Source organism: Lepisma saccharinum, chromosome 3, assembly GCF_977018435.1.
Source record: "Lepisma saccharinum chromosome 3, izLepSacc3.1, whole genome shotgun sequence".
In the NCBI taxonomy this organism is placed as follows: domain Eukaryota; kingdom Metazoa; phylum Arthropoda; class Insecta; order Zygentoma; family Lepismatidae; genus Lepisma; species Lepisma saccharinum.
In genome coordinates this window covers 75,178,545-75,322,723 of record NC_139231.1, presented here as the reverse complement: position 1 = coordinate 75,322,723, position 144,179 = coordinate 75,178,545, and the positions used below count along the sequence as shown (strand labels likewise).

Genomic DNA, 144,179 nt, shown 5'->3' with positions numbered 1-144,179 from the left:
ACAAAAAGCGATAGGAACATGAAACTGACACTGAGTATTAACTATGTCCATGTGAATATTTTTTAAACATTAAACAAGAAATCATGCTCTACGTCTACACGAATGTTCAGTATGCCGAAGAAGTTACTAACTAAGTATTGATTATTGTTAACATTTTTACTAAAAAGAGTTTAAAATAACGAGGTGATATGACAATTATACCAGTATGTTGTTTAGTGAATTCTGAACAATTTGAGGTAGTAAGCACGACTTTCAGGCAGTATTGATATGTACGATATGTAGTTATCCTCGAAATCTCTTCCTCTAGTCCAAAAAATAATGGGAAAATAATTCTAAAGTCTTTGAGTTTATTTAACACTGCCAAGAATCCCGGGTTCGAATCCCGGTCGGGCTTGGTTGTTTGTGAATGTCCATTCATCAGTTTCATCATTTCATCACTCATTACCATCTTCGCAAATTAGCCAAGAGGCACAAAACGCGAAGTAAAATAAACTAAATCAATCAAATTATTTAACACTGGCTTGCAGTAAAGTACGCAAGGAAAGCTTATGAAAAGTCTGTACTGCGAAAGCGGGAACGGCTATGATCAAAGACTATTTGCACCCGTCACATGTCCTTTCTTTACAGGTCTGTTGTGGACATTAAAACATACCCATGCCCTCGCCGGGACTCGAACCCGAGACCTCCGGTTCAAAGCGAGTTGAGTCGACCACCCAACACGCTCGACTACCGAAGCATACAACTGTTAGTTTGGCCCTATAATGTAAATACATACTTTTCAATAAAAATGTTAATTGTTGTCTAAAAAAGAAATGAGCAGACACAAAAGACACAAAGATACTTTGAAACATTTTCCAAACGTTTTTCATGTTACATTTTATTTGCATGAGGAATATAATAGCTGCTTAAAAACTGCTACTACGAAGACGTAATTTTTATTTTTTAAAAAAAGGGAGGGAGTGAATCATTCATTCATTTATTTTAGTGATCAGAGGCCTCCTCCCTCAATAATTTTGAGAAGTCGGCGCTGCTGCTCGCAGACAGAATTTTTCTCTATGAAACAGTTGCAAAGAACTCTCAGGGGCAATTCCATCGCAAATTCCATCTGCAGCTCGCGAGCTTGTGAGCATCTACGAGGAGGATCTGGAACCCTCGTTAGAGAATGAGTTGGTACAGTTTGCACACCTAGTAACCAGTAGCAATGTCAAACATCAGGAAGACATCCCAATAGAACTGTCTATGTATAATATTGTATGTAAGGACCCGTTCCGCAGTACATTTCCCAATGTCGAAATTCTCTTTAGAATGTATTTGGTCTTAATGGTAACATACTGCAGCGGAGAAAGATCTTTCTCAAAAATGAAATGAGTGAAAAAAAGGCTTCGTGCTGCCATGGGACAGAATCGCTTATCCAATCTTTGTTTATTAGCATTGAACCTGAACTTCTTCGTAAATTGTGCTTCGATGATATAGTAAATGAATTTTCGACGAAAAAGGCAAGAAAAGTGTTTCTACTATAAGTGTTAAGCATTTGGAAATTTTCTTGAAGAAAGTGTAGTTACTACAATTTCCACAATGAACCTGTCGGTAATTGTCCAGTAGATGGAGCGTGCATATGTAGTGACATATTTACTCTTAATTGTAAGTAATATCATTTATAATAAATTATGTACGGAAGTACAGTCTACTGCTCAGTGCTGTTTCCGTCTGAACCCCCTTAGTATTTACTATATATTGTAGTTACGGTGTTCACTCTACATAATATACTGTAGACATTTAGACGCAGAATTTTACTGCTGCTATAACGCTGCAATTTTCGTCCTGTAACTTTATTTTACTGCGCTATTCTCCCTGCAAACCTATCTGCGATATGTTCGATTGTGAATGACTACTGATTCTAAAATCAGGTCTACCATTTCAACTGCTGTAAAATAGTGGTTAACATATTGAGCTAATAGAGCTCCTAGTAAAAAAAATAATAAAAAAATTGGGAGCCCCCCACAAAACATTTTGCCCAGGGGCCTCCACAAACCTTGATACGGCCCTGCATTGGACCACTGTCTGTGTCGTTTTAACACAGACATTTTTTTCAGTGTGCCGGCTCCTGTACATTTGTGGATGGGGTGAAACGGTGACGTGGTATTTTAGCACAGGAACGTATACCTAGTAACCGATGCTAGTTTATCTATACTAATTACTGGTACAGAATATGACAAACTGTATTCTGAAGAGTCTTAGAGACCAGGGGTGGTATCGAGACGAGAATTGGTAAAGTCTAGTCTCATCTCAAGCTAAAGATCAACGGGCAATACACGATTAAGATTTTCTAGGATGAGGTGTAAATGAAGGAACTTTAGCGTGCTTTTTTCAATAAGTCTCTAACAACGGCAATTTACTCCTGATTGTACAAATTTTCACAGACTACTGAGGTGATTAATTCATACAGATTTCGTTAATAACGTTTTTTCTTTCTGTTTGGTGCCTCTTTTCGAGACTCGAAAAATAGCACGTTATCCTGAACATATGCAACCACATCCCGGAGGTTCACAATTGAAATTGAATTAAAAAATTTTGGGTGCGTCAGCACTGAGGCTATTTTGCACCCGTTACACTATACGGGGTAAAGCCCCTTATCATAACAAAAATAAAAGCGTATCTGAAAACTAAAATTAAAAGCTGAGGCTAAAAAGGGCGCTCAGCACAAATGAGGACAAAACACAGGACGACACAGAATTATACTGGCCATGGGTCCAGTCGCCAGAGCCTCGTTAGTCTGCAGTCCAGGGTGTACTACCCAGGTTCACAATTGACACTAATGAATTAACTTTTTAATTGCGGTATCCAATATATGACCTATTTATATACAATAGTTAGCCACATCACTGGTATATTTGAATACCAGTAAGTCGCATGATAAGACAATTTTGGTTTACGTGAAATTATGAAACGCCAAACACGTACCACACATCAGTCTCTAACAAGACGAGAGTTTCACAGAGTGCGTCTCGGCCTAGTCTAGATTATTCAGAAACCGAGACTTTTCTTGTCACTTATAGGAAATGTAAATTATTAATTAATTCTAAACTGTAGGTGGATTTTGGGTGAGATGTAATTCCTTGTTCGAAAAGTGAAGCGACAGCTGAAGATATTATGACTCAATACGAGGGTCACTATTTATATTTTGAGCCTAACAATGAAAAAACAGGAATTTGGGATTGAAAACTGCTTTATTGTTTTTCGAAGTATTCTCCTTTATGGTCAATACACTTTTCCATTCGTTCGAACCATTTGTCAAAGCAGTTTTTCCAATCTTCTAAAGACACCTCCATAATATGGTTTTTGAACGCATCAACGGCGTCTTCCGCCGACGAAAATCGTTGTCCACGCAATTTATTCTTGACATTCGGGAACAAGAAGAAGTCATTGGGTGCCAAATCAGGACTGTACGGCGGATGACCCATCCATCAATTCGATTTTTTGACTGTTCATAAAGTCGGTTGTTAGACGAGATGTGTGACAGCTGGCATTGTCTTGATGAAGAATGATCCGACTGCGTTTGTTTGTTTTCCGTATTTGACCGAAGACCTCTGGCAAACAAATTGTTGTGTACCATTCAGAGTTGACCGTTCTAAGTTCCTCTAAGGGCACAGTTGTCACATGACCAGTTTTCCCGAAAAAACAGGCGACCATTTGTTTCGATGTGCTTCGAGAGCGAACAACTTTTGTTGGATTGGGTTCATCTTGAAACACCCATACAGTCGACTGTTGTTCACGTTCCGGCTCATATGCATATATCCATGATTCGTCACCTGTTACAATCTTATATACGTCTTTTGAGGCACCACGATTGTATTTATTGAGCATTTGTTTGCACCAATTGACGCGAGCGTCTTTTTGAGTTTTTGTCAAATTGTGTGGGATCCAACGAGAACATACCTTTCTCACAGCTAAATGATCATGAAATATTTTATATATGCTGGTGGAACTAATGCCTATGGTTGCCTCAATCTCACAGTATGTCACATGACGATCTTGCAGCATCAATGTTTTCTTGAACAACAACTGATTTTGGACGACCTTCGCGAATCTCGTCGGTGAGCGAATGGCGGCCACGATTAAATTCGTTATACCAGCGTTTCACAGTGGCAAAGGATGGGGCTTCATAGCCAAATGTGGAAGTAAGTTGATCGATGCACTCTTGTCTTGATAATCCACGTCGAAAATCGTAAAAAATCATCGCACGAAAATGTTCACGAGTTAATTCCATTTTATTGTTGTCGCGCAATCTCCAAGGCAACATAAACAACACAAATCAAGCTATTGACAAAGCATTTGAAGTACGTTATGGTCAATAATGCCAGACGATTCCGTGCAAACGTCAAATCGCGCCTAACTTCAATCAGTGTTGCCAAGGCTCAAAATATAAATAGTGACCCTCGTATTCATATTGTGGCTATTGAACGTGCCGACCTCCGTGGCGAAGTGGTTAGTACTGCGTGCTACGTCACCAGGACCCAGCCTGAGCATGAGTGTTCTTTGCGAGTGTTCCTTCATCAATTTCATCACATCATCACTCATCTTCATCGTAAGTCCAACCATTTCCTGAAGAAAATCAATCTTACATCGTGTATTGCCTCTTGAATTTTACCATTATCTGCCAAAGAAGAATGTAAATAATAGGGTATTATAAGGTGCCATAACAACGACAATTTCTCATGACACTACAATGGCTGCTGCCTTATGTCCCTTTGTAGAGTTACAGGTATTTCTTTACACTGAATAAAGCGAACTGACCTGCTTATTGACTGTGGGAATATTTGATGTCAGGTATGCAAAGACATTTCCGTGCAAGCTGTAATAAAAATTTAACCGCCCGTTCGTACGTGCATGAATTTGCATCCATAATGTTATTTTTACATAATCGCAAACAATGATTCAATGAACGTTTGTATGGAAGTACATAATCTTCAACGAGCAATGCGTGTCTCGTTTATCACTATAGCTCAGAAGAAAAACATCAAGAGTGTTTATAACTTTGACTTGACATTGCACTGGCTGGACACTAGTGCCTTTCTTAATCTAAAGTGGGCGCAGCGAGGGGAGGGGCGTCAGAGTAGGCCACCTTCCGCCCACTGGAAACTAACATTATTCATTACGGTACAGAAAATAACAAAAACTTGTATTGGTGACTATCGTTAGGACAAAGTAAGTTCTGGTAGAAAGAGTACTATCACGAGACAAGTGTGCGTCTCGTGTCGTTCACGTCTCGAGATTCGGTATGAATGAGACGAGACTTTGTAGTCTTCAATCTCGATTCGTGTGTGAGGGGCTCTGTATGTAGCAGGCATGGCAACTCGCCTTGGTTGTGAAAGAGCGTTCTCGTATGCACGCATGAAACTTAGAGCGAGCATGGTTACTCTAGCGGGGTAGGCCTTAACGTTCACCTGGCACAGAGCGCCAGCCTCCACAAGTACACACGATCTGCCCAAGTCTGGTGTCTAGTATAAGCAATACATACAGTCAGCCACTGCACGTTGTCTGTTTGACGCTACGAGCCCTTGAAAAACTACCTCCCCGATGACGTAGTGATAATGTCGTCGCCTTGCAATAAAGGGACCCTGGGTTCGATACCCGGTGGAGGCACATAGTGGTTCTTATTCCACTTTAAACTGTAGGTCTAGTCCCGATTAGTAGACTTAAAACAAAGTCAAAATGACGTCATTTCTTTAATTGTAGAAAAAAATGTCAAAAAACTTACAATTCATAGAAGAAATTCCAGTCACTTTTCTATTCTTTTGTTTCTACCTCATGGGTTAATCGGAACGATGAGGATGAATGATGAACTGGATGATGTATAATGCACATGCCTTGACATAGGCTCGAACCTGGGACCGCTGGCTTTAACTTTCAAAGTCCTTCCTTGACGATGACGATAACAATGTATTTCAGTGTTATAATGGTAATTATCCGAGAAAATACAAAAAACAGTTGTGCCAGATATTCGCTCGTCTGATGTATCGAATGGAAGTCTTCCTAAGGATATACTACTACTACTTATTATTATTGATTATATTTTTATTACTAATACCTAAGGAATTTTATATCAATTGCAAAAACGCTTAATTCGCATGAATATAGAAAATGAAAACAGAAGCATAATATAACTAGGGACAAAACAGAATGGAGAATAAAGGAAAAGGTACAGTGAAGTTAATAGTTAGCGTAAAGTAAAGATGACGAAAAATTAATGGAAGAAAAAAATAATATTTGTGTAGAAATAAAAGCAGTACGATTTCCCTATGTCGGTATCGGGCTTGACGCATTGACCCTTCTTGTGGACACCCATGAACCAAAGTACGCCTGCAGAGCGCATTTTGAAATCACAGCTGTTGATAGATAGGAGAGGCACTGAATGATGTGATGAGTATGGGTGTTGTCAGTCTCGCTGATTGACTGCTTGGCTTCTCCCGTCCGTGTCCCTCCATCTTCATTGTTGCAAATGCAATTTGCGCATTATTTATTGCTTGTAATACACAAGCGTGGGGCCAATTAATCACTCGGCGACTTTTGCAACGATAGATAACATTTTAATTCGTACTTTTTCTCGCTTCATATCAGTGTATGAGTGTGGTAATCAATCACCTCTTCAGTGAGCTTTCAGCGCACAGTATTCATGTGGAGACAGCGTTTTCCAAACTTTCGTCATAACACACACACACACACACAGTGTGTGCGTGTGTATGTATGTTTGTTCCGGCATAACTCTCGAACGCCTGGAGCAATTTCAACCAAACTTGATACACGTATCACTTGCAATCTGAAAAGAATACTTTGGGGGTAAGACACCCATGGCACCCCTAGGGATGGGGTTGGAAGGGGTGACATGTAAAAATAATCGAAAACGACCGATATTAAATTCCGCACAGACATCCGTGACTCTATGTAATCCCGCACAACGATGGTATTTCTCGGGTTGTCTAACATTCAGGCTGATATGACTGTGTTGCGAAAACAACCTATATTAGTGTGGAATCCATAGTTTTCGGAGTCGCTCACAATGCAGTTCAACTCCAAGTTAATCACCTATCGGCATGGAGGGTGAGAGAGAGGGGGTGAAAAATGAAATGCCACAGATGACCTACATTAGTGCCGCATCCATAGCTTTCGGAGTCGCTAAGCTAATTGGTGACATTCGCGATCACATTTGAAATTAGTTATATTTTACACTATAGTTAGAATTCATTATTTTCCTGTCTAATACAAGATTGGGATAAAAAATTCCCGGGCAACGCCGGGTAATCAGCTAGTACAAGGGCTGCTGGAAAGGTTTCTGCAATCAATATGAAAAAAAGACGTGAAATTCTGGGAATGACTTTATTGTTTTTCAAAGTATTCACCCTTAAGATCGATACACTTTTGCATACGGTCAAACCAATTTTGAAAGCCTTTTTCCACTCTGAAGCTCATACCTCAGAAACCGCTGTTCGGAATGCGTCAACAGCTACTTCAGGCGACACAAATCGCTCACCACGCATCTTATTTTTCATGTGTGGGAACAAAAAGAAGTCGTTAGGTGATAAATCAGATGAGTACGGACAATAAGTCATTAATTCGACATTTTTACTTGACAAAAAATCAACAGTTTGGTGTGCTGAGTTGTCTGGCGTTGTCGTGGTGAAGAATAATTTGACGATTTGGGTTTGTTTTACGCAATTCATTGATGACCTCTGGCAAACAAATTGTTGTAAACCACTCAGCATTTACAGTCCTTCGATCTTCTAAAGCTATTGTTACCACATGTCCGGTATAAGCGAAGAAACAAGCAGTCATTTGCTTGGCAGCACTCCTCGAACGAACAACTTTTGTTGGTTTCGGCTTACTTTGAAACACCCAAACAGTGGCTTGCTGTTTAGTTTCGGGTTCGTATGAACAGATCCAAGTTTCGTTTCCTGTAACGATGTAGTACACCAAATTTGACTTGCCTCAGTTGAATTTTTTGAGCATTTCTTTACACCAATTTACACGAGCCTGTTCTTGAGCTTCGGTCAAGTTGTGGGGGATCCAACGGCTTGAAAGTTTCCGTACGTTCAGATGACCATGCAAAATCGTATGTATTGCTTTCATGTCAATGTTCAAGGATGCCCGAATCTCACGGTATGTCACATGCCGATCTCTCTCAATCATTTCACGCACAGCATCAACATTACTGGCAACAACAGACGTGGATGAGCGACCTTCACGAAATTCATCACTGAGAAATGTGCGACCACGTTGAAATTCGGAAAACCAATTGTACACAGTTATATTGGATGGTGCTTCATTCCCAAAAGCCAAATGAAGTCGCTCGATGCATTGTATCGATGTTAAACTACATTTGAAATCATAAAAAATCATTGCCCGAAAGTGTTCAAGAGAAATTTCCATTTCTCACACGAAACTACTTCTTCAAACTGCTGTGAAAAATAAATGAATAGGCTTAAACAAGCAATTTAAACATAAAAAGGATCTATTCTTCCGATTTTTATAATAGTGGAATACTAGCGCCACTGTTGGTGGTAGTTTGCAGAAACTTTTCCAGCAACCCTCGTATATATATAAAGATGGATGTATGCGTGTTTGTTCCGGCATAACTCTCGAAAACCTGGAGCAATTTCAACCAAACTTGGTACACGTATCACTTGCAATCTGGAAAGAATACTTTGGGGTAAGACACCCCTTGCAACCCATGTAAAAATAATCGAAAACGACAAATATTAAATTCCGCACAAACAGACATCCGTGACTATGTAATCCCGCACAACGATGATGTTTCTCGGGTTGTCTAACATTCAGGCTGATATGAGTTTGTGTTGCAAAAACAACCTATATTAGAGTGCGCGTCAAATCTCCTGCATATGGCGATAGCCAATAGCAGCGCACTGCAGCGGTGCCATGTCGAGATCTCACACGGAAAAGAGACAGCGTGGTTGAGCGAAACGCATTGTCACGGAGAGCACGGAACAGTAGATACGAAGGAATTTTACCCTTGACGTAACAATGTCACTTCTCTCCATCAGAAATTTACGACCGTCGTTGGTTTCCCTGTACTTCCAACCTAATTGTTTCAATATTCTCAAGGTGAAAGTTGTAGAGCTTTTGTAAGATACGTATTTTGTCCCGTAAAGAGTACGTTATATTTTTGGCAGTAGGAAATTCGCCACGATCGTAAAATTCAAAGATGGTTCTACGAACTACGTCTTTTTCAAAGTCATCTAAGTTTGTAGTTCTTTTCGGTACGTTAATGTGCTTTCTAGGTGATTGAAACATTGGAGCAGGCCCCGATCCACATTGTTTTGCCCCCGAACATATCCGAGAAACGGTAGCTTGATTCACACCACACCCTTGAGCTGTTAGAGCCTGGCACTTCTTAAAGTCAATTTTACTGCTCTCTTCTTCAATCGAACATTTTTTTAAAAAATTGTACACCTGAAAAATCACCTGTCGTGCCTGGCTTCGTACAACACTGTATTTTTCTCTCTTCTCTCGCTACCACTACCACTTGGTTTACTCAACGATATGCTGCACACACCCACTAAACACACGGAAAAAAACGAACAGTGACGGTATCCTCTTCGTCAACTTCTTCTTCTACCATCACTGGGAACGAACGTGCCCTGTTCCCTTCACTAATCGGAAAGTTTCGGAATGCAACAGGAACGAAGGGAGAGCAAAAACGATACAATGCAAATACGTTTATAATAACATTGCTTCTACAGAGGGAGCGGTATATGCTACAATCACGCTTGTTTTTCGTACATACTCTCAAATTCATTATCTTTCCATCTGTTGAACTACTGACACTTGAAATAATCTATTTATATCCGAGCGCCAGGTACACGATTTAGTAGCGAGGTGAAACATGTTCTGAAATAGGCAACGCCGCACGTCCGTGATTCGCTGGTGCTGTTCAGCCATTCAAGGCCATATGCAGGAGATTTGACGCGCACTCTATTAGTGTGGAATCCATAGTTTACGGAGTCACTAAACTAATTGGTGACATTCAGGATGAAATAAAATTACTTACATTTTACACTATAGTTAGAATTCATTATTTTCCTGTAGGGATGGGACGAAGCTGAAAATTTACCGATGCCGATGTACTCACCGATAATTTTTGGAACCGATACCGTTGCCGATATTTAACCGATTCCGATACAGAAGAGTATTAAACAGAAATGGGATGTTATTTTCTGCATGACAAAAATAAATTTGCTATGTACATTTGCATCTACAAAATGCTATGTGAACCTTTAAGAAGAACATGGATTCTCAAGAGATTTAACATTAGTACACAAGCAGTTCTTCGAATTGCAAAATGAATTCCTGTTCTGCCGGATTCAACTTCAGAAACACAAGATTTGGAAGCACTTCAGGAAGTAACCTACTTCTTCTCTTATCGCAAATCTGTTCAGCAACACTGAACACTCAATCACTGAATACTGATGCAGCAGGTATGCCCAAGTATTTTCGCAGCACTTGCTTCAGGTTTGAATATTCATTTTTGAATTTCCAATACAACAGCAGATCCTGGTTCAGCAATGTACTGTTTTATTTCCGATTTATAGTTAGGTTGATCCTCTGAATGAGAGTTTGCAATAATTTTATTACAAAAACTCTACAATAATGACGAATCATAACCAAATTTTCAATAAATCTTACAAAATTAAAATATAAAACTTATTAGAAGGTAAAACTCTAGTATAATCTGTACCGGTTTAAATATCGGATTTTTGCCGATGCCGATGTGTCAATTTCTGCCGATTTTCATACATCTGTAATCGGCTTCGGCAATCCCTATTTTCCTGCCTAGTAGAAGATTGGGATAAATAAATACCCGGGCAACGCCGGGCAATCAGCTAATCTCATCGTAATCGTAATATATTACGATTTCATTCTCTGTCACTCTGCCATACGTTCAGAAATGTCGAATGAAAGGGAGTAGGAACATTCCAAAATTCGTTCATCGTGCATTCTTCATTGCATGATCGAATCAGTATTGACACCAGGTAAAAAATAGAAAGAGGAGAGTAGGGGTTTATCAGGGGAGGGGGTTACGGGTAGATGTAGAACCAAACTGACTAAAATTTGAATCATTGTGAAAAATATTAGGGGTTGTTGAGGAAATTTTCGGGATGTTGGGTGCGTGGATGAATCAAAAATTCTTAGAAGCTCGAAATTTAATACACAATATTGTACATAGTAATAATGACCTGGAAGATATAAGGGGATGTACGGGGGTGACCTTTTCTTAAGGCACCCAAATGTCAACAACCTATGTGAACTGCTCTGAATTTGCATCCTAACAAGTCTATGGCGTCAGTACCTATATCCAGTATATTCCCCTGCCTGGAGTTCATCCATCTCGTCTCCATTCATCATCGTCGTCGCGATTAGACAAAGGTGGCAGAAAAGCGAGATAAAATAAACTTATTCATCTTCAACAAAGTTTTTGCCCCCGCCGCCGTTCCCGTTTAACGTCATCATAGGTTCGAATTCAACTTTTTGCTTTGGGAGAATGTTATCCGCTCCAGCCCACCATGAAATAACCTACAAAACTAGCATGCATGAGAAATGTTCAGAATCATTTATAGTAGAGAATGAATCACACCAGTAGTGGCAGCGCCAGACTTTCTGGAGTGGGGGTGGGGGGCATTAAATCTCTGTCCAAAATTTAGATGAGCACATCATCAAATAAAAATGTATTATTTTGAAATTCACACTTTTATTACGTGATCGAAAGAAAAATTTGAAATATTATCCAATAATAATAATAATAATAATAATCCGTTGCGCAACAGCCCATGAAGGGCCTAGGCATACCTACCGACTGCTGGTCTCCCTCCCACGCTTTCCTTCGTCACCTCTAAGCGTGGAGATCTTCAACCAGTATTGGAATAGTCGGAGGGTCAGCCCGACGTATCCCCAGCCGTTATAGTAGGTCTCCGTGACCGGATTACGCTCACTCACTCGGAGCTCCCCAATTACCTCACGATGGTGGGTTGCCACCGGCCCTATACGTAGGAATAATAGGAAGTTAAAATGGGGTAAAAGCAAAAATACAAATTTTCAAATTCAAACATTACATTGAAACTGTGTTAAATTTTAGGTATGATTACATTTCAGAACATGATATAGTAATACCTATAATTTAATCCGTCGCGCAACAGCCCATGAAGGGCCTAGGCATACCTACCGACTGCCGGTCTCCCTCCCACGCTTTCCTTCGTCACCTCTAAGCGTGGAGATCTTCAACCAGTATTGGAATAGTCGGGGGGTCAGCCCGACGTATCCCCAGCCGTTATAGTAGGTCTCCGTGACCGGATTACGCTCACTCACTCGGAGCTCCCCAATTTCCTCTCGATAGTGGGTAGCCACCGGCCCTATACGTAGGCCGAATAAATTCCGACCTGAGCCGGATTCGAACCTACGCCGTCCCGCAGCGAACGATCTCAAGACGAGTGAACGCCTTAACCCGCTCGGCTACGGAGGAGGACAATACCTATAATTGCAAACTAATTATCACTGTAACATGCTAATGGGAAACATGGAAAGTACTAGAACAGTATACTTCAGACTCAGAGATAAAACTAAAATATAAAAAATCCAAAATTATTGAAAACTTAACAGTATATGAGTGTAGGCTTCCACTTTCATGCTCAGAATCAAACGTATTCCTCAATAGCATCACCAATTTCTTTGGCAGTCTCCATTCCTACAGCTAGTGAGACAAGATCGTTCAGATTCTCACTATCCATACTGCTTCTGATGTAATTATTGGGAGTGCGAGGTAAGAAAAGGTCCTCTAACAAGACGCATTAGATGCTGGAATTATGACCGCAATTACTGTTAATTTGTAAATTCACGGAAAGCCAAACAATAAAGTCCTACCAGCCAACAGTTGTTGCGAGGTGTTAAATTCACCTCTGTTTCTTCTTCATATGATTAAAAATAAGTCTTGGTAATGGTTTCTCTTCAGCTTCGACATTTTCAACGTGGTATGCATAATGTTCTGCTGAATGTTGTAATTGTGAAACTTTCATGAAGGTTTTTACAGGTTGGATGTATGGTTCTCTGTGAAACTTCTTTAAATTGTATTTTGCAGGATGGGCCAGACTGATTTTGGGTGGGCCGAGCCCCACTGTGGCCCAACCGTAGACACCGACCCTGAAGCACACTCAAAAAGGAATAAAGCCAGAGAAATATATACGGAAATAATTGAAGACAGAAATGGAGAAATGCTAATAGAGAGAACTAGAGAGAGAGAGAAGCACAGAGGAAGATGGAATGATAGAAAGAGATATAGATAGGTAGATAAGTAGACGATTGAGAGAGAGAAAGGAAGAAATAAAAAGCAAAACTGAGAAATGTGAAAGAAAGAAGAAGAAACTGAAGAAGGAAGGGATGGAGGACAACAAAGATAGGAAGTAAGAGAAATAGAGCAATGAAATAGGGAAATAAAGTCACGACAGAAAGACATTTTAGCAGCCAATGACTACCGGAGCAAAGCCAAGCTGAAGAGAATGTGTCCACCTTGAACTCTCCCTGGTAGACTGGTGATTAATTCTAGCTAAAAGCCTGGTATGGTAAGAATTAGGAGATAACTTCAACGTTAAAGAATTGAGTATGACAAAAACAAGCAGAAAACATCACATTGAAATCAACGAGTATCAATTAATACAGAACCTTGACATTCTCGCAATCTGGCTTTCACCATGCAACGATACCATGAACATAATTACAATAGAACGATATCATCACAATATTACATTGTATTCACATTTCGAAGGTCATATATAACATTTTGATTTCGAACAAAGGTCGCCATGCTTTCCATTAATTGCACGAAATACGCCTCGCAATCCCTGAAACAATAACAACTTTCATTTCGTTGAAGACTTGCGTCATCTCACGTTAACACGGTGACGACGGAATGTCTACTAAAGTTTCATATCCATTTTTATGCACACATAAGCCAATCTGAATTAGACTCACCGTTGTTGCATTTGAATTTTTGTTATTTAGCGTCTGATTTCGGCTATTTTGGTTTATCGCGACGATGAGGATGAGAGATGATTAGATTAAATTGATCCCGCACATTCCGCCCAGGCCGGGATCGTACCCTGGAACTTCAGTGGCGAGATCCAAAGTTGACCACTCGGCCACAGTTGTGAGATCCACTGAAATTAAATGTTCCCTCCATAGAAACTCGAACCCGAAACCTCTGGATCGACAAGACGCAGTAAAGGAAGGGAAACGGAAGGGACTGAGAACGATTTATGCTATCATATTTACGAACAACTTCATAAAATAGGTTTTTGTTCATATCCATCTGAGGTTTCCATATTTCTACGTTGCCAGTGCAGGACACACATTGAACGAGAATGTAAAAACCAGCTTTTATACACTAACACACATCAGTGATATATAATTTATATATTCTACGGTATTACATTAAAATAATATATAATATGAACATTCACAGGGCATCTGGAGGCCATAACCATTGTCATTGTCACTGCAGACAGGGGCATGCCAAGGCGAGTATGAACAGAGTTCGAACATCGTTTAGAGCATAGGCGTGCGCAGACCCTCTGATTAAGGAGGGGGCAAAAACCTTGACGAAAGTTCAATCGGAGAAAGAAAAACCTCATTTCATCTCACTGTTTGATTGTATTGATGGACATAGAACAGGGGCGTATACAGTGTGTGTCCGGACCCACCGAAAATCACTACATTAGAAGAATTAAAACTTCCGTACCACTTCAATGCTTCCCCCTCCGTATCCTCCTTTATTTCCCCTCTTTGTGGTTCAGAGACTATTTTACATGTAAACATGGTTTCGTACATCAAATTAACAACAACTACACATAATTTATTAATTACGAAAGTGACGTCAATTAGGGGGAATGGGGGGCAGTTGTCTCGCACTATGGCCTCTAAATGCTAAGCCTTGCCCACTCTGCACTTTTGTCACCCAATCGCCGCTACTGACTTCCAATTTATTCTGTAAACACACACAAGTAACGCAACTAACGAGTAAAATGTGTGGGAGTGTTAATAACAAGAAATTTGCTAGAGAACGAAGTTGAATAGGTCAAGTTCATAGGAAAATAATGCACCTTCCTCCCCCTCCGACTTGAAAATACTCAATTTAAAAGAAAACAAAAAGACATGATATTGTTTAATAACGATGATAAAATTCCTCTACATTAAATTTTTAAGTGAGAGTATTAGGGGGCAACTATCCCCTCTTGCCTCCCCCCCCCCCCGTGCGCATGCCTATGGTTTAGAGATTAGATTACTCCCAACCAGAGGTACACATGTCGAAGTGGATTGAACATGTGAACCGCAGTATGCTTCCGTCATGTGTCAATTACAATTGTTGTTAGCAAAGTATGGAATTGTAAACAACCTTAAGGACACCATGTACGTACATCCCGAAACAAATTAATTAACAGTTACTCGTTTATAAAAGTATTTCCTTACAATAACGATACAGAATATAATTTTATAGTTACTTTAAGAATAGTACTACGAATAAAATGAGGGCTCATACTACTATCTATGCCCATTAGTTTATACATATAATCCTTTTTTCTTTCTTATTTTTATTCAATTTGTATTTTTGCATTCAATGTTCATCCATCATACATGTAATCAGGATATGTTCATACATATGTTCATGTTGGCCACCAAGATCCCCGGATATAAACTCCTGTGATTTTTTTTTCTGTGGGGACATCTCAGTCAACTGAAAGAGCGCATTACTGCCGCAGTGCAAACTGTTGATGCAGACATGTTGAAACGGGTCTGTGCGGAATTGGATTACCGAATTGATGTATGCAGGGTAACAAATGGGTCTCACATAGAACATTTGTGAGATAATGTGTTCAAATTTTTTTCAAAAAACTTGGACAGTTTTAGGAATTACATGTAAAATTTAAAGCAATTTGGATGAAAAATAAAAAAATATATAAGGAGTTGAAATCGTTCACATCATTTTGAAGCAGCCCGTATATTCCATTTGTACTTTACTTTGTAATGATCACCCAGACAAGGGTTTCTGTACGAGCAGCCCTTGAGGCCGAAACACGCCCGCTCTAATAAAGACGATTTTATTATTATTATCATTGCTGTTTAGAAGAAATCTGGGGTGCGCAGCTTGCTTTTACCGCTGTCTACTCTAGTGACGTTTCACTTCACCGAACTTTTACTATTAGGTGCGATCGCTTTTCAGACATCAATAGCCACTTACTCTTATGTTAACTGACGCGTTACGAGGTAGACTTCAGATCTCGCCACCGAAGTTCCCGGATTCGAGACCCGACCTAGACATGTAAGTCTCCGTTTATTTCATCTGATCCTAGTTCATCTTCATTGACGCAATTAGTCGGAAGCGGCAGAAAAGAGAAGTAAAATAAACTGGCTAAAAATGGCCTTAGCTGCTCCACCGTCAGGTCGGATAGGAATCTCTCTTTTCCCCACAACAAATACCACCCTGGGAACACGTGACGTCGAATAACACAACACACGTGGCTAGGAATTGTGATGCAATGCACGAGCCCGAAGCCACACACTGTTAAATTAGGCAATGCACAAGCTGTTTTAATGATGACTCAGAATCGGGTATCCGCGAATTGATTTTAGGATCGAGCCTGTTTAAAAATTTGTCAGGTGCTGTGTCGTTTGATCACTTCAGGCGCCACGCGAAATATACAGTATGTACGGTAGTGAGAAAGTTTCGTGTACTTACCGTATCGTGAAAGGCACTAAACTCCAAGTCGCGAAGCACAGTCCGGTAGACAGGGCCTTGTTTGGTATGAGGCAGCATGCATTGCCTTGCGTAAAGAATTCTCCTTCGCTTCCTCAGAACACAACAGTCACCGGTGAAAGCTACGGATTGATTGACTCGGCAGCCACACGCTGCCACGGTTCTTGGTTACAACGCTCGCTTGTACTCCTCTCTCTCTCTCGCTCGCTCGCGCGCACACACACACACACACACAAACATGCATGCATACGTACTCTCGCGCCGTACTGGCAGGATATAGAGCAGAGCGCAGGGTTCCACCCAAGTCGTTTGATGTCAGTCAAAACTGCCAAATATCACCGCACTTTTCAAATTGCAATCAAGGAAAGTAAGTGTTGCCAGACTCGGGTTTTTGTAACTAATGGTGTACTGTTGCCACTCCTGTTCACAATTCGATTTGTTCTTAAATTTACGCCAATGTATGCTCTCCAGTGGCATAGTGCATTGATTGATCCACTGATTTGGTGTTTTAAGTCTACCTTATGCACAGTAAGGCTAATCGGGACTGGACCTACAGTTAAAAGTGGGATCCGAACCACCGGGTATCGAACACGGGACCCCTTGATTAAAAGGCGACAACGCTATCACTGCGCCATCGGGGAGGTGCCTTCTTCCCCCAGGTAAAATATTCAGTGCTCTTGGTGTAAACTCATGATACCAGAGGGCCGGGCGGATTCTAAAAGCCCCCTCCTTTTCCCTTTCCAGCCAAAGCAGACAGGAAATTAACTGCATCCCAAATATGCTCCACCTTGTCTCCCTTGGGCAACCGCAGAAAGTTTTGCATGGGCAAAGTTGTGTCCTTAAGCGGGATATAGTGACGTAATGTTTACGTGTCATCGGAAAAAAAAAATGTTTTAAGGGAGAGAGCACAATGAGAGAAGCGAAGTAAAAAAAGTCATATGTAGGAAGTAAGAGAAAAAGGAAAGAGAAGAGAATGAAAAGTGAAATGATTGATTGATTGATTTGGTGTTTTAAAGTCCACTGTATGCACAGTAAGGCTAATCGGGACTGGACCTACAGTTTAAAGTGGGATCCGAACCATTATGCTCCTCCACTAGGTATCGAACCCGGGATACCTTGATTACAAAGCGACAATGCTACCACTGCGCCATCGGGGAATCCCTTGCAAAGGAGAGTGTGGAAGAAAAAGAGAAATATAGAAAGGAAGTAAAGAGAGAGAGAGAGAAAAAAGTGAATGGAGAAGAGAGAGAAGCCAAAGAGAAATAAATAATCTACAGATAGAAATTAAAAAGGCAAAAGAGAGAGTGGAGTAGCATGGCATGAGCATGAACAAAGGAATACTAAGACTAAGAAAAGGAGATCGAAAGCAAGAAGATACAAGAAGGAAAAAAGACTTACAAATTGGACGGGAAAAGGAAGAATGTAGGTAAATTTTACTTATTATAGAGGCTTTAAGTGCTGACCCGCCCCCTTGACTCTCTCTGCGGTTGCCTACAAATACATAGTATTTGACCCCAGTGGCGTGCCCAAGGAGGGGTTATGGGGGTTCTAACCCCCCCTTTCGCCCAGTATTCCTAAAAACAGAACGTCAAAGGTACGAAAATTTGACAAAACGAGGGCTGACTAACAAAAAAAGTATACATAATCCCTCCCTTTCGAAAATCCTGGCCACGCCACTGTTTGTTCCACTTGAGAGGGTTTGTTACGAGCTGTTTCAAGCATCACAAATCATAATTACAAAAAATCGAACTATCACAAGTGAACGCCTACAAATGAAATACTGATGTTTCTGTTTCTCCTTTTGTGCTTGGACACGTCCGCTCGAGCTAGACACGCCTCCCGTGGTCGAGAAATACCCCCCCCCCCGGATAATAAACCTTTTTCGAGCAATGCCTCATCTCCAGCAAGCTATCAACTCGCGGCAAGCCACGGCACCTAGCGACCTGTTGAGTAAGATGAGTCAAGGCAAAATGGATAATAAACCTTTTCCTTCTCCCACAAAAATAGGCAATAATTAGGCTCGAGAGTTCAATGAACTAATCGATCTCTAACTACGCACTGGTAATGATCAGGCTGGAAAGTTCATACGAACTAACCGATCACTTAAAAGTTCGATCCAACAAACACCATAGAAATACCCTCCCCCCCCCCAACCATAAGAATTCAATACCAGCAAGTAATGCACAAGGGTAGGCAACACACATTGCACCCTTTGATCCATGCGGAGACCAACGCGAAGTCACGTAAATAGTTGTCAGGTAGTGGTTTGTTTCAGCACATCGGCAGTTCTCGAGCCATGTCGCCAAGGGTCCTGAGTTCGAATCCTGGCCTGGGCACGAATATTTGAGAGTGTCCATTCATCAATTTCATCGTATCATCACTCATCCCCATCTTCGCAAATTAGCCAGGCGAAGTAAAATAAAACAAATCAATCAATCGATCGAGCCAGGTCCCAGCAGAGCACTGTTGTCAATGTCAATATACCCTCCCGAATGACCTACATGAGTAAGTTTCAAAGAATGTTAATAGATATTTTAACAAGTTAGTTAAGTTTACAATATAATTAGAAACACAGTCCTTCACTTGATGATTAACGGATTCCTTATCGTAACGCAACTCCCATGCTGCGTTTGGGATCGAACCAAGAACCTATCACGTACCAGTTCGGAAGACACAATGAGAAATGCAAGGAAGAAATGTTTCCCGAGAGCGACGACAGATGGCAGCACGCCATATAAAGAAGAGCAGAGTTCAATGTAGAAACTTGGAGCGGAGAAGAGCGATTATATATATTATAGTAATTGAAAAATACATAAAGGAAGAGTATAAAAATTATAGAAGGAGTGAATGAAATGTTGTATATAGCAAATTAAGATAATTAAGAATATGCTCATATATGAAACAATTAGGAAAGTTAATAAGTGAGCAAATGAAATGCATCTCTCTCTCCTTTTTGATCTTCTGACGAGGAGAACATAGTCAGTTTTTGTATTTGTCCGACCCTCGGTGGCGCTGTGTCAAATTAGACGCCCCGAAGCACTTACGGTTGCGCTTCTTATTAGACGCATTGGGCCATAGGCAGCGCTTGCTGTTAGCGATCCTGGGCTATTCCCCTTTTGGTCGTTACATAGGAGGTGGCGCTATTGTCAGTTTAGACGCCCCTAATCTTTCTATAAGTATAGCTTGTATCGTATGCCAAAGAAGCGGGGAAAGTGAGCGCATATATGTAATAAATAAGATTACGATTTGAAAGGGAAGAAATAAATTAGAAGAAGGAAAAGAAGAAGAAGCCTTTTCCCAAAATAGAAGGAAGAAAAGAAGAAGAAGAAGCCTTTTCCCAAATCAGAGAAGAAAAAGAAGAAGTCTTTTCCAAAAAAGGAAAGAAGAAGAAGTCTTTTCCAAAATAGAAGGAAGAAAAGAAGTAGAAGCCTTTTCCAAAATCAAAGAGAAGAAGAAGAAGTCTTTTCCAAAAACAGAAAGAAGAAGAAGTCTTTTCCAAAAACAGAAAGAAGAAGAAGTCTTTTCCAAAATAGAAGGAAGAAAAGAAGAAGAAGCCTTTTCACAAATCAAAGATAGGAAGGAAGAAGAAGCCTTTTCCTGAAATTACGAGAAGAAAGAAGAAGATTTCCTTTCAAGAAGAATATAACCGACGTAAAATTTGGAATCAGCATATATGTATATTTCAATGTATATACAAAGCTTCGCTATATATTTCTCTGTATTGTGTATAGTTTTCAGAATATAGGTCCGCATGTAACTATATCCTCTTGGCTATAAAACGCTTTCTTATTTGGAATTCTCGAATAAAGAACCTATCCCCTGAGATTAAGATATCTGTAGCCGTGGTATAAATAACATTTAAGTACGTACCCCCAGGGGCGTAGCAAACCTCTAGATTGTATTGGGTGATGTAGCTATTCCTCATTCATCTTTCAGATGGTTATCACTCGCTTGGCCTAAATGTGATAAATGCAAAAGGTTACATTTAAAGGAATGGTGATAGAAATTAACTTAGGTTAGATATGGGTTTTATACTCTCCATGACTGAACCGATGTGGATTGGTTTAGAAAAGGATATTACTTGCCTTAACAAACAGATGAAGATTGTTCCTACACTTGTCCTCTCAAATGTACTTGTCTGACCTCCCTGTCAGACATAGATTCAATCACACACCATCGTCCAATAATCGTTCTCCACTTTGCTTCTCTCTCACAATCCGCAGACCTTACTCTCTCTCGTATTCTCGCCAACGAACGATTATTGGACGATGGTGTGTGATTGAATCGATGTCTGACAGGGAGGTCAGACAAGTGACAAGTGTAGGAATAATCTTCATCTATTAAAAGGCGAGTAATAACCATCTGAAAGATGAATGAAGAATAGCTACATCACCCAATACAATTTAGAGGTTCTTGGTTCGATCCCAAGCGCTGCATGAGAGTTGCGTTACGTTATCCAGTGGCGCCAATTTTTGAAAAAGAAAAAAAAGAATGCTTGTGCTCAATTCGAAGGTTTATTTTATAATTTTATGGAATTATATGTCATAAGTAGGCTGAGAATTTGCCCTAAAATCAATTTTTGTTCCTTGGTCAGAAAATGTAGACTCTTACGTTGAAAAAGCGTTTTATGCCATTTCACAGATTTGTGACAGTCGTAGGTTCGATTCTCACCACCGGCAAAATAAATTTCACTTGAAGACGAGAGAAAATTTACTCTCTCTAAACGTAGTGTTAGAATAAGTATAGTTTAAAGCACCGGACAATGGATAATGTCCAATTATCATTGCATGCTAACGTATATGTTAGCCTAAATATTATTGTCAAACGAAATAACTAGAAAATGCCGTAGCAACGCAATAACTGATTGTATGAAAAATGCGCTGTGAAAATTTCGCTCAAATGGAATGTTGTGAAATTTGTGCTCAGCTTCCCGGAGGAAAGAAGCGAACCTGCGTATGACCCACCGCCGACAGCAATGCACCCCTTCGCCACCAACTATTTATTTAATTTCATTTCAGGTGTGACTTTTGTGTGGTGCACTATGGAGATTCTTACAACTCCTAAGGACAAGCCTCGCGCGCGAACTATGAAGTCTACGTGTACCAACAGTACAGGAGTACAGCAAACAGCCTTACCATTTGGCGATGTCGAAGAAGTGTCACGGAACAATGAAAAGTAGGGACAGTGAAGTGTTAAGTGTCACTGAACATTCATGTGGAGCACCGGATGAAGCGCGCCTCGAAGAACGGAGGTACGAAGTAACAGGCAACATTATTAGATCGTGTCTCAGAGCGATATCATTCTTACAAAATCTGCAGTAAACTCGATAAACCGATGATAAGACAAAGCTTTCTTGCAAGAAAATAATGACGACTCTTTTATAAATAGATTTTAAATACGCCTAAATAGTTGAAAGATATTTCAATTATTTAACGAGTCCACAGCCTGGAAAAAGTGTGATGGGAATCAAATATTAAATAAATATAATATATGAATATTTGATGCTTTTAGGGTGGGGGAAGACCATTAATGGTTCTTGGAAGTATGCGCGGATATTTCACTGAGCGGATATTTTGCTGAGCGGAACTTTCGCAACACCCAATAACTAGCCAAAAACAATGACAGAGCGAAAGATATGGAAATTTGGAAATTATTTGGTCTTTTTCAGTCTCTTTCCATCGATTATGTGGACGCTCTCAATCTTTAGTTTTTTAAAAAAGAATTATTTATTTTAAATGATAATTGTGTTTCAAGTAGGGCTATTCGCTTGCCATGCACACGCGCACAAACCCACTCACCCACACACACTCAGTTGACTACCCTTAATTTTTGTAAAAAGCCATCTCTTTTAGTAATCAGTTCTATATTTTGCCGTCTTCTCTTGAATTTGGAGGTTTTTTTAAAGAATGCTGGGCTGGGGTAAAAGGGAAGGGGGTTGACCCCAGCAGCTCCACCCTAAGGCACGCCACTGCATGGAATATTCCCACCCGAGATGACCAATTGAACTCCTAGCAATAAATATTTACAGCACGTAATAGAGAGCATTGGACGAAATCGTTATGTAACGATCGAACCATACCATTTCGCAGAAATTGTCAACGTTTCGCTTCTGTGATTCCCACCTTGACTACTTCGCTGAAATGTTCGTGTTAATTTTTAATAGAGGGCGCCAGTCCAATTGTGCAATGAAAGGAGCTTCGCACAACGTTGATGACTTCCGTCCACAGTGAGGAAGAGAAAAGCTTCGTTCGTTTAACTTACGCCACTGCGTTTCACAGACCGTTGCCCTTGGCCGAAGAAAGTACACCAGAAAATAAGTTCTAATAAGCTAATTATCGCTGAGAAACAACGCGAATTACAACATGTATTTTCACTTACCCTTGTGTTGTCAAATCTGCCGCATCGTGGCGCCATTTGTTTTCTCTCGTCGGCGACCTCTATAAGATATAGAAGCACCTCCTTGCGACGTTTAATTTCCTTCCACAGGGTGTAGAGAAGAGTTCGTGACTCCTCGTCAAGACAGCTGATGAAGCCTGCAGGTTCACACATGTTGATTGATTACAACACCTGGAATTAAACAAATGGCGTTTGTATAGCCAGAGAGAGAGAGAGAGAGAAATGGGGAAAGCAGGAGTATAGGGTGCCCAGACTTTCCAAGAGATACAGTATGTAACATTGTTATTCGCACACATAGAATTTCGGAGGTAAAAATGTCATATCTACTAGTAAATATAATCATTTTCATATGTACCTGAAAATTAATGTTATGAAGGTTTCACCAACAAATGTCAATAAAAATGTATGTTCAAAGTGTATAAACAGAGCATATAATTTGTGTGAAAAGAGAAAAACGTGCTGTTTCATGCAACATTGTTATTCATACACGCAAGAGTTTCTTCCTCGCATACAGCGCCACCGCTATTCGGGCGATTTCGTGCAGTTTGCAACTTCGTAACAAGTTTGAACATGCAGGCACGCTCCCCGTCAAGCAGAATGCTGGCGTAGGTATTGTTGTAGGCCTATCGTCTATCTATCAGCGTGTTTGAAATGGGCAAGGTGAAGGAACTTGGTTCCGATCTGAAGGATGTTATTATAAATTTGGCTCTTGGAGGTTATTCGTTAAGAAAAATTGGACAAACAGTCAATAAATCACACTCCACAGTTCAATACATAGTAAACAAATTTAGAGAGGAAGGTTCAACACAGAATGTGCAGAGAAAACCAAAAGAGAGACGGTTGAATAGACGTGATGAACGCTATATTTTAAAAAGAGTGCGAGAAAAACCTCGACTAAGTGTTCCTCAGTTACTACCATTAGTAGAAAATGTTGCTGGCAAGATGATGTCCGATCAAACTATCCGACGTGCCTTGTGGAAGCATGGATATCATGGCAGAATACCACGAAAGAGGCCGTATGTAAATAAGGTGAATCGCAGGAATAGACTTTCATTCGCGAAAGAGCACATCCACAAGGACCAGGAATTTTGGGATAGTGTCATATGGTCAGACGAGTCCAAGATTAATATATACGGGTCAGATGGGATAAATAGGGTCTGGAAAAAATCAAATAAAGACAATGATCACATTAACACAGTTCCAACAGTTAAACACGGTGGTGGGTCATTAATGATTTGGGGCTGTATGTCGCCCAAAGGTGTTGGTACCATCCAGTTTATTGATGGCATCATGGATGCATATGTCTATTTGGACATATTGAAGAACAATGTAAAGCAGAGTGCCCAAAAAATGGATATGCAGCCTATCTACAGATTCCAACAAGACAATGACAGTAATCGTAAGGCTCGAGTTAACATGAATTGGCTAATATGGAATGTGCCCAAACTACTACAAACACCAGCTCAAAGTCCAGACTTAAATCCCATTGAGCATTTATGGGCAATTTTGAAGAGGCGAGTACATAAAGCAGGCGTCAAATCCAAACAAGAGTTGATAACTGTTGTGCAAGCCGAGTGGAATTAAATAAGCCCTGAAACATGTCGGAAATTTGGTTAATTCTATGAAGAACAGGTGTCAAGCAGTAATTAAAGCCAAAGGATACGCATCAAAGTATTAGAGCTGTCAGTCAATTTGCTCTGAATATACTTCTTTATTTTATATTATTAAGTGTACAAATAGAAAAGTTGTACAAAAAATGGCATGTTTCTCTTTCAGTTTCATTAAATTTATTATTGTCATTGGTTATACAGAATTTGGGTAAGATTTTATGTTCCTAATGATATTAGTTATTGAATTGTAAAGAAACAATTTCAAAAGGGTCTATTTCCTTTCATATATTAAAAAAAATTCTTTGAAAATCCGTGTGTAAGAATAAGAATGTTACATACTTTATCTTTGGAATGATTTACTGTCCAGAATTTTATAACACAGAAACGAAATCCGTAATATATTTTGAATATTTTGATTTTCTCGTTGTGAGTAGCGCAATAAATGAAGAGGGTTAGAAATATACAGTCAACTCTCGATGTAGTAAACCATTCGGCTATAGTGAACCTAAATCACCTGTTCCGACCCAATCACATTACAAATTTCGTTTATAGTGAACCCTTAACTTCGGTTTTAGTGAAGCTTAAAAAAATGCAATGTCCATGAAAAATTATCATTGTTAGCATTGCACATTACAATGCAGCACGTCAAAAGAAACCTTATGGCTAACTTGAAGAAACAGTTTCTTTTTTATTATAAGGGAGCTTTTAGACCGAAACAACAGGTGACACGCGACAAATGTTGGTTGGAAGCGGACGCTCAGTAACCAATGCAACCTTTCGAACCGAAGAGACACGACAAGCTGCATGGCACATGCTTGTCGCCTCGGTCTGTTGTTCGCGCATGAGCAGCAGATGCTCGCTTATAGACTGAAGAGGTCCGTCGTGTCACTTGTCATTTTTCACTTCCGTGTAAACCACTCCTGTGCGTATCTTTTATATAGCAGACTGATTTACAGTGAGACTACGGGACCACAAGTAAAATAACCTGCGCGGAACCGCGTGTCTTCTGCATCGTACTCGCGCATGGAGAGGAGGGTAGAGTGGAGCCGGCTTCACCTTGAGTCGAGCTGAAGGGATGGAGAGGAAGATGCGCGAAGGCTTCTGGCCGAATCTTCTTTTGTTTGTGGTCCCACTTTCAAATAAATGTCTTCTGATGGTAGCTAAATAACAGTCGTATTGTTAATAGGACTAATAGAAACTGGGCCTACAGGTTGATCATGTCCATCCCCACTTAAAACAAGGGCACGCCGCACGATATCACTTTTAAAGGGGATGTCCCTACCCACCTCCGACTCGAAACAACCATAAGATTTTTTACGTCTTAAATTCGCGAAGGCAGCAAAAGGGTTCTCACACAATCCTTAAAATCGCATCTTTAAAAATGGCGACTGCCCAAACACGGTATACCACTTTACAAGTTTAGATGCTAATAACTGTTGAAGATTTAGGATAATAATATTTTCTCTTAAAAGAATGAGAGAATAACATCATGAAAAATGTAGCACATGTAACCCGTGGCAGTAAATGTGAATATAAAACATACGTTATTTTAAGTTGATATACCACTTTACGCGGTGGCTCAGTCGGTAACGCGTCTGACTACCATGCTCAAGGTCCCGGGTTCGATCACCGGCCGGTTATCTAACGTTGGAAGCGGCCCCGGCGCCCACCCAGCGTCGAATAACATGGGTACCTGGGGGAAACCCTGGGGGGTAAAGGCGGTCAGGGGCGTGGTGCTGATCACATCACCCCCACTCACGACCGGATCAAGAAAGTGTGGGGCGTTACCCCCACACCCCCTATACGCCTTCATGGCGTGGTGCTAAGCACAGGGGAACACTTTTTTACTTTTATACCACTTTACGGACACACTAGCATAAAGTTGCATTACCCGTATATTACGATAGAAGCTGTATATTCTAATGAAACCCTTCTCGTACGGTTTTGAAATATATCCCGCAATACGAACTAGTCAATTAAATTACATAAACTTCACAACATTCAAAGTGCGAAAATTGTGGTGTTTACATTAAGTTACTATATTATATTTATATTTCATTAACGCTTCTTTTCTCCTAAAATACTTATTGTGAAATTTACTTTGAAGTCCATGAAGAACTAATTACAATTCATAACTTATATATATATATATCATTACAACACTAGCAGATTAATTTACTGCGGTGCTACACACAGCACAGTCTATTTGTTACAGCAACAAACCAGAGAGTACATACATAGGTATGTGGCTCTTCAGTGTTTACTGTTTACTTCAAAATAGTATTCGCGTCGGTTGTGAAAGTAAAATAACAGTATCACAGTACAAAATTTAGACGTACGTAGTCGACTCTTCACTCAACAAATAAAATATTCGCTCCAATCATTTATATAGCTGTATTGGTCGAACGTTTTTCTTATTTAAGCTGCCTTGAATAAACAGTCGAACACCTATTGTATTTCTTCTTCTTCTACTTCCTACTTCAGCTGGCCAGTGTGCTGATGTAGAAACGGTTTCTAATTCTATCGGGAACTGAATAAGAGAAAGCTCTCACACGATCGTTAAGTAACGAAGTCGATGCCGAAATGAGACGTACCTAACTACCGTGTGAGACTGGCATAAGGCATGGTTTCCCCTTGCCTTGGCGTGTTTAAAGGATGAGGGAAACAAGGGTCACATTTCTGAGTGAAAACGCGCTGGCCTTTTCAATGAGATCGGAAGTTTCCTCTAATTGCCGACAGGGGCGCTGAAAGGGCTCAACCACCATGAAGATCCTGCAGTCGCTGCAACTAGAGCGTGTCCATCCAAGAAGTACTCCATGGACAGATTCAAAATTACACCGTGCTTTGAATCAGACTGTTCTAGGAGGATTATTCCAACAGCGAAGTTGATCGCGATGTCAAGCGGGACAGAATAATGGGGAAGAATATTACTTTGATGATGGAAACAAACGGACAAGCGGCATGGAACATTTTGTCAGCACAGTGAGTGTGAAAAGAAATATGAATGTCATACACACCTACATAATTGAAACATGAAATGTTCGTAGGTGTTTTGTTATCCCTGTTTCAAAGGGAGTGTTTGCCACTGATTTTGCTTACAGTAATTGTAAAGTGAGTCCATTAGTGGCAATTGTGAGTCTCTGCGGGGTGGTTGCATACCGTATTCCAAATAAAATAAAACCTCCGTGGCGAAGTGGTACGATACCAGGGGTCCCGCGTTCGAATCCTGGTCTGAGCATGGATGTTCTCTGTGAGTGAGTGTTCCTTCATCAATTTCATCATATCATCACTCATACTCATCTTCGCGATTAGACAAAAGTGGCAGAAGAGCGAAGTAAAATTAACCAAACCAATCAATATTCAATATAAAATCCCGTTTTTCGAGTGTTCTTACCGTTAAAATAAGGCATCAAATAGAAAAATATAAAGTATTATAAAATTTGCTTGCTTACTTACTTACTTAATGACCCCTGTACGCTGTGAAACTTGGTACCATGACATTGAATATACTATATATTTTGAGCAGTCAGTGGCGGTGATTGGGTGCCAAAACTGGGGACGCAAGAACAGTTTACTTTCTCTTAGACAAGGCTTAGCATTAAGAGACCGTAATGTGGGGGAAACTGCTCCCCCCAAGGCCCTCTAATCGCCACCAATGATTTCGATACTCGAGACGAGAAAGAGTCTTCATCTTCGAGACCGAGACGATAACGAGGCGGATGTCTAGATATTGAGGCGAGGCCGAGGCTGTGCCTCGTCTCGTCTCGATACCATTTCTATAGAAGAAGCAATGACATATTAACAACCGAGTCTTTTAATAATGACTGACGTCATGTACGAGTACTCGCGACTGCCATATTGTAGGTGGGGGAGAATGCAGAATGCTCGCGAGTTTAAATATCATTGTTTCTTACGAACTCAGGGCATCGGAAAAGTATATTTTTTGTAATTTATTTAAATGTAATGACCAACGTTAGACCAACATTTCATTTCCAGGATGAAGCAATGTGGTTTATGAATATTTGAAAACGAAACGAAATGCCTACAAAATATTTATCTAAACATACGATAAAAGAGTTGTCCTTTTCAAACGAGCGTTACCAACTTCCAGCGATGGCGCAAGGATTAATCATCTAGGGGTGCTGAGGGGGTGCGCAATGGAATGTATGGGATGCGATGTTGAAAATATAGAAAAATGAAACATGCATGCAAGGCCGCCCGCAGGATTTTTCTCGGGGGGGGGGACAACAGTGCTTGGGGGAATGGAAGGTATTGCTTTCCCCTAATTAACAGAATTCTCATGAATCATTCCCAGCATTAGGATAATTTGCATAGGCACTTAATCTGCTGTATTTTACGGCACCCTTGTCCATGTTTTCACTCTACAATTTCAAAATTTGAATTATCTTAAGTCTTTCTAGATGTCTCATGGGGGCACGTGCCCCCTCTGGCCCCCTTCTGCGTGCGCCCTTGCATGTTTTAGGCACTAAATTAAATGATAATTAAATTTTAGTAGGCATCTATTATAAAATGCCAATGAAACTGAAGAATACTAGTAAATTGCTTAATCTTTGCTTCATTTTAGCGCAACATGTTTAGACATTTAAAAGGAACAGCTTGTTCAAGGAAGGCCGATGATATACACGGACGACTGGAGGATTTTTTCATGGAGAGACAAGAACAGCGGTCTCACTTCAATACCTAACATTCGATGCTCAATGTGACGGCAAGACATAATATGACAGTGTTATTGTTTTCAGTTGAACATAGGCTTTGAAAATGAGGTGCTAAATGGGGTGCGGAAGAAAATTAAGGGTTGCTTACGCACCCCTCTGGCGCCACCCCTGCCAACTTCACTAACTGAAGGGCAACAAATGACACTGTATTTTACTTTAAATATCTTAGAACCTGAAATTAAATGCTTACATACTCGTTCTGCAAGTTTTTACTTTTCTTAAGTTAATTCTATACTACAATAGTTTTAAAAATATCAAAAGATGCCACTGCAGATAAATACAGTCATCGGTAATATAAATTGGACACCTTAGATCCTGAAATACTCGCTTCAATGCAAGGTGGTATGTGTGTTGCCTAACTCTACGATGCTATTCAAATCCACTTGACGCCGTAGAGTTAGGCAACACACATAACACCTTGCAGGGAAGCAAGTATTTCAGGACCTAGGTATCCCATTTTTATTGCCGGTGACTGTACATCTTTGGCACATTCTGAAAGTTGCACGGGTTGAACGCGTTAAACGAATTCTGGCAATTGGCCGTTCCTAAGTTCTCTCGTGAAGAGTGTAAAGTCCATTCCTTTATATCATTATTCATCATTCCTCGTCGTCGCCATTAGTCAAAAGTGGCAGAAAAGCGACGTAAATTAGAAATAAGAACAATACAAGACTTTCTTCTCCATTTCGTTACCCATACAGCACACTTTGATTTAATTATTTATCAGTGCAGTGTAACAATTTCTTGGCAAAAGTAAATAAGTTGATAAGGATCAAGAAGTTGTGACAGGAAATGCGTGTTGAGGTGTAATTCGGGTCAGGTCTCTGCTGCTTATCTATTATCTCTGTATGTTGCATATCATCATCTATGAAACTAGAATCAACGAACTTGGTTTTCAGACTTTCACAAGAAGATCCAAACCGATTACAGCGTGGCCCGCGGACACATGTATCACGCGACTTGTTGCAGCCAACACCCATTAGGCACTGAACTTGTGCTCACATTTATTAACAATGGCATTGTTTCTATTAAACTGGAAACAGCGCCGCGAATATCCTTTGTGCCAACCGTAGGGTCCTGACTGTACATACACGGTAATTTCATGTTCCATACGGATACAGACAGTGCAGCCCTTTGATATCGGAGAAATTGTCAGATATGTCGAAAAATAATTACCAATGATATGCCATTGTTGAATTCTGACACGGAAGTTGTGTTTCTAGTGTTTGGTGATGAGCATAAAAAATTCCCGCTAACTTTTTTAAAAAATGTAAATAAATTAAGTTTTTTGAACAAAAACACACTTGAAGCAACTTAATAGTAATTGGCGTACTCACACAAACTGCAACAAAAGGCCTTGAAAATATATCGAATCACACTCTGAAGTATCTGGAATATAGAGTGCATGAGGTGCGAGGCTTTCTACGAGGGCGAAATGTTATATCATCGAGAAACACTGCCATCTACATATTTATTAATCTTGTATGCAGGGACTCGTAATTATTGTTTCTTGTTTTCAGTAAGGTTACCCCTACTTTAAAACAACATGGATCAATTTTTTTGCCCTGCATACATCCAAGTACAAAGTTAATACTTATCTAATATGTTATATGCTAATACTGTATGGGCGGAGTTGTTAGCACATCGCGCTACGACGCCAGGTGTCCCGGGTTCGAATCCTAGCCTGGGCATGGATGTTTGTAAGTGTCCATTCATCAATTTCATCATATCATCACTCATCCCCATCTTCGCAAATTAGCCAAAAGTGGCACAAAAAGCGAAGTAAAATAAAGCAAATCAATCAATTAATACCAATTAATAGTGTATAAGCAAAATATAACGGAAATGCCAGTAATCGAATCAGAAAAACAAAATATATGTAATTTTGTAACTAACTCATGTGAGACTTTTGAAAATAATAACAAAAATTGCGTGTTACTGCTTTAAAATAGTATGTTTTCTAGTAGTAATTTTAAAAAAAATCTATAGTTATGAAGCAACACAGAGGCTAATGGAGACTGGGTTAATTTTGGACAGGTACTCAAAATGAAGGAGTAGCTAACTTGATTTCAATGTATGCTATAGTAAACTTGGTTTCATATATATTCTTGTATATATTTTTTTACTATTACTATTGAGATGAAAATCGGGACGCTGACTTGGTTACAAGGAATGGGCAAATACCACGCCTCACCCATCCTGGCGCCGGCAATGCCGAAATGCAATCCGAAATGGTTATCACCAGTGTATGAATGAAGGTCTTCCGCATCCTAGGTTCCAGTGTTCGTCCGGTTCGCACCTCTTCTCCTTCCCGAACATTCTCAACCTCGTTGTACCGTTGTGGCTAAACCGGCCCGGTTCAACGGGATGATCTGGACCTTTCCCGTTGTCGCCATGTAATCAAGGGGTCCCAGGTTCGATACAAGGTGGAGGCACATGGCACAGTGATTCGGATCCCACTTTAAACTATACGTCAAGTCCCGATTAGCATAAAGTGAACTTAAAACAACACATAAATCAATCAACGGGATGATAACGCACACGATTTTAAATCACATGTAATTATGTGTGGTGTTACCGAACCTACCAGCGCATCACTCCGCATCGTGTTCAAGTACTCTCTCTTCGATAAGATGGTGTGGTGATTATTTGTAATCAAGGTCTGCAAGAATAACTTCTTGTATTAATTTCTGAGACCGATTCTTTAGTTCTTTGTCCATTAGAAAATTGCTCCCGTATGTCGTAGCAGTTGCATATAATCTAAGCGGCGCAGCCAGAATTTTAATTTCGATCAATGTAAGATATATGCAGATAATAGATTCAGTCTGGCGCATGTTAACGAGATTTAGCTTAAGAATATTTATTTAACTTACTCTCTAGTCTGGGAATTTACTCTTGTTGCTTTTCAGTCTACCGTTGGATTCGTAACTGGGTCACAAAATATAGGATGTCCTAAGTTTAATACATAGGCAGTGTCCTCAGACCAATCGGTTGATAGCTTGCAATTTTTACGATATGCATGCACCTCTATCGAAATGCAAAAGGAACTATATACGAGGGTTAGTCAAAAATTATCTACACTTTCGCCACTTTCAAATTGGCCACACTGCCTTCAGCGCTTGTGTGCTATAAGGTTGTACTTTTTTGTACTTTTGTGGTCATGTGACAAGTGGCCGAGGTTTGATCTTAATCGCTCAATTTTTCTTTCTTTTGTTATAGATTAAACATGACCGCTCCACTGGCAGTGTGCACCAAGGAAGAACAGCGATCAGCGATCCGATTCCTCTGATCTGAAGGTGTGTCAGGGACTGAAATTCATCACAGCCTTTCAGTACTGATGATGTCAGAATAATCTCTTTGGATGATGAATGACCATCGGTTCATTAGAATCATCTCTCAAGCTTGTTGAATCTTCCCATCAGTGGTGGAGGTTGATGGGCATACTCCCGCTTCATGTTTCACGTTTGTCCAGCCATTTTTAAACCTCTCGATCAACTTATACACAATTCTACGTGGTAAAGCGCTGTTCCTGTATTGTACTGAAAGGCTATGATGAATTTCAGTCCCTGACATACCTTCAGACCAGAGAAATCGGATCACTGTTTATCCTTGGTGCACACTGCCAGTGGAGCGGACATGTTTAATCTGTAACAAAAGAAAGAAAAATTGAGCGATTAATATCAAACCTCGGCCACATGACCACAAAAGTACAACCTTATAGCACACAAGCGCTGAAGGCAGTGTGGCCAACCCGAGAAAAGTTGTGGCGAAAGTGTAGATAATTTTTAACTTATCCTCGTATATCGATGCAAACTTCTCGTAATACATAGGGCTAGAACTTTTTCGTCTATTTTATTTATAAATGTCTGTTGGTTATTATTACTGGGTAATATAAGCTTACATCCAAGATTCAATCACGATTGATTTGTGCTGCCCGAACATCTCAAGAAATATTTATTATTTTCTTGTTATGTTGAACTGTGCTACAGTCAAAATAAATCGTAATTCGGAAGTTAAACGCAACAAATTCATAATTTTAAATGGCTGGAGGTCAGGCATAGAATACGCCTTTTCTTCCACTTCGCTACTATTAGCTTACAGGGCCTCCCCGATGGCGCAGTGGTAGCGTTGTTGCCTTGTAATCAAGGGGTCCCGGGTTCGATACCCGGTGGAGGCACAAGTGGTTCGGATCCCACTTTAAACTGTAGGTCCAGTCCCGATTAGCCTTACTGTGCATAAAGTGGACTTAAAACAACAAATCAATATTAGCTTACAGCTTACTTCCTTTTTAGTAGCCATTAATACTTTGAGACTTCGTGAGACCGAGGACAAAATGGATCTCTGTAAATTCAAGACGAGATGAGATTTAGTGTCCTAATCGAGGGTGCCCATCCCCCCCCACCAAGGCTAATGGCACATCCCCCCCAAAATTATGTCATGGGTCCCCCCAAATCATATCATTCACGCCCTTAAACCATATCGTAATCCCCACAAAATATTTAATTACGACAGCGTGTCTACCGAAAGTAACTTTTTTCTTAGCTTTACTGAACATTATAATTGATCTGCCCCTACTCCCTAAACAGGGGTGCCATCACTCAAGACCACCCCTAAAATCGTTCATCATAATCGAGAATATCTCGTGGATCCCACTTTAAACTGTAGGTTCAGTCCCGATTAGCCTTAGAATGCATAAAGTAGACTTAAAAACACCAAATCAATCAATCAGTCGAGAATATCGCTTGTCTTGTAATGCAGTTTTAGTACCAGGTGGTTATAATTAAAGTGACGGTGTTCAGAGTGGTACAGCACAGGCTGTAATGAGAGTAGCAGTCTGAAACTTCGTAGATATGCTAATGAAGCAATGCGCTCGCAAATTATGAAAAAAACAAAACAAAGTTCCAATTCTCGCCACCAGGGTGAAAATGGCGCTGTAAGCAGTCAAAACTTGGTATAGTTACAGAAAAAAACACTATAAATCGCAGAAAACAATACTCTTTGTAATAAAATATCGCTACAATTTCACTATTCGAATTACATGAACATTACTAAAGGAAAAAGCAACAAGCATCACCAACCACAACCAGGGAGCTCACACAATGGTCAGGCAATGTCACTGACTTTGACGTCAGAGTTACGGAAAATTCCACGTTTTGACTGCTTACAGCGCCATTTTTTACCCTGGTGGTGAGAATTGGAACTATTTTTCTTTCTTTCCATAATTCGCGAGCGCATTGCTTCATTAGCATATCTACGAAGTTTCAGACTGCTACTCTCATTACAGCCCGTGCTGTACCACTCTGAACACCGTCACTTTAATTATAACCACCTGGTATAAACACTTCTTTTCATCTCATTAAAGCGCCAAACACACATCGTAGAAACAAAGAATTGCGAGCGAAGCGAGCAAGATAATTTTTACATCCATTTCTTTGTAGGCTTTGAAGAATATTAATTTAATGGGGGTGTCAATACTTTCTTAAGATTCAGAGATGTTTGGTCTTTTCCTTTTCCAGCTTTACCTTTGGCACATTCGGGGTCGAAAACATGTGGATGCCTTATCGCTAAATACAGTCTCCAAAATGTAATGTTCGAACTCTCTCTCCACTACAGAAATCCCTTGACAATCTAAGATTTAACACTTTATCAAGAGCTTTCTATCTCCCCCTTTAAATTTCATACTCAATCCTACCACCAAAATTTCCATGCCAATTTTAGACTTACTGTTAATATTGAAGAGTGGATATTGCCTCCTCCAAAAAATTAATTCTCAGTCTCCACACCAGAATTTCCGCAACAGTGTAAGACAATAGTAATACACAAAAATTGGATATTCCCCTCAATTTAATGCTCAATCAACTAAAGTACTCGCCATAATCTAAGACCTAGAGTTGGATACTGTCCCCCCAAAGTTTAATTCAGAATCCCCCTCAGAACCCAAGTGTCAATTAAGGTCTAATATGTACGAGTTCGATATCCCCCCCTTTCGATAATGCCCTAAACACGTTCATTTCTTCATCTAATGGATTAAATATGGTGCATTTAAGGTGTAAAATTTTTATATATATTTTGGAAAAGATATAAATGTTGAATTTTATATTATTTGAAGGGAAAAATTCCCCCCAAAAATCTCGATGGCGCAACCTGCGCCATAAAATCTCCCTGTGGGCATCCCTGGTCCAAATCTCTCAGTATCGTTTGAGAATTCAGTATGTTATTTGAAAAATCAACTCTACTTGTGCAGACCTACCAAGCAGATATCTGGTTATTTATAGATAAGTCATATAATTTGCAATATTGATCCATGAGTATCTGTTGTGAATCTGCGCAACGTCGTTGCCATTTATTCAGAATAAAATTATTATTTTCGAAGCTTCGCAACGTCGAAGCAAGGCGTCAAACAGAAAACAGTATTAAGAAGAGGTGTTTGCCTTAATGACCTCTACATGCTGTGAGAGGCGAGACGAAAGAAATGTGTATGAATAGACACGAGACCGAGAACTAGACAGATATTGAGAGAGAACTTGAGAGAACGAGACACAGACCTTCTCATACACGAGACAAGAAAAAAAACTCATTAGTATTGGCTTGGCGAGGCCTTAAGCTTAAGTGCTATATCGTTTCCGATATTGTATGATTTTTAACCGGTAAAACTTCGATACGGTCCCAACGGATTTCTTCATTTTTACACAAGAAACTACTTACGGAAATGAGTTTCTGTAGCATTTAGAAGTTCGTGGAGGCATTTTCTTTCATCGTGGAATCTATTGTCATTCCTTTGATTTCCTTGCACTACGTGAACCAAATGTTGCGAATGTTTGATGACGTAACTCCCTGTTTCTGGGGCTATCCGTCCATGGTTCGTGGCGCTGTTCATGAATTGGGGCTATCCGTGAATGGTTCGTGGGGATTTTTCGGTTGACAAGGTTGGAAACACTGCATACCCAATGTACTCTATAGATAAAGGCGGGGCCGTGGTAGGGGGCGGTAAGTCAATTACCCCAGGGGCGGAGCCCGGAATCGGTGGGATATTTGGACTCAACAATTTCAAACGACAAAATCTCAACTTTAAACGGCTGTACAGTCGTAAATACTTCTTTCCGCGCTCCAATTTTTTTTAATTCACAATTAGGATCACATAATCTTCATAATGAAAGAAAAAAAAATGAAAATTCGAGGGTGTAGAATAGGGTACCCGACCCATTATTTTCGTGAAAAAAAGCAAAATACCACCTTGAAGAATCTTTCGTAATGCAGAATAGGTAAGTAAGTACGAATGTTAAAAATTACGAAAGAAACGAGTGAGAGGTGTTCGGACCATACCGAAGTTTTACCTTTTAACCTATTAAAAATTGAAAATAATCATAAAATTTTAAAAAAACAAAAAGCATTTAGAAACTTAAAGTACAAGGTTTTTCATTAACTATCTTTAGCATATTGGTGTTACCGAGCATGTGAGAAGCTTTTATACATAAAAAAGGTAGAAGCAGTAGAAGTCCTAGAATGCTTTCTTGTGGTAATTTACAATATCCTGTTGTGTTGTGCTGCATCAATAATTTATCAATATTTTTTACTTAGGGGATGGGGGTTTAAGACAAATGAGAGCGGTGTAAAAAATACAAGTTCATTCATTCAAACTATGCACATTTTAGGCCTATGATGATCTTCAATTTAGGAAAATTTTAGTTGTATCTGAAAACTTACCTGATTTAACTTCCAAAGCATTTACAGCTGGTCGGAGTTAAACAAACATTATCTTTTAGTAAACGTGGACATCGTAACTCACTACTCTGTTGTTCAACGCGTCAACGAAATAGTCGAAATAGTCAAAAGGTAAAACATAATGTTTTCCTCACATTGCCGAATGTAACACTAAATACAATGAAATTCAATTATAAAACCTTTTAAAGCCATTAGAAAGTAACCCACGAACCCCAGCCAAAAATTAACATTCCTAGACCTAAATGTATTGGTTAAGATGTGGTGCATTTGCCTTTATTTATTTTAGTACGATCTGTCACCAGTACTGGCGCTAGTTACACTTACATAACATTCATGAACACCTGGCTTGAAACGATTGTTACCTTATGGTCACATTGGACCCCGTTTCTGTCTTACACTGCCGCAGTGACGTATGCAAAGGGGGGTTACAGGGTTTAACCCCCCCCCCCTTGAGCTTGTGAGATATTATAACATGTTACAGTTACACTGCAATTCATTAAGGATATTTAACTGTTTACACAAATAATGCATGTTTTCCCAGTGTAAGTTAACAGTCATTGATTTACATTTACCTACCCAGTCCCTCTAAATTTACCATTATGCCCTATGATTACAAACTTCCACCCCTGATGGACAATTCTGGATAAACCCTAAGCACAACAATGCATTGTCCTGACAAATAAATACGACATTTCTCGATAAGTTTTGCCTCTTTACAAAACTGGAAAAATGAGACATTCTGTCAATCAGTGCAAAACTAGCTGGTTGCATCAAAATTAAATTTGGGATCACACTGAGGAAATGGCAGATTATATGTGGTTTAAGGGCTTAGTTCTCTGTGAAAATATCAAAATTCTCGATAAGTTAAATAGCAGATCTAAAGTATCAAGGTTATGCAAAGTACTGTTACTTACAATTACTCTTTTAATTCCAGTAATGTTTACTAACATGAGTACTGGAAAGTAATGCATGCTTTACACAGTGGTGTATGCTGGGTTTAAAACCTGGGCTATCTCCTTTTATCATAATGTTCAAATGGGAGGCTCTTTTTCATTCAATTTCTTTAAGGTGATGTGGCATTGCGATTAAAATACATACATTACAATTTACAAATAATTATAAAAATATCACTGTTTCATTAATATAAAAACAATAAGGAAAATATTTCAAATATTTCATGGTTATTTATAAAATATATATTGTGAAATATTTATGAAGGCCTATGTGCGAGAATAAAATATACGCGTATAATAAACTTCTTACCTTGAATATTTAATTTCGACAGGAACTCCATTCCTATCTAGGCAACCTCTGTGGTAAAATGGTTATTAGCACAGCACACTACGACGCCAGGGGTCCCGGGCTCAAATCCACGCATGGACATGGGTATTTTGTGAATGACTCTTAATGAATTTCATCGTATCGTCACTAATTCTCATCCTCGCAATTAGCTAAAGTGACAGAAGAGCAACTCAAAATAACAAATCAAATCCATGCTTCTCTTCTTTGTGATGCCAGAGGCCTGCATATCTTCACAATTTGAAGTTTATCCTCATGCAAAAGCAGAGTAAATTGTTTCGGCAATAGTTCGTTAATTATGTCATTCATTTTCGTTCACTACACGACGCAGCACAGATCATTCAAAACATATACGAGGGTCACTATTTATATTTTGAGCCTTGGCAACACTGATTGAAGTTAGGCGCGATTTGACGTTTGCACGGAATCGTCTGGCATTATTGACCATAACGTACTTCAAATGTTTTGTCAATAGCTTCATTTGTGTTGTTTATGTTGCCTTGGAGATTGCGCGACAACAATAAAATGAAATTAACTCGTGAACATTTTTTACGATTTTCGACGTGGATTATCAAGACAAGAGTGCATCGATCAACTTACTTCCACATTTGGCGATGAAGCCCCATCCTTTGCCACTGTGAAACGCTGGTATAACGAATTTAATCGTGGTCGCCATTCGCTCACCGACGAGATTCGCGAAGGTCGTCCAAAATCAGTTATTGTTCAAGAAAACATTGATGCTGTGCAAAACCTAATACTGCAAGATCGTCATGTGACATACTGTGAGATTGAGGAAACCATAGGCATTAGTTCCACCAGCATATATAAAATATTACATGATCATTTAGCTGTGAGAAAGGTATGTTCTCATTGGATCCCACACAATTTGACAAAAACTCAAAAAGACACTCGCGTCAATTGGTGCAAACAAGTGCTCAATAAATACAATCGTGGTGCTTCAAAAGACGTATATAAGATTGTAACAGGTGACGAATCATGGATATATGCATATGAGCCGGAACGTAAACAGCAGTCGACTGTATGGGTGTTTCAAGATGAACCCAATCCAACAAAAGTTGTTCGCGCTCGAAGCACCTCGAAACAAATGGTCGCCTGTTTTTTCGGGAAAACTGGTCATGTGGCAACTGTGCCTTTAGAGGAACGTAGAACGGTCAACTCTGAATGGTACACAAGAATTTGTTTGCCAGAGGTCTTCGGTCAAATACGAAAAACAAACAAATGCCGTCGGATCATTCTTCATCAAGACAATGCCAGCTGTCACACATCTCGTCTAACAACCGACTTTATGAACAGTCAAAAAATCGAATTGATGGGTCATCCGCCGTACAGTCCTGATTTGGCACCCAATGACTTCTTCTTGTTCCCGAATGTCAAGAATAAATTGCGTGGACAACGATTTTCGTCGGCGGAAGACGCCGTTGATGCGTTCAAAAACCATATTATGGAGGTGTCTCAAGAAGATTGGAAAAACTGCTTTGACAAATGGTTCGAACGAATGCAAAAGTGTATTGACCATAAAGGAGAATACTTCGAAAAACAATAAAGCAGTTTTCAATGCCAAATTCCTGTTTTTTTCATTGTTAGGCTCAAAATATAAATAGTGACCCTCGTATACGTAATTCACTCACTCAATACACTTAAGAAAATCCACGCAGTAAGAAACCTAATTTTCTTAAACTTCCTTCAACGCGATTTCCACTGGCAAAATGCCCTTTGTCATCTCCGGTCAGTCAGTATACAACAGCCAGTCATAAAAAAAGCAGCAGAGGGGTTGAAAGAAAACATCGTAAAGCGTGATTGGTTTAAGGTCAGCGGCCTGAGAGTTCTGCATGTGTTCGATGGGACAGTGTTGTTTTGGCCTAGAGGACAAATTCCCTATCACATGCCAGCCACTCTTTCCCGTTTATGTAATAGTAGGTTAGTTTCAAAATTTCCCTTACCTGTGAAAATCCCATGCTGGTTAGCACATTTGCATCGCCGTAAGGGTTTACCGCCGTTGTAAAACGAAGAGTTTCCTGTCTAAGAAGCCACTACAAATACGTCACCGACCGCCTCCAGGCACTTGTCGGGGAAGAATATAACCGCTGAAGTCTGGTGGTAGTTTTAAAGGAAAGGAGTCCATCCCCATGTATAGAGTGAGCACAAGGAAAACAAACCTTGGACGAAAAATCCCCTTTCTTCCGTTCAGCTCGGGCCATAAGGAAGCATGGTCCACTCTCCTCGCGAGAGTATGGTGCACAGGAGTCGCGGGTTTTATACTATCATTTTTTCCCCCCGCAGTTGTTGTTTGAGAATGAAGCATCAGTCACATTTGATCGATTATTTTCTGTATTTAATGAGGGCTTCGGCGATAGCCTAGAATATACGCACCTGGCTTTACACTACTTCCTTATATGTTACAGTTCTTTGAGATAAAGTAGCAACAAAAAAAATTTCATTCACTGCAATTTTTTCCCACAGTTAATAAGAATTTTGGCTATAAAGTTTGTGTACATCAGAAATAAGTGGTACTGAAATTCAAGGATGAAATAAGATTTAATAAAGAGAAAATTGTTTAAAATTTCACATTTCTTGAAGGAAATTCAAGCTACCAACAAACTGGTATCACAATCACTTACAAATCTGCTGATGCAGCACATTAAAGAAATACACATGTGCTCCTGATCTGCAAACCACTCTGGGGAGGCTTCTAAGAAGCCCGATTGATGTCAGAAAATACCTACCTACCTGTTAATAATAATTTTCTTATGCTATTTAATTTAGTGATAAATTTCCATGCAAAGTTCTTTCTTAAATAATTTGGCAGTTCTTATTGTAGAGCTACCCTGCTTACTACCCAAAAATCGAACATGTGTCTTGCCACTGTCTACAATGAAAAAGTTTTCACCTTAGGTATGCAAGAATGCTTTTTTCACATTCACACTTTGGCAGTTTTCCATCATAAACTGAGACATTTAATTTTCTTTTTTGTAGATTGGAAGACTCAATATCTACCCACAGTTTCATGATTGATGGAAGTCCACTGGGAAAGGAAAAATTCAAAGTTTGTTTACATAAGAAATTCAACAGAACTGAGTTGGAACAACAGAAAACAATAATAGAAGACACTTGGCTATATAGAACACAGGATAATCCACGATTACACAATGGGGATCTCTATCGTTTTGACTCCATTACAGGCAACACACTCAATTTGGGATTCACATGCTATAAAGATTTCTTAGGTACCAATTATGCACCAAATTGCAATGAACTTCGTGTTCTAGGTACAAGTAACGGAAATTCCCAAAAGTACCTTGCTGATCCTCTGGGAGTTGGTGCACTAATCATTACCAAGGATGATCAGTTGGTGCTTACGCGAAGGGCCAGGTGGACTGCAGAATATCCGGGTTCACTGGACATACCCGGAGGGCATCCAGAGCCAAAACTGGCAGGCTGCGAGGTTCTTCAAGAGGTTTTTGGTTCTGTGGAGCGAGAAGTAATTGATGAAGTCAATATACCTGGAAGTTCGTTAAACAGTCCATTACTTATGGGTTTGGTTAGAAATGAGAACAGTGGTGGACGGCCTAACTTGCAATTTCTGATGAGGTAAGTGTTTAATTGTAAAATGTTGCAATTATAAACATGAGAATCCTGCACTGGTGTTTCTTGTGAAAAAGCAGTGTCAGGCAATAAACAAAACAGATAATTAGACACTATTTGACATTTTATGCAAATATTACCACCAAGAAATGACTTTAGTTAGAAACAAGTTATGTATATTGTTCTTGAGAAGTTTAAACTGTTCTTGTCAATGTAGGTGAATTTGACTGAAATTACAAGACCTTTTGATACTTTTTGGTGGCCGCGGTGGCTCAGTCGGTAACGCGTCTGACTACCATGCTAAAGGTCCCGGGTTCGATCCCCGGCCGGTTCAAATCCGGGAACTTTTCTAACGGTGAAAGCGGCCCCGGTGCCCACCCAGCGTCGAATAACATGGGTACCTGGGGGAAACCCTGGGGGGTAAAGGCGGTCAGGGGCGTGATGCTGATCACATCACCCCCACTCACGACCGGATCAAGAAAGTGTGGGGCGTTACCCCCACACCCCCTATACGCCTTCATGGCGTGGTGCTATGCACAGGGGAACACTACCTTTTTTACCTTTTTTTTTGATACTTTTTACAAATTTAGACAATTTGAATTTAATCGTGAGGACTATTTCCTCACTATTTCCTTGAAGGAAAGTGACTGAACTTAAAATATGACTGTGTATATACAACTATTACAAATGATTAAAACTTACCTTCCAGGAGATCACAAATTAAGAGTATAGTTTTACTAGCACAATGACAGGGATGGTATTCCTCAGCTGGGAACATTTGCATAAAGTATCCCCTCAACTTAACAATTGCTGCTCCAAATGATACATGACTGGGTCAAAGGCTCCGAGGTCACAAATAAAACAACAAAATTGGCAAAGAGTATGTCATTACGTAAACAATATTTTGATTGATTGATTTGGTGTTTTAAGTCCACTTTATGCACAGTAAGGCTAATCGGGACTGAACCTACAATTTAAAGTGGGATCCGAAACACTATGTGCCTCCATTGGGTATCAAACTCAGAACCCCTTGATTACAAGGCGACGACGCTACCACTGCACCACTGGGGAGGCCGCAAACAATATTTTGTGGACTGTGATATTACATTATCATTCATACTGATAATAGTAAGATTTAACTATCCAACTAATTCTCTTTTTGTTACTTTTTAATACTACCTTACATTTTTTTTTTGTAGTTGCAGTTTAACATCAAAGGATATCAAGCAGTTGTATTTGAAAGGATGCCAGAAAGAAGCAGATGAAACCACAGAAATTGTATTCATCTCAAACAAAGATGTCAAACAAGAATTGCAATCAGATGATTTGTGGAAGCAATTGACCCCTTCTGCAAAAGGTGCCTTGTATTTGTACTCTCAGATAAATAAATAATTAAATACAGAACTCACTTTCTTGAAGAAAGAAAAAAAACTTGATATTTTCATTTGCATTCCTCTGAATAAAGGGAACGGGAGTGAACTGTCTGTTGATAGTTATCAACTCAGTGAATCTGCCGACGTACCATTTGTTATTGTTTATCTAAATGAAATGTTTTAATACGCGTATGTAGCTTTTTCCCACGAGAAAACTCATCATCATATATTAACTACAGAGATACAGAGATGAATAAAATATAAATATCTTCCATTTGCCATTTTATATCCCACCAGTATACTATAGTTTCTTCTTCCTGAGGGAAAGACATGCAATGAGATGATCAGCCTTCACATCCCATAGCTCCAATTACTTACCACAAATCCTCCAGGAGAACAGAGACCAAACCAGAATAACGGCAATTCGGCTCAACCTTGGGACTTTTATTGCTGAGATTGCAAGTCTAACACTCAATGTGACTTGCCACAAAGGCAGCTTCAAAACCCGTTGTCAAAAATTTGGTATAGTGTTACAAGATGTCTTATTATTACTGCACATGGCCCACATGGTTTGGGGAGGAAACAATCAAAAAGCTTCTACATTTTGAGCACAATGTCATTTGCATGAAGAAAATAAGTAGAGCTGAGCCGATACCTATACCACGGGTATTGGTTGATATTTTTCCACCGATACCATTGTTTTTGAGTTGCTACAAGCAAGGCCAAAACCAAAATAAATTTGTTCCCTTACAAAGTATCGTTCAGCTTTTCCAACTTACCTTTGGTTTTGAAAAAATATATATATACAGGGTGATTATAAAGTCCAATGACATTTTTGGGAAATCTGTGACTAATGACAAAATAAATGGTACTACAGTACAGAAGACACACCAAAACACAAAATTAACACTTTTCCACATGACCTCCACAAAAGTAACACTTTTCCACATGATCTCCATCAACTTCAAAACAAGTGTCCCAACGGGGCAAGGTAGAATTAAACACCTTCTCCAACATAGCTGGAGTAATCATCTCACATGCATTTCATATGCGTTCTTTCAGCACTGTGAGATTGGCAATCTTAGTTTTGTAGATCTGCTCTTTGATAAAACCACAAGCAAAGAAATCCAGTGGGGTAAGATCAGGTGAACAGGATGCTCACATACGAAGAGATCCTCTTCCTATCCACCTGTTGGGAAAGGTGATGTTGAGGTACTCTCGAACAGTGGTTACAAAGTGTTTTGCTGATGGTAATGAAAGTACTCTCTCAACATTTGAATTATGACCTGTAATGACAAACAAATACTCAGCAATTACCGTAATTTAAAATTGTTCGAGAAGTTTCATCTTGGGTAGTTTTTAGTTCAATAACAGGGTGTCTACCAAAATAACACATCCAGAATTCTGGACTTTTCTAGACCTTTTTTCTGTGTTTCTTAACGTTTTTTAGTAATTAAGAAAATAAATATTTATTTAATGAAAACCCCCTACCAAAGGGCCAGTTAAGATGAAAGCTGAATTTAAGATGAGAATTAGATCTGCTTTCTCGTATTAATGCATCCTGAACTGCGTTTGGCAGAAGAGCCAGGCTTTGGCGTCTGGATTCACAGCCAGTATAATCTTGTGGGGCTTGTGTCGGTTGTCCCTGTGTGTTTCTGACTGTCCCTTCATCTATCTTATCTTACCACCATTCATTCTCATCTTCGCGATTAGCCAAAGAGACAGAAGAAAGTGAAGCAAAATAAACTAAATCAACCAATCAGTCATTATGATAGCAAAGTTCTTTATTGCCTTTTTATTGACTTCTTGTTAATTTCTTTGCTTTTCCTCGACTACCATGACTTTCTTGACTGACAGACACCCTGATTAACTTTGTTCTCTATACCCCTGCTTTACAATCAGATTATATTGAATAAGAATGGGTAACACCTTGTTCCATCAGTATAAATCCTAAGGCAAGAAATTCTGCTCGGGCTTTGAACAATGACATCAGAAAGTGGTCCGAAAACTTTGTTCATTAATTGTTTCCGTTTTCCCGTTTGATTAATAGCAGAACAAACCTTTTTCTTTCTGGGCAATGACTGAATCAAAATAAATTTCAGTATTGAGTTTGGAAGCTCAGTCTATAGACTTGCAACTTGCATGATTTTTTCTGTTACCTATTTTCCTAATTAATGTTATGTGACATCATAATGTAGGACATTTATGATATTTTTCAAATTACTCCCGGACGCCGGACATAAGGCTAAAATGTAGGACATGTCCGGTACGTCTGGTAACCATACCCATAGACTTTTTGTTTGGTCATGCCAAGCCAGACATTCACTTTCGGAGTGTCTCTTTGCCATTTGATGGTATCATTGCCCCATATTCGATAATTATGCCGCACCCTATGGCCGAGTGGTTAGCACATCGCGCTGCGTTGCCAAGGATCCCGGGTTCGAATCCCGCTCGAGCTTGGTTGTTTGTGAATGTCTATTCATCAATTTCATCACTCATCACCATCTTTGCAAATTAGCCAAGAGGCACAAAACGCGAAGTAAAAAAAACTAAATCAATCTATAATTATGACGGTTCACATGTCCACAAACGTTGGGACACTTGTTTTGAAGTTGATGGAGGTCCTGTGGAAAAGCGTTAATTTTGTGTTTTGGTCTCTCTTCTGTACTGTAGTACCATTTATTTCATTATTAGTAGCAGATTTCCCAAAAAATGTCATGGGACTTTATAATCACCCTGTATATATTGTGCATTTGTTAAATGAGCCTGTACTCAAGTTTTCGTGAATAGCAAGTATGTGACACAAAGATCCATATGCAGATAAGACTCGCGGTCAAGTATCTTGCAAATCCGAGGGTAACGTGAAATTATCCCTATAGGAGTTCCTTCGAAGTCTACCGCTTTGTTCCCACAGATGCTGTCTCCTGTAACAATAATCCCAATGAGGTTCCGGTGCCAACGAGGCACCTGGTGTATTGCGGACATCTTTCTTTTTAAGATCCCCGCAGTGAAACCAGTCATCGCCCATTGAGTGGTGGACGTGTCTCAGGCATAGTATGCAGCATATTCCTGGAAATTCAAATACCTGTGCTACTCCCCCTTATCTTTTCCAACCTTTTTTTTTTTTTTTGTTCTGACCTGGATAACTGAGTTTCAACCGGCGTGTTTTGGCAGAACAGGGAACACAACAAGGGAATAATTTTCTTTGAACAACAGTTGATGGCACTTAGTTTCTGGAAAGTGTAGTGATGGGTTTGTATTTCCTTCCATGCCAAGCAATAGAACTATACATTTATTTTTTTTAGAAATCATTTGCCGATAGTACAGGAAGGCCATAAAGTCCTGCAGGAAACTAAAATTCTATAACTTTTTAACTGTTACATTTAAGAATACATTTTTTTGGGGGTGAGAAGAAGGGAAGTTTAAAGTTTTGTTCTGGCCACACTGCTCAATGACGCTTGCACTAGTAATAACATGATCACTTGACTTAAGATGGCATCCATCCAGGAAAAGGTACAGTGTGTGCTGTGTTTTGTGGAGTAAAAATCTTGCATTTCAGTGCGGAGAAAGTTCCAAACAACTTATAGGAAACCGCCCCCAGCAGACACAAGTATCAAGAGATGGTATCAAAAGTTCAAGGCAACGGGAAGTGTGTCAGATTTGCCACACAGTGGAAGGCCAGGAACGAGTTATGACAGTGCAGGACAGTATGGGCCGGAGTCCAATGAAATCTCTTAAACGAAGATCCTTGGAACTGGGAATACCGAAGTCAATGTTACCCAAGATCATATGCAAGAAGGCGAAGGCCCGGCCCTACAAGTTAAAATTTGTAGACGAGCTGACAGACGAAGACTGTGACATGAGAGACAATTCAGGAGAAGGATTGGCCAAAAAGGACCCACACCTTGGCCTGCAAGATCACCAGGCTTGACACCTTGCGATTATTGGCTGTGGGGACATGTAAAGACCGAGATGTATTCATAGAAACCAGCTAATTTGGATGACCTGACGGACAAAATAAGTGATGGGATTCTGAATATTGAGCACCGTCAGCACGCAATTCTCGGTTTCGCAAAAAGATTGCAACAGTGCTTGGATGTGAATGGTGCACAATTGGAGGTTTCGCGATGAACCTTAACACGTTCACTGCTGAAAGTGCCGATCGGCACCTGGGTGATTTCTCCCAATATGCGTTGGACGCCAATTGGCGCTTTGCGTTCGCTTCGTGCAGAGTTGATTTTGGAGGGAGATCAGCCCGCCAGTTTTACTGTAGCCATTGTCGTACTGAATGTGGCGATAGAAGAAGTTTAGATTTAGTTCAATGTTGCGAAGTACTGCAGAAAATGAATCGTGAAAGATGCGGGGAAATGAATCGGCCTCTTACTTCATCAAGGGCTAAAAATATTGATATCGAGAGCATGACGATTAGTGAACTGGATAATATATCTGTAGGTTCGAGTGATTTACTTGAACATTCTAGTGATGAAAGTGAAATGACTGAAAATGATGGTGTTTTGTCTGTTGATAGTGAGCATGGCTCATCAGAAAGTGAATCTGCAACAGAAGGTGCCACTGATGCCTATTCAAATGAAGCAGACACGACCATTTGGACTGATGATCCTTCACGTCTAAGGCTAATTCATTTTACTACAGGTAATGTGCTGAAGGTTAATTCACGGATTTCAATATGGAGGGACTTGACTGTGGAAAAACTAAAAGTATTTTTATCTTCTTCTACATACTGGGACAGTCGCTATGCCTCGTTTACAGGACTATTGGAAAGTTGATACCTTATTCTTGAGTTGTTTTTCTCAATTTATGAGCAGGGACAGATTTTTTATCATACTGCGCTGTTTACATTTCTGCAGAAATCCTTGTTCTGATGAGCCTGAACCTGATGATTGTTTATACAAAATAAGATCAGTGTTAGACCATTTTAACAATAAGATGCACTCAGTATACTATCCAGGAAAGGAGCTCAGTTTAGATGAAGCAATGCTTCTGTGGCATGGTAGGCTTTTCTTTAGGCAGTACATAAAAGGCAAAAGACATAAATATGGTATTAAAATATATGTACTAACAGAACCTGATGGCCTTGTACTAAAGACTTTTGTATACAGTGGTGCATATGATGAACTAGGTGGAAAGGGTCACTCTAGTAAAGTAGTCCTGCATCTCATGGAGGGAAAATTATACAATGCACATTCCCTCTACATGGACAACTTCTACAACAGTCATGAACTATCCCACGTTCTCCTGGAGAGAAAAAACTTATTCCACAGGTACCCTTAAGGCTAACAGAAAAAACAACCCACAGAGAGTCAAACGAGCGAAACTCAAAAAGGGGGAAAGCACAGGGAAATACTCTGATGGAGGCATCATGATCGGCAAGTGGCGCAATAAAAGAGATGTGCTTTATATATCTACAGAATTTCCAAATGAATTAGTTGAGATCATAAATAAAAGAAATGAAAAACACATGAAACCACTTCCGATTGTACAGTACAATTGCTACATGTCGGGAGTAGACAGACAGGACCAAATGATGGCTTACTACCCAAGTGATCGCAAGACAATAAGGTGGTATAAAAAACTGTTTGTCCACTACGACAGCTTATGGTTCTAAATGCTTTCCACCTCCACAACAAATAAACTGTAAACAAAACAATGAACCTATATGATTTCAGATTGGTTATAATTAGACACTTGCTGTCCTTCAAATCAGCCAGACCGGAAGTTCTTCCAACTCCTTCAAGAAAATCAGATCATCTACCAACAAAGTGTCAGCAAGGACAAAAGGGAAGAACACTGCGGAAGAAATGTCGGGAATGCAAGAAAAATGGAAAGAGAACCGACACTATTTACAACTGTGTAACCTGTCTGGTACTCCTGGACTATCCATGTTTTTATAATTATCACAAACAAGTAAAGTAATGATTTGAAAATAATGTCTGTATGTCACGTAAAGAATACGTAGAAGTTTTGATGTACCAATATTTTGTTTACTGTATGTACAAGTAATAAGTAAGTAAAATTTTTATCTCTAAAAAGAAAAGCAATTATTTGTTTAACATAATAAATAATAGTTTTTAACAACTCCCTCAGAATTGAATGTAGATAAAAGCAAAAGTATCAGTGGGTGCCTTTCGACATCTTCAGCACAGAGCAAGGAAATTTGATGCTGTGTGCTAATGGCACCGAAAGGCGTCCACTGCCATATTTGTTCATGATGACTTCCATAACAAAAAAAACGTGTTTTATGTTGTCTAGTAACTACAAGGAACCATAAAAGTACATAATGTGGAAAACAAAAAATTCAGCACCTGGGGTGAGTATTCAAATTTAGATGAGCAGTGAACGTGTTAACAAGCAGAAAACAAACTTTTAACCTTGCTGTAAGTACACACAATTTTTTTTGTTAATAAACTTAATAGTACGAGGGTCACTATTTATATTTTGAACCTAACAATGAAAAAACAGGAATTTGGCATTGAAAACTGCTTTATTGTTTTTCGAAGTATTCTCCTTTATGGTCAATACACTTTTGCATTCATTCGAACCATTTGTCAAAGCAGTTTTTCCAGTCTTCTTGAGACACCTCCATAATATGGTTTTTGAACGCATCAACGGCATCTTCCACCGATGAAAATCGTTGTCCACGCAATTTATTCTTTACATTCGGGAACAAGAAGAAGTCATTGGGTGCCAAATCAGGACTGTTCGGCGGATGACCCATCAATTCGATTTTTTGACTGTTCATAAAGTCGGTTGTTAGACGAGATGTGTGACAGCTGGCATTGTCTTGATGAAGAATGATCCGACGGCATTTGTTTGTTTTTCGTATTTGACCGAAGACCTCTGGCAAACAAATTCTTGTGTACCATTCAGAGTTGACCGTTCTACGTTCCTCTAAAGGCACAGTTGCCACATGACCAGTTTTCCCGAAAAAACAGGCGACCATTTATTTCGAGGTGCTTCGAGCGCAAACAACTTTTGTTGGATTGGGTTCATCTTGAAACACCCACACAGTCGACTGCTGTTTACGTTCCGGCTCATATGCATATATCCATGATTTGTCACCTGTTACAATTTTATATACGTCTTTTGAAGCACCACGATTGTATTTATTGAGCATTTGTTTGCACCAATTGACGCGAGCGTCTTTTTGAGTTTTTGTCAAATTGTGTGGGATCCAACGAGAACATACCTTTCTCACAGCTAAATGATCATGTAATATTTTATATATGCTGGTGGAACTAATGCCTATGGTTGCCTCAATCTCACAGTATGTCACATGACGATCTTGCAGTATTAGGTTTTGCACAGCATCAATGTTTTCTTGAACAACAACTGATTTTGGACGACCTTCGCGAATCTCGTCGGTGAGCGAATGGCGACCACGATTAAATTCGTTATACCAGCGTTTCACAGTGGCAAAGGATGGGGCTTCATCGCCAAATGTGGAAGTAAGTTGATCGATGCACTCTTGTCTTGATAATCAACGTCGAAAATCGTAAAAAAATCATCGCACGAAAATGTTCACGAGTTAATTCCATTTTATTGTTGTCGCGCAATCTCCAAGGCAACATAAACAACACAAATGAAGCTATTGACAAAACATTTGAAGTACGTTATGGTCAATAATGCCAGACTGATTCCGTGCAAACGTCAAATCGCACCTAACTTCAATCAGTGTTGCCAAGGCTCAAAATATAAATAGTGGCCCTTGTATGTATAGTTATAATGGTATACAGGGTAAATGAAACGGTGAAAAGTACACGATAGTGTCAGTAAACACGGGTTACATATACATATTATTGTGCCCTCCATTTTAAATTAAAAGTTCTATGTTTTCAGGCAATACGTTCCACTCTTTTGCTTGTAATCTGGTACGCTTAGGTTGGTAGAATAAGTTATCGGTGTTGGGAATAGTTACATTCATATCAGTCAATTCCAAACCACTAGAGTATGAGTTTCAAGATTATATAAAATAAAATGTTATTTACAGTATACGATGTTGAAGAGCATGTAGATAAAATTTTAGTACACGTTCTAGGCATCAGAGTTTCCCACTCATTATAACGTATTTTTAAAGCATACTTTTTTGTTGTGAATGTCTACAGCCTAGAAATGAGCTGTAGACATTGTAGGGACTGGACCTACAGTTTAAAGTGGGATCCTAACCACTATGTGCCTCCACCGGGTATCGAACCCAGGACCCCTTGATTACAAGGCGACAATGTTACCACTAAGCCATTGAGACCCCCTTGTAGATTAACAACACTTATTTTTTTTTGTAAAAAAATCATAATTTCTGCATAAATAACACATAATTACACTAAAATTTAGTAACATATGCATTAATCCTAATGTGTGTTAAACACAACACAAAGATTGCAACAAGAAGGTGGTACATACTAATAGCCACCTGCTGTAGTAGATTTCTGCTTGAAAATAGTTCCAAACATGATCCCTTTTCCCATAGTATTTAATGTACGATTTCTACTGTAACCACCGGTGATACTCAATATATAAGGTATGTCCAAATGAAAAGGAGACTACGGTTATATCTAAATAATATTATAATACAGAATATTTGCATTACATAATATGAGAATTAGGATACCAACACATAATTGCCATTGATATTGATGCACTGTTCCCAGCACGTAGGGAGTGGATGGCTTCAGTGTAGAAACTCCTGGGTTGCTGATTGATCCAGTTTTCCAAGTTGTTCTGCACTTCCTTGTCACAGGTGAACCGTTGACCTTTCAGTGATTGTTTTAAGGGGCCAAAGATATGTGAGTCGCATGGGGAAATATCAGGGCTGTACAGAGGATGTGTGAGGACTTCCCATTGAAATGTTCTCAGCAGTTCGAGGGTCTTCTTGGCCACATGTGGGCTAGTGTTGTCCTGGAGCAGCACTATTCTCTTCGAGTTTACCTCTGCGTTTATTTTTGATGGCCTGTTTAAGCCTCAACGTGTTGCAGTACTGTTCAGAGTTCCCTGTTTCACCCTGTTCCAGTCAGTCGATGAGTAGAGGTCCTTCATCGTCAAAAAAGAAACAGGGCATCACTTTTCCGGCCTTCTGCGCAAAGAAATTGGATTACAGCTCTCTCTACGCACCCATTCGTGCAAAACTACTCTCCCCAACTGAGGAAACAGCAGGTGAAGCCGTTCGCTACACCTGCAAGCTGGAACAAACACCGTGCCATCTATCGGCAAACATATTTACCTTCTTCGATTAGATACAATGCCGCTACAGCAAAGGTCTCCTTTTCATTTGGGCATACCTTATTAAACGGAAGTATAGTTTGTCCAGAACAAATTTAAAATTTCTTGCTTGTTCAGACATTTCCATGATTTTCCAGAAAAAAGTAAATTCCCTGACTTTTCCCGACTAGTACACAAACTGATTTAAGGTCACTTTTATACCACTTTTGGCTAATCGCTAGGGGCATGCATATTTCGTTTTTGATGAAAACACGAATTCTGAAATAACACATTGTAATGTTAATTTTTCATGTTTCTGAAAGGTGTGGGGTGAATTTTCCTACCGTTTGGTCACGAAATGAGGCGAAATCGACTCAAACACGGAATTTGGAGTTTATTTACTGACGGGACACTTGCTGAAGTTTGAATTATCCTGCGAGTTATGCAATTCACGGAAAATTGATCAATTTTGCTATAAATAACTATTTGAGAAGCAAGAATGGACCTTTTTATACAGGAACAAATTTAACACTCTGGTAACTACATAAATGTGTTAAAGGGTTATGTTTATTTTGTAATAAGTGGCATTTTTAAATCAAATTTTGGGTTGTTCAATTTTAAAACCAAAATGTCATTTTACATGCTGCTTTTGATCAGTTTTTCCACCACCATCCCACCGAAATTTTATTTTATGTACCAAATATGTACCTCTACTAATCACAATGATGAGGATGAGTGATATGAAATTGATGAAGGGATACTCACAAAAATACCATGCCCAGGCCAGGGTTCAAATCAAAGACCACTGGCATCGTAGCATGCTGTGTTAACCACTATGCCACGAAGGTTCATTGATGGGTTCTAGCAAAAATTTAATATTGATCCATCCATATTGATATCTTACTGAAAAGTTATGGAACATGTGGCTCAATGAGGGAGCACACCAAAGTCTGGAAATACAGGCCACTGCTTTACCACTAAGCTATTTAGCTGTTTACCCTCATTACAATGTCCATAACTTAGATCTCCATTTGAATTTAAGTTTATTCAGGCAAATTATTATTATTTTGAACCTCATCTTGTTGGCAATGGCCAACCATAGATGTGTGCTATTTTCCAGCAATTGAAAGATTAACTTGTTCATCTACACCATGGACTCAACTCAAAATATAACAGCTCAAACAGTGTGCATTCCCTTTCGCTTCTTCAATCATACCTTTGCTCTTGAATGTACAAACGTACGTAATATGAACATGATAATATATGCACGTGCAAAAATGATGCGAGTTTCATTTGGAAAAATGCTTTATTATAAAAATGATGGAATATGATTACTATCACCAGAACAAGTGCTGATTTTCTTGCAGGGGGAGAAAACATTATGCACTGTACTGCCAATACTGAACGACTGGTGCACAACATTTCAGGCAAACCATACAGCAACAGGTTCTACACCATTCAGAAAGGTGCTGTTCCAAAATAATACGGATTCATATTTACATGAAACTGTACCCCATACAGGATTATTTTTTCTTGTTCTTACTTAAAAACAGAATACGTGACTGCTGTTTGCAAACAATATTATGACATTTTATTTTTTTGATACCACAAAATATAGTTACACCATTCATGAGTGGACATATATTTCTTTTTGGAATACACTGGAGACATTTAATTCTGGAACAAAAAATCACAAGTGAAAAAAAAATAACTACAAAACTACTATCAACTTCAGTTTCTCTAGTCTAAATTCTTCAATCACTGATTAAAACAATTGTTCGCTCCCTTTCTAAACATACCTCCTCATTTTCTAGGATGTACCGAACTTAAAAATATAAAATCCCTGTTATCCCTAGATTTGAATGTGCATTAATACTTGGTGCAGATCCTTGCCAAAATTGCAGTCATGCATGAAAAAACAATATCACTTTTAGCTAGAAGCTGGTATTCTTGTAATACTGTCATCCAAAAATATATATTAATAATAACTAAACAGAAAAAAAACAGAATAAAACATCTACAAAAGAATTCAGATACACACAGCATCACACAATTCATTGCCTATCATTCCAACTTCATCAGGTACATTCCAATCAAACACTGTGCACTTTTTTAAAGTTGATTCTTACGTTCATTATTTTATTAACCATTTCTTGATTGATAGCATCATGGAGCTTTCCTGGTGTCCACATTACAAAAGTATTTTAAGTAAACATGATGCTTCTTCATTGCATTCCCAAAAACAATTAAGAATTTAATACTTTCCTTCTTCCTCTTCCTACTTCATTATTTTTGCAGCGGTCTTAAAGAATTATTTACACAACAAAGAATATACAAACATGGACAAGTGAGGTATACTCTTTGAAGCAGCTCTCACTGAAGAAAACAAGATATTGATCATGACTGGGGTCACAGACCCTAAAAAATTTAACCTATTTAAATTGCCCACTTCTGAATCTGCTCTTGTGCAGAAAAAAAAATCCAATAATATCATGTCATAAACGAATCACATTATATACTTCTGCGAGATTTCTTTGACTGTGGTGGTTCTAGATCCTCTTCATTTAACTTTAGACCCAGTTCTCGGCATCTCTTTTGAAAAAATTTGCACAGACGAATTCCAGCCCTAGAAGAATAAACAAGAAGTAATTTTCTGACAATATTTCAAAATATGGACAGTGTCTAATAATTTTGTGTTGATACCATGTCCATAAAAAATAGAAGTTGAATTTATAACAGAGCTTATAACTTAATCTTAATGCAAATATCATACAGATTATGTAAAATAATAATTATATGAAAGTAGACACTACCAAAATTAATTTAATTTCTATTTGGTTATTTCGTAACACTTTTCAGCCTCTCTTGGTGAAATATAATGAGGAATCTTGATGAAATACATGGGATGGGACAAATATAACATGTCCATACCTTGCACTAACCTCTGTGGTGCAACAGCTCCCTCCTCCCCATTTTTTTAAAAAAATTATCAGATAAATGCTGTCGAATGCTTTTGTTGATGGATTGAACAGACAGATCTGCCAAAGTAATGCATCTTACACTGCAATCCTGGGTAACGCAGTTGATCGAGGAAGTATTGTTTGTTTGCCGAGTCTGGCCACTATTTTGATACTAGGTTTGTGTACTATTATAATATAATAGAAAGGTCAGAGAGCTGTGGAAAAGCAATTACAGGTGGAGGTGTGGCAGGCGAAGGCAATCACTTCTTTTTACCTTCGATGTCCTGTGGCAGTTCAGATTTTGGATTTGAGCATCTGCCTTATTACACTATGTGGATAGTTCGTGCACCAATTCTTTATTCCCATTTCCGCAATGGAGACTATTGCTTCTTGGTGATCATCTTCCACGGAGAAGTAGGAGAAGGCTCTTCTACAAAAGTTGAGCAATACATTGGCTTTTTGTTTGGTAATGGGTGGATAAACATGGATGTACTCGTTTCCTGTATTTCATAGCGACAAATTTGTTGTCACATCTCTTGATAGGTCCAAACAAGTTTATGCCACCATTCTGTTCATTTTCATGGTAAATTTTACCTAATCTAAACTAAACCAGTGACAAGACAACATAGCAAGTGATCCAGCAACATAACAATAACAATGCAAACTGGAAGCCTGCCACGTTCTGATGTGGGTGGTGACAGTAGTTACCTTCCGCCTCCCATGTATTTCTTATGGGGAATGGAACAGAACTTTTGGGCAATCCTACTAGCAATTAACTAACTTTTATTGCTCTACCCTCATTATGTCATTCACATTTACTAGATTAAATATTAATCAATCCTCTTTAAACAAACTACCATAATGGAACAAGGAGCTTTCTCTTGTAGTATGAGACTTTTAGGACATACTGTGAGTTGGTTAATGGTCAGAGATACATGTTTTGAGTTCTGCATGAGTCTTGAGGTATGTAATTAGCAATTAGGAAAGTTTAATTTCATTCTTGCTATATTTGGAAGGAGGAGAGGGAATGATGTCCTGAAAATTATGTGCATTTTTTTCTTCTTATTTTTATTAATTTTGACAACATTGCTCTTATCTCAATTCTGGTATTTGGAAACAGACTTTTACTAAGGGAAAGCAATAAGTGCACAATATTTTCCATGGTAATGGAAAACATATTAGGCAATACTTCGTGAAAAAAATAGTAATTTCCTTTCATCTTCCAACTGATTACAGAACATTTGTTTTTTCTATCGCAGGCTTACAGAGCAAAGTTACTGAACGAAATGAAGTATAATTTGTAACTCTAGCATCCTTAGATATAAAATTTTATTTAAAAGCACATGCGTGGTTTAAATTTCCTGCTGAAAACACGTCCGTAGTTTGCAAGTTCACCGACAAACATGTTCCGTTGTTTTAGGGTTAGCATACTACTGATGCAAAAATTCAGTCACCACACTGCTTAATATTTCCCTCACTTCACTTCTTGCACTTTGTGAACAAAACTAGCTTTTGCCCTTGTTAACTTACATAAATGATTCCCCCTTTGCATAACAATATATACATATACTGTAAATTATTTTATGATTTAACGTGTTATATTCATGGTATTTTTTTAATGTACAGGTTTTAGTACAAAATCTAGTACTAATTAAAGCTGATGCAATGCTTCCAAAAACACACACACTTACTTGTACTCATCTGTATGGGACTGATTATACATCTTGCAATTTTCAAACACTAGCAGAGCATCAGCAATGAATTCACTGTTGTTGGTGTAATCCATCAAGTTCAGCTTATACTTCATTGTTCCCAAGTCCATAGGCCTTTTGATAATTTGGTGGTAATCTGGAGCCTACAAAAGAACGAAGAATTGTGCACTACATAAATTTAAATATTCACACTCATAGCATGCACTTACTATGTTTGCAAATGAATAATTCTCTGCATTCAATATTTCTTTAAACATTAATTTAAATAATTACCACTTAACTATATATTTAAAACACACATAAGGTATTTGCAACATTGCATGAGAGAAGCCATTAACATCTCCATTAGCGTGACCAGATTTTCTGAAACAAAAAGCACAACAGGTAGGGTCAAATGAAAGTTGTGCTACCTTCATGTCTATTTAAATATTATACACAGTTCTCTAATTTTTCCTCCTCTTATATGTATATTTTTTAAATTCATTTCTCTCGCTTATTTTCCTCTTTTTGCTTTACTTTTACATTTTACAGATTAACCTTCCTATGACTCTCCCTGTTTTTTTCCTTTTGTTTCTTTATTCACTTTCTTGTTCCTAGTTTTTCTCCCCCTCACTCCCTGTGTGTGTTCTTTTTCTCTCTCTCATTCTCTTCCATGTCTTGGAGATTTTTGGAATGACTGGATGTTATAATTACTTATTATTTATATAATTAAACCAGTGGTCTTCAACGTTCTTCCTATAGAGGGCCATTTTCAAAATCTATAAGGGACTGACAGGCTGCACTGTTCCATGCACGTTCACAGAGGCAGTGGTAGCTCTACTACATGGTTTCTGTTGTTCAATATAATTTCATTTACTATATTATTTACTTGTAAAACAACATAGCAGAATGGGTAATTAATTAACTATTGCAAAGAACACTTACGATTTCCGAATTGAGGTTAGGCTCTTCAACACAACAATAAGCACAATGAAACTAAACTATTGTTTTGTTTATAAAAGCACGCTAACCATTCATATGCAAGAATTGTCATTTACTCCTTCAATGGGAGGAGTGATATCTTTTTTCTTCCCTAGCACGTCAATATTCGCCTTGAAGTTGGATGATGCTACTTGCAGACAGTTTTCAAGGTGTGCGTAACTAATAAACTTACATACTTTAAAATTTAATACTATATAATTTTTTTCTCTTGTTTTATACTCTTATGTAAATAGTTCATCTCATGGAGTAAACTAAATGAGAAAATACAATTTATTAATTGGAAATTTATATTGTTGTTAGAGTGTATTTAGCAAAACTTTAAAATGTAAGTGTATTTTTTATTTTGGTGATTTTTGTCATAAAAATTCTTGCTGTAGTTACTATTATTATTTCTACACTGGACCTGGGTGAAGAGAAAATTTACAAAGTTTTTTGAAGAATGGCATAGTCACAGATTAAAAATTTGTAACCAGAATGATACCACAAAAAACATCAGCAGCTGTAATACACGAACAAACTATACATTTTTATAGATTAAAAATAAAGTGCTTACTTTGCCAGAAATACAATATAACAGGGGGTTTATATACAGTAGGCACAAAAAGGCATAAGCTTAACTGCATTATAAAAAAAATATATTTCAAGCTGATTTGTGGAAATTTACAAAAATTACCTCCGAGCGGGCAACAGGTCGCAGGAATGGCCAGCCATCCTTATGATGCATTAAATCATTGACCAGTTCACCTAACAGGACTGTATTTAGAGGAGGATCATCATCAAGGTGTCGCCGTGAGCCACGTCGAGCACCTCGAGGTTGCTTATCAGATGAAGTGTCATTTCTCTCACTACTGCAACTTTCTGTCTCTATAAGAAAAGGAGAGAAAATGAATCAAATGTTTGGATTTACAGAATCAACAATGTTCACAAATGTTATTAAAATTATATGAGCCATCTTGTTGTATCTTCTTAGATCTTTCAGGTTTTCTTTCTTCTTCACTCCCCTCTTAAACTAAACTCTATGGCACAACAGTCCTCGTGAGGGTCAGGACCTGCTAAGAAACTTTTCCATTGTGTGACACATGGTCGGCACACTAGTTCCATTGCCGCTATTTTCTGGCTTTCAAAACCAGAGCCATCTACTACTTCTTTTCAAGTGGCTCTCCAATTGTCCTCACGATGCTGAGTCAACAGTAAAATTTGAGGAGGAAGAGGGGGCACTACTGGGAATCAAACCCAGGACCGATTGCATGAAAACGCAATAGCGCTAACTATTTGGCTACGTGGGAGTCCAAAGCTTCACTTCCTGAAATGTGCTGTCCAATATCTTTTAAACAAAAGTTCATCTTGTAAACTACCTATAAGTACATCTATATTTAAATTGCATACCACATTACAAATAACAAATGTTATCTGTTTCCAATAAATATGAAATGCATGTACCTGCAATAAGCACTAACTTCTGGCACTTCCATTGCAGTCTATCTGTTTCTAATCAAAAGTTTAAAAATATTTGAATGCAATAATTTAATTCCACTAATTTCATAGATTATTTTTTGTTTAGTTTGGCCTTAGCTATGTCCGAATTTAAATTGCATTTGCAACATTTATGAATCAACACACATCTGCATACACTAGATCAGACAGAGCGCACAACACTTGGTTGTCCTTTTGAGTGTTACCTACATGAATCTTCTACCACCCTCTATGCCTGTAGGTAATCTTTGATTTCATGCAAGACAATTACACGTACAAGCAATTTGGATTGCTAATCCTCACTTTTATGTATTAGATGAGGTACTCCCCCAAGCATGCTTTCAAGGAGTTCCTTCGTAGTAATGCTATGCTAGTTGATGTACAGCACACAAACCAGTCTCTCATATGAACAGTACAATATGTTTGCCTGAATGTGCAGTGTCTTCTTCCCAAATGTCTGCGTTCTCTGTGCACAATGATGCTATCACTGAAGACTTTTCATTCTTCTTCACTTTCTTGAATCAGTCTCGCAGTAAGAAAATTTTAAAAAGGGCACTTAAGGAAGGGTGACTTTCTAACCTGGTTGCCATAAATCTTACTCCATTTTTTTTCCAGGTGTTTACATTATAGATGTCTCATCAAATGGAAATATAAGACATGAGTGGACAAGAAATGGTCCAGTGTTGTTTAGATGGTGTCATACACACCCGTAGTAAGGTTTAAGAATAACTTTTACGACAGCATCATTCTTCATTGTGCTGGCAATCCCCAACCTTCCTATTTTAACCTACCAAACATACCATTTGGTTGGTGAAGGTAAAGTTACTCATATTGCACTGTGACATGAAAGGGATGTGATCAGTAGGGGCACATATTTTTGGTAAATAAAAAAGCAAAATTTCGGTATAAAAACAGAGTCGATTTCGGGTTCAAAAGCGGTAAATAAAATAAAATTTCGGTGTTATAGCGGTGAATAATCACATCAAAAGTGATATAAAAAAAGACATTTTGGTTTTAAAATTGTGAATACTAAATTTGATTTTAAAACTGCACTTATTACACAAAATAAACTTATCCCTTCTAATAGCACATGTATGTAGTTACCAGAGTATTATGTTTATTCCTGTGTCAAGGGGTCCATTTTAGCTTCTCAAATATTTACAGCAGAATTAATCATTTTTCCGTGACTTGCATAGCTCACAGGATACTTCAGACTACAGAAAGTGTCACGTCGGTATATAAACGGTAAATTTCGTGTTTAAGAGTATATTTCGCATTTTGCAGTTCATTTCACATTATTTCGTGACAAAAGAGAGTAGAAAAATGCACCTCACACCTTTCAGAAACATGAAAAATGAACATTGCAGCATGTTATTTCATATTTCGTGTTCTCGTCAAAAACGAAATTTGCATGCCTCTAGTGATCAGTACCATGCTCCAGCAGCCTCTATCCCCCCCCCTGACCACTTCCGAATTTATGAGGGGCTGGGTGAACTCCAAAACTGCTTACGCAGGGAGATGGTTAGAAAAATTCTAAATTTGGATCAATCCCCCCCAGGGAATCAAATCAGTTTCTCATTTGGCAGTTAAAGCGAGCCGACTCACTGTGGCTCAGATTCCATTTGGTGAACCATTTTTAACATTTTAAATCCTTGGAAAGGTCTTGGGAAGCAACAAAATTTCAGAACAAGAACCACTCATAAGTACCCATTTTCATTTTGTAATGAATATATAGGGACTGTAATACAAAGGTCCAAATACAGTGGAACCTCAATTTTACATTTTCCCATATTATATCGGGTGTTTCATAAATAATTGAGGAGTTACAAAAATTTATTGCAAGTAAAGTATTGAACTTATATTAATGAAACGAGGAACTCAAAACAGTTTATTTTTGACACCTACAAATGTTCAATGTGTGCACCTAGTCTACTTCTTGCAACACTCCCATCAACATGGGTCTGTCGATAGTGTCTATTGCTGTGACGATACGCTCCCTTAGGGCTGCGATATCATGCGGGATCGGTGAGATGAATACTCTGTCGTTGATGAAACCCCACAAAAAGAAGTTGCATGGTGTAAGATCCGGTGATCTTGAAGACCAAAACATTGCACAAAACACTGAGAGTGATGTGAAGGACGTGGGTGATTTGAGTGTCGCCTAGCGGCAGGGATGTGAACTCTCAGCTTAACAAAACATGCACGCACAAACTGTTTGCGTTCCTCGATCATTCTGGACTGGTTTCATTAACGTAAGTTCAATAGTTTACTTGCAATAAATTTTTGTAACCCCTCAATTATTTATGCAACACCCAGTACATTCAGTATTAATGGTCCAATAGAGCAAAATGCTAAAAAAAAAATCCTCGATTTCTTAGTGCATTTACCTATCCCCTGTAAAACATGAAATCGAGGTTCCACAGTACTGTGTCTGTACACCATGACATGTGAGCATGATGTGAAAAACAAATGTGTGTGAAAATAACTGTCAGAAGTGTTAGATTATGTCTTGAAAATGTCTTTAAAATTAAGGATGACACTTTTTGAGCAGTGTAGTTTCAACAAGCAGCTAGAAAATTCCATTTGTAATTCAATGAATTTCGTCTAAATATTTTTGCAATATCTGAAGAAATTAAAATCCACGACATTAAATTGGATGGGGGTGGGGGGCATGCTAATGTAAAACTTTAATTCATCACACACAATACTTAATTTCAGAGATGCCTGCTATAACACTTGTTTCCTTCTGATTGTAAGAGATAGAGTTACGAACAGTAACATTGAAACATGTTCATGGACAGCCTGATTAAAAATTCCCTCTTCGAGGGAGGTTGTTGTACCACAAATCATATCTTTTATGAACATCATGGATTTTCAAGCAGTGATAAATGATCGATCTCTGCATTTTGTTTACCGTCTCTCAAATATTAGTAGCTTACACAAAGTTACAGTCACCAAGCACAGGAGAGTAAATCAACTTAACAGTGGATTGAACAACTTGCTCATAGATTGAACAAATTGCTCGTAAGATTTTGCTACAAATCAGCATATATGACTCATGAAAGCAGCATTATGTACACAATATGCCACCAAACTCCAAGAACATGCAGCTATAACAGCCACAGTGCAATTTAAGCTCATGTGGTCAAGAAGAATGTGGGTTAAGATTCAAGCGACATGCACCACAGCCACCCAGCCTATTACCGTTGCATTACTAAGGGTACTCCATGGACACAAGCTCAATTCCTTCAGCAGCTCAAAATTTGCTTCCTAGAAATTTATTTAGAATGGAAAAAGAGTTCTTGTAAAAGGGAACAGTTGATTTATGTTCATGGCATAAACACTGTTAAAATTCACTTACTTGTAAAAAAAATAGTTCAGTGTTCATCGTGAAAAATGTTTTAATCATCTATCGATTCTGCTGACACTGTCACTATTCACAATTTGCTGTTTATATGGTCATGGAATTTAGATTATAATTTATCTGTTATACAAACCTACAATTAACTGAACAATCAGTGTTCTAATTTCACTAGGGCTGAAAAATGAGACCGGGAAGATTGTCTGTTCTGCATGACATGTAAAAGTTGGGAACCTTCCACAGTAATTATAATATTAAAAATTGCAAGTTGCAGTCTTACCATGCAATACTGGTACAGAGCTACTGAAAATTTGGTATTTACATAATTCTCACGAGTATTCAGACTTGCACAAAATTTGAGAGAATTTATTTCAATATCGATGATACTGGCCAATATGTGAGACAAAGGCAAACAATTAAGAATGGAGACAGTGTCACCAAATTCAACAGACAAAATATTTGTCACATGGAAACACAGAATTTTTGTGAGAGAAGTAAGTGAAACAGTTAACGTCTTTCCCCATGTATATACACCAGCAAGTAACATATTCCTACTGGTTCGCTGCTACAAGCAATACATACCATCCCATGAATCACTCCTCAATCTCTTGGCCGCATTGGAGATCTTTTTATCGGCTTCTGTGGCACACCGCCTTCGCCCAAGACTTTCGTCCCCTGGGTCACCCCACCAGGGCTTTGGAACTGGGCAAGGTTTTGAACTTGGGGCTGCACGAGAGCCTCCAGTGGTACGATCTGAAGACCAAACCATGATTACAGTTATAACTAAGGAACAGTACTTTCAATACTTAATTTACGACGTGATGCGGATAAAATGGTTTGGCTTTTGCAGAGTTGTTGAGGCTACTAAATAATATCAGGGCCAATCTCCAAGAGTATCTTGCTTTTTCTTTACAAAAGCAAAAAATTAAGTGAGATTTAGAGAAAACAGAAAAAAAGAAGAAAAAATATTGTCCAATTCTTTTTTGGGCCAAGCCACTTTAGTGTAAGCAATTTTACAAATTATGATTAAAGCTCATGATTATTTTTCTTGGTTCCATGGAAACTTGTTTTTACTTTTTATAAAATTTTGATAAATGTTGGTAAATAAAAGGGGGCCAGGTATATGTGTGTGCATGTGTACACACCAACAAAAGTTAAACATGAGCCTTATTCATACAATATGAATACAATGTCAAGGAAACATTTCAATAATGATGAAAGTAGCAAGAGAGTACAGAATGTGAATTCTATGGAAGAAGGCTGGAAATATGTTTTTATGCTTGAAGAATGATTGTGAACATTTTCATTCACAAAGAAATAAGAAAATATGATTTTAATGTTCATGGCTGAAAAGTCACAGATCATGTGGTAGTTCTCTTAAAAGTTATCTACAAACTGATCTCTGTAACCAACTAAAGATTTTTGAGAAGTAACATTGCTAAAAGTATGTAAAGTCTTCCAGCAACATTACCTCTCGAAGACCTGACCTGTTTTAAGAAATTGCTTAGTTTGTAAAAAGAGAGAACTACATCACATACTGTCAGAAAAGCCTCACGTATTGGTTACCACCTAATACAGCAGTCCTGGAAAAAAATGATTTGAAAGTTACATTTATTGACAGTCAGAAAAACTTTCCAATATATGCTCACCTGTACAAACGTATTCAAGAATCTTAAAACCACATATACACAGCACATGAGAACACAGAAGGCTAATAGTAAGCACCTGCTGCCTTAGGTAGTTCTTGCCTAAATCTATCTTAATTGTTGTGCACGTTCATATGCTGTGGTGTTATTTCATCTGCTAAAACACACATAATATAACTGTGTATCTCTCAGTATGTGATGCTATGTCTTGAACAAGACAACCACATTTAACTACTTACTATGCTTTTTGCTTTGAGAAGTTTCCCCAAATGATAATGCTCTTCTAGAAGAGTCTGCTGAGCTTCTAGATTTCTTCTTAGAACATTTAGGGCATGCCCATTTGCCTCGTGGGACTCTCTTCATTGGTGGATCGATACACTCCATGTGAAAAACTCTAGGGCATATATCACAGCATATCACATGACCAGCTTTCCCACATTTGTCACAGGTATCATTATGCACAGACTCAGCTTCACTGAAATTGAAGAAAGAAAACGGAAAACATTACCAGAAACTGAAGACATAAAATGGCAGACATCACATAGCAAAACGACACCTCTTTGGTAAAAGCATAAATTTATTTTGTGGCAACACAGCATTGGGTTGCACAATATATCTTCAATACAATAATTACAATCTTTATTTATCATGGTACAACACATTAAAACTTAAAAATCAATCTCCCCCAGCCAACAATCCAAACATATAAGTACTTACCAACACTGCAAGACTGCAATGACATCTTCCTACAGACACAGTGAGTAGCGCCAGCGGAACTTTAACCGCGTCCCTTCTGTCACCGCTCGACCAGCCCTGATGATGATTCAGAGATGGAATCGAAAGCTCGGAAGAACTGCTAAAGTGTCTTTTATCATGCTGTTTGTGTGCTTTTTAGTGTTTTTCACAAATATGTTGCCGGCATGTGACGTAAGAAGTTTTCTACTGACAATAATTAAAGTTTACGGTTCCAAAGGTGTATACCATCTGAATGGTTGAGGAGGTGGAAGAACCAAGAGGCGCAAGACTTCTTAAAAAAACCTTGGCCCATCTGGTTGTGGATGGTAGTACCTTGTAAGGCCCCCTTCCCAGGGTAACTACGAAGATCTCAACAGCAGAAGAGGTGGAGAAGGAATCCTTTGGTACGGCTCAGATGGTGGAAGAGGCAACCCATACCTCCACAGGGTGATCATGGAGGAACCCCTGATTTGCGGTGAAGAGGGATCTTCAAAGGCTAAGGGAAGGAAAACCCTGAGAGAAAACCTAGGTCAGTCTGCTGGCCTTGAGATGACAACCCCATCAGCAGACTAAGATGCTGAGGGTTGATAACCCACACATCTTAAATGAAAGTATCAAAGAAACTAAAAAGAATGTAGAAAACATACCTGAATGAAAAATGAACCGTAAATTTATTAGAATGAACAACAAATCCAGTGTACTAACCAACTACCTAGCTGGCCTCCATGGCAGAGTGGTTAGCACAGTATGCTACAACACCAGGGGTCTCAGCTTTGAATCTTGGCCTGAACGTGGGTGTTCTCTGTAAGTGTCCCTTCATCAGTCTCATCATATCATCACTCATTCTCATCTTCGCAATTAGCCAAAAATTACAGAAATGCGAAGTAAAATAAACCAAATCAATCAATCAAACCAACAATGCTAATGCACCCCCAGGAATTCTATACTACTTTTTGCTTCATTTCATTTAGTATTTCTATTTCTTCAAGTACAATTAACACTTTACGCTAAAATGTGAAATAACTATAATCACTGCAAGTACAACAACCATATTTAATATTCCAACTTTTCCAGATTTTTGTATATTTCCATAAAATCCCTTATTTTACCAGGACTTGCAGGCCAGTGGACACCCTGAATTTAGGCTACAGAAATAATTCCATTCAATTAGACAATCTGATTCTTGCTATTCATTAATTTCTAGACATTCTTGCCAAGTATCAAAATTTATTCCAAACCACAAGGTTTTTAAATGAAATGCAAAAGCCATGAATGAATAAAATGTCTGACACTTACATTAACCACAAACTGTAGAAAGATCTGGACTATATCAGAGGAGTCTATGGCTAGAATGAATCTTCTCCTATTTATTATTTTGATTGATTTGTTGTTTTAAGTCCACTTTATGCACAGTAAGGCTAATCGGGGCTGGACCTACAGTTTAAAGTGGGATCCGAACCACTTGTGCCTCCACCGGGTATCGAACCCGGGACCCCTTGATTACAAGTCAACGACTCTACCCCTGTGCCATCAGGGAGGCCATTTATTATTTTGAGATCCAAAGGTGTGGTGGATCCTATCAAAGTGCTAGAAGATTAATATGGAAAAGGGATAAAATGCAATAAGGTAATATATAACACATACTATGTGCCAATAATTACGTATGGAGCAGAGACTTGGACAATGACGGAGAGAGATAAAAGAAAGATATGGGGCAATAGAGATGAAATTTCTAAGGAGTATATTGGGGAAAACTAGAAGGGATAGAATAAGGAATGAGGAGATCCGACAGACAGTGGAGGTGGTGAAACTTCAGGACAGAATAGATAGGCACAGATGAGATGGTTGGTAGGACACATGAAGAGGATGGATGCAGAATGACTGCCAGTTACAGCTTACAATGCACAAGGAGTGGAAGTAAGGCCAAAGGGGAGACCAAGATGTTGGTGGAAAAAGAAGATAGTGGAGAATGTTAGGAGAAGAGGACGAGATTGGAACACGTTAGAAAGAGTGGAGAGGCTTGACTTCTATGCTGACCCAGCCAGAGGCAGGAAACAGCGAAGGATGATGATGATGATGGAAGTGATTTTATACATCACATTACTTCTCAAAGGATACAGGTTTGAGTCCTGACTTGGGTGTTTCTTTGTGAGTGTCCTCAATCAATTTAATCTCATTGTCATTGGGATTCCCCAAAAATAATAGAGAAGCAACGTTAAATAAGAAAAATATTAACACACTGCACTTCTATAATAAATAAATTCTATGTAAAGCTACACCATGCAATAGAAAGTGAGAAGAGTGGTATTTTTACCTTTCTTCCTCTTCGCCTGATGTCTCCTCTTCTGCTTCTTCTTCATCTGATCCCTCTTCATCTGATTCTTCTGAGAACAATCTTCTTGATTTACGTGGAGTTGAGACCTTCTCTCGTGGACGGCAGGAAATACAAAACCAATCTCCTTCCGGCACTTGCTACAAGTGGAAAATGTAAAATTGAAATGATACAATATAAACTATTGCTACTCCGGCCACTCCTTGTACAGAGATTGCTGAGTGTGAAACTTTTACTTAATTGTTTATTAAATGTTTACAAATGTTTGTTAATTTAATGTTACAAGTTCAATGTACTATGGAGTGTATTTAAAAACATTAATAACAGACAAATATATGATAATGGTAAAATAAAAGAAACGCAATCAGTATGTACTACGTATCATTTGCTCATCTCATTATGGTCACTTAGAAACGTGTCAAAAAAATATAAACTATAAATTAGGGTTAAGCCAATACCAGTTTGGACTGATGCCAATAGTTAGGAGCATGCATTTTTGACGAAAAAACGAAATTTGAAAAAACACATTGTAGTGTTAGTTTTTCATGTTTTTGAAAGGTGTGAGATGCATTTTGTGACCATGTTTTGTCACGAAATAATGCGAAATGAACTGCAAAAAGCGAAATTAACTCTTAAACACGAAATTTGGGGTTTATTCACTGACACTGCACCTTCTGAGGTCTGAATTATCCTGAGAGTTATGCAATTCCCGGAAAATTGATTAATTCTGCTGTTAATATTGGAGAAACAAAAATTTACTCATTTACACAGAAATAAACTTAATACTCGGATAACTACATAAATGGGCTATTAGAAGTGAAATGTTAATTCTGTGGAATAAGTGTAGTTTTTAAATCAAATTTAGGATTATATTCACAATTTTAAAACCAAAATGTATTTTTATATACCACTTTTGATCCAATTTTTCACTGCTATAACACCGATATTTTATTTTATTTACCGCTTTTGAACCTGAAATTGACTGTTTTTATACCGATATTTTGCTTTTTTATTTACCAAAAATATGTGCCTCTTCCAATAGTCTTTACCAAATCTCAGTAATACTGATGCAGATACTTGAATTCAATTAAGAATTCAAAGTTGTTCAGAATACTTATAAATTTTAATGTAATTTTTTTACATTGTAACTGTCCTATAGCAAACCCAAAATTTAGCTTTAAAATATTCATACTTTAACAAGACTAATCCATTTCATGTTGTTGAAATTTTAAGAAAACCCATGCATTTTGCATAATTTCCAGGATATTAAAACTGTGAAAGTGTCACTTGACATTTTTGCGGACCCTGTGAGAGTTCCACAGTGTGGGGGAAAATCTGCAGGTATCAGCCAAAACCAATACATCGATATCAGCTAAGCCCTACTGTAAATCAAAGTATTTCATGTATAGGCACCACAGCACCAACTGGCCTAAAACTAACTTTTCACCTTGACTTGCACCTTTTCCCCTCCACAGACTTATACATCATTATTATCTTGCTTGGAAGGATATGACAGATTTCCAAAGGAAGTGTAATCTCGGCAGCAGGGACTGGATTAGGAAGTCTCTACTGTATTTTTAAAGTTTAGCACGGATATATCAATTATTGAGGGAAGTACAGCATTACAGCATTCAATACACTTCTTTTTTTTTTTACTTACAGTTAGGTTTGGTTTCAGGCAATACATGTGGTGACCTTTGTTGCACCCATCACAGAGTAGCATCTTCTCTCCATCTCCCTTGCGCCTGCAGATTCTGCAGCGAGCGTTCAATGAGGACTTGGACCAGGCTATAGTGTTATCTGAAAGACAAATGCAAGATATACTTTAATGCCACTTACTGAAAATTTACATTTAAAAAATGTAGATAATAAAAGAACTATAGAGTTGATTTACAATGAAGACTCCATACTAGGGCTGAGACGATACAAATACCATTTTAGCAACAACTGCAAAATCCATAACTCTCGACAATATTGTTATTTTTGAACTCTGCAAGATGCCTGGACTCCAGAAAAATATCAGCTGGTATTGGCAAATAAATTCCAACTGATACACTCCCATAAAAATACCACTGGAATCGGTATCGACTCAGCAAGCACCATTTAATCTGGCCCATACTAACCAAGTGTTGAAAAATGGAGGAATAACTGTGACAAACTGGTGCATGCCATTAGAGAGGTTTCCCATCGTTCAAGTGGACTCGTAGTAGATGTAACATCGTCACCATCATCGGTACCTGAAAAAGAAGGAGTGTCGTCAGTATGGATACAAGAATATCAACCAGTAGCCAAAACAAATATCAGACATAGCATTTTCTCCTTAAGCCCTAGAACTTACAGTGAACTAGTATTTATTTTTTGTGAACATATGTGTTTCATATGTGGAAAATGTATACGTGAAAAATATTACTTATGTGTACGTGGCATTGATACTATGGGAAAACATGAAAGCAATGATCCTTGCAATGATCCTTTTTATGACTCATCCAAAATAAAGAAGAAAATCACCATTGCTTTTATACTGCAGTCTCCCAAGGGCATTTTATTTTGACAATTGCAAAATATGAGCACCAGAAGCAAAACCAGGTGCTAAAAGGCCAGCAAGCAAAACTGTAGCTCTTTAGCTTGAGGCTAAGACAAGAATAAATATCTTAAACACACAAGAGTAGTGCAAGGAGGAAATGCACACAAAGTTCAATATAATATAATTACTGCTTTCTTCAGAAACATTCACATGCTACAAATAATCACACACTTCACAATATTAGAACGGGCACAGAGACCGATGAGAAAACCATGTTATTTACAGGGAAACTATTGGCAGAAGGCATTTGCCTCCACAAGAATCCTAAATCTAACAATAAAGCATCGATTAGTATAAGAGTAAATACAGATCCCCACATTTTGATGTCTAAAATTGTGCAAGTTTGATAAAGCGTTTCCGGCTGGGTTAATCATGGCTAGATATACAGTTTGACATAGGATCCAAACCATTCTACATGTGTGTACTCTGAACTGAATCCACGGCACTTTGATTACAGTACATAAGCATGGTAAACCTGACATCTAAGAATAAGTGATCACCCCTTACACAAATGAATGAATGAATTAAAATTTTTGGATGCATCTGCACTTCAGGCCATTTTCACAGCTCAATATATTCGGGGAAATATCCCCTAACTAAAATTCTGACTTACACAAGACTTCTAAAACTAGTAGTAGGAAATTGCCAATTAACAGTAAATGCAGATCCCATCCAATCAGACATGTAATTTGAACCTAATACGTGGCAGTTAAAGGCAGTCATCCACTTCCTCTACCCACAAGAGAGGGTTGTTAATCCATCACAAATTTTCACTGCATGTCTTGCAATTTTAGATGGGGAATTCAAGTTATTACTTCTGTCCCGTTGCTAGAATTCTTCTATGTTTTTTTTTATTATCCAAAAAGTTGATTGGGTAGTTGTCTTACTCACACTTGAATTTCACTCTTCCCTTAGGCTTTAATACTTTTTATGTTTTCACATTTTACATTTCCTATTTTCGGGCCCTCTGTATATAAAAACAGAGTTGTTACCTGCTGTATGAGTATGACATACATAAGGTACGATTTATGCTTTGTTATTATGTGCAATTACTGTAAGTACACTCAACATCTGAGTACATACATTCTCCACACTGAACACCATGTATGTGATATTAATAAAATTATAACTTTTACTTACGATCTTCAGCATTGTCCTTTTCTTTCTTCTTTGATTGAGCTTTAACTCTTTTCTGATTTTCCTTTTCATCTTCACCTGCAACAGGAACATTAATTAATTCAAACATAACTAGTTTCATGAATAAAAGGGCACACCTAACTGATGTTAAATCTAGGCTGAAACTAGCTATACAACAAATTTTTTGGGACTCTTCCCTTTAAATTTCTCTATTTACTAACACTCCAAGCTACTTTCTATTTCTCATTTTCTATTCTTCGACACAATACAAACAATCTTAAATTTACATAGAAATTGTAACAATTTAATAAGGTTGGAAATTGAAAAAATTTAAAGGTAGTTCAGCATAATCATATCTCTTAAATTATAACTTTTTCTTTATTGAAACTATCATATTAACTTAATACCATTCCTTTAAAATATGCATAATTTCACATTTCCCAAAATCCATTTCTTCCCATGATGCACTTGCCAAAATAATGAAAATTATCCATTTTCAGTATCTTTAGATGCTGCAAAAGTACTGTATGGTATTTTTGCGGACTGAACTCTAGAAGGTATCGTTCAGTATTGATACTAAATCTGAATCAATACTTTCTCAGACCATTACATTAACACCAACTAAGCCATAATTATATCATTACTAGCTGGTTGCCCAGGTATTTATTTATCCCAATCTTCTATTGCCAGGTGTGCCGGTTAATAATTCTTAATATCGTTGCTGGATGGTGCTGGAAGCAAAGGTTGGTGCACAGTCTCAACCGTGACACCAGTGTGTTGCCAGGACATTACCTGTCAAAACACCGTGGATGTGCAAAAAAGTGTGAGTGATCATGATATTGGGTTTATGTGGGAAACATGTTGACCTTCAAAAGCGCTGCACTTCCGGCTTTTCTTGTAAAAAAAAACAAGTGAAATCCATCGTATCCTTGTGGAAACGTACGGTGACAATGTCCTAACGCAAGACGTGTGTGTTCGTTGGTTTTGATGATTCAAAACGAATTATTAACCGGCACACCTGGTAGACAGGAAAATAATGAATTCTAACTATAGTGTGAAGTGAACGTGGAGTTGAACGACATTCATCTTAGCGACCCCGAAAACTATGGACTCCACACTAATATCGGCCTTTTTCATGTCACCCCCTTCCCCCAGGGGTTCCATGGGTGTCTTGGAGTTGAATGGCATTGTAAGTGTCACTATTCATCGTAGCGACCCCGAAAACTATGGATTAAACACTAATATTGGTCCTTTTCTGTTATTTTTACATGTCACCCCCTTCCCACCCCCACCCTAGGGGTGCCAGGGGTATCTTACGTAACAGTATTTATTTCAAGGTTGCAATTGATATGCGTGCCAAGTTTGGTTGAAATCGTTCCAGGCGTTCGAGAGTTATGCCGGAACAAACACACACACATATCCATTTTTATATATTAGAAGAAAGATTATGTCAAAGGTACTTAAAATAGTATATCTGTGTCCATTAAATACAACTCAAAATTTTTATTAATCTCAAAAACTTGACATTTTCTCTTTAAATGTGGAGTTAAATCATCCCACAAAATTACATCACTCTAATAACTAACTTCAAATACTAATAATTAGAGGCACATATTTTTGGTAAATAAAAAAAAAAGCAAAAATTTTGATACAAAAATAGTCAATTTTGGGTTCAAAAGCAGTAAAAATAAAATAAATTTCAGTGTTATAGCGGTGAAAAATCAGATCAAAAGCAGTCTATAAAATGGCTTTTTACAAGGGGGAGACGACACTACCACTGTGCCATCGGGAAGGCCCTTTCAAAAACATGAAAAATTGACATTACAATGTGACATTGACATTACCTGAGTGAATTTCATCATTATAATGTGTTATTTTTCATTTCGTGTTTCCGTCAAAAATAAAATATGCATGCCTCTACTACTAAAAATAAAAGTAACAGGCTTAAACCGGTGAAAAATAGCTGATTTCCAGCCGGTTGACAAAGGAAATGTGTCTGCACCTTGCAGGCTATGCAATTAGGTCTAGCTTATTCTAATGAATTGGCAACACTTTTAGGACACACTTGTTACTTGCATACAGAAGATATTAAATTGTAAGTTTACTCTAAATGGAGAAAAAAAACCTCATGCTCCTCCATGTTTTCCATAAATGTAAGTTGACTTCGTTGTTTCTAATATGTCAAATTTCATGTGAACCCCCTTCCTGCCCGGTATATATGTGTGACCTTACTATGCTGGGCTGACATACATGTTCTACGTCTATCAGAATGAAGTTAACAAATAAATACACACGTTTTCAGAGAAATTCCATGGCAAAAAAGAGGACTCTTAAGTTTCGTTTTTAGATAGTGTGTAATAAATCTCAATAGTACCTTTATGTGACATTTTCATCCATAAGTTTCAACAAAATTAGAAGACGATTGACCCACAAACCAAATTTGCTGGGTTGAAAAGTTTATATAAATACGTCCTCACCACTACCTGAGAATTATTTCCTGTATTTCCTCCCCATTAAAACTGGTACACCACTCTTTCCTTTGGCTATGAGCCTGTATACATTTTGTCACTGATATGAAAGTCCCCCAACGTACACTGAAAGAAAATACAAATTGCTTACCTAATGGTTTCTGGAAGTACCTGGGTTCAATACTCTGTGCCACTTGTAATATAGCACAGGCCAGATCTTTGACAACTGGTTTCACAGCAAAAGCATCTTGAGGTAGCAACTGGGCAGATGGATCACTGTAACTCATGCCCGAGTCAACACTAGCATCGTCTGGAGTGCCAGGACGGCTACCTTTACCTGGAATGGAAACACAGCAATAACCAATTACAAGCACAGCAATAACCAATTACAGGCTAATTTAAATTAGACCAATGTTAAAATTACCAAATTACAAGCACAGCAATAACCAATTACAGGCTAATTTAAATTAGACCAATGTTAAAACTACCAAATTACCCCCTTAGTGCAACAACCAATTTTATCAAATCAATTTAAGATAAAATTTTCAAACCATCCTGTAATGTTTCATGTTACTACAACGGAACTTTCAAACTACATATGCAATCAACAAACTGAGGTGACGGGATGTAAGCTATTGAGAAAATGACCCAACTTGAGTGGCATGCAAGCAACAGGCAACACGTGCAGGTAGGTTATTTTCCAGAAGACAAGTGTTGCTTGTGGCTTTTTACTTCGGTCTGAAAGCTACCGAACTAGTAGGGCTGGGCAGAGACCACTTTATACTCTTGCAAGGTTTCCATTAATTCAAAAGCAAATTACCTGGCCTTTTCAGGTAATCAAATAATAAACAATAAACCATTTCTGTAATGCTTTCATACATAAATGTTAAGCCTTCAACTTTGCATGTCAATCACATGAAGAAAAATCTAACAACATATTCAGCTGGTATTCCTAACTTTTCCAGGATTTCAAGGCCACTGGGAAGCTTGTCTTAACTGGTTCCCACTAACAATTTAAAGCTGTTTGAAATATTTATAAATGTTATAAATGTTACAGTTGCAGTAGATTTGATTTGATTTAGTTTATTTTTACTTCGCGTTTTGTGCCTCTTGGCTAATTTGCGAAGATGGGGATGAGTGATGAAATGATGAAATTGATGAATGGACATTCACAAACAACCAAGCCCGACCGGGATTCGAACCCGGGACCCTTGGCGTCGCAGCACGATGTGCTAACCACTCGGCCACAGTTGCAGTAGAGATTCCACTACTACTATACCTTACTTAATAAGAGTTTTGCTTTAAAATATTTACATATTAGATAATAAGAATATTAAAGCACCTTGTGGCGATCTTACTTGAACTTACTTATTTTTCAGAACATACATTGTACAAATCGTCCACAATCTTCCACATTGCGTAAATCATATCCTACTTCCCCAGTGCTGCGAAAGAAAAGATTTAGCTCCCGAATTGATCACCATATGGCAGCACCAGGTGCGGCATGAATGTAACAGGCCATCTACTGGATGACCTCACCCTCGCTTTGCACACAGACGTCGCTGTCTCACTCGCTTTGCCAGTGCACAATTTGGAGTTGATTGGAGCAGGTACGCCGAGCAAGGCAGTACACGCAGGAATCATGAAGCGAACATCGTTTGAATAACAGCCGTATTTGAACAGTGTTGCGTTGCGAAGGAATACGAGTTATGGAAGGGCTTATCTGTACATGCACTAATATGGATACTTATTGGAATGATGGAGGACTATGGTTTGCCGAGAATTAATGAACACTCCGTTAAGAAGAAACTTTGAGTTGGTTGAACACGTCGAACTTGGGAACCGGAAGACGTACCTTCTACACCACGTGGAAAACTGAACCAGTCTGTAAAAGTATGCTGCTGATGGACCTATTGTACAGCACAAATGACGTTGCTAGAAAAGACTAGTAAGCAGGTATAGGTGATGAATTTATTATCAACCAAAATTGACAAGTGCATGTTTGACGAATTTTGTACCAACACCCCCCTTTTGGCTTTAATTGCCAAGTGTGGCTCAAAAAACGTAAAAGTGCAATTAATGATTTTGACTGTGTACATGTTGGTTTGAAGAGTTAAATGACTCAGACTATGTTTGCGTAACTTATTTTGAGGTCAGATTGCGTTTTGTGAATTATGAGCAATTGTGACAAGTTGTTGAGGACGTGAAGTTAACAGTGATGTAAAATGGACAAAATTGATGAATTAAGATTTATATTTGTGGCAGCACACAATAGTGAACTGTAACTTAATATAACAATCGTCACAATTGCAACTTCCCTGCGTCCTTTTTACAATCTGTAAAATTCCCTCACGAGCATCTCGCATCAATTTTATATTTCACATTATTGTTAAACGTAAAGTAATATATATTCCTTTCTGCTCACCAATTATGCCATTACAATAATGACGGCGCATAGCCACAATGTTTAGATTGACCCATTTGCATTTATTCTTACTTTTGCTGGTCAGAACAAGTGTTGGGTCGTGTAAATACATTATTGATATAAAATGAAATTAATGAATGCTACGTTAAGAAATTATTAAATCATATTATTGTTGTTGTTGATCAAACATAATCAGCTACCTTGCTAAAGAATACTCTTTGATGTGTAAATCAGTTAAAAATTGCCGATATATAAATACGTACAAAGACATGAGAAAGCACCTCAATTAAAATGATTCTTGGGTGAATCTATTATTCTCTGTAAGGTTAAATTTTCATGAATAAACCATTTGTTGTTAATGTTTACGGTGATTCTTGAATATCATTTATTAACCGAAACTCATCAATTGCCAAAAGCAAGAACCATAAAAAAAGGGTGGTATCAATTTTGTTCTTTGGTGATGGTTCAGTAGTTAGTTGCATTTTGTAGTTAGCTAGTGTTAATGCATCTTCGAAAAGTGGATAAAGAATTGAATGACCTTTTTGTGCTTGTCTTCCACGAGATTGGGACGTTTCCCATGTTGTAGTCTATTTTGCAGGTCGGCATTAACAGAGTTTGATATTGAAGTGTTGGCCCTTAGACAAAGTTCGTAGCGAGCTTTGAGGCATCATACTACAGTACGGCACTAACCTCCAACAAAGTAATTTGTGCCTTCTGCTATATCTAAATTAAAATACATCCTGACCTCTTGATTATATTTTTGTAGCTTCTTAAATTTGTAGCATAGAGCAGAACGTTACAAGCCACAATTATTCACGAAATACACTTTTGCCACACAATTCTGGCATTTACTGTACAATAGAAATTGCATAATTTCCAGGATACCAAGACTGAATGAAAAGTGTCATGCAGCATTGTGTGGATCCTGCAAAACAGGTGGATAGAATTCAAACTGATACTTTTTGATGCAGATGCCACTGGAAACTGGCATCAGACAATATCCATTCTGACTGCCCAGAAAAAGATTCCCCTACCTCCCACTCATTTTTCTCTTCCTACTGTCGCTAGTTTGTGGAGAATCTTTGTTACTTACCATCACTCTTCATCAGTTTCTTTATAGTGCTGCTAGAATCTGATGACACCACCTGTAAAAAATAAGAAATATCGCTATAGTTTCACCTTCAGTATGTACTCATCATAGAAACAAACTTACCATATTTACACATGTATAATGCACGTGCGTGTATAATGTGCACCCTGGTTTTTGATGGTGAAAATGGCTTTCTTAATTATAGGTTGTAAAGCTGTTGCTATGCCAATCAAGGGGGGAAAAAACATCATTCCTATTCAATGAGTCACCTGTTTCTATCTGTACCAAGAGAAGAATACTATCTTGTGCATACATTGAGTCACCAACCGATGCCACCTCCACCTCTCCCTCCACAGTGTTTAGAATACCAGCTTTCACTTCTGTAACAACCTTGTTTATTCTGTAGTAGAAGAAAGCGAGATCAAAATTACATTATAGATTTGCAGCACCCAGGAAGTTATTTTGTATTATTTCTTGCCTGACAAATACCGCTTGATATTCATCCCGGACATGAGGTGCATGCTCGAATTCTGTTGGAACGGCGCCACTTTTCTCTGTCACAAAATGTTCAGTTTCAAAGTGAAAAATCATGGGGAATGGCCATTTCACTTCATAGTGTTTTTTTAAATAAATTATTACTACTACAGAAATCCAACCTGGCAATTTGTATTTGCGCCTGTTGATACGCATGTGTTATATGCAGTGACATAGTGAAAATATGCTTGACTTCATGTTGGCTATCCAGATTATTCATGCATAATCCGCACCACAGTTTTCGGGGCCAAATTTTTTGGAAAAATGTGCACATTATACATGAGTAAATATGCTATTCTAAAAACAATAATGAATTTTAACATTGCAACACAACTTCAAGATTGCCACTCTAGTGTCAAAATAAATTTTAAGCCTGATTTGTTCTTGAGTGTAGCCATCTGTACTTTGTTTTATTAGTTATTCACACTAAAAACATAAAACTATAAAATATTGAAGTGATTTTATTTATTTATTAAAATTATAATAATAATAACCCGTGGCACAACAGTAAAAGATTAGGATCCAATTGATTTCATAGTATTCCTATTGATTTTTATGACGAGATGTAATGTAAATGGGTGTGCATGTTTAGATGACATCTTTTTGTTAAACCATTTTATGTTAAGTGCAAGGATGAGGATAAGAAACACATGGTCTTGAATTTCAGAAGTAAGACTGTGAATGAAATAGTCAGTGAGTTCGGGCACCAAAGTAGCTACTACAGTGGAACCCCGATTTTACATTTTCCCGCATTATACATCAATCTTGATGGTCCCAACATACAAAAAAAGTAGTCAAACTCAGATTTTACATTTTTCAGGGGCCCATAAATAAAAAACGTAAAATGCGGGAAAGCATAAGGGAGGGGTGAAACTCAAGTGTCAGTAAGAAATTACTATATAATAGACTTTTTATGGGGTATTTTGTATCAAAAATTATTTAACAACAGGAAGGAAGTATGATAATAAAGTTCTAAGGTCAAAAGCAAGACCTGCTGTTAAAGTCAATGACAGATTAGCGGGACCCACTTTCGAGGGTAGAGACAGTGGATGACTGCTTCTAACTGCCACCTATTAGGTTCAGTTTATGCATCTGATCGTGTGAGATCTCAGTCTACTCTGTAAACTGGTAATTAGTTGCTATTTTTAGAAGTCCTGGGTAATTGGAAGGGGGGTGATGACTTATAGCTGGATGCCAAGCATCTTTATATACTGTAATCAAAGTGTTCTGAAGACGTGCAGAATGGTTCAGATTCCACTTTGAGCTGCATATGTATCCCGTCCCAATCAACCCAAAAGCATAAAGTGAACAAAACAAGCTTTGTCAACGCATTTTTAGAGGTCGCAATAAATTATCAGTGACGCACGAAGGATTTTCGAAAGGAAAAATGGGGTTACGTATACTTTTTATAGTAGTCAGCCCTCCTTTTGCCATCTTTTCCTGCCTTTGACGTTATTTTTCTTTAGAAACACTGACCATAGGGAGGGGGCTTATGACCATCATCACCCCCTTTGGGCACGCCACTGATTGTTATTTACATCCATGTTAATTGACGATTTATTATTGGATTTAGAAGTCTTGCCAAGGGCAAACACCCCTTCCACCAATAGTTTCCCGGTAAATAACATGTTCCTTCTTTTTTTTTTCTTTTGTCTTTCCGTCAACGTTTAATATTGTGTGATATATTTTCAGCACGTGAATGGTACCGAAGAAAAGCGGCAATTATATTATTCTTAGCATCATGTGCATTTTCTTCCCGCACTGCTCTGTGTTCAAGGTGTTTATCAGAAAAAAAAGAGAAAAAAAAAAAAAGGTTTCATTTTCTAACTCCTCGTTTTGTGTCTGGTATGTGTTTCCTAATCGCCAAAACAAAACAACCTTCGGAGAGGAGATTCGAAACAATGTCGTTTTTCTTCCCTTTGGATGAGTCCATAACTCTGGTGCCAGGAGACGAAACATTTGGTGCCGTTTGCCAGCTGCCCGTTGCTCGCAGACACCCCTCACACCAGTTTGTAATGGAAGGTAGGGGGTGACGAACAGATAGTTGAGCGGCACTGAAGAAGTCTTATCAAGTGTGTGCTTATTTGCGGCCAAGTTGCAGGAAGAAAAAAGGAAGGATGGGGGGGGGGGGGGGGAAGAAGGATAACTGCTTGAAGTTCTCCAATGTTGTCATGTCAATGCTTCAGACATATGAGCAAGATTTCCGATGCGGGCCATTAAAAAATGAGAAAGGGGCTGAATCCTTTAATTACTGCATAGCTCTGCACAGCCCAAGTAATGAGCTCACGTTGGGGAAGATGGGCATCTTTTTTTTCACTTGCAGTATGCTATGTTCGTTGAATGTGCATATTCAGGTTGAAGAGCAACTGCGGAATTTTAGATGCCAGAAGAAAGTCTTTTCGCCTTTATGTTAATTGATTAAGTTGTCTCTTGTAACGGTGCTCACTTCCACAGGAGCAAGAAAATCGGGGGCAGAAATACTTGCTGGCACTTTTCAGTAATTACAAGACTAGTGATGAGTAGAGGCATGCTAAATTTCGTTTTTGACGAAAACACGAAATATGAAATAACATGCTGTAATGTTCATTCATGTTTCTGAAAGGTGTGAGGTGTATTTTCCTACCCTGTTTTGTCACGAAATAATGCGAAATGAACTGCAAAATGCGAAATATACTCTTAAACACGAAATTTACCGTTTATATACCGACGCAACACTTTCTGAAGTGTGAAGTATCCTGTGAGTTATGCAATTCACAGGAAATTGATTAATTCTGCTGTAAATATTTGAGAAGCAAAAATGGACTGCTTTACACAGGAATAAACTTAATACTCTGGTAACTTCATAAATGTGCTATTAGAAGGGGTAAGTTTATTTTGTGTAATAAGTGCAGTTTTTAAATCAAATTTAGGATTAGTATATTCACAATTTTAAAACCAAAGTGTCATTTTATATAGCACTTTTGATGTGATTATTCACCGCTATAACACCGATATGTTATATTATTTACCACTTTTGAACTCGAAATCGACTCTGTTTTTGTACCGAAATTTTGCTTTTTTATTTACATAAAATATGTGCCTCTAGTGATTAGGGATGGGCGATATCGGAAATTTGATATTGCGATATATCAAGAAAATATCGTCACAGACGATACGATATTATATTTTTCCACATCACGATATCGGCGATATATTGTCTCCACGATATATATCGCTAAAATATCGTGATGATATATCACCAAATATGACGATATATATTGCTAACACGATATACAAACAATTGGATTGATTTGGTGTTTTAAGTCCACTTTATGCACAGTAAGGCTAATCGGGACTGGACCTACAGTTTAAACTGGGATCCAAACCACTGTGTGCCTCCACCGAGAATCGAACCCAGGACCCCTTGATTACAAGGCGACAACGCAACCACTGCGCCATTAGAGGAGGCCTGATATACAAACAACACCCCCTCGTTCTTTCGTTCTCGTCAACTATGAAGAATTCAGTAAATGTATGACCAAAGAAGCAAATGGTGATCGAGTCTCGTTGTCAATTTTCCACTTGCATTTTTGTGGAGGGGAAGGTGAACAAAGACACCTCAGTCACACACATTGTGTAGAAACTCTAGGGAAGGCAGCATTTAGAGAGAATCAGTTTGGCAACAGTGTACTTGTTGTCTGAACCCACGGCAGAAGAATCGGCCCATTTAGTCTTCACGGGGAATGCAAGAAGTGCAGTTTTCCCTTCCTGTCCCCTCAAGGGAGGTATGACAAATGCAAGTTGTACCCTGCCTCTCCATCCCCCCCCCCCCTGCCTGCCTTCCACTGACCATGCCTCTTCGCTCCCTCCTCTCACACGAAAGCCTAATATCTGGAAGTTCAAGTCGCGTGGTGAATCAAACATCTGCAAAATCAAGAAAAGGGAGGTAGAAGTCGCATAGTCAACAGAACAGGTTTCTGCCAAATTTTAAGACATCGTCACAGCTCGTAAAAACGTATAAAGCGGGAAACGGGAGTTATAGCGAACGTAAAATCGAGGTGAACATCCTATTATTTAACATGGCCTTTTGCTGGGGGCCTGACTGGATGAACGTATTAAGCAGGAACGTAGGGTTTCACAAGATACCAATATTAGCACAGTCTAATGCAAATATATTACTTTTTAACACACAGAACACTTATACACATACCTGTTGCCTAGGGTTTTCTGAATTTCCCCACAAAAGTTTTTCACATTGAGCATCATACATTCGACATTCCAATGCTGCTCTCCAGGCATCACGATTATTTACCTGAAATGTAAACAAATTTATTATATTACTACTTTTAAAAATTTAAATGGCTTATTCATTTCCAATAGCAACACTTCCAATCACATTCCCTTTAAATCTGGAATGAAACTGACGTGATAGCCTATAAAGCCAACTGGTAACACCAAATTATGCATTTTCATATACTTTCATATTTTTATCGCCTAATGACGGCACATAGTATATTTACTAAACTATTCTTTTACATGATGGAGATTGAGGTTCATGCCTTGCCTTACTTTTTCAAAAATAACACTTTTCTTTATCTACAAAGACAAAACAAAGAACATACAGTAAAACCCTTACTTCTTCAGGGATCCTACACAAAATCATGCAATTTTTTCCAGAACATTTCCAGGACTTTTCAAGGTTTTTCTACAATTGCTCCAGGACAAGTGTACAAAGTAACCATGGCAAAATACACATCATTACATATTTTCTTTTATTAAAAAAAAAAGTTTTACATTTTCTTAATGTAGGCTCCCAACTCCCCTACACCTGCTCCTTTCTACACATTTCATTTCTTAGTATAATGAAGGTTATTTAATTATTTTTACAATAAGACAGAAAAAATACAAAGGTAGAAAAAATAAACACAAGTATATATAAGTTTAAAAAAAATTACCATCTTGTATTACAAATAAACAAGAATAATATCTTTAGACAACTTGGAATATTTAGGATAGCAAACCCTTTTTTTTTTTAACCATTATTATCATCATCATATTTTCTACCTCTGAGTGATACAAAATAATACAAAAACGTTGGGCATTATACTTCAATCACAAAAATAAAACTTAGCACAAACCTATGACTACACAGCAACGTGACATTAAGAAAATAAACACTGTCATGACACTGACCTGTTTTAAATGAAAACTTATTTTAATTCATACAAATAAAATGGGGCAAAGGAATTTCCAGGACAACCTCCTCCAAAATTCCAGGTACAGCTTAGAAAAATGTGAAATTTCATAACATTTCCAGGCCTGGAAGGAATACTTTAAAATTCCAGGTTTTCCAGGACACGTAGGAACCCTGTTCTTTACAAGAACTAATTTGGCAAATTAAAATTACATAAAATATTCTTTGCAATCACATGTACTAATTACTACAGAGTGTGTTTGCTTAAAAGTACATCATTTCATTGTCTTCAAAAGGTTAAAAAATTCAATGTGTAATGAAACAACCCTTTGATCAAATGTTTCAATTCCCTCCAAAAGATGGTACAACGGTTGTTGCACCATGACCCTCTGTTACCCATGGCATAGGTACAGGAGAAGGCAGACGATGACTAATTATGTGGGCACCCCAAGTCAGAAAATCTCATGCGAATACTCATTGTCTGCACATCATCATATTCATTGCTAGCATGACTAAGACATGAATGTACATGACAGCAGAAAGACTACCACCTTGATGCCATATGTGCTACTGATGGATTTTGGTGATCTGTAGACATATTTGTTATAATTTAAAAAATAATAAAAATCACTATGAATTTCAGGTTTTAAAACACTTGTTTATAAATTGACATTTCAGTTTTATCATCATGAATAAAACTTTATATTTGTTTCGTAAATTTTACACCAATTACAAAACACACTGGATGAAAATCATAAATGTCTACAAGATTTACCTTTAAAGATCCTAAGCTTCCTAGATGAATTTTGTCCTCCATGTCTAGAATAAGATCTCTTAGTGTAAACTCTAGGATGTCCTCTGTTGGAGTTCCTGCGGGGAAGTTTAAGTTAGGATCTACATCTCTGCGAGCTCCTGTATGCCTTGAGGATTTTCGTGGCTCAGGCAATTCCACTGGTGCCTGGAATGCAATGCATTCTACAGTTTAAAAGCAATACATTTGAATGTTCTGAAAATGAGAGTGTGTGACAAATATAGGTATAAAACTCCTAACTAGATGTAAACACCATTTACCCCATTTAGATATGTAACCTGTTAAGGTCTTCTTATGGTGATTAGTTGGAAAGCAAACAAAACAATACGTATGTATACCATAATCTGTATATGAAGTGAAAAAGATGGTTTAAAAACAATTCTGGTTTCATTGCCAGTTACACCTAGATGTATGATGTTTAATGTTTTTTCATTCCCCTCATAGAAATGTAATAATTACATCAACAATTTTACTGTGAGAATGATAAGAGTATAAATGTAGCACTTCTACTAAATAGCACACTATGGCAAGGCCTATAACATTTGTTATTGGTTCATGTCTTTGATATGCATCTGTTATACATGAAGTTAGTTTCATGCTTTCTTCATCTTTGGCATCTTGATAATACCGAAACACTATCTCACGCAAAAGAAGATACTATTTTTGTTTGCTAAGGAGAAAAATGTGCATCAGTTAAATTTAATCACTAATACCAGCCGACACTTTCCACAGTCTGCTTGTCTCGCAGTGTCTGCAAAAATATCATGCAACATTTTCATGGAGTATAAATATCCAAGAAATTACATTAAGGACATGTGGAACAGTCTCCACGAGGCCCTTCCCTAGCTCTTCCGCCATGGCAGTGTTGTCAACTTAGCTCTCTTGGAGCCACATCGTGAACTCCTTTGGCTGTGAACTGGGGTGCCTGCCCCATGCCCCACTATGTCATCATCACTGGTTCCAGCCCACATAGACAAACTTTTGCCATGAATATACATTTTGCACGTGACATGATATTGTTATATTGTCTGCATCACCCCATCCACTCTTATATGCACAGCTACTTTCTTTATAGCAGCATGTTGACGTGAAATTGACATATTATTATCAGGGAATACTTTATTTTCGATTTCATACGACCATCGGTGGATTATGGAGATGCATGATGCCGTTGGATCTAGGTGGTGAAAACTAAGACTAAATTGTCATCAATTTAGAGTTAATGGTAATAGCAGCACCCCACTAGCACATTATCCAGCCTTAGTAAATGTAGCTCTCTTATGCTCATCAGGTTTTGCAACATTGCCAGGATGGCCGTACGGGGCAAGGAGAAATGCATTGGACTTATGGGAGTATTATTTGATTTGTTCTCTTAGGAATATCAAACTTCCGATGGAATAGAAAAAAGATATCAACGGGAAGAGGTCAGTTTGAAGATGCATTTCACCAGTGAAAAGTCGAAACTTCCATTTGATTAGCTGTAACTTGATGTTGAAGTTGATTCCCCATAAAGAAGGAATACATGGGATTGCAAAAATTCTTTTTCATCATATTTTTCAAACATCGTGTCCAGCTTAATAATAAAAATAAATATAAAACATAAAAAAAATGCTTCCACTTGAAACATGTAGAGAAATTCATACTCTTGGATACACCCAGGTACTTTTTTTAGTAGCAGTGCCCATTCAGGTGATATTGAAATAAATGCACAATTGTTGCATAACTGTAACTCCTCCCCTTAATCAAAATGCATAATTTTCATTATTTATTTCAAAAACATTGTGGGGAGAAATGGATTATGTTATTAAATGATTATCTCACGTAAAATTATATTTTAAAGGAAAACTCTTGCAGACTGATATGTAATAGTTCCCAGGGAAAACTTAAATAGATTAACATTTATGAATACACTGAACTGTTTTGAATTCTTACAATTTTCAAGTATTGATTTTGGTATTGGTGGGAATCAGCAAGCATATTTGCAGTGGTTACTGTCCTAATTAAAATGTTAATGAATGATTCGTAACATAAAAAAACTTTCAGTACAGAATTCAAAAAATGTACACACAGCAGAAAAGATTTGAACTGGTTAACATTGTTACAATTACAAAATCTATTTCTGTCCGCCTCACAATGTCCTTGTCCATAATGAAAATTATGCATATTGCATAATTTCCAGGATATTAACTCTACAAAAGTGTCATGCCGCATTATTGCAGTATCAACTTGTATCTGTGATACCGATATCACAGCTAATCTTTTATACATTCACATTGGTATCTGTTCATGCATAACCTCTACCTAATTGTGACATTTAAGCTTACAAACCAAACTGACATTTTAGTTTAAAAGTTCGACAATCAACATCATCAAAATAACATTACTGACTTATATGTACATAAACTAGTCTACTGTATCACTTAGAACTATAATTAAACTTCAAGCAGACTTACGTTATATTATAGTAAGAAAAACTCGGACTTACTTGAGACTGGTCTAATTTATGAACAGGGCACATTTTCAAATAGTTTGAAAGGTACTGCCTTTCTTGCACCAACGCCTGTCTCAGTTCACTTTCCCTAAAGCCACGTGCATTTAAACACTTAATAAGACAATCCAATTCTTCTTCCTTACTAAAGAAAGACCATTTTGTTTTTGGAAGGTAAGTACAATGCACAGTACACTTGGTGTCATCAGCTATGCACATACCAAACACTGAATTCTTCTTACATTCGTTCACTTGATCTTTCACATCTTTGCTTTCCGTATCCCACAATATCCCCTCATTCACTAAACCTTTGCTGACTGCATCCTCGATCATACTCTCAATAGGATGGGTTGCTGGTGCTTTAACGTCCGAAACACTAACATTCTGGATTCCAAACAATTTCTTTGAGCCTTCTGAACGATTCACATTTGGTTTCATATCACTGTCCACATCATTCTCCTTATCACTACTGCCATTCTTCTCTTCACTACAGGACTTCTCCTCAAACAACTTTTGCACAAAAGGCAACGTTTCATCACTATTATGCGCTGCTAATTCAGGATGACCCGGAGTAGGTTGCGGCAAACATGGGCCAACGTACTCGTCGTCGTGTTCGACGAATATACCAGGAAGTGAATTGAAAAGCCAGTAGCGCCGGTAAGCCCTATCCAGACCTAATGGCGAAACGTACATAGCACTTTGGTTGGCCATTATCACCTCGTGTAGTTCTTGCTCCTTTTTCTGATATTCTTGCTTTCTCCTGGCTGCTTCCTTTTCCTTCTTTAGCATCTGTGCCTCTTGCTCTTCCGGTGTCATTTGTGCTTCCTCTTCATTAGTTTCATCTCTGTTTTCTTTGTTTTCACCATTTTCTTTGTCCTTGTTTTCTCCATCTCCTCCTTCACCTGCTTGTTCTTTAGCCTTCTCTCTCTGCTCTTTTTTCTTCTTTATCCTTAAAAAAAATACACATTATCATTAGCGTATATAAATGGAAGAATTTTTCAGTTGAAGAGAATTTGTAGAAAAAAAGGATGAATAGACTTACCAGTAATTGTACTGATATCCCTAGGCTGATATGATAATGATAAGGTGCTTAATAATGTGCCGCCATCCATAGTATATACAATAATGTTATATGAGGCAAGATGAAGGTCAGAAAATATACCAACATAAGCGACTTTACGATTAGGTATGCTAACAGTTCTTAACACTCTTCCTCTCAAAATTTCTGCACAGACAAATGATGTATTTTCGCTAAGCAAATTTCTGAGAGTTTTCTAGGTCAGTGAGAACACTGAGCAATGGTTTTTAGCCTTGGGAAAATAAATTTTGTTTTACACATTTACTGTACAAAACTTTGATATACATAAATTATACCTAATAATTTCTTTTTTTTAAAATAACATAATAACCGATTTGAAATTTTAGCCAATAACGATAAAGTAGTTATAAAATTTACCAATACCAATATATAAAATTCCAAATAGTTTATGGATTTCTTCAATAAATGTACCTATTATGCTACCAGACGAGCCAAGTTTTTGCAAACTTTTATTTAACAAAGGTATTCACCAAAAATTGTAACAAAATGGCACAATATTGCACTAAATTGTAAGATATTTATAGATATACCCGATTGGTAAAATTATCAGTAATTTTAGCAACAAACTGACATGACTATAATGGTCAATATCGATAAGGTACAGATTAATCTGTCCCATCTCTATAAAAGAACATTTACCAAAATATCAAATAGGTAAAATAAAAGTTCATTACTACTCTTTAATTCAGGTCAAAACTAAAATATGCATCAGTACTCTGGAATCAGATTCAAAAAAATCATTTCAAGCACTTCAATGCATTGAGACAAAGTTCCTTAGATGCATCGAACTCAAAGCCCTGTAGAGAATATCCAACATTCGATCCTTATGTGAATCTACTTTCACAGTACAACTTCAATGAACTAGCCCTCTGACAACAACTAAGTGTTTTGTTCATTCTCTACAAAGATATTAATGGTACAAGAAGATTAAAAAAATATCAGCAGTACAAATAGTCATCATCATCCTTTCAAGTTTCCTGCCTCTGGATGGGTCGGCATCAGTACAAATAGTACAAACATTAAAAGCAGTACAAATACAAAATATTTCACTGTTAAAAGAGTGATAACATCAGCTCTTTCACCCTCTCCAGTATGCAGAGCATGCCACTCCTTTAACTTCAAGATTGCAAAAATAATGCTACTGATATTTTTGGTATGAGTTTGTACAACCCTAAAAGAAATTACTGAAACATGCAAGTGAGCTTATTGTAATTATTTTATATATTTAGAGTACTATAATTGGGTTCAGTCTGTCTGCCTCCATAAATAAATATAGGTCAATACCAATAATTCTGTCCAAGGTGGCCACTCTAGTACCATGATAAAATTCAAGTATAATTCCTGGTTTTCAATGCAAACTTTCTAAAAATTCAAGAGTACAAGCAAATGTTTTTTCAACCTTACATATTACTGCTTCTCACTACCCACACAGATACACACACAAATATCTTAACAACATAAAGGGTCTGTGTAATTCCAATGTATCCAAAAATTTTAATTCAATTAAACGATACATATGTATTTAAATATTTAATTTAAGGTACGGAGTTTACATTTGCTATTTTGCATACTCAAGACTCGAAATGCATCTACAAACACAAGTCACAAATGTTACGGGATATACTAATCTACGAAAAATTGCTAATTGTATAAGAATTTCACACTCAAATTTACCTAATCAACTTCAAGATATCTTACATTGCAATAATCTTCTGCCTGTCAGATAGATTGTTCTGCAAAAGACACTAACAAAGTAAACAGATTGAGAGAATTCTGCCATATTTTCCACCCAGCTTTCTTTTCTTCGATAAAAATACAAGTTAAACTTGTAAACTTGTCTTAAAGCATTTAAATATGGATAAATTCAATGGGATTTGTATGAATAAAAGTTGCAATTTATCACGTCCACGAAGAAAAGTGCACGCAGAAATCACACATAATTCCTGGAGCCAATAATTCACACAGAATTCCTGGTGAGTAGCCACCCTGTAGTTCCACTCTTATTATGTAATTAAGGGTACAAAAAAATTATGAGAAGAGTCACTTACCTCATAGCTATGGCTTCTCTCTCTCTCTTCATTTCAGCCCACTGATGAAGCCGCAAATCCATCTTAGCCTGCCTAGTTTTCTCACCACGTTCGTCTATGTAGTCTCGTATGGCAGCGTAAGTCAAGATTTGATTCATTAAGCATGCCAATATCTTTAATTTATCACCTGCAAGTGATGGTTTTCATGTGAGAATTGGAGTATATAATTACAGCTGTACAAGATAAATGTCAATATATACACAAGAGTGATTCAAAAGACCCTTAACACCCCTATAAAATGTAAAAGAGTTAGCTTGGGTACAAATGGCCATGATAGAAACACGTTAGGCCTAGGGGGAACCATATTGATGTGTTCCAAGCTCCAAGCAGAGGTCTGCCATATTGAATTGAACTCTAAATTTTTAAATGGGAAAGGGGTGATGTGATAAATCAAATTTCATGAGAAATGCAATAGTGAAGTTTTTTCAGCCTATCTTTAATCAGGAAAAAGTTATGACTGCATGATTGTAACAAATGTCTCATGTCCCAGATGTGAGAACACACGTGTCAGAATGCTTCTAATGTGTCTGTGGAAGTTGTGCGGTATCCTGACCGTCACCTGCCGTTGACTGATTCTGTCTCCCTGAACTTTTGGAGTAATTGTGGAACTGTCACATGCCACACTGGATCTCGCTTGAGGTGTTTTTGATTAAAATCATTTGCAATGGCATGTGAACTTCTCTCCCCTGACAACAGTATGGTCTCGATGCCTTCCTCCTCCAATACAGCAGATGTCAGCTTGTAAAGCACCAATATGGTTCCCCCTAGGGCTAATCTGTTTCTATCATGACCAATTGTACCCAGCATAACTCCTTTACATTTTATAGGAAGTGTAAAGGGACATTGAATCACCCTGTGTATACTAAAAGACGAACAAAACGGATTCCTTCCAAAACACCTTTGAGTTCAGAACTTATGGTATGCTATCTATTACAGTGGAATCTTGATTTTACATTCCAGATTTTAGGTTTCCCATATTTTTCATACATTCTTTTCATACATTCAACCTTCATGGCTCCAGTAGGTAGAGCCATGCATATTTCGTTTTTGACGAAAACATGAAATGTTAAATAACACATTGAAATGTTAGTTTTTCATGTTTCTGAAAAGTGCGAGGTGCATATTTCTACTCTGTTTTGTCACAAAATGATGCTAAATGAACTGCAAAATGTGAAATAGACTCTCTAACACGAAATTTAAGAGTTTATTTACCGATGAGTAGAGGCACATATTTGTGGTAAATAAAAAAAGCAAAATTTCGGTACAAAAACAGTCGATTTTGGGTTCAAAAGCGGTAAATAAAATAAAATTTCGGTGTTAAAGCGGTGAATAATCACATCAAAAGTGTTATATAAAATGACATTTTGGTTTTAAAACTGTGAATATAATCCTAAATTTGATTTAAAAACTGCACTTATTACACAAAATAAACTTACCCCTTTTAATAGCACATTTATGTAGTTACCAGAGTATTAAGTTTATTCCTGGGTAAAGCGGTCCATTTTTGCTTCTCAAATATTTACAGCAGAATTAATCAATTTTCCGTGAATTGCATAACTCGCAGGATACTTCAGACTTCAGAAAGTGTCGCGTCGGTACGTAAACGGTAAATTTAGTGTTTAAGAGTAGAAAAATACACCTCACACCTTTCAGAAACATGAAAAATGAACATTATAGCATGTTATTTCATATTTTGTGTTTTCGTCAAAAACGAAATTTGCATGCCTCTACCTATGAGACATTAAGTTTGAATTATCCTGCAAGTTATGCAATTCACAGGAAAATTATCAATTCTGCTGTAAATATTTGAGAAGCAAAAATGTGATAAGTGCTACGCTGAGAACTACATAATGTGCTATTAGATGGGATATGTTTATTTTGTGTGATAAGTGCAGTTTTTAAATCAAATTTAAGTTTACTTTCACAATTTTAAAACCAAAATGTCATTTTATATTTCACTTTTGATCTGATTTTTCACTGCTGTAACACCAAAATTTTATTTTATTTTCCACTTTTGAAGCCGAAATTGACTGTTTTTGTACAGAAAAATATGTGCCTCTACCAATAGGGCAAAATGTTAAAAAAATTTCCTACAGCTTAAATTTTCCACCGAGTTCCCTGAAACATCTTTAGCTGATACTGCAATCTACAAGTGATATACACTAATTCTCTACTTACCTAAGGAGAGTTCATATACATTAGTAACGCTAAGTGCTCGAAGAATTTGAGGTTCCTCAATTCTTAAGTGCAAACCGGGATCATCTAAACTTGTGTATCCTCCTCTCTGCTGATACCTGGAAAAAGCAAAACAATGTCCATTTTGATGTAAATGTTCTCGAATATCATACAAATCATGATAGCATGTGACAGGTTTTGTAAACAGTACATATTTCAGGTGCCATGTTTGTAGTCATAGTGGCATAAATATTTAGTTTTTGAGGGAAACACAATGTGTGCTATAACTTACTGTAATGTTTATTTTTATCTGAATTGTCCAGAGTGTTATGTAAAATCATGGAAAATTGTTTAATTCTGCTGCAAAAAATTGAGAAACAACAATATACTCCTTTACACAGGGATAAACTTAACACTTTGATAGCTACATAAATGTGCTATTAGAAAGGATACTAAGTATAGTTTTCAAATCAAATTTTGGGTTCTATTCACCATTTCATGTACCTCGTTTGATCCTGAAATGTGCACAGTGTTTGTACCGAAATTTTAATATTTTATTCACCATAAATATGTGGCCCTACTGATGGATGGTTCAGGGATATCTCATCCGCATCCTCAGGATAAAACTCAGAAAGAACTGAATCGATTTTGGATGTCAGATGGAGAACAAAGTCCAAATTCAAAGCTTACTACAAATTTCTTGTATTAAATTAAGCTGTATGAAATGGCTTGTAGCATACAGAGGAACACCATAAGTTAGTACCAAACCATAGTGGAACAATTTCCACACCTTAGAAGTATATAAATGTCACAAGTTAGCCTTATTTTTAAATACTTTAAGTATTACTGTTAAAGAATACATTTATTGTAAGTATGCATTTGTTTAACATAATCAATTTAAATTAAAACTTGTACAACAGAAAGCTAGTTCTCATTTAAGAGACAGAACTCAATAAAATTAACAAAATAAACTTGCCTCCATTTTGAATTTGCCTCTCCGGAACGACCACCTGACGAAAGGAGATGAAGCCGCAGAACTTCAGTCAATGTGACTGCATCAAGAGTAAGCTCCCGCAGAGGTAATCCTTGGTACAACTTACTCCACGTTGCTGCCGCAGTTGCAGATTTTATAATTTCTGCAGTTGTCACATCGCCCAATTCATCAATATCCAAATCAGCTGAAACTGGATAAAAAAAATATGGAACAAATTAATAAATTGAACAAATCACTTAATATTTATCACTGTGCAGAGTACAAGATATCACTATACCTGCCGTAAAATTAATTTGGTATTGACGCTTGTGAAGCACGTGGAGAAATCGGGTCTACGTCACTGCGGGAGGGTGGGTTGCTGGCATGCGAGCCAATCAAAATCTTCCCGGTGCTTCACCCAGGACCTGGTTACCTAGCAACAAAAAACGTTTATCTCGGTGTTGCCGCTTATCGGGCGATTATTCCTGCGATCAGTTTTCATGTTGGGAGAGGACGTGTTGTTTGTTTGCTGCGTTGCTGTAATATTTTAACCGGTCCGTTTGTTTAGTGTTTATTGAATTTAGAGTATTCTTTGTTGTATATAGCATGTTGTCTTAGTGTGTTTTTTTTGTACATAATATTCTGTGTTCTGCTTGACTGTGTAATGTGCTTGTGTGAAGAATGTCAAGCACAGGAGAAAATACTCGAGATGACAATGTATCAAAGAGATCATGCACTAAAAGAAAAAGGAATTCTTCTCAAAGGCCAAACGCTGGAGATGGTTTGTTCTGAGCGCAAATAATTTGAGCAAGAGAAAAACAGTGGGGGTCCAATCATTTCTGTAAATAAAATTTCTGGACAGGACTGTTGCTGCTGTCGGCGTGTCTAAGAACACTATTGTTATCATAGGGAGAGAAAAATATAATGTGGTGCAAATCAATAAATAAATACGAGGCTTCAAAACTGGAAACCCCAGGAGAGAAGAGGAATATGAGTAAATGCGTGACAAATTTAGATACCTTTCAGCAAGATGCTATTCGTCGCCATATTTACTCTTATTATAGGAGGAAAGATCATCCCACTGTTGGGAAACTGCACGATTCGTTGAAAGATTCGGGACTTTTTCAAGGTGAGGAAACATCTTTAAGGACAGTCTCATAAAATCTCTGGGAGTCTCATACAAAAAAATTAATGGACGCAAAATAAAGTACGGAGGCATATGGGGATGTGGAGGTAGGGCTCCACACATTCTCGACCTCGACATAGGCCATATTATGGAGGTGATGCGGTGCACCAACCACCTTTACCTCAGGTACTCACTTGGGCCGAGTCGACCCCGGAGCCACCCGGGATATTTGAAAAAGTTCCACAAACCACCGCGGGTCTCACGCAAAAAAGTCAGATGCCCCACCAACTGGACTTTGTGCACTTCAGTTGCGGTATAATTGAAAGATGAGAAGAATTTAAAGGAGACTTCGGAAAGAAATTATTATTGAAAGTGTATATATTCAATATTTTCAGAATGGATTGAAAAGGTAACCTGTAAACAATTCTCGTTTCGTTAATTCGTTCATGTTGTAAGGGATATGGAAATGAAGACAGAAAACAATAACGCATTCATCATTGTTGTAAACATTGTTATTTCGTTTTTCTCGAAAAACAATAACACATTTCATCATTGTTGTTCCTTTTCATAACACGTGTTCCTCGACGCAGCGTCAGACGGCTGCACTGCGTACTGTACAGCAGTGTTCCGCAACCTTTTTTTACTCATGGCACACCACAGACGGGCCTAGACTCAACACGGCACACCAAAATGTCTGTCCCCTCAAAATCATATGAATCTTAATGTAATTACGAAATATTACGTCATTATGTAATCAATTATTATTATCATCATCGTTGTTATTATTATTATTATAAAACATAAATAGACTTATGCATTTATTAAAAATGTATTAACTTTAATTCACTGTAGAAAATACAGTGAAATTCTAATACGAATTTTAAAGTAAATAACTCTACTCATACCTTCAATGTGATACCTGAGATTGCTTAGCTGCACACAAGACGGCTGATGCGTGGCGGAATCGTTGACAAAGCAAGCCTCATTTCTTCATCGATGGATTTGAGTCTCTCTCTCTTTGATGTTTTAATTGCAGTCAACGTCGAGAAGCCCAGTTCACACAAATAAGTAGTTGAAAATGGTAATAACACATTAACTGCCATCTCGGAGATAGCTGGGTACTCACTGCTTATTGACAACCAAAATGTATCCAAAGGCACTTCGAAAAATTTTAATTTCAATGTTCTGTCTGCTTTCAAATCTGCCCGTTCCTCTTGTAAGCGTAAATTTTTCGGAAGATATTTCGAATCCATACTGAATGGATCACGAACCCAGTCAAAATCTTCAACGCGCTCTCCAAAATATTTTTTGAAAGTCTGCTGCAAGAGTACTAAATGTTCTTTAATTAAGTCCATCAACACCTTGTTATCGTCAGCATGGGGCCATACAGTTTGGAACATCTCGCACGATCCATTTTCAATTGTCTGTATCCACAAGTTCAACTTATTAATAAATCCTTGAATCTTATCCATACTAGTCAGAATATTTTCGTTTCTACCTTGCATTTTTCTGTTTAGTTCATTCAAGTGTACGAAAATATCGGAAAAATATGCCAACTTAGATAACCATTCATCATCTGCAAATAAATCTGCATAGGCTACTCATGCCCCTCAATAGTCAAAAATGAAAGTATCTCATCTTTAAGTTCAAACATTCACGTTAACACTTTACCTCGAGATAACCATCGTACTCCTGTATGTAGCAGAAGTGTAATGTGCTCTGATGCCATTTCTTGACACAAAACGTTAAAAAGCTGCACATTTAGGGGCCGCGATTTGATGAAGTTCACGACTTTTACTACTTCATCCATCACAATTTTCAGAGGAGATGGCAAAAACTTAGCAACAATGGCTTCGCGGTGAATGAGACAATGGTCGGTTCGTAAGTTAGGATTTACTTCGTGTACTTTACCCACGAATCCTTTCACTCTGCCTGTCATACAAGCGGCTCCGTCTGTACAAACACTAATGCAGTCCTCCCATGTTAATTCATTAGTCGTATGAAATATTTCTTCACCGGTTGCTCGCTAGGGTAGTTCTTTGCAAAAAAAAAAAAAAAACAACTTGCAATTACATCCCCATCAACATACCTTATGAAGGAAAAAAAGTTGTGCGTGACCTCCAATATCGGTGGACTCGTCGATCTGAAGTGAGAACTTTCGACTGCTCTTTATTTCTCCTTCATAATGTCTTCGATGTCACTGGACATGTCACTAACTCGGCAGCTGACTGTGTCAGCAGAGGAATTTTTTAAATTTCAGTAGCAGCTTCTGAACCCAGGACTATTTTTACCATTTCTTTACACGCGGGTATTAACAACGTTTCTGCTATTGTGTGTGGTTTCTTGGCCTTTACGATAAGTTCGGCTTCCTTTCCCTTTTGCGAAACACGTACCGATGTAGTCATGAACATCACTTGTTTTTTACTTTGTTCCAACAACCGACGAAAATAATTCACATCTTTACTTAACAGAGAGGAATGTTTTGTTGACCAATGTCGTTTTAATTTACTGGGAACCATAGCAGCATTACTGAGTTTTTCACCACACACAACACACTCAGGGTTTGGGCATGTTTTGTCACCACACCAAAAAAAAACATAAGATAAATAGTTATCACTATATCGCCGGTGAACTACTTTCTGTTTCTATTTTTTCGGGCTCAATGGTTTCACTACTTGCACTCGAGGACGGACCACTCCGTACAAGGAACTTATCCATATCGAAAAAAGAAAATAGTAAGACTGGTGTAGCAATCCAATATTCGCACTACTGCAGAGCACATCTGTGATAGAACTGAACTGAAATACTGTAATTGTTGTCTGACAATGTGTGGGTAATTCCGCGAAGGAAAAGAGCAATAAAGTTTAAGAAGCGCCGACAAACAGGCACAAAACAGCCAGCCGTACACAAAAGATGCAGTGTTACAAACAAAGAACTCGCTTGAATAGCTCTATTGTATGATTGGTGCGGGCCGCTAAAAGTCTTACGTGGCTTTCTTTGCGGTGATCACAAAGCTTGGCGCCTGTAACCCATCAAACCGGCCCAATATTACAGGCGAGAATACATATAAGATGAGCAAATATAACAATATTGAGTAAATAAATTACATTTAATTTCTATGAAAATATAACAGTTATCAGCAAGAATAAACAAGCACCTTCTTACTTGGAATCCACAATTAATTTCTTACAATATTACAATAATAGGTAAAAATTCACGTCACACCTTTCACCTTGTGACGGCACACCGGTTGTGGAACACTGCTGTACAGTACCGCATGATATGGCAACAATGTGACACGTGTTCCTTCAGCTATCAATACCAAACTAATTTTGCGGCAGGTATAATAAACAGAAGTTGTGTCGAGAAATTCAAGTACACTGGTGAAGTAATCAAAACTCTAAAAACAGAAAATAGCAAAATTTTGAACAGAAAAGAAGCAAAATTTTGAACTAACTGATTAAATAAATAAATTTTCATTTTCATTTATATTCCTTTCATATTTTATTTAGTACAGTGAAATCCTGATTTTACGTTTTTAGGGGACCAAGATGAAGGAATTTTAAAATGCAGAAAAATGTATAATCAGGAACAATTTTATAGCTTTTATCTGTCAAGATTGACTGTATAAAATTATTTTCCTGTAGTTTACGGTTATTACAAGCATAAGAAAAACAGTTCTTTCCTTTGTGACGTTTCAGGAGAACACACGCTCCTTTCATCAGACATGAAAATAATTTTATCATGCAAGCAATGCAATGCGTACATACAAGAAAAACTATTGACTGTATAATGCAGGAAAATGTAAAACCAGAGTTCCACTGTAGTTGGCAAGTAGTGTAATTATCAAAATATCAAAAGTGAATAAGAATCTGCATATAATATGTACTTACCATGAGTTTTTTTTTTTTTTTAAGTCCAAGAAGCAAGAACATAAGAGAACAATTAGCATAAATTTATTCAAGGAAAAATATACAGGGTGGCTCAAAAAGTCACTTAACACCCCCGGTATAAGGCCACTGCACCGTGCAACATGGAAATGGTGATGACCAATCGTTATCAGGCCAAGGGGGAACCACATTGACGTCACCACTCCGCGGTCGGTGGCCATCTTAATGTCCGCCATCTTGAATTCAACCTCAGAATTTTAAATGGGAAGGGGGTGATATGATATATCAAATCAGGCTAGAATTTCATGAGAAATGCAATGGTGAAGGTTTTTTCGACATATCTTTAACCAGTAAAAAGTTATGACTGAATTCTTGTACCAATTTGCTCCTTTTCGAGGTGTTAGAAAAATGCCCTAAAATTTGTTTAGCGCATCGGTAATGCATCGAGATCAAAGTAACGTCTAGGGAGAGAAGTTCGCATGCTATTGCACGAGATTTTAATCGGATACATCCATGAAGAGCTGTGTATTATGAATGGTTGTCGCGAACAATTACAGTGTGACGCTTCCATTAAATGAAAAGTCCTTCACAGTGACAAGGCTAATGTTTATGTTCATAAACATAATATTCGATGATTTTTATCTGATGATTTTTATCTGATAACTCATTTTCGACAGATCAAAGCTGAATGGTTAGTGCTGGTAAGTTAATGGTGTGGCGTGCTGTGAGGAACACGATTGGTTAGTCAATTTTCCATCAAGGGAACCTTAAATGCTTAGGGCTATTGGATTTGTTAAACAAACAGGTTCTTTTCATCCTTGCAAAAGGAAGAAGGTACTTTTTACAGAGTTTTTTCCAATAGGGAGGAACACCAGAACACTATAGGAACGTTGTGAAGCAGTTCTGTCCAAAGGTATAGTTATCAGATGACAAGGGTTGTATATTCTGTTTATGAACTTCCTTATGAACATAAACATTAGCCTTGTCACTGTGAAGGACTTCTCATTTAATGGAAGTGTCACACTGTAAATTGTTCGCGACAACCATTCATAATGCACAGCTCTTCGTGGATGCATCTGATTAAAATTGTGTGCAATGGCATGTGAACTTCTCTCCCTAGACATCACTTTGATCTTGATGCATTACCGATGCGCTAAACAAATTTTAAGGCATTTTTCTAACACCTCGAAAAGGAGCAAATTGGTAAAAGAATTCAGTCATAACTTTTTACTGGTTAAAGATACGTCGAAAAACCTTCACCATTGCATTTCTCTTGAAATTCTAGCCTGATTTGATATATCATATCAACCCCTTCCCATTTAAAATTCTGAGGTTGAATTCAAGATGGCGGACATCAAGATGGTCGCCGATCGCGTGGCTGGCGTCAGTGTGGTTCCCCCTTGGCCTGATAACGATTAGTCATCACCATTTCCATGTTGCGTGCTGCAGTGGCCTTGTACCAGGGGTGTTAAGTGACTTTTTGAGCCACCCCGTATATGAAGTATAAAAATATACACAATTTATATTATAATATATTATATTTATGTTGCAACTACCTTTCACAGCAATTACAGTTACTCATTTCAGTGTAAAATGGCTACATGCTGTATCTGAAATTTTCTCAATAAATAAATATGGTTTATTACATACAGCAGACATAATTTCTTCATGTAAATAAACTGCAAAGTGTTTAAAAATGTAGATTTCTGATTGAGCTTGAAAGAGGCACAATAATAAATTGTGTCGAAACATTTAGCTCAATCATAATAAGGTTAGTTTTATTGTATTATTAATTCTTCTCTAAATGTTACTACATGCACACATGGTTTCATCCTAAGCTAAGACAACTACTTCTATTAATTTACCTGCAGCTTGATCAACTGTTTCCATTATCTCATCCTCCTCCTCCTCTTGAAATTTGAACAAAGCACTTAACAACAGCTGAACAATATCACAGTATGGACCTTGAAAAAAGTAAGAACATTGCTATCAAATATCATGTTTAAATAAGTTATATATATATATATATATATATATATATAAATCAAAGAAGGTAAAAGGAAACACTCACCGGACAGTAGAAAAATTCAAAATTTTCGCTAATTTCATAGCATCATCGGTGTGAGGAGAAATAGACGGAACCGTTTTTGATTTTTACTTAGCCCTTTTGGCCCTCCTTGCTTTTATCCATATATATATATATATATATATATATATATATATATATATATATATATATATATATATATATATATATATATATATACAAAAAATGAAGGAGACAGTAAACACTTACCACACGAATAGAAATAATTCAATATTTCGCGATCTGAGTCGCATTTTCAAGAAGGTAGATAAAAGATCGACGACACTGTGAGTAGAGGCACAGAATACTGACCGTAGCATCTCTACGGTCAGTGTTGCCAGAAACAGTTGAAAGGAAACACGAAATACTTTAGCCAGTGTTTACTGTAAGGTGGGTGGGTAGTTTCGGGGAGGAGAGTAAAGAGTTACTGGTTGGCTAGGTTGAGTCCGGGGGGTATAGTGGCGTGCAGGCCTGCTATATAGGCCCTTTCCCATCGCCTGCGGAAAGATGTGTCAGAGCGGGGGGGTAAAAGTTGCCATCATCCACCTTACAGTAAACACTGGCTAAAGTATTTCGTGTTTCCTTTCAACTGTTTCTGGCAACACTGACCGTAGAGACGCTACGGTCAGTATTCTGTGCCTCTACTCACAGTGTCGTCGATCTTTTATCTACCTTCTTGAAAATGCGACTCAGATCGCGAAATATTGAATTATTTCTATTCGTGTGGTAAGTGTTTACTGTCTCCTTCATTTTTTGTATTTATCCGCCCTTCTGGCACCATTTCTAACCCTATTCCTGTGTTATATATATATATATATATATATATAAATCAAATAAGGTAAAAGGAAACACTCACCGGACAGTAGGAAAATTCAAAATTTTCGCTAATTTATAGCATCATCGGTGTGAGAAGAAAAAGAAGACGGAACCGGAAGTAGGGGTCCAGCAGAGTTGCCAGGTCCCCATTGAAGAAGAAGCGGTGCGTAAGAACGAAAAAAACACTGTTTCGTCACCAGGCTCGTCGTAAACTGTGAGTGGGGAGGATGAGTTGGGAGGGAGGGCGGGAGGGTGGGTGAGGGTTGGGCATTACTGGGTGGCCTTGTTCAGGCCAGGTGGAGTGGTTGCACTCATGGCCGATATATAGGCCCTCTCCCATCTTTTGCGAACAGAGGTGTTGGCTGGTTGGGGTAGGAGGTGGATGATCGCTACCCGGAAGCAGTCGTTGAAACTGATGTTGTGGTGGTTGGTGTGGACGGCGACAGTGAAGTCCAGGTTGTGGGTGGAGGAGCGGTGGTTATTGATGCGGAGGTTGAGGGCCGTTGATGTTTCCCCAGGTAAAAATCACCACAGATGTTGCAGGTGAGGATGTAGATAAGGTTTGAGGCATGGCAGGTCCCTTTGGGATGGAGGGTAAATTTGCCAGTGGCCGTGTGCACCTGGAGGGTGTGAGAAGTGATGAGGATGGGACAGGTCTTGCACCTGGGTCGGTTGCATTTATGGGCAGGGGGGTGTTGGATGTGTGGTGAAGGAGTGTTGTGGACCAGGATGTTTTGGAGGTTAGGGGGGCGTTTGAAAACCACCCTGGGTTTGTCGGGAAATATGTTTTTGGTTTCGGGATCACTGTGGAGGATTGGGAGAAGAGAGTGCAGTGTGTGCCTGATTTTGTTGAGGTGGGGATGATATTGGGTGATGAGTGCAGGTGGGTTGGTGGCAGCAGGTTTCTTGGTGGTAGTGGTATGTGAGGCAGCTCGTGATATTTGCTTGGTGACCAGGATGGAGGGATATCCACGGTTAACCAGGGCCTGGTGTAGGCGGAGGTTATAATTCTGGCGGGAGGTGGGTGAAGTGTTCAGGCGCTGTCCCCTGAGGGCCAGAGAGAACGGAATTGCTTTTTTGGTGTGGAACGGGTGGGAGCTGGAGAAGTGTAGGTATTGCATGTGGTTGGTGGGTTTTATGTGGATGGAGGTAGTCAGGTGTCCTCCCTCGATGTGCACGTCCACATCCAGGAAGGTGATCTGGTTGGGGGAGTGTGTCCAGGTGAATTTTAGGGGAACGGAAGTGGTTAAGTTGGTACAGGAAGGCTGACAAGGACGGTTCTCCATGTGTCCAGAGCATGAAGATGTCGTCGATGAAGCGGAGCAGAGGAGGGGTTGGAGGGGTTGGGTAGCCAAAAACTCTTGCTCAAGTTGGCCCATGAAGAGGTTTGCATAGGATGGGACCATTCTGGTACCCATGGCTGTACCTCGGATCTGTAGGAAATTTTGGTTTTCAAAGGTGAAGTTGTTACAAGTGAGGACAAGGTGGGCTAGGTGGGTCAGGAAGTTGGTGCTGGGGTTGTGAGGTTTGGGTCTGCTATTGAGATAGAATTCTATGGAGCGGAGGCCATGGGAGTGAGGTATGTTGGTGTAGAGGGAAGTGACATCAATGGTGGCAAGGATGGTATTTGGGGGCAATGGTGGGAGGGTGCTGATTTTCTGGAGGAAGTGGTTGGTGTCACGGAGGTAGGAGGGCAGAGCTTTCACAAGAGGCTGGAGATGGGAGTCAACAAAGGCTGAGATTCGTTCTGTAGGTGAGTTATAGCTGGACACAATGGGTCTGCCAGGGTTGCCAGGTTTGTGGATTTTGGGCAATAGATAGAAGGTGGGGGTGCGGGGATTGTCGGGTATTAACATGGCGGTGGTACGAGCTGTTAGGCCTTCAGGTGGGCCGCGGGTGTGGATGAAGTCCCGGATTTTGGTGAGGTGTTCGGCGGATAGGTCAGCTGTGGTGGGTTTGTAGGTGGAGGGGTCAGCCAGCTGGCGGTTGGTTTCCGCCAGGTAGTCTTGAGAGTTCAAGACCACCGTGGTGGACCCCTTGTCAGCTGGGAGGATTTTGATGTTGTGGTTGTTGCGGAGGTCTCTGAGAGCTTTCTGTTGGGGGGGATTGAGGTTAGGTTGGTTGTGAAAGTTATTTAAGAATGAGCTGTCAGAGGTGGTGGAAATGACGGCAGTGATGTATCTTTCCAAGGGGTGGACTTCACTGTCGCCGTCCACACCAACCACCACAACATCAGTTTCAACGACTGCTTCCGGGTAGCGATCATCCACCTCCTACCCCAACCAGCCAACACCTCTGTTCGCAAAAGATGGGAGAGGGCCTATATATCGGCCATGAGTGCAACCACTCCACCTGGCCTGAACAAGGCCACCCAGTAATGCCCAACCCTCACCCACCCTCCCGCCCCCTCCCTCCCAACTCATCCTCCCCACTCACAGTTTACGACGAGCCTGGTGACGAAACAGTGTTTTTTTCGTTCTACGCACCGCTTCTTCTTCAATGGGGACCTGGCAACTCTGCAGGACCCCAACTTCCAGTTCCGTCTTCTGTTTCTTCTCACACCGATGATGCTATAAATTAGCGAAAATTTTGAATTTTCCTACTGTCCGGTGAGTGTTTCCTTTTACCTTATTTGATTTTTACTTAGCATATATATATATATAATGGATAAAAGCAAGGAGGGCCAAAAGGGCTAAGTAAAAATCAAATAAGGTAAAAGGAAACACTCACCGGACAGTAGAAAAATTCAAAATTTTCGCTAATTTATAGCATCATCGGTGTGAGAAGAAACAGAAGACGGAACCGGAAGTTGGGGTCCTGCAGAGTTGCCAGGTCCCCATTGAAGAAGAAGCGGTGCGTAGAACGAAAAAAACACTGTTTCGTCACCAGGCTCGTCGTAAACTGTGAGTGGGGAGGATGAGTTGGGAAGGAGGGCGGGAGGGTGGGTGAGGGTGGGCATTACTGGGTGGCCTTGTTCAGGCCAGGTGGAGTGGTTGCACTCATGGCCGATATATAGGCCCTCTCCCATCTTTTGCGAACAGAGGTGTTGGCTGGTTGGGGTAGGAGGTGGATGATCGCTACCCGGAAGCAGTCGTTGAAACTGATGTTGTGGTGGTTGGTGTGGACGGCGACAGTGAAGTCCAGGTTGTGGGTGGAGGAGCGGTGGTTATTGATGCGGAGGTTGAGGGCCGTTGATGTTTCCCCCAGGTAAAAATCACCACAGATGTTGCAGGTGAGGATGTAGATAAGGTTTGAGGCATGGCAGGTCCCTTTGGGATGGAGGGTAAATTTGCCAGTGGCCGTGTGCACCTGGAGGGTGTGAGAAGTGATGAGGATGGGACAGGTCTTGCACCTGGGTCGGTTGCATTTATGGGCAGGGGGGTGTTGGATGTGTGGTGAAGGAGTGTTGTGGACCAGGATGTTTTGGAGGTTAGGGGGGCGTTTGAAAACCACCCTGGGTTTGTCGGGAAATATGTTTTGTGGTTTCGGGATCACTGTGGAGGATTGGGAGAAGAGAGTGCAGTGTGTGCCTGATTTTGTTGAGGTGGGATGATATTGGGTGATGAGTGCAGGTGGGTTGGTGGCAGCAGGTTTCTTGGTGGTAGTGGTATGTGAGGCAGCTCGTGATATTTGCTTGGTGACCAGGATGGAGGGATATCCACGGTTAACCAGGGCCTGGTGTAGGCGGAGGTTATAATTCTGGCGGGAGGTGGGTGAAGAGTTCAGGCGCTGTCCCCTGAGGGCCAGAGAGAATGGAATTGCTTTTTTGGTGTGGAACGGGTGGGAGCTGGAGAAGTGTAGGTATTGCATGTGGTTGGTGGGTTTTATGTGGATGGAGGTAGTCAGGTGTCCTCCCTCGATGTGCACGTCCACATCCAGGAAGGTGATCTGGTTGGGGAGTGTGTCCAGGTGAATTTTAGGGAACGGAAGTGGTTAAGTTGGTCCAGGAAGGCTGACAAGGATGGTTCTCCATGTGTCCAGAGCATGAAGATGTCGTCGATGAAGCGGAGCCAGAGGAGGGGTTGGAGGGGTTGGGTAGCCAAAAACTCTTGCTCAAGTTGGCCCATGAAGAGGTTTGCATAGGATGGGGCCATTCTGGTACCCATGGCTGTACCTCGGATCTGTAGGAAATTTTGGTTTTCAAAGGTGAAGTTGTTACAAGTGAGGACAAGGTGGGCTAGGTGGGTCAGGAAGTTGGTGCTGGGGTTGTGAGGTTTGGGTCTGCTATTGAGATAGAATTCTATGGAGCGGAGGCCATGGGAGTGAGGTATGTTGGTGTAGAGGGAAGTGACATCAATGGTGGCAAGGATGGTATTTGGGGCAATGGTGGGAGGGTGCTGATTTTCTGGAGGAAGTGGTTGGTGTCACGGAGGTAGGAGGGCAGAGCTTTCACAAGAGGCTGGAGATGGGAGTCAACAAAGGCTGAGATTCGTTCTGTAGGTGAGTTATAGCTGGACACAATGGGTCTGCCAGGGTTGCCAGGTTTGTGGATTTTGGGCAATAGATAGAAGGTGGGGGTGCGGGGATTGTCGGGTATTAACATGGCGGTGGTACGAGCTGTTAGGCCTTCAGGTGGGCCACGGGTGTGGATGAAGTCCCGGATTTTGGTGAGGTGTTCGGCGGATAGGTCAGCTGTGGTGGGTTTGTGGGTAACTTTCACAACCAACCTAACCTCAATCCCCCCCAACAGAAAGCTCTCAGAGACCTCTGCAACAACCACAACATCAAAATCCTCCCAGCTGACAAGGGGTCCACCACGGTGGTCTTGAACTCTCAAGACTACCTGGCGGAAGCCAACCGCCAGCTGGCTGACCCCTCCACCTACAAACCCACCACAGCTGACCTATCCGCCGAACACCTCACCAAAATCCGGGACTTCATCCACACCCGTGGCCCACCTGAAGGCCTAACAGCTCGTACCACCGCCATGTTAATACCCGACAATCCCCGCACCCCCACCTTCTATCTATTGCCCAAAATCCACAAACCTGGCAACCCTGGCAGACCCATTGTGTCCAGCTATAACTCACCTACAGAACGAATCTCAGCCTTTGTTGACTCCCATCTCCAGCCTCTTGTGAAAGCTCTGCCCTCCTACCTCCGTGACACCAACCACTTCCTCCAGAAAATCAGCACCCTCCCACCATTGCCCCCAAATACCATCCTTGCCACCATTGATGTCACTTCCCTCTACACCAACATACCTCACTCCCATGGCCTCCGCTCCATAGAATTCTATCTCAATAGCAGACCCAAACCTCACAACCCCAGCACCAACTTCCTGACCCACCTAGCCCACCTTGTCCTCACTTGTAACAACTTCACCTTTGAAAACCAAAATTTCCTACAGATCCGAGGTACAGCCATGGGTACCAGAATGGCCCCATCCTATGCAAACCTCTTCATGGGCCAACTTGAGCAAGAGTTTTTGGCTACCCAACCCTCCAACCCCTCCTCTGGCTCCGCTTCATCGACGACATCTTCATGCTCTGGACACATGGAGAACCATCCTTGTCAGCCTTCCTGGACCAACTTAACCACTTCCGTTCCCTAAAATTCACCTGGACACACTCCCCCAACCAGATCACCTTCCTGGATGTGGACGTGCACATCGAGGGAGGACACCTGACTACCTCCATCCACATAAAACCCACCAACCACATGCAATACCTACACTTCTCCAGCTCCCACCCGTTCCACACCAAAAAAGCAATTCCATTCTCTCTGGCCCTCAGGGGACAGCGCCTGAACTCTTCACCCACCTCCCGCCAGAATTATAACCTCCGCCTACACCAGGCCCTGGTTAACCGTGGATATCCCTCCATCCTGGTCACCAAGCAAATATCACGAGCTGCCTCACATACCACTACCACCAAGAAACCTGCTGCCACCAACCCACCTGCACTCATCACCCAATATCATCCCCACCTCAACAAAATCAGGCACACACTGCACTCTCTTCTCCCAATCCTCCACAGTGATCCCGAAACCAAAAACATATTTCCCGACAAACCCAGGGTGGTTTTCAAACGCCCCCCTAACCTCCAAAACATCCTGGTCCACAACACTCCTTCACCACACATCCAACACCCCCCTGCCCATAAATGCAACCGACCCAGGTGCAAGACCTGTCCCATCCTCATCACTTCTCACACCCTCCAGGTGCACACGGCCACTGGCAAATTTACCCTCCATCCCAAAGGGACCTGCCATGCCTCAAACCTTATCTACATCCTCACCTGCAACATCTGTGGTGATTTTTACCTGGGGGAAACATCAACGGCCCTCAACCTCCGCATCAATAACCACCGCTCCTCCACCCACAACCTGGACTTCACTGTCGCCGTCCACACCAACCACCACAACATCAGTTTCAACGACTGCTTCCGGGTAGCGATCATCCACCTCCTACCCCAACCAGCCAACACCTCTGTTCGCAAAAGATGGGAGAGGGCCTATATATCGGCCATGAGTGCAACCACTCCACCTGGCCTGAACAAGGCCACCCAGTAATGCCCACCCTCGCCCACCCTCCCGCCCTCCTTCCCAACTCATCCTCCCCACTCACAGTTTACGACGAGCCTGGTGACGAAACAGTGTTTTTTTCGTTCTACGCACCGCTTCTTCTTCAATGGGGACCTGGCAACTCTGCAGGACCCCAACTTCCGGTTCCGTCTTCTGTTTCTTCTCACACCGATGATGCTATAAATTAGCGAAAATTTTGAATTTTTCTACTGTCCGGTGAGTGTTTCCTTTTACCTTATTTGATTTTTATATATATATATATATATATATATATATATATATATATATATATATATCCTTATTTGCACAGTTCGAAGAAAATTGCTGCTTTTACGAACATAGTAAAAATTATGATGACATTTTTACAACTTATACATTTCCTGAAAAACAACCTTGAATTGCATTTTGTTGCTTGATATTTGACATTATTTGGCCTGTCAGCCAAAAAGGAACGTCAATTATATGAATGTTAGGGTGTGCTTTATAGATTCCATAACAGCAATATTTTGGTACCTACATACAGCTGACCGCTCAGAAGATGATCCCCGACGTAAGTGAAGTGACATAGCAACAGGCGACTCCACTATAAAGGTTGGGGGAGTGCACCCTGAGAGGAACACATGTGGACTTGTTGTAACCGGTGCAGCGACGAAGTAGTTTAGGGTTATCACATGTCCTCTTTCACCAGGAGCATCCTAAAAATCGTCCGGGCTTGGATTTTTGCGTCTCTTCTGTTGTCGCCGCTCGCCGTGTGAGGTTTTGATTTAAAAGTATTTGCAACATCTACCGTGGCTCGTGGTGAGCAGCAAATTTCTAACAATAGGTAAAAATGTGTGATATTTTGATTTGAGTTTCATGACATCAGAATCCAGAAATAAACAGTAATTTTTAACTATCATACTCTTAGTCGTTACATGGTAGTGCAGAAGTTAAGTTCTGTCTATTAGCAATCTGAACCACGTCAAAACTGAAATGTGCTTTTTAGCGACAACTTACAAAAACGACTTCCTGACTTTAGGCATGGAAAAACAACTCTGGGCCAGAATGTCAATTTATGTTATTCTTTAAAAGTATGAGGCAAAGTTTCACAACCGTATAATATTACAAGCATAGTGAATAAATATTAGAATATTCCGACATTTACCTACAATGAGGCCTATTATTAGTTACACAGAAACGGTGTAAAATTATTTTACAGAGGGGTTTGAGATCTATAAGCTCAGCAAGCACAAAAAGTGTGTTCGAAGTGCTGCATCTTCGTCGAAAGTTGTTAAAGTTTTGTAATCTAAAAATGTCCACTTTTTTTAAAGTTTGTCACCTGGTAACTCTAAAGTCGTTGCCGTATATTCTTTTTGAAATATAGGCTAAATAATGTACAGGATAAGCAATACAAAAGTATTCTGGACTAAAAGAAAAACAGTAACCTGTTGCCGCAGACACACGCTCTGTGTGATTGACGCAAATCAACTCCTACACACTTCCAAAGGACACTAGACCGAAGTGGAAAGTTTTCTGCTACCCCTAAAATCTGCAAATGGACCGGTCCTTCCCCTTACCCCGTCCTCTCGTTTGAGGATCTTCTCGTAAGGTATGTAAAAAAGACAATATATCAACTGTGTCAATGGGGCTGAATCAATACCAATACTGATACAGATTCCCACCCATACCAATAATGATGCTCGATCATTCAAGTTGTCACATTTTAAAGGATGCTTTCCCCGATGAAGTATTTTTGTGTCTGTACATTATTTCATTAACATAAATAAAATCCAGTTTGTTATTCTCATGACCTCTTCCATATCTTTGAAGAAAGTCCGTGTTATGCACACATTAATATGAACTTTGTTCTACAAAAAAAGACAAAAATGCTCATGACTACTATAGATCAAAGTAAATTTACATCAATGACAGGCAACATTAACAGGTAGTGTGATTTGAAGTAGTTACTCACACACACAAATATACATACATTGATTGATTGATTTAAAAATTTTGGGTGTGTTTGCACCCTTCTATGTATACGGGTAAATATCCCCTTATCTAAAATTCTGACTGACAACTTAAAAAGGGGTGTAAATAGCCCCTTGGGAAAAATTAAAAGTGCAAGGTTGTAAAAAGACCTGCAAGAGACAAACACAACACATTAAAAAGTCAGAAAAAACAAACTAAAAGCCTCCTTACAGACGGTGGAAGAGTCCAGCTCTTCGCAAAAAACATTTGCTAAAATACTGCTGTCATCACCCAACAGGGATGACAAACAGCCGGAAATGTTAAAAGTCTGCTGGAGGTAAGCAAAATCGGTACATTCAATGAGAACTACTAAACAGAATATTACAAACCCGACACATCAGAGGATCCTGCCCTTGCAACAAGTGACATGGGGAAGACGGCTGTGTCCAATACGCATTCTTGTTAGAACTTCTTCTAGGTGAGAGGAATGGGATGAGGAACGCCATGCACCTATGGTGGGTTTAATGGCGCGAAGCTTGTTCCCCACTTCCGTATTGCACTCGGCCTGCCAAGTTTCAAGAAGGGAACAACGAAGCAAATTCTGCAGGTCGCTAGCTGGCAAAAGGTGGATGAGAACGTCGCCATCTGCATCAGCACACTTTAGCTGCTACGTTCCCCTGGATGCCCACGTGGCTAAGTACCCAACAGAAGGGTACATCGGCACTGGCCGATGAAGACACAAGCTGCCTAAAAATGTGTTGCACTACCGGATGCCGGGAATACAGCGAATCCAGAGTCTGCAACATGCTGGTTGAATCAACGCACACAAGGACTTTCTTCAGACCATTAACGTCTGCAAAGTCCAGTGTCTTTAGAATGGCGTACAATTCTGCCGTATAGATGGAACAAGCAGGCTGTAGTGAGTAACTGGAACTTTGGGACTCTAGGGTGAAGGTGCAACCAACCGATTCGACGGTCTTGGACTCATACGTATAAAAGACAAATATACATACGTTTACAATCCAATTTAATATCCCTGTTGATATAGTTTAATCCAGATTTTACATCCCGGAGATTCCATTTTCCCAAATTATAATTCAATCTTGATGGTCCCAACATGGCAAAATGTTACAAAATTTTCCTTGATGTTACATTTTACTGTATTTTAATCTTGGTCCCCTGAAAAAAATAAAATTGAGGTTCCACTGTAATTGGTTGAAAATTGAGAGAAAAAAATGCTCCTCACCTGCCACTTCCTTATCCACTAGCGCCCTTTCAAGTATATCAAAATTGACTCCACCAGGGAAGAAATCTTTGGCCCCAAGCACATCACGGAATACATGAAGAAACTCTAATACCATCACAAAATCTCCAAAAATATGATTAGGGATTCGACACTGGATAGTTGCAGGATCTGGGAGATCCTGAAATATAGTCAAAATAGATGCTTCAAATATTTCATATTCACAATATATTATAGATACTATCAAATTATCACAAATATTACAGCACAACACAAAATGTAGGGTATCAAAGTGTTCTCACCCCTCTATAGATATATAAGATACAAAAAATCTTCTTCTATAGGATATGCCAGGAGACCCCATTTCAAATACAGGGGAACTTTCTTTTTTAATTTTTATTTTAGAGTTTGTGACTAAGGAACATAAAATGTAGGAGATAATTTAACTATTTGCTGTGCTGGAATAGGAAGGGTTAAATGTGATATATTGGAAACAAAAATTTGGAAAATAACATCAGGGTAATATTGTCTTAGAATTTTCCCCAAATTGCAAGTAATCCTGAGAGATTCACAAAACTTTTACAGCACACAAACTACTATCGATACTTGAAAACCTAACAATTCATAGTTCACATTATTAATAAATTTTGATACACACACTTTCAATTCGAACTATACCATAGCAATCTACCAATTGTGCATTAACACATTCATAACTGCACATGAAATAATCATTTAGTCAGAAAATGCAAAATTCTTTCCTACAATGTGTTGTAAAAAAAATAATGAAAGTTATGAATTTTCCATAATTTCCAGGACATTTCAACTGTGCAAAAGTATTGTGCAACATTTTTGTGGACTCTGTGAGATAGATGGACTCCAGATGGTTGGTATCAGCTAAGATATATTGGAAATATGTCATTCACATTATTCTACTGTTAAATACAAGGTGTGTTAAAAAAAAGACCGGCTTGTTGGAATAGCAACTTTACCTGAACATGTACATCTTATTCATGTTGGTCCCCTTCAAAGTAGTGTCCTTGGCTGGCCACACACCGCTCCCAACATTTCTTCCAGCTTTGAAATGCCTCCTGGAACGTTTCCTCCGGAATGCTCTTCAGGTCCCTCTTACATTTTTGTTGGATATCATCAATTGTGTCAAACCGACGACCTTTGAATGTCGAATTGAATTGTGGAAAGAGGAAAAAGTCTGCCGGAGCCAAATGGAGGCTGAGGAATCACAGTCGTCCTGTTTTTGGCCAAAAATTCAGTCACAAGTAGAGCGGTGTGAACCCGCACATTGTCGTGGTGTAGCGTCCAGTTTAGGTTCCACCAAAGCTCAGGCCTTTTCCCCATCACTGCACATCTTAACCTCTTCATAACTTCTACATAAAATTCCTTCTTGATCGTTTGTCCTCGTGGGACGTATTCATAATGAATAGAGGCATGCATATTTAGTTTTTGACGAAAACACGAAATGTGAAATAACACATTCTAATGTTAATTTTTCATGTTTCTGAATGGTGTGAGGTGCATTTTCCTACCCTGTTTTGTCACGAAATGATGCGAAATGAACTGCAAAATGCGAAATAGACTCTTAAACACGAAATTTATCGTTTATATACCGACGCAACACTTTCTGGGGTCTGAAGTATCCTGTGTGTTATGCAATTCACGGAAAATTGAATAATTCTGCTGTAAATATTTTAGAAGCTAAAATGGACTCTTTTATACAGGAATAAACTTCCTGTTCTGCTAATGATTTAATGTGCTATTAGAAGGGATATGTTTATTTTGTGTAATAGTGAAGTTTTTAAATCAAATTTGGGATTATATTCACATTTTTTAAAACCAAAATGTAATTTTATGTGGCGCTTTTTCACCGCTATAACAGCAAAATTTCATTTTCTTTACCACTTTTGAACCCGAAATTGACTGTTTTTGTACCGAAATTTTGATTTTTTATTTACCAAAAATATGTGCCTCTAAGTCCCGCAACTTTTTGCCCATGTAGACCCAAACGTGCACGCAGAATACTGCCGATTTTATCAATGTCTGTGAACACCTCGGCGGTCGAGGCAAGACTCGCACGGGAGATGCTGAGCGCTGTTCTCACGCGGTTTAATACACAAAACCTGCTGCAAACTTAACCTGTCGCGGGGTATAGTAATGAACTATTCCTTGCCAATCGAAAAAAAGGTTGATGTGAACATCGTCTGTTGACGTGGATGGTCGCCCACTTTGAGGATCTTCGTCCGTCGAAGTTCTCCAAGTTTTGAACCGAGTGTACCAGTCACAACACTGTGATCGGCTCATTGCTTTATCACCGAAGGCTTCCCGAAGCATTGTGAACGTCTCTGGCACTTTTACCGAGCTTGAAACAAAATTTAACGCACACACATTGCTCCTGCACATCTTTCATTTTTCACACAGCCACAAAATGTCCCAATGACCGCTGCAGACTCTGACACGTGTTGCTCGCACTGAGCTCCGGGCCTTGTTGCAATGTACTTCACAAAGATGGTGCAACTGTGTTAATTTGATTCCGTCAAGTAGTTTGCACGTAGTGCAATCAATCCGGTCTTTTTTGAACACACATTGTATATAAGGAAACATTTATTTTAAATTACATAAACGAGAACTATTACACCTTTCCCATTATAAAAAGATAATTACCACCCTGCAGTGAAATGTGATAGATTGTTAGGTACCCACACATTCAAAACAATCAGTAAAAAACTGATTTTGAAATGATAATGACAAACGTCCTTGTGTTCTCGGATTTAGAGAAGGAAGAAATAGGAAGGCCTACTTCTGCACAAGTGTGTGGGTGTCAAGAAAGGAGAGTCCAATTATGAAATTGTACAATATGGATGCCTTACCTTCAGATCATCACATTCCAAATCATCACGAGGCTTGCTCCATTCTTTCCAGAGCAGTGCTTGGCGCCTCTTTTCTTCCTTTTTCTTTTCCCTCTCTTCCATCCTCTTCTGCTTCTCTTCAAGTGCCTTTTGCTTCTTCTCTTCCTGCATTTTATTTTTCTGTTCCATTATTCTAAAAGATAGAAATAAACTAATCACTGCGAAAGTTCTTAACTCTGGGTATTTCTTATTACGCTTATATTTCAAATTAAAAAAAAAACACAAATAATGTCAGTTATTCATAATTGGGAAAAGGGAGACCCGGTAGTATGTAAATACGGAGAAACTAGTACTCACTTTTATCCGCGAAGCTGTTTTTTCTTCTTTTTCGATTAATTTCAGTGGCCACTGCCACCATCCTCGTTGAAACTTGCTGCACAGCTTCGCGGATAAAAGTGAGTACTAGTTTCTCCGTATTTAATGTCAGTTACATGATAAAATTTACAGGAATTATTAATGTGATTACAAATTTGGATTAATTCAAGATTTTGTCGACTGCAAGTTAATATTTTTGTTAGTTAGATAGTATGATAGCTTGAAAGTGTGAAAGTACTATCTCCGAGAAATGATAATTTTGTACACTAACAATAAGTATAGTTTTTTAATCAAATTATGATTACATTCACCATTTTAACACTAACGTGTCATTTCATTGAATGCTCTTGATCCTGAAGTTTTTCAAGTTCTTGTACTGAAACCTTGATTCACCATAAGTGTGTGGTCCTACCCATGACACATGGAGTTCTTGCTAACTTGTAACACAATTTCTCATGATTTCATATAAGACTAGGCTGATTTCACTTTAAACCAAAACAGATTCTGATGCAAAAACTGTTACAGATTACCACTGATACCGTTAAAGGAAGCAATGCTGGAGGCAGTGTGTATATATAGTGAGGTGAAGTTCTTTGAAGGGGAACAAGGCCAAACGGCTTCTAAGGTGGAGGGGGCACATATTTACAAGACATATTTACAAGTACAGAATTTTTTACAGACCACGTGTAATAAAAATCAATAAATAAAACATACCTCTTCATTTCCTTTTCAATTTCCTCTCCCGACAAGGTACTGGTAACCTTCTTGTCCTTCTTCTCCTTGATGCCATTTCTATTTTTCAAGCTCTCCTTCAGTTGGTCTACCTTTCTGGGCCTGCCTTTCTTTGTTGTTACCTTGCCCAAATCCGTAAGCTTCTTCTGGATCAGTTTCTTTTGAGGGCTCTTATTAACCAACTTATCATCCTTTCCTTTACGTGGAGAATCCTTGTTGAGTGACTTGGGTGGTCTCCCAGGAGATCGAGGATGCTTGTCAGATTTAAGCGGAGAATGTTTATCTGTTTTAGGTGGTCTTCCTGGACCTTTCCCTGTCTTTGTAGGTGACTGTGATTGTCTCCTATGCTTCGACAGTTTGTCTTTTTTATCCAGGGACTTGTGGGACTTCTCGCTTTTGATCGGTGATTTTCTAATATCTCTAAGTTTATTCTTATCATCAGAAAAGGAGTTTTGTTTCTGAAGAACCTTGTTCTTGTTTGAGTATGGGAAAGATGGTAAAGGTCCTCTAAATATGCGGATGAACTGGAAATTATTCAACTTGTGGCTTTTCACAACTTCACTCTAAAAAAAAAATTAAGATGGAGAATGAAAGTACAAGTGCGGCAAATTTTCAGGATATTATCTACTATATATCTTATATCAACATCAGCCGATATAAGCATTCACCAATAATTTTATCAATCTGTTTTTTACTTTTGTTTTATTTTCTATAAAGAGCTTGTAATTGATACTAGATAAAGGTGCAAGTGGTTTTTGTTCCAAAATTACAGAATATCAGTCCCATTTTAGGGGACTTCTTCAGATATTCTCAGCAGTTTAAAACATTAAAACAGACTTAACTAAATGGCTAACGGGTAAAATGTTTAAAAAAGGTTAACATCGTCTGGCAACAATCTTCATGGAAATGGGACACAACACTAATTTTGGAACAGTAGTTGAGCAAACCGTTTGTAATTTAGTTTAAAATTCTGCCATTGTGCTATTGCTTTATACACATGAAGGTATGCAAGGGATATCCATAAAATAAATTCAATTTGCAAATATTCTCACTGCAGCAATGCAGTGCATGTGTGCAGAGTTTTGTTGATTTTTATGCAATGTATATATGTATATTATGCAGACATTTGAACAACGTTTACTCATGTATGTATATAAATACTGAGAAGCTCAATGCATGTGAAATTGAGTCTAATACTTTTCTTAAATACAAGGAACATGGAACCTGCTGAAATTTATTGTCGTCCACTTGGTAACGTGTGTGGAGAAGGATGTGACTCGTCAATAAAAACATGCAGAAATGCATCTGATATCTGCAGATTCTGCAGAGCAGCCAACCATTTGTGGTGCATGCAGTTGGAGAGAAGATTACAGAGAACGAACGATTCAGTATTGTCACTTTCACTGCATTTTCTATGCCAAAACACTGCACATTTTCTTCTGACTTGCAGTTGGTGATTAAGTGTGCCTCCATAACAATGAGGTCAAAGAAGACATTATCACATGGCAAACAGAATCATACTACAATGAAGGGATACGAAGACTGGTGGTCCACTATAACAAATGCATCCATAATGACAGTAATTTTGTTGAAAAGAACATCAACAGGCAACAAAAATGGTTTGTCTTCTTAATAGCCAGTTGGAACTTATCTTCCGGATAACTCTTGCAATTCATTTATCCTACTTAGGTATATTTCTACATGTGCAGTTTTTCTTTTAAGATTCCCTCTCTTTTTGCAAAACATATTAACATTTTACACTAAATATTTACAGAGTTCCTTTTAAATTGTGGCTGTGTATGAACTACCTAGTTAAGATTGTATACTGTTCTTTACTAAATTAAATAGAATGGTTAAGGGAGCAAATTTAGAATATGCATTTCAGACACTGCCAATGTAGTAAATTTAGTAAATTACACTTCCAACATCATGCAGCTAACATTCACACAATACAAAAAATGAACTTACCTTTACTCTCCACACTCCATCTTCACTACTTCTGGTATACTGCTTTAAGAAGAGCCTGTTCTTTTCACGAGAATAAGTCCCTTTTACTCTTCGGACATTCAGAGCATGAACCAAGCGAACTTCACTTACGTCATCATCATCTTGATTAAACTCTTCCACTTCATACCTGTAGAGTGCTGCAGAAGGCCAGTAGTCTCTTTCACCTGGGCTATTAATATCCTTACTAAAAGTTAATAAAATGTTTATTAGGTAATTTCATTTTTCAAAACTACTTTTTCTGCATCAAGCACACTCAATTCTGAACATGCTAAGCAAATTACAAGAAACATTTTTTTAATGAACCAATTTATAATAATTAGGCGTAAGCGAGTTACTAACTTTTTTTTCTGCAAAACTTACTTGTAGAGGTTCTATTAATTTTGGTGGCCTCAGTGGCAGAGGCCACCAAAATTAATAGAACCCCTACACGTAAGTTTTGGGGAAAAGTTAGTTAACTCGTTTATGTATTATGAACCAACTTATATATGGATTTAAAGTTATCAAAACTTATATATGAATTTAAAGTTATCCAGTAACAGTTTAATGTATGTTAAATGCCTAGATACAAAAGCTGGAAAACCACTTACTGTGTACTTATGACATGAAAACTATGAGATATTCACACACACTGGACTTTCTGCATTATCTATGGAGATACTTTTAAAATACTTTTGACTCAGTTCAATGGCACAAGCAGTTTTCTTCTTTTCCACAACCACAATTTCAGGGGAGAACAAGCATGAGCCTGTGGCCGAGTGATTAGTACATCGCGCTGCAACACCAAGGGTTCTGGGTTCAAATCCCACCCGGGCTTGGCTGTTTGTGAATGTCCATTCATCAATTTCATCTCTCATCCCCACCTTTGCAAATTACCCAAGAGGCACAAAACGTGAAGTAAAACAAACTAAATCAATCAATCAGTCAGGGGAGAAAAAGAAAAAAATAATTATTGTCAGGTCATAATTTAAAGTTTCGTGACTGGGACCATCCTATTTTGTGATTTGCAACCAATATGAAGTCATGTACAGCACATAATAGATATGGCAATAGGGATTATGTGGATTAAGTTTTAAAAAAATCATATTTTGGTGGTATATAATATTGGTTGGCAAAAGTAGCAGTAGAGAATTTGGTCAAAAGATGCAGTTTTCATGTTATGCCCACTCAAAATTAGTGTTGCATGATTTCTTAAACATACAGTGGATGCAGTATCTATTATATACTGTTACAGTATCTTCTAAGAAATCAAAATAATTTCACATACATTAGATCAGGTTCATCACAGTCAACAAGAGAGTGTTGATAATATTATACAACAGAGCTCATAGTTTACATGTTAAATGCTGAGAAATTAAGAATGAAAGGCAATGTGTGATATCATGCTGGGACAGTTACTCAACTGAAGTATCCACCCACCTTTTGCCAGAAGTTAATTCTTCCAAACAGTACTTGTCCGTTGGGGGTACTATTTGCAGAACACGACATTCCGACCTGAAAACAAGCAAACATGTGAGAAATAATTTAGAACTGTTAACCACCCGTGAGCCGTTCCAAAACTATCATCGTCCTTACGCCAAAGGTACACAAGTGCATTTTTACAAGTTGTTGACAGATATTTTACCACATGAATTTATTAAAATCTTAAATAGCTTACATTTTGATTTGAACTTCATTGCCAGAGGCAGGAAATGGCGAAGGATGATGATGTAGGTAATTAAAAACTGGAACTACAAACACTGCTTTCACAAACATCAATTTTGCGTACATGTCTGGTTTAGGGCAGTGAGATTTTCACCTAACACTTACATAGATACTAAACCAAATGCATGTTGACGTAAAGAAGGGTTGGTGTGCACTAAAAAATAGTGAACAAATTGTACAAAAATACAAACTACAAAAATCAAAAACAACAGGACCAGGGTACACAATTCGGACACTATCCCTCCACACACAAGATCTCACGGATAGTCTCTATAGACTATTCATATACATTGCACACCAATCCCACTTTACGTCAACATGCAATCCAGGGTGGTCCAGTCCCCGGGGATCAAGGTGGAAACCTAACGGTGCCACATGAAGCCTTGACGTGGTCATCTGATGAAATGGAGCCTGGGCCACTGATAATCCTACCTGGCAACTTTATGTATATAGTGGTCCTTCTGACCGACAGATGCAGTGTAGCCTAGGCCACCAAGAATAATCCTCCAAGGCAACCATTTATATGATCTAACAGACTACACGCTACCCTGAAGACGGAGGCAGATTCAGCCTCCGAAACGTAGGTAAATCTCTTTTAAAAAATTAACAGTGGTTAAAAGTCCAAAAACTAGAATAAAATTATTCAATTGTCCATGTTTGTGCATTAAAAAAAAAGTGCACGTATATAATATTAGAATATTACAACCTAATTAATTTCTTCTTCCAAAGATAAACACCTCTATTTTTTATTTGCACTTTATGTCTACACTCTTCTTCTGTATTACTACAATTTATAAACTAACAGGTCTACAAGCTGCAATGAAATAAATATGGTGGGGAATAGATTAACATTTCTCAAGAGAATAAAGAATTCACAAATGCAAAATGCAGTTAAGTTTTTTTTCAACACCTTGCCTTCTTAGAACCAGGATGGTGAAGATGTAAAATCAGGGTTCCCTTGTAACTAACACTACAAGGAATATGATCAATCCCCCCCCCCCCCCAAAAAACAACAACTGGACAACGAACACACTTACCATTCACCATTCTGCTCCACTTCAACCCTTTCACCAGCAAAGTATCTGTCTCGTACATAAAAGAACACATCATCAGCTAAATCTCGAAGACATGTTCTGTGTGTTAGATGGGCCAGATAAAGGACTGGGATTTTCAACTGAAAAAATAAAAAGACTTGCTTCAATATTTCATATGACATGCAACACGAAGTTAAAATTAATTGTTTTATTCTTTTAACATAAAATGCTACTGAAATATAGTACTCTAATTTCAGCTGTTAGAATGCTAAAATGAAGCAATGTTCTTACTGGCTGACACATTAAACAAATTTCAAAATTTTCAAGATACTGGAAAACCCTTTGTAATTTTCACAAACTTAAGTGATTAAATTAATGTGGTACAGTAAACATGGTGAAAATATAGTGTGAAGAAACTGACATGCTTCCCTTCTTGTTAACTGTTGTACAAAGATTAAACTGTAGCAACTAACCACGTAACATTTCTAAACCTGGACGTTTATTGTACAGCAACAGAAGACTTTTTATCAGTGCTCTCTGAGGTGAGATCAACGTCATTTTCACCATCCTTGCTTGGGTCAATTTCGACGTTGTCACCTCAATCTTTCCCTTCAATGTCTTAAACTCAAGATTCTTAACAAGAATCCAATAAATCATTTTCTCCTCCCACACATCTATAGAGGCTATTTATTAAAGGGAAAAAATATACTAAAATTTAACACCTTCCAAAGAAATTTTAATTGAAGAATAGCACTAAATGATTTACCTTTGGGGGAAAATCATTCAATATCTTCTGTGCATTTCTTTCACTGGCCAGAGCTTCTGTGTATGTGAGATTCGGCTTCCCAGTTACTGAACATGACCACACCAAAGAATTGCAGAGAATCATCCGTTCATAAAACTCACTGTAAAATGAAAATCAAATAATCAATGAAAAGTAATTATTTATATATATATATATATATATATATGCTTATATATAATGCTGTCATTGTTTACAACTTATGAAAACTAACACTAACAATAAATACAAATGAATCATCGTAACAAAATCTTCGACCAAAATATTACAAAACACTCCAATCTTTGTACTGATGCCTTCATGAAAAGATTGGAATATTTAAGTTTCTATTAGGGCTGAGAAAGAGTGACACTGTTCCAGTTGGTGTGACATCTGACTGTCACTGAAGATCTGGGTTCAATTCCCAGGGTGGATCTGAGGCAGGTGTTCCCCTGTCAATATGTCTGTTTAAGTGGGCCTGCTGCTTGCCCAACTCTCATAAATTTGTTTCTGGGATACCTTAAATATTATTGATTATAGTAACTTGAATGGCTAATCACTGAGCCATGAGGCCTTTTCCTTGTCCTGCAGGTCTTGAAGGTTAAGAATTACAATCTTAACAATAACCTGACAGTAGCAGACTTGGAGGGGCCATCCAAAGTTTCTGGATTGAGTGCAGGAGTAAAATTTGGAGGGTTTTCTATGGAATAACACACAAACCACTGAGCCAGGGTAACAAAATGGGAACATAATAAAGCATGCCAGGTCACAAATCAATAATCACAGGTTTGAATCCTGAAATCGTTTCTCAATACCTATGCTGATATAACACAAGCAAACTCTTATGATCAAGTGCAGTGTCCGATATATACTTTAATAAAACACAACAAATCGCTAACCACAGGTACAATTCTGCAGAATGAAGGTGGCTGTGATGGGTGCAGTGCAATCCTGATCACATCACCTTCACGATGGCAGAGTTTTTGAGAGGCTGAGGAACCCACATTCCCCAAAGTGCCTTCATGGTGTTGAAATGTGATAAAACTGGTGACACAAAAATTCATCTTCAATATCACCTGACTACCATCAATCTCTCAAAGAAAACATTTACTCTTGAGAAAGAGCAACATAAAAGAATTAACTATATTTGTACCAATATTTGAACTAGAATAAAACTTTGTTTGTTAATGGGGTTTTTAAAAATATTATGTGTAGAAAGAGTATTGGAGTATTTAGACCAACACCTGCATAAATTATCCATATAACATGGCATATTAAATGCCTGAAACTAAAACTCCAGTTGCTAATAAAAAAATAAAAAAAATGTTTTATTCTATGAACAGTTGAAGCAGAAAGATTATTCGTACAATACAAAGGAAAATAAACCAGCACGTGGGGTCTTCTGGTGTTGCAAAAAAATGTGAGATGTCTAAGGAAACTTAGGCTATGGTGATTCTGAATGAGTCACTCCATGTAAAATGATCCAGCAATGATTGCTACATTTTTCAAAATTCTAATTTATTGCAAGTTGTTACCCTGATATGTTGCCAGTTGGTTGTTTAAAATAGGCATTTTTTTTATTTCTATTATTTTATGTTTACAAGGGGTGGCCATTTTTTTGTCACACTTGCTGATTTCTGCTATTTCAGAAATTGGATTATCTCAGCTACTGTTACATGTAGAGACCTGGACCAAAGACCATTCTTAGGCTGTGCCCGAAAGGTGCAAAGAGCAGAAATGAGTTATGGTCATATCGGAAATGACATCACCTAGTGCTGTTCAAAAGCACCAATTAAACGATCAATCGAGCCCACAGCATGCTCCAATGCACACTTTCTGGGTTATTGCTTATTTTTGAAAATCAACTCAGAAGTCAGCCATGTGTGGGTAGTAATACTTCTGTTGTGTGGGAATGTAAGTACAAGAACTTTTTAAATGCTATGTGATTTCTGTGCAAAATAAGTGATTATAATGCAGGAGAAACAACTTGGTCTCAGTTCTATCTACTGATCATATTTGGCACTGAAGTGCAATTCAAAAGATTTCCACTTCCAATCGAAGCATTAGAGACTGAACTGTGAGACAATTCTCGAAAGGTGTTCACTTCAAGTATAGCCTTGCACCTTTTGGACATGGCCTAATGCACAGGCTAACATTTCAGTACTATATAAATAATATAAATCTCATCCTTACTGCTGAATTCCCAACATAATTTTGGATTCTGTTAAAAAAAAAAAAAACTTTGAATGATACTTTTTCAAGGAGGGAAGTTCGAGTTTGTTTGTCATTGGAATCTTGGAGAGATGTGAAAGAGTAATAAACTGACTCCCCTACATAAAAAGTATTGTGCTTCACAGTTTGAATTAATATAGTGATCTAACACATTTGTAACAACCTATCTGAAGTAAATTGTCTTGGAATTTTAATTTATACCATGATTCTTTTGAGGCAATTCACTGACGTTAAAATTAATTAACACTAAAATACTGTTTTTGTATTGTTTATGCTTAAAATAGTTTATTTCGATTTTAAAAATCCATTTTCTTCTATATTCTACCTGCCATATCTCATTCCTCCATTCAGTCTACAACTCAGGAATTTTACCAATGAAGTAAATGTACTTTTACTCTTGGATGCCTCCTGGAGCTAGATTACAAAACTGTTACTCAGATTAATTTAATTTTCTTCTTACATAAAACAAACTATGCTGAAATTTTAGCACTGAGGATAAAATATGATTTCCTTTTGTGTTACTCTAACTGTAACATCTGCTTTACTGAAAAGAATGCCTTGTTTTTATCATCCCAATACTCATGATAATCATAGAGAAGATAATACAATATCTGCAAGATGACAAGTCCAATAAAACAAAAATGGCCCATTTTTTAAAAAAATGGGATTAAAAATAAGTCTATTAGTATCAGGTTAGCACCAATATATAAGTGCACAAATACACAAACAATTGAATTTTTTTGCTCAACTGTTAATCAACTGCTCAAATGGAATACATTGTAGCTACTCTAGGACCCTGATAAAATGCAAGTATAATTCCTGTTTTTCAAGGGGAACTTTCCAAAAATTCCAGGGTACAAGCAGATGTCTTCTCTATTTCATTTCCTTATGTATTACCAGCTCTCACCACCTCAATCTAAAACAAATTGTTAATTGTTTAAGAATTTCCAACCGAAATTTACCTATAAACTTCAAGATATCTCGCAATAATCTTCAGTCTGTCAGATAGATTGTTCTGCAAAGGACACTAACAAAGCAAATGAACTGACAGAATTCTGTATTATTTTCCATGCAACTTTCTTTTCTTTTCCTTCCTCGGTAAAGAAAAATACAATAAACTGAAAAACTTGTCCGAGGGTATTAACAAATATGTATAAGTTCAAACTGATTTGGATTAATAAAAGTTGCAATTTTTCACATCTACAGAGAAAAATTCACGTAGAATTCATGCATAATTCCCGGAACCAATAATTCATGCATAAATCCCAGAATTCAAGGACTTCCCGGTGAGTACCACCCTGGAAAAATCACATAAAACATTATGAAAAATAAATTTGCTATCTTCCAAAATTTATTCACAACTCTATCAGACATTATGAACTCCAATAAAATATCAACACAATGAGAAATGCATAAAAGAAAAATAAATTTATTTACTCATTTCAAGTAACAATCAGGGTTGGGGTAGTTACTGAAAATATATTTACTGCTAAATATTCTCCATTTGACTACCAAAATTATTACCATAATAGTTTCTTTTGTGGCAGTAGCTGCAATAAAACAACAAAAAAAAAAAAACTGTGAAAGATCACGACTCACGGAGATCTGTGTCATACTACTAGTTGCCCAAAAATGGACAGACAATCCCTGTGTGCAAAACTTTGTTCCTTAACACTCTTGGTATATCAGAAAAAATTGTGTGAACAGCCATAGCTAAAAAGAAGCACACAGGAATTGTTGATAAAGATAACAGAGGGTGTAGGCCAGAAAATCTTCAATCAGAGGATAAGGACAGAGGAGATGCAATCGTAGAACACATTGGTCGATTTCCAAGAATGGAATCACACTATTGTCTACAAAGTCAGAAAGATACTATCTACATCCAGAACTGAATAAGCAGAGAACGTATGGCATGTTTGTACAAGAATATGCACCAAAAGGAATTTGAAATTTGAATTTAAAATTTTGGGTGCATCAGCACTAAGGCTATTTTGCACCCATCACATTATACGGGTTTTATGTAGTTTAAACTTACTTTGCAATGTCAGAAATTAGGTTACACACGTTACCTCATATTGACCAAAACGAGTTGAATCTAAAAATTGAGATTCTTACTGAGAGTTCAGTTCATGAAGGGCTTCCTATGTGCCAAATTTCAGAATTTTTAAAGGGCTCATCTGAGATATTTAACCCCGAAAACTGTCAAAATTCAATGAACAACCATGTTTGAGACCATGCTGTAAAAAAGGGGTGCATTTCTAAGCACTTATATTTTATTTACAGAAAAAGGGGTGCATTTCTAAGCACCGATATTTTATTTACAGACACCCTGCAAATAGGTCTACACATGAAAAAAAAATCAAGCCTTAGACTAAACCCCTTCATTAAAAGAATCTGGCTTAAAATGCAATATTTTAACTATTGTTACCCCATTTTCCACCATAATTCTCATACTTACGATGCAATTTCAAGCAAAACATACCTGAATATCATGGGAAGTATACTTCATTAGCTACAGAATGAATTTTGATTCAGGTCTCTAGCTTTAATGGTTTTTGAGATATTAAGGTTTCTGTATACTGCTAAATGAGCAAAAAAAGCCATGTGCCATGTTGGAAAAATGGCTGCACCAGGAGAACAAAAGACAATAAATTTTTTTGGACATTGGTTTTGATATCTAGAAACATGTACAAACCTATGTACTAAAAAATGATTTTTTTTTACCTAAAATGGTCATGCAACCACCATTGGATGGTTTGGCATGGAATGACCCTCTAATCAAAGTCTTCAATGCCAGGCTTCAACGACTAACGATAGTCAAGTAACGAAGCAACAACTAATGCTCTGCAAGTAACGAAGGAACAGTGTGGCAATGCTGTAGACAGCCCAACAAATGCCGAACGTCACTTGTTCATACCATCAAACATGGTTGTTATGTTTATGTATGAAGAATGATTACGGTAATGAAGAACGTAAGGTAAAATTTTAAAACGCGGGAAACGTTTGTAACTCATTTATTCTGTAATTGTTGACATTCGTAGTTACCTATTCTACATTGCGAAAGGTTGTTTAACAAGGGATTTAGCTTTTTTTAACAAAAATAATTTCAATTTTCGAGATATCGAGTAATTAATCTTCCTCGTTTTCCCCCTTTCGTAGGTATTTTTCAGTGAAAATGAGTGCTAATGGAACCTAACCTAACCTTGTAGGCATACCTCGTCCCCGTGATGGTTCGTTGGGCTAACGTCAATGGTTTGTGGGGCTACCCGTGGATGGTTGACGGTAGCCCCAAAACTTCACAATAGCCCCGCGAACCATCACGGGGACAAAGTTTGGTTAGGTTCCATTAGCACTCACATACAAACATGAATTAACAGTGAAATAACTTGACCGATGAGAGAGAACACTTGTACGCCTATCACAAGTCGTCCCAAGTTCCTTTTGTTTTATTGCAATTTCATCCTGCTACGAATGCAATTTTTACATGGTTCAATTCCGATGTACGTCTGTTAACACATACTGGGGAGTCTTAGCGATTACTTAAGGTTTTGTTCAATATATGCTTTCATGGATAGGTTTGGTTCCCTTAGCATTAAAATAAAGTCCCAAAATGCATTCTACTAAGGTTCTGATTTACTTCTACATTCATTCCCATGCTTCTACGATATATAACGTTGCTTGTCGATGGAGAATGTCTTGTCCATGAGAAGTGCATGTAAGGTAATTTTCAAGTTGATTTTTTCCAACATAAATTACCTTTTTCGAGTGACAATGATTTCCAAAATTCTACGATAATTAGTCTTTGTGCTAGGAGAAATCATAAAACAATCGGAACCGTTACCGAAAATTTTGCCGAACGCAATTGTGCAACATATATAGACGTAAGTGTACAATTTTTACACGTGACCCCCAAATCTTAACTCCAGATACGTTACCAGAACTGCATATTTAGTGAGTATAAGAAGTAGGAAAGGAATTGTAGACATTCTCTATATTGTGCAATCAAACCCAAGAAAGACTTTGTCAGGCCATGTAGTTCCTAGGAGAGAGAATAGAAAAATTACAGGATCCTTGTTGGGAAACCTGCATTCAAGAAGCCTGAACAAGGATTAAGATGGACTGGAAAGAAATTGGTTAATATGATCAATAGTGGACTGATGTTGGTCTGACCAAGATAGGGACAGATGGAAGACTTATGTTGCTGTTTTTACAGGGTGTGCTGTATTCAACTTTTTGTTTCGGTAACACTTTACTATACCGGAGACAGATTTCTTCAAATTTACAGGAGAAAGTACTTACACAAATCATTTTCTGTAGCGTTGTTGAGGTTCGGGAATGTAGTTTTGATCCATTTTAATGCGACTGCATGTGGTTTTCTACGAAAATCTATTTCCGACGTGCTATTGCTGCTGCTACAACATGACGTGTCGAGGATGAGTCGTGAAGTTGTTGCCGGGTGTGGAAGATGCCGTGGAATTTGTAATTCCGATGTTGTCCGTATATGCTAAATTGAACGAAAGGAGTGCTAATGGAACCTAACCTAACCTAGTAGGCATACCTCGTCCCCATGATGGTTCGTGGGGCTATTGTATGTAAGAAATAGACATTATTTTCGTTAGAAATCCATTACTTCACCTAAAGAAATGTTCTGCAACGCAGAATAGTACGTTAGCAATGTAAAAAATTGCTAAATAAATCATTGATAGGTGTCTCCAATATAGTAAAGTAGTACCCATATTCTGCATTGAGAAACATGTAGAATATGTGTACTAATGGAACCTAACCTAACCTAGTAGGCATACCTCGTCCCCATGATGGTTCGTGGGGCTATCGTATGTAAAAAATAGACATTATTTTTATTAGAAATCCATTATTTCACCTCAAGAAATGTTCTGCAATGCAGAATAGTACGTTAGCAATGTAAAAAATTGCAAAATAAATCATTGATAGGTGTCTCCGGTATAGTAAAGTAGTACCTTTGTTTCTATGTCCTGTGAAAATTTACATTATGTACTATTCTAGTGTAATATGTATTACTGTTGTGTGTTAGTGCATAAAAGCTGCTTTTCAGTGCGGGTCCAGTATTGGTAAAGGAGAAATATGGGAACTCTAGATAAAAAGTATGGTGATTATTGCACAATGACATAAATTGCCATCAGTCATTTCATGCAAATTACATGTGCTAGTACAATATTATTACATGCATATATTACTTTATATTACATTTTAGAATCCAGGAAATTTCACTGTGCCATGTCCAACTTCTCATGTAAAGTTAATAAATACAATTTGCATCTTGATTCTGATTACCACACAAGTGAATAGCTTTCATTTTTCTACACTGCTCCTTAAACTTATACTTACACGTGAAACATTCATTTGCATTAATTTATGAATGAAATACATGAAAAAGTTATAAATGGTAATTTGCATTAATAATTAATTTATCAACTGCATTTCAAAAATCTTCCTAGAATGTCTCGTAATGAAGAAATGCACTCCTCTGAAGAACAGTAATCACCACCGGTTCTGTATCAACAATATAATTTAACAAACTTCTCCCGTTAGTCATGACCTCGATCGTAATGGTCCAGATCTTGACACTAGTCTTAAGCCTACGTAAAGACTGCTCTTAACAGAATGCCATGCAAGGCTTATACCATCGGACAATGATGAGCAAGAGAACAGCATTATTGGACATTATACAGAAATTCAATGACACTTACTCATAATCCCTGAATATTTCATTCGTAAGCTTGCAATAAAATACTTCTTCATCTGGTTTCAGATCGGGCGGAGGTTTCCGTCGTTCAAATGGCTGTCTACGCAGCAGTGGCATGTTGAATTTTGGAGGGAATTAGCAAGATATCTTGTCACCGGATATTTTCAATCGTGTTTCAGTTCGATACACAGCTGTAAATTATCACAAACATGTGAATTATGAATGTACACAGATAGACACAAGATCAAAACTAGAGAGACACTGATAACAAACTGTAATTTTCTTCTTGCAATTACACTGTTAAAGCAGGTTTGCACCAACGTCCTGACAAAGCCAGTGTCAGCATAACGATTGCTCGCAGAAAAGCGACCGAGCACGTTATGACCTAAGAGTCATACAATAAAGTTAATCTTTGAAAGTAAGTGTAACAACACGAACTGGGAGTCCTTAAATAACACTTCGATACTAAGAAGCTTTTTGTGTAAAATCTGAAGCAATAATTTTAAATATTTTACGAAATATTAATAAATTTCCGCGAGCACATAACACGCACTACTAGATGCTTTCTCTGGAAGGAGGAGCTTCCACAATCCAGCTACATGATTGGTTTAACCCGCACCAGCATGCTCTACGAGAAAACAAAAGAGCAGAAAAAATACTACAAAAACCGCGAAAATTAACAGCGGACAAGTATTCTTGCTTATAAAAATAAAAATCTGAGAAAGCACTAGAAACAAAAGTGGAAAGAATTCTTCACCATTCTGAAAAGTAGTAACGACTTTGGAAGCATTATCTGTTACTTTACAGAAAAAATTTAAAATCATTCTTCTGCAGCGCACTGCCTCATTGCAGCAGTTTACATGCGCAAGGTAATTTCATTATGATTACACAAACTATTAATTCGGATTCTTCAGTTTCAGGGTCACTCTTTTCTGCATAAGACACCTGCTACCCCTCCCCCGTTCCCAGTGACGTAGCTGGCCGAAAGGAGTGGGGAGCAATGGGGCGGTCGCCCAGGGCGTAAAACGAGCGTACAAGAGTGCACCCTATTGAATTAATATTATTGTCAGTTCGCTCGCGATACAATCAATTCTGTAAACGTTTCTTCGTATAGCTTATTCATGATGTAATATACGAGATCCGCGCGTTTGAAAATCTGGAAATATGCGTACACCAGTGCCAATGGCGTGGCAGCAAAACCCCGCGATGCGGGGTGGTCGGTGTAGGGGCCCCGCAATGCGCTTCCTGCACTTGAAATTTTGAAGTGTGGCTTACGATTAAAAACAAACTATTTACGAAACAGATTGTGTTAACAATGACACAATTAAAACTAGTAATTCTTTAAGGTGAGCACTACATTTATTTATTTATTTACTGTCCGTGAAGTTAGATTTCAGATTTCGCTATATTATATGAGTCCACGGGCACCATAAATAACTTCACGACTCGTTGTTCATTATTATTCATTTTTAATGTGTGGGGTGTGGTCGAGTGGGTTTCCAGCCAGTAGCATATCATCAGACAATGCAGGCCCGTAGCTAGAGGGGGGCAGGGGGTGACTGCTCTCCCTGAGAACCTGCTTTGCCCGCCCCCCGTTAAAAAATACGGAACACATTCCTACCTGAAATTCTCAATAATCTTTACAATTATATCATGTGTTACTCTAGCAACATAACAAAGACACTTATTGATTTTGCGATTTATTAGGGTGTATGGAATTCCGTATAATGTCGTATCATGATTGGGGGGAGGGGGGAATTCCCTTCCAGATTCAGTTCGGAAAATGATTTCGCAATTTTCAGTATCTAGAACAGTTGTGACATTTTGAGTAGTCTTGTATTAAAGGTGCCTAAAGGTGTCGAATGTTTTTCTTAGATGTGTTGCCATCAACTTGAAACTGCTAAAACTTTTGTTTGACGTGGATATTTAATTTTTGTTACTTATCGTTGCTTTTCTGCCACTTCTAGCTAATCGCAACAATGAGTGATGACGTGAAATTGATGAAGAGACACTCATAAACAGTGCCGCAAGCACAAGGGGGCATTGCCCTCCCCCCGACCTTGGACGGAAGTCCATTCTAGGGGAAGCAAACATTGAAGTAAGAAAACAAGACTAGGAGAATCTAAGAATAGCAGGACAATTGGATACTCATGATGGAAATAGTTTTTACGTGTTCCTTGCTTTTTTCTTCCAGACGGCCAAGGGCACTTTCAAGGGGCACAGAGGGACAATTGCCCCCCTCCATTTCAAATTCTATACAAATAAAATACATTTCGTAAAATTTTCTTGCTCGCTTCGCTCGCAATAGTTACTGTTCTTATAGTCCAAGTTCATAGCCTCAGATATGGGGCGGCGGGAGTCGGTCCTGGGAGCCAAACGATCTATAGTAGAAATAAATGTTAAAGAGAATGCCATGGCGCCCCCGTAAAAGTTATTTTCACCCTATTCAAACAATTTCTTTCTTTGAAACTTAATATGGAATATTAATGATGACACTGTAATCCAAGAAGTCATTGATCAATCAAGGGATTCCTATTTGTTTGTCAGGTGTCAAACACATGTATTTCACCTATAATTCACACAATATTTTGCAAAATGGTTAACATAACCAGTAGGCAAACATTGTCTTTAGTGATTCAAGAGTCTCCCCTTTGAATGAAATAGAGTCCGTGGTGGACTAAGGGACCCATGTTTTAATATTCTAGCAAGTACAAAAAAATGTACTACAAATTTTTACACAATTCATCAAAGTGTAGATAATATGTAACCATTATTATTTAAGTAATTCTATTTTTCTTGCATAACACAACACAATACTGTTGTTGGATTCACGTTAGATTCCTTTGTGAGTAAAAACCTTGCATACTGGAAACCAGGCGCGGAGCGTCCATGTAAGCCGTGTAAGCAGGGCTTACACTTTATTCGTTCTAGTAAAATGTGTGTGTAATTATATGGCAAAATTCCTAAAAACTTCAAAGTTCAACTCGGCCTTATACCAGTCTTCGAGATCCTGTTTGTTAGATTGCAACACTTCAGCACCAGGGGCCACATGGGAACTCCCGCCTTCTGCTTGCGGAAAGTTGTAAGCCGTCTGAATGTTGCCTTACAAATTTCTGACCGCGAAGAAGCAGTGCCTACCGTATCTGGATGGAGAAGAGCAAGGAATATAGGGAGAAGAGCAGGCCAAACCCTAGGTTTGTAAACCTACGGCCACAGGCTTACAGCAGCGTGGCAAACCTCATGTTTAGAAAAAGTGTTGTTCATGGACGTCCGCAGTATTTCTTTCCACCAGGGAGGATTAAGCAAAGTATTTTTTTCTTCAGGGGTTGGGGTAAACTAGGTATATTTCCCTTCTCAAATTATACTAATTCAATTTGAAGTTAACATTTTTCTGCAACGCCCTTACAATAATTAACAATTTGATGCAACTGAAATGAAATTGTATGTGTGAAAATGGTTGACATTCATTTTTCAGGAAGTGCCTCCTTGCCTTGCCCCTTCTGGACATCCATGGTGTCGTTTAAACTCAAAAATTATGCTACATACTACTAAATTGTTCTGTGATTTTCATATTAACATTAATTTATAACAAAAACATAAATATAAATTCGAATGGTTCAACCAACGGCATGGGTTCGACGTTATAGGTGAAAAGTTTGAGAAAATTCAGCCACAACGAAAAGTGGCCCTCTTGTTTTATTTATATCCCCAACTTACAAACGACTTTTTAAACTTGTGCGAGATTTAGCACCATTATGCTTGGGTTGGCTTCACTGAATAAGCGCCAGCGAGACACAGGTCCTGCAAGAGGAGGGGGGGCTCCAGCGTTGTCGGGTGTGAATGGTTGACTGCAAAGGAAATTTGAGCCGGTGGTGCTTCAAGGGAACAGGGAATTCTGAAGCAAAAATCTAACAGGAAGGGGAAAAAGGAGAAACCTAAAAATGAGCGGGATACGGGAAAACTAGATACACATTGATGTGCTAAATTGTTGTTTCTGTTTTTAGCTTGTAGGAGAGCATAAACATCAAAACTATTATGATCTCTGTTTTCCGTTTATGTATGAACTCAGCTGGTAATAATTGAGCTAAAAAGTGCAAAAATAAATAAATAAATAAATGTTAATGAAAGCTGAAGATTGAACCAATTTTACAAATCTCATGTCAAATGTGAACCAAATATTATTAATTACGTAGTTCGTGATTCAAACACTCTTCGAACAGCATTCGAAAAGCCTGTTTATGATCTTTTAGGTGCTAGATTTGCTTTTACAGTATCCTAAGAAAGCACTTACATGTCCTTTGATAGAAATGTCTAAATATGTTCCTAGAATTAGTGAGCATTTCTTTTATAATTAATATTGTATTTTGTTTTACTAAATATAAGGAATTTTAAGGCAAGAGAGGGAATTTATTTATATCCGAAAGGGATATTCCCCTTACAGTCCGAAAGATCACTGCTTTGAGCAGTGACCAATTTTGGATCTGGTTTCTTTTTGTTTCCCTGTTCTTGTTGTCGAGGTAATGCTGTCGGTCATGTGCTGTGGTGTGATAGTGAAGTGCATTATGAAATAAAATGAGTGTGATTGTGCGGTGGGGTGGAGAACTTGTTGAAGACGCCATTTTACAGCAAGGATTTTGCTGCCAAGAAGAAACTTGTGGATGTAGGTAGGCCCACCCCTTCCTTCTCTAGCAGGCATAGTAACAGAAACGAAAAATAAAGTGAGCCGATTTTGTGATTCAGGGTACGAAGCTGATACTTGGTTATGCGGTTGTAAAAAGTATTCAGCACTTTTCTGTTTTCGTTTCTTTATTATTATTATTATTATTATTATTATTATTATTATTATTATTATTATTATTATTCATTTCATCTAACTTTGCATATTTTTTATCGTTACGTTACTCATTGTGATAGGAATAAGACTGACTTAATTATCAGTTGAAATGTAGGAGATACACAGCCTAGCAAAGAAAACACCAATCCCAGGGATTTATCCAGAATTTTTAATTTGGTGAAATATTTCAGGAAAGTGTTCTGAAAAAATGAGGGGGGGGGTCGATGTGTGTGGACAAATCACTAACCATGTCAGCCCAAAAATAAGCACAACGGGAAATAACCTTCATCATGATAGGCTTACATTGTTGGAAAAGTCACGCTCCGCCACTGCTGGAAACTAGAGGGAATCATTATGAAGCATGATTTATAAAGGGCTCCCTTAATCAGTTCTGCAGAGAGGCCCAAAGCTGTTGGTATACATATTAATCATCTATTTAACATTATGGACCTGTAAATATCAAGTAGATACAGTCTCTATTAGCTTATTTATGTTAACCTTATATTCTTTGCAGTGGCGTGCCCAGGATTTTCGAAAGGGAGGGGTTACGTCTACATTTTTAAGCAGTCAGTCCTCATTTTGCCATATTTTCCTGCCTTTGACGTTCTTTTTATAAAATATTGGACCAAAGGGGGGGAGTATAACCCCCCAAGAGCCCGCCTTGGGCACGCCACTGATTCTTTGCAAATATAGGAAGATCATTTTCGAAATATTGCTATTTGATGTTGCTCGAAGTTTTTATTGTTCGTTACACTTTCAAGATATCATCTCTTTTCTGTTATTTATCTATTTTGGTGGAGGGGGCAAGTGTCTCTGTGTACCCTGCTATATCTGCCAATGCGACACAATATATTAAGAAATTGCCCCCTCTAGGATTGACTTCCCCCCCCCCCTTACAAAGAATTCCTGGCTACGAGGCTGAGACAATGTCTGCGTTATAAGCAGGGATGAACTGGCTCAGCTAGAGGGGCCCCGATAACTTGACATGTGAGTCCTCTGAGAAATACTGAATTAATTAATTTGTTTATAACCATTGATAGGGGATGGGGGCACACTCATACCTTCATACGCAGTTTGTCGTAAACTTATACAGGGTAAATTGTCTACAGTTATTAATCAAGCAAGTTCCTCAGCCACGCAATAAATAGTCAAACTTCGTAGCCTAATTCATGGACTTATACTACTACATTAGTTTTAAGCGGCTCCAACTTTTCTTAATATTTAAATGAGGGTTAATGTGAATTTTCTACATTATCCACACCTGTCAAGTGTTACACTTTATTTTTAACTAGCTGATCAAGGTAACTTAATATACTATAAGGTAGCGCCATCCGAAAATTGCCGATCATGCACGAACGCGTGACGTCATGTGGGAGAATCGGTTATGCTCGGTGCCCCTTCGGTTATGTTCGTTCGGGGCTTGGCAGAAGCAAACGGCCGCTATCATTTCTATGCGAGTTTCAGAGAGGGAAAGTGTTTCATTACTTTGAGGGGTAAATATTAATTATCATACTTCGGGATGGTATTGAGGTATTCCTTTAATGATTAGTAACATAATTAAAACATGCTACTTTTAAAAGAGGGGAAAATTGCACATGCAAAAGTATTGTAAAAATTCATTTTTCTGAATCATCATCGATATATTACAAAGAAGGTTGTCCGTGTTCTAATTAGAATTTCAGATTTCATCATTTCATAAATCGTATTATGATTTTAATAAGAAACGTTGGATGCTAAAGAAGAATTGCATAGTGAAAGAGTTACAAAGAAAGAATTGATTGACAGATTTGGTTTATTTTTGCTTTTCTGTCTTTTTTAAATATGAAAGGAAAACCCATAAGAGGTAGCCCCTTCGATCTCTTTCTTTGTTTCCACAAACCGGCCTCCTTGGCGTAGTGGTTAGCACATCGCACTTCAACGCCAGAGGTTTGGGTTCGAATCCTGGCATGGGCATGGATGTTTGTGAGTGTTCATTCATCATTTCATCACTCATCACTATCTTCGCAAATTAGCCAAAAGTGGCAAAAGAAGCGAAGTAAAATGAAGCAAATCAATCAATCAATATTTGTTTTCACATATACTATCACATTTACTAAATTCTCAATTTTCCCATTAAGGACAAGTCAATATCTTTCCCGATTGGATTCGAATCCGGGACCCCTGGCGTCGAAGCGCGATGTGCTAAGCACTACGCCAAGGAGATCGACAGAGGCCCCCGAGGTATACTACGGGCTCACAGAAAGTCACAGGAGTACTATCGGATTATAAATTATGGATATTAGAGTTTGGATAATAAATAAATAAATTATATAATATATAGTGTTGCCCACGAGACGAGACTTTGGCCTGTCTCGTCTCGTGAAGTCTCCTGGAAATGCTGTCTCGTCTCGAAAATATTCGTTTGTCTTATGACACGTGGTCAATCTCGTCTCGTCTCGAATTTTTAAAAGCCTGTCCCGTCTCGTCCCGTGGGCAACACTAATAATATATAATCTATAAATAAAAAACACCCGTTCTTTATTTATAGAATCTCAAAGAGAGCGATAGTTTGCCAAACTAAAAAAATAATCCTATCTTGTTCTCACGATAATAAAAATAGAAGGCATAATAAAAAATAAATTGGTAACTATAGATTGACCCAGAATTGAATAAGCTGAATTTTGATGTAACTCGTTTTTATGTGGTTCTACTGATTAACTTTTAATTGGAGTCCAAACTTGAATAACCGTAATTTCTAATGCGATAGTCCGGTATAATCTATTTACAACATTTAACACAACACAGTACAAATGCCTAATAGTAGTGTCACAAATATGCCTTTGACGCCAACCCTGATTTTTCGACCCCTCAGAAAATCGCACCGAAACCTCAAAAACTCACTTTCTCTCCCTGTTCCGCGCCTCATTTATTGCGCTGACGATGTTTCACGGCGCAGAAAAGCCGGTACGAGAGAATTCACTTTCTCGTACTTCAAGTACGAATGCACCTTATCGTAATTTTTTTCTAAGTCCGGGCCAAATGTTTATATATCGCGAGCTTTGTAAACCTCTCGCGAAAACGATGTGATATTTCTGCCACACACACATATGCGCGCGCTGGCGCCTCTCATTATTTTTTCCGTATTGTGACGCAAGCAAACAAACAAATAATAATATTTTTTTTTTTTTTTTTTTTAGGATTCCTGGCCCCTATAACCTCGCCAGGGTGCGTGGTGCCCAACCAAAAAAGTAAAAGGTTCTCTAACGGCTGCGGTTGTAGATAACCACACCTCTATAGAGTTTCACGTGTTTCTTTTTTTCTTTTCTCAAACTTCCATGAAACTCTACAGAGGACCTCCTTAAATGCATGCAACGTGTACTAACGACTCTAGTGTTATTTGATGTTGTAATATTTTTGGATATAGAGTTTTATTGTGAGATATAGATAAAAAATAATTATGTTTATTATAATATTTTCTTGATGAAGATGGAGAATGTATGTGTGTGTGTTACAAATAAAGTTGCATGCTTTTTTTTCTAGTGTGTGTGCATGTGTATGTGTGTTTTTGATGTTCGACAGCATCTGAAACGATAAAAAAAGAAAGAATTTTATTGTTAATTTTCTCGTGTAAAAATAACAACAAAATAATTTTGTGCAAAAATTCTGATTTGTCTCTCGTGCTATAGTGCAAAAACTGATGAAAAAAAAAAGATATTGTAACTGATAACTGATGAAATTGACATTTGTAACTGATCTGAACTAGTGAAATTCGTATTGTGCCATTGTAACTGATTGTGCTAGTACAAAAATTCCTTATTTGTGCAAGAAAAGATGTTAAAACCTGTTAAAACTGCTCTGTGACCCTCTCATTCTTCACGTCGTGGACGAAGGACTTCTCGGCGACCAGGATGACGCTGCATACGGTGTTCTCGGGCAACGGACTGTTGAACTCGCAGACGACCTTGATGTTGGTGCGATCGTTGACCACCACCTGCTTTCTCTTCGTCGTGTTGATGACGAACATGGGTCTGTGGGTTTTGAATTCGCTGGGAGTGTAGTACATGTCGACGTTTCCCTCGGTCACGCGTTTGAAAGAGGTGTAAGCTTCGTAAAGTTTGAGGTAATCGTCTTTGGTCATGTCGAGGTTGTAATTCTCGCGCGGGAACACTTCGTTCCTGCCATTCTTCAGATAAACGTTCTTGATCTTGCAGTCGTCGAACTTGCTGGAATCTTTTTCCTGATTGTTATCGCGCCCGGTCTGAAAAAGTACAATGACGAAATCTGGCATGTCGAACTGTATGTTGTTGAACTGAGTCGTCACGTCGAATTCCATGTGACTTCCCGACGCTATCTTCTGCACGCACTGGTAACCGTGAAAGTGAATCGGCACCTGGGGACTTTTCAAGATCTCCGCTTTGTACTTGAGGGCGTAGTTCGTTTCGTATTCCACGATCGGCATTCTCAACTCCATGCTCCGGATGACGCACTTGGCTGCTTCGGGTAAAGTGTTGGCTATCGGCGTGCCGTCTGCATTCAAGTTGGTGTATCGCATCAGTGCGTCGTTGTCGTTGGCCGCTCTTCGAAAGGTGATTCTCAGTCCTCCCTTCCACATGATCTCCTTGTAGTCCGAGAAGAATCCCGGCAGCAGACGCATGGGAAAGAGCACCGTGTGACTTCTCGTCGATATTTTGGTCCCGGCTTCGAATCCTCCCGCCTGATAGTACGCCGCGTCCGTTTTGGATAATTTCAACGTTCCCACTGCCGTCGACGTGATGCCTGGATAGTCGATTCTGTCGATGACGGTGTTGTGTTTCCTCACCTCCACCTGCGAGAACAGGTGAGGCACGAAGTTGTCCACGAGTATCAAATTTGCATTGGGCGGAAACGCGTCTCCGCTTTCCTTCTTCACCACGTCGAATTGAAGGTAGAGGTCCGCTCTGTGAGGATGAACGAACCCATCCCCTACATCCACGTCGTATTCGATCTCCCTGTTCGCTTCGTTGAGATTGGCGAACGTGCGACGGTTGGGAGGGAAAGATTGCAATTCGTAACTTTCGATTTGTTCCATTTTCACTATGCGTGTTATTTATTATACGTTGATCTCCACGATGGCAGTGGTCGTTGCACCTGCGAAATCCACCACCTCTCCTTTCTCGTTCGTCACCACCAACTCTATGTCGTCTATGCGGTTGCGACATACTGGAAAATAGATCGGCGAAGAGGGTGTGTAGATGATCGGTTCCATGAATTTGGAACTGGGTTTGAAAGTGGCTATGATTCCCGTCTGCTTGTGACTTCCCAGCAACCCCCCGTCCGAGGATTTCGTGATCATGCCTTCCGCCACGTTGCAGTGAACGTTCAGAGTCTCTATGGCCAAGAATTTAGGAATGTTGACTGCTGTGTGCTTGATGCCAGCTTCGAGTTTTGTGTCGTTCTCGAAACCTAAAAGTTCACCCATGGTGCCCAGGTCCACGGTCTCCGTCGCCGACAGGATTTCCACTCTGTGCGTGACCGAATTTTGAGAAAGGTACGTGCCCTTGGGTAACTGAGCTTGCAAAGTAGAAAGATTGTATTGGCCTGGCGTGACGACGATGTGTTCGCTTCCGACGCTAATTTTGTTGTTGTGATGCGTGACGTTAGGTATGAGGTACATGCTGTAGAATGCACGCAGAGCTACGGATTTAGGATAGACGATGTCGTCGTGCAGCGTGAGTTTCAAGATCGAAGATTCGCTCGTGAGATGGAACACGCCCATCGTGTTTAAGATTCCACAATGCTTTCTGGAAATCTTCCACCTGCGGCTTATTTATTTTAGAGAGAAACGCGAGCACGGAGAGACAGAGATGACCGCAGTTCACGTCTCCGAAATTTTGAATGCGTTCGTCGTTGTAGTATATAGAGGGATTGTTTGTTTTCAGATAATGAACTAAATTTGTAGGTGGAACGCCTCCGAAAGAATCGAAAACGAATGCTTTGTTATTGTCGTTTTTGTGGTAACATATCCAATGCGTGCCAGGATTTTCTTGACTGTCCAAGTTGACTACTCCACATTCTCTTCTTTTAACGGTTGAAGATAACGAGTCGGACATGAAAACTCCTCTGAAGTTTTTGATTCGTAATGGTTCGATCAGAGATTCAATGTCTCGGTTGGTGAGTGCTGCTGTTTCTTTTTTTTAAACTTTTTCATCACGCCCTTCCCCCCTTTCTTCTCCATGGCCAGATTATGACGTTTCTGTTCTTCCAATTCCGCCTTGTTCTTCTTCGAGTCGATGACGGTTTTCGCGATGGCGGCGCTACCCCCAGCCAAACTTCCAACGGCCCCCAATGCTGCCAGGATGGCCGGGATGCTGAATATGAAACCTCCGATCTTTTGCTGTTTCCGCGAACGCTGCAAGCGTCTCAATTGTGGTGTGCTGAGAAGTAATTTCATTCCGTGTCCTTTGGTCAAGCAAGAACGTTTCTTCTCGCGTTGTTTCTTGGTGAGTAACCCATCCAGGGCACCTAGATTTTTCAGATTGGAGTATGGTATCTGGTACACGACACCCTTGGGCTTCATGTTGATGCTCTATATGTTATTTTTTCACGGTATGTTATTTATATATATAAATGTTCTGAGATTTTTTTTTGTTTCGTGTAATTTTTTTTTTCAAGGTATGTTATTTATATATATGTATGTTCCGAGATTTTTTTTGTTTCGTGTAATTTTTTTTTCAAGGTATGTTATTTTATATATACTCCGCGCAGCGTCGTTAAACAAATTCTATTACGTGCTTTGTTTTCTTGCCAAGAAGTTCCTTTGTCCCCTTGTACACGATTCGAGTTTTGTTCTCGATTAAAATAGATAGCTTCTCGTCGGATAACATGTTAGCGTATCGATCTGGTAAAAATAGACTGTATTGTGCGTTGAGCAACAGACGCACCTTGGGACCATACTGGGTAGAAACGATTGAACCGGAAGTTATCGTGTAAGGTTTGTCGACTTCCAATTCCTGAATTTTTACATATTCGACTGATAAATTTAGCATTTGTTTTAATGCTTGGAGGTCACTCATTTTTTTTCACTCATATCAAAGGAGAGAAATTTTCAGTGTGTGTTAGAGAAATTTAATTTTTTTCACAATGTGTGTTATTTATATATACTTTTTTTTCACGAGATTATTTTTGTATCGAAGATTTTTTTTAACAGAGGAAGAAAGTCCGTGCTTCGGAAAACGCGATGATGTGCGTAATAATATCTTCCGTCTCTTGTTTGGACTTATGCCAATCATCCGTGTATCGTCTTCTTCCCTGCCTCGCCTCGTGCAGTTTGTCCAACCTATTGTTTAATTTTTCCCCTGCGGCCGAAAGAAGAGTGTCGAGATCACCGCACCTCATGCCACTGATCTCCCGAAGACGGTCCTTGACAGCCATCTCACAAGGGATGCGAAATTCCGGCGTTGATCTCGCTATGATTAAAAGTTTATTAACATCTCCGTTTACTACTTGTTTGAAAATTTTACACAGCAGTTCGTGCGGCAAATCGGTTATACGAGCCATGTTTTTTTTTTTACTGTATGTTATTTATACACCCCACCCAAATTTTTGTTTCGTGTTCATGGCGATGGTGGTGCCCAGTGCTGCAACTCTTTCTCCCAGCGAAGCGTCTCTGCTGACGAATCTTTCGAAAGCTGCGTGCTCTAACTATCTGTCTGCTTCGTGACGTGCATCCAGATCCGTGCGCGTGGTGTTGTAAGCGATGTCGTGTTCTTTGCATGCTGCGTCCAACGGATTCACACCCTTGTCTCCTCTCTCCAATCTTTTCTCGAGTTTGGTAACCGGTCCGCAGTACTGGTAGCCAGGTAAATGCATCTCGAAAGGTAACTTGTTGATGATGTCGTTCACGAGTCCCTTTCCTTCGGCCACGTTCCAGAATCTCGGAGGCAGCGTGTTGATGATTTTGATGAGGTAGCCTATGCCCTTGTCGTCGTTCACGATGAAGTTGGAAAGTTTGGTGCTGATCATGTCCACGATGCCAACCTTCTCGTTGTAGAAATTACGATTGCCTGCATTCTCCTCTCCTGCAATAACCAACAACCTGTCTATGAGCTTGCGCACGTCGTCCACCCAAACGAATTCTTTGGGTAACGTGTTGTAGAGTTTGACGCCGCTGCCTGTTTTGACCTGGTTCCATATCGGTTTGATGAGATTCCTGTACTTCTCACCGCTGCTCGATTTCACCCTATTCTGCGAGGCGTCGTTGTTCTGGTACAAGGCATCCGTCATGATCAGAATTTCCTTGTAACTCTGGTAATCTTCGTCGGTGTAATCTTTCGGCTGCTTTTTGGCAACGAGTTCCCACAGTCCCACCGTACCCGGATACCTCGTCCAACTATCCTTATCGCCTAAATTAACTTTAATGTCGTTGCCTTCGAAGGTCACCTTCGATTTTCCAATCTTCCACACGACACCACCGCCTTCGTTGCTCTCCATGCTCGGATACAATCCGAACACTTCATCCTTGTCGAACTTCCCCGTGCTCAGGTAGTCTCGTGCCAAAGGTCCCAACTCGATCTTATCCGAAGACGTGCTACCTATGGCTCGACGTCGTGCCGGTACTTCCTTCAGTTCGAACGGCGTCGAAGGAATGCTCGAAATGGGCGTGGGTACGGCGTAACTTTTAGCTGCGAGCGGTACGAGTTCGTTGATCAAATTTTTATTTTGTTCCGTGACACTTTTAATTTCTTTACCTAGACCGCTGATGGCGTCGATCACAGGTTTATCTTGACGTTTCTTCTCTTCGTAGGATCCGCGATTCTCGGATTTCCAACCTTTGAAGCGCTTCACGAGGTATTCCCGCAACTTGAGATTTTCGTCTTCTTGAAATTGACGTTTTGACATTTTGCTATATACGTTGAAACGTTTTTGAAACGTCGAATTCTCAGCCTATACGTTCGGTTCTCGTAGTTTTCTTGCAGTCACCGCTTGAGACTATCCACTTTTCTAACACTCACTTTTTGTTGTAATGGTTATTTTATATATGCTTGTCAGACGTTTGAAAAAAAAGAACGTTTTTCAAATTTTATTTTTTTAGATTCTCACGACCTTTTGATTTTTTTTGGGATTTTCTTCTTGTTGCAAATCTGAAATTTTCCTCTTGTTAGCCTTTGAGACGTCTAGATAAACGTTTATTTTATTCCTATATTTTCCATGGTTTGCCTTTCGAGTCATGTCGATGGTCACGAATCCGAAATCGTCACTGTTCCAACAGTGGGAGCAGCGTTCCGAAAACAGATTGTAATTCATGTCAGCCCCTACGTAATCATCGTGTGCGTGTTTTAAATTGGTGTGGTCTTGTCGAAACAAACATATGAAATTAGCGTTGTCGCGTAGCAGTTGTTTCGGAACCTTGGAAAAAGTTTGTGCCAGGTAGAAACAATCCATTCCTTTGTGACGACCTCGAGTGAAAAAATTACGAATCTCGTTTTGATTTTCCAAGATCATGTCGTCGAACACCACAACGGAATTCTCGAGACAATCGTCCAGTGGAATGATTTCAGTTGCGAAAGTTGCAATGCCCAGTCCCTCGTACAGTTTCATAAGTTGCTGGTATTTCGGTTGTTCGAGACTTTTCGAAAATACGTAGAGGTGTCTGTTTTCCCAGTCTAACCAATTGGGTGAGAGGATAAAATTATCAATGAGCAGTGTCGTCTTTCCGCACCCCGAAGGTCCTACGATCAGACACCGTATGCTGTCGGGGAGCAATTCGCCGTTCCTTTTCTTCGTTCGATTTTCCGAATCAGGTAGACGTTTCACGACATTCCACGTACTCATAGAATCACTTCGTTCGAATCGATCCAACTCGTGTCCGGAAGTCCCAGCCATTTCACCAAAAGTTTGTCGCCTCTCTTACGCAAAACTTTTTCGATAAGGTACGTGTCGGGGTATTTAGTTTTAGAGAGTTCCTCCTCGTAGAAGCGCCCCAATAAAATTTCACCGCCACTGTCCTTTATTATATACGTGTGACGGTTGACACGGTCGTGCCAGGTTCAACTATAGCATATTAATATCCATAAGAATAGATTTATCTCAATACAAATTGAGCATGAGTAACATGAGACTGTATATCGGTATACACGTGATACCTCCCAGGGCACGGGAAAACATTAAGATTTGCAGTAAATTAACCAAACTCAGGACTTACGTGTTAACATCTAGGTTCTTATGCAATTAAGAACAACATTTTACATCATAACGAAATGCACTAAAATCATATTAACAGCAGCACAAAAATTATCACATGAACTTCCATTAATCTCGTAACTTCCATTCCAAGATTCATATCTATCAGGCGGGATGATGTACTTCAGCAGACTGTTCATACGTCCGGGAAGGACATGTCAATCGCCCCCTCCATTGAGAAACAAAATCGACGACGACTCATGGAAGCACTCACAGTCTAGGAGATTTTGGATTCAACCTTCTAAAAGTATTTTCCTCATGTCTGGAGAACAATTAAAAATCTTCAGATTGCCGAAATTTACCTTGCACACTTCCTTACGAGTTTTTGTGTCCAATAACACTGCCGTGTTGAATTTCACTTGGGTAGCTATGAACGGTCCTGTCCACAAATAAAACAACTTGGAAATGGTTCGGTTAACAGCTGAACTTGGACGATGACTTCTTAGCAGCACCAGGTCATCCTCTTTCAACTGCAAAGCATGGCACTTCTGCTTCAGTTTCCGCCTCTGCACAGAATATCGTTCCCTTAACTGCACTTGAACAACCTTACTCTGCCAGTCTTTCTCACCGTCTTCTGACACAGGCCATGGAAAATCTCTTAGCACTTGTGGTGGAACTGAATGGTGGAAAAACAATTCAATGGGTGAATATCCTGTAACTTCAGAAAGAGAATTGTTAATTAACCAGGCAACTTCATAAAGATGCTTGGACCAAATCTGGTGATCGTGCTGGCAATAAACCCTAAGTAAACGAGTTATCTCTTGGTTTGCTCTCTCTACTAAGTTTCCTTGAGGGTGGTAGGGCGTCGTACACACATGTTTCATTCCCATGGATTCGATGAAACTCTGCCATGACCTGGAAGTGAACTGGGATCCTCTATCCGACAAAATTAGTTTAACAGCTGGATAATGGGCGAAATATCTCTCCTTCATTAATCGAATTATCTCAACGGTACTAGCCTTCCGCACAGGATAAACTGTGACGAACCTGGAGAAAACATCTATAAGGCTGAGAATATAATAGTACCCTGAAGAAGGCGGTAACTTTCCAATAAGGTCAATGGA

The 144,179-nt window shown here is 38.7% G+C and overlaps 3 protein-coding genes across 6 annotated transcripts in view; 1 reads left to right on the top strand and 2 right to left on the bottom strand.

Annotated features, from left to right (window-relative positions):
* TTLL5 (Tubulin tyrosine ligase-like 5) overlaps window positions 1–37,368 on the bottom strand; it is a 335,902-nt gene extending 298,534 nt beyond the window's left edge. Inside the window, exons 1-2 of one of the 2 annotated variants that reach the window (XM_083118839.1) lie at window positions 37,254–37,368; window positions 23,189–23,377 (exon numbers count right to left, since the gene is read on the bottom strand). In XM_083118839.1, coding sequence (XP_082974965.1) covers window positions 23,189–23,359 — 171 coding nt within the window. In that variant the 5' untranslated portion in view covers window positions 23,360–23,377; window positions 37,254–37,368. Of the gene's footprint in view, window positions 1–16,792; window positions 16,967–23,188; window positions 23,378–37,253 lie in introns of those variants that run through there. The other variant, XM_083118841.1, reaches the window with a different exon arrangement.
* A 4,177-nt stretch (window positions 37,369–41,545) lies between these two features.
* Window positions 41,546–43,571, top strand: LOC145985853 (uridine diphosphate glucose pyrophosphatase NUDT22-like). Its single transcript, XM_083119955.1, has 2 exons — window positions 41,546–42,179; window positions 43,373–43,571. The coding sequence occupies exons 1-2, from the start codon at window positions 41,596–41,598 to the stop codon at window positions 43,563–43,565; spliced, it is 777 nt and encodes a 258-aa protein (XP_082976081.1). The 5' UTR covers window positions 41,546–41,595; the 3' UTR covers window positions 43,566–43,571.
* Window positions 43,572–54,322: 10,751 nt separating this feature from the next.
* On the bottom strand, window positions 54,323–128,657 carry Acf (ATP-dependent chromatin assembly factor large subunit). Of its 3 annotated transcripts, none has more exons than XM_083118835.1 (26): window positions 128,089–128,657; window positions 120,116–120,254; window positions 119,353–119,489; window positions 118,031–118,105; window positions 116,576–116,798; window positions 114,590–115,170; window positions 113,522–113,693; window positions 110,643–110,820; window positions 99,885–99,983; window positions 93,007–93,214; window positions 92,034–92,149; window positions 89,817–89,982; window positions 86,667–87,618; window positions 84,146–84,328; window positions 82,387–82,488; window positions 77,667–77,718; window positions 74,300–74,485; window positions 71,684–71,758; window positions 70,083–70,196; window positions 69,620–69,759; window positions 67,942–68,099; window positions 65,132–65,367; window positions 63,829–63,999; window positions 59,086–59,276; window positions 57,411–57,574; window positions 54,323–55,385 (listed from the first exon to the last, which is right to left on the bottom strand). In XM_083118835.1, exons 1-26 carry the CDS (start codon window positions 128,199–128,201, stop codon window positions 55,271–55,273), a joined length of 5,046 nt encoding a protein of 1,681 aa, XP_082974961.1. In that variant the 5' UTR covers window positions 128,202–128,657; the 3' UTR covers window positions 54,323–55,270. The 3 variants fall into 3 exon arrangements, with proteins under 3 accessions (XP_082974961.1, XP_082974962.1, XP_082974963.1); XM_083118836.1 differs by having other exon boundaries at window positions 93,007–93,208; XM_083118837.1 differs by lacking the exon at window positions 63,829–63,999.
* Window positions 128,658–144,179: the final 15,522 nt, after the last annotated feature.

Coding starts and splice junctions, on each gene's coding strand:
- Acf (XM_083118835.1), bottom strand. CDS start 128,201: ATGCCACTGCTGCGTAGACAGCCATTTGAACGACGGAAACCTCCGCCC. Junction 113,694..114,589: donor ATTGAAAAGGAAATGAAGAG/GTATGTTTTATT, acceptor TCTATCTTTTAG/AATAATGGAACAGAAAAATA. Junction 71,759..74,299: donor GTACTTCCAGAAACCATTAG/GTAAGCAATTTG, acceptor TTCCTGTTGCAG/GTGAAGATGAAAAGGAAAAT.
- LOC145985853 (XM_083119955.1), top strand. CDS start 41,596: ATGATTGATGGAAGTCCACTGGGAAAGGAAAAATTCAAAGTTTGTTTA. Junction 42,180..43,372: donor AACTTGCAATTTCTGATGAG/GTAAGTGTTTAA, acceptor TTTTTTTTGTAG/TTGCAGTTTAACATCAAAGG.